The following is a 144,179-nucleotide window of genomic DNA, read 5'->3' on the forward strand; positions in this document are numbered from 1 at the left end:
AACAAGAGCTGGGTCCACCAGCCACAGAAATCTTGCAGGACCTAACTGTCCCTTGCGCACACATACACACACACACCACATCCACCCACTCCCCTTTTGCTTTCTCACTCTCTCACACTGCCTTTCTCCCTGACATCCTGCCAGCTGCCATCTTCCTTCCTAGCATTTTCTTTTCTATAGTGAAAACTATGTGACTGGCCTTAGCTGGTCTGGCTCAGTGAATAGAGCATTGGCCTGCAAACTGAAGGGTCCCAGGTTCAGTTCCGGTCAAGAGCACATGCCCTGGTTGAGGGCTCTATCCCTGGTAGGGGGCATGCAGGAGGCAGCCGATGAATGATACTCTCTCATCATTGATGTTTCTATATCTCACCTTCTCTCTTCTTCTCTTAAATAAATAAAAATACATATTTAAAAACAACAACAAAAACTATGTGACTGACCATGTCTCCCTTTTCACACAAACTCCAAGATGATCAGAGTCAAATTCACAGCTCAACTGTGTGATGCCTAGTAGCTTCCATAGCTGCACTATATTCCTACTTATCCCCCCTCCTTTCTCAGCAGGGTTTCTCAATTTTGACTTCCTGATACTGATGTCTGTCATCCTGATTTAAACTTTTATTTGTTTGTTTATATAATTGTACTGCATTTCTGTGCTGAGTTACCTCAGATCATTTGTATTCCTCATTATTTTTCCTTGAACTATTACAATGTCTTCCAACCTGAGTTCTATATCCCACATTTTATCTTATTCTTTCCAATCTGTATTCTTCTGTCCTGCATCATTATCCTTTCCAAAAGCAAAACCTGATCCAATCACTCCCCTGCTTTAAAACTATCAGCAGATCCTCATTTCCATGAGGATAACATCAAAGATTCCAAGAGTGAGGTCGGGGACCCTTTGTGAACTTACCACCTCTCACTTATTCACATTTATTGAGTACCAACTATACTATGTGACAAACAGCATGCTAAGTACTGGCATTCAATAGTGATAAAAAATAAATACTGGGCTTATCTGGTTTGGCTCAGTGGATAGAGCATCGGTCTGTGAACTGAAGGGTCCCAGGTTTGATTCTGGTCATGGCACATGCTCCAGTTTCAGGCTCGATCCCCAGTAGAGGACATGCAAGAGGCAACTGATTAATGAGTCTCTCTCATGATTAATGTTTCTATCTCTCTCTTCCTTTTCCTTCCTCTCTGAAATCAATAAAAATATATTTTTTAAAAATGGACACTGTTCCTGCCCTTATGGAACTTATGGTCTACATGAGGAGACAGATATTAATCATTGTTAGACTCAAATTTGTAAATGTATACTTGTAAATTGTGGTTATTTCTCTAGAGGAAGGTTGGCTAGTTCTTTGAGGACATATGCCAGGGGGCCCAAGTTTCAGGAAATTCTACAAGAATTAACATTTGATCTAAAGGAAGGATTGAGTTAGTGTTAACTAGGTAAATTGTAGGTGTGGGGAAGCACGTAGCCCCTGCAGAATAAATAATATGCAACAATCTTTGTATGGGATGGATTGGACAAGCATGATACATTTCAAAAACAGAAAGAAGGCCAATGTAGCTGGGATGAAAAGTAACAGGGAGAGTTGGTTTGAGAGATAGGCAGGAACCAGACCATACCCAGCTTTTAAAGGTCCTGAAAAGATTCTATTCTGCATGATAAAAGCAAAGGGAAGAAGTCATCAAAGACTTTTAAGCTGGCAAGTGACATGATTAGATTTGCATATTGAAAAGATTCCTCTGGCTGCTTTGTGGAGAATAGATTGGAGAAGATCCAGAAAGGATGTGGGAAGATCATATAGAAACTTGGCTCAGTTGTCCATTCTACTAGGCCGGGACCAGGGTAGTGACAGTAGGGATGGAGAGAAGTAGGCAGATTTGAGAGCTATTTAAGAAATCTATTGGTAGGACTTGGAAATGGACTAAAATGAAGGGGTGGGGAAGAAGGACATGTGAGGATAGGTTTGAGGGAGAAGATCAGAAGGTTTTTAAATATATTGAATTAGAGGCATCTGTGAGGTGGAAACTCTTTGCCACATGACCTTGTGCTCTAGCATCATCACAAGTCTCTAAATTTCTGGGATCTCTCTTGCTTCCTTGACTTTGTAGATCCTGCTCCTGTCTGATGTATCATTTCTCCTCCTGCCCATCCTCACTTTTCAGAAGGAAGGCGTAGTGAGAGAAAGTCTCTAAGGTGTGAATGTGAAGGTTGTGTGTTTATGTAAATATAGAGTAACTGAGTGAGTGTAGTGGTTAAAAGTGTGGGTCCTGCATCAGAGCATCTGGGCTCATATCTAGCCATCTTCAGGTGTCAATGACTTTGAGCAAGTTACTTAATCTCTCTCAACTTCAGCTTCCTCATCTACAATGTGGATATAATAATATCTATGATTTGAAATTGTTCTGAGGATTAAGAGAGATATTAATGCACATCAGGTGCTTAGAAAGGTGCCTGACACATAATAAGCACTCAATAAATATTGGCTGTTGACTGTAGTTAATGCTGTTGTGTGTGTGTGTGTGTGTGTGTGTGTATGTGTGTGTGTGTGTGTGTGGTGGGGTGGGGGTGGACATGGGCAATGAAGACACCGGCCTGACTAGAGAAGTTGAGATGCATTTAAAGGGAGAGTTGGGACTGGCTGTGGACTGGGAGAGAGTATCAAAGGTTATACCATCCATAGTTGCCCCGTGAGCACTTAAACCTAGACTGGGATGCCAAATACTGTGATATTTCTACTCAATTTGCTACTCCCTTTCACTAGGAGGAAAAAAGTGGTTGCTAAAAGGCTGGATGTATTACTTTAGCAGGGAAACGTTGAAATGCTTAGGAAGTGGTCTAAGGGAAAAGGTAAGATAGATCCACTGTCACTGTCACTATGTTGTACATCTGAAACTAATGTAATGTATGTCAATTGTAATTGAAAAAAGAGGTAGGTCCACTGTATGAAAGATTCTGTATAAGCAGTGGAGGTAGGTGGTAGGTTAAAAAATAAGGCTATTATTAAAAAAAAAAAAGGGTTTGGTGTCTAGAGAGCCAGATTCCTCTTTTTCTGAGAAATAAAAAAATGTAAGTGTTCTCAGGCTTCCAACTTCTCTTTACTACCAAACACTGGCTGGGAAAGTATTGGCATCCCTTGGGCTCAGCCACTTGGATAGAAGGCTACTCCATAATGAGGGGCATTATGAAGAGATGATATGTAAGTCATGTGCATGCCCAGGCTTCATCTATGTATCTAAACCAACCAATATTAATTGAGATCCTATTTTGTGCGAGGCACTATACTGCATGCTGGTCCTGTGATGTTGAGCAAACATAGTTCCTGCCCTTATCAAAATCATTAGAGGCCCGGTGCCGTGCACTGGTGGGGTTCCTCGGCCTGGCCTGTGCCCTCTTGCAGATGGGGGATGTCAGACTGCCGGTTTCTGCCCAATCCCCACAGGACAGGCTGAGGGACCCCACTGGTGCACGAATCCGTGCACCGGGCCTCTAGCATGCATATAAGATCTTTGGTTAATCTCTTCCTCCCCTCCCCCTTCCCTCTGAGATTCATCAGTCTGTTCCATGTTTCCATGCCTGTGTGTTGAGCATCTGCCCTCTGGTGGTCAGTGCGTGTCATAGCTACTGGTCAAAAGGTCAACAGTCAAACGGTTGCTTAGGCTTTTATATATATATATATATATATATATATATATATATATATATATATATATATCCTACCTAACAAAATAGCAATATGCAAATTGACCGCACCTTCGCTACGCCCAAGCCACGCCCACCAGCCAATCAGGGCGTGTATGCAAATTACCCAACAAAGATGGCGGTTAATTTGCATACGCTGAGCGAGGGAGGAGTGAAGACTGAAGACAACTTAGAAGGAAGAGGGAGGAAAAGCGGAAAGCAAGGTGGCTGTCAGAGGGATAGCCCGGGCGGGGCGGAGCGAGGTGGAACAGGGCGGAGCGGGGCAGGCGGCAGTGGCAAGCGGATGCAGGCGCAGTGGCCGCAAAGGCGGTGGCAGCGGCAGCGCACGCGGCCGCAACAGCCGCTTGCAGGATTTTCCTGCAAATGGGCTACTAGTATATATGTATATATATTCTCCTTAGAGAATCTGGACAAAATACAAGTAGATAGACCTTCAGACAGGGCATGAGAATGTCATACCTTTTGGCCTAGCTGAGCAATCTGTCCTGAACTCCAAAAATATGCCTGGAAGTGTGCTGGGCTTCTGAGTGGAACAAAAGTGTGATCCCTCTCTGGGAACAACTACAGCCAGCCTGGAATGGCTAAAAAGAAAAAAAAAAGCAGCAGTTGACAAGACAAAGCAGGATGTGGAAGGGATACCAGATGAGCACTGAGGACCTCAGGCACTACTGGAGCTTGGGGGAGGAAGAAAGCACAAGGATGGCAGGAGAGATCAAGGGAGGACTTCATGCAGAGACAAAAGTGAGCACACTGTGCTGTGTGCATGTGGTGAGACAAGCCTGGTTCAAAGAGGAAGGGCTGTGCTGAGGAGCTGCGTGGAGAACAGGCTGCAAAGGTTAAGTGTGTGTGTTGGGTGGAAAGGGTCACCTGATGACTGAGCACAGATGAAGGCTGCCTTTTTGAAGATCACTGTGTGCCCGTGTGGAGGATGGCCTGGATGAGACAGCCTAGAGGCAGGGAAAGCAGGGAGAGTAGGTGAGGGCTGACCTAGAGCACTGGCAGTGGAGATGGGAGGGAGAGAAGCCGTGAGGACAGATAGACAGAGAGCAGGGCTTGTTGATCATCTGGCAGGAGTCAGACAGGGGACAGTTAAAGATGATGACATGGTTCACACAAAGGATGGTACTGACAGCAAAACGGGGAGCAGACAGAGCCATTGGGAAGGAGAGCTCCTGGGGAGGAAGAGGGTGAGCACTCCTTGCAGGACCTCACATGGAACTAGGCACCTAGCAGGCACCTGGTCACTGATGGAGGCATGGGTGGGTGGACAGATGGATAGTTTCTTCTAGGTGCATCAAGTTTGAACTGTGAGCTATTCATGGAAGGGCCATATAGTCTGAGGGGGCTGTTCTTTTTATGCACCTCACAGGCAGACTGGCCACATATGAGTGGTCTCTGGTCACTGGTCACAGGGGCAGGGCTGGGGGCTAGTGACTCTACTGAGTGACTAGGGACCTTCTCTTCAGGGCTAATTTCATGTTGCAAGAGGAGACTGGCTCAAATTGAATTTATATTGGCTGGCTGGGGGAAGCTCTTGAACAGCTTCCAACCCTATCAGAGGAAAAGTCAGAGAGAAACTCTTTCCTCTCACGGTGGCCCATTAGTATGATTAATAATAAATATTAACATGTACTTGACATTGCCGTATCACTGCTGTTTATTATTAGCTACCTGCTATCTTGAGATGTCTAGTCTGACCACTGAGGTGCAAGTGTGGTATGAATCTTAAAAATGCATCTCCTTTCTTGGATTTGCCAGTCACAGGTCCAAATCCCTGCCCCAACATCAACAAACCATGTGACTTTTGGATAAGTCACTTTACTCCTCAGAGCCTCAATTTCCTCATTTTCACCTAGAAAGATTCTTGTTAAATTTTTAAATGGCCTCATCACTGCTCAGCACATGATAGTGCTGTTGTATCTTTTGCTCTTTCATTCAAATTAGCTTTTGTTTCCAAGAAATGGATGGAAGATTGAAGATGATTAAAAGCAAGATTTCCCTACTGCTGTGGATTATACCAAGAAGACTTCTTTGCCTGAGGGAGAAAGTGCTATATTCTTCTGCCTGTTCTCTTGTTTGTGAAAAGGCAACAGCTAGCCTAGTGCTTGGGCTACTGACCTGGAAGAAGGAAGAGAGAGAGAAGGCCTCAGAGCTAATGTTTTTTCTTCTTTCACACCATATTTCTCTTCTGAGAATGAGAAGAATAACATCAGAATCTTAGTTAATTCCTCTCCCAAGCATCATTTAAGAGCAATTGTACTGAGTGAAGCAGAAGAGGTCTAATTTAGATGTAAAGTAGGACTTTCCAATAGTGATGAAAATGAATAGAAGCCCTCAGAAAAGTTTGAGTGAAGAACTATCAACTGTTACCATCCAGGAGGTCCCCCCTGAGGAGCAAAGGGTCCAGCCCCATACCAGGACCTCCATCCCAGGGTTCCAGTTCTGGAAAGAGAAGTCCCCATAACTTCTGGCTGTAAAAACCAGTGTGGATTGAGGCTGAAGGAGATGGAGGCTGCTGGAGTCACAGGAAGTTCCTCTTAAAGGTCTCAGCACAGACTTACTCGGCCTCACTGAGGAAGCAGCTCAAAAGGCACCAGGGACACACAGGGAGAAACTGAAGTGTCTGGCATCAGGATAAGAGCTGACGGGGCAGCTTTATCCCAGAAAGAAGTCCTGGCAGAGGCCATTATTTTTTCCCCCACATAATCAGCACCATGCCAGAATCTCCATCAACCTAGTTATCACTGTTTGCCCCACCTTGGTGATTCCCTGAGACCCTAGCCCACCAACTTTTGGGCCCACTCAAAATGTTTCCAGAGGTTTTTCAATATGCATGGCCTGTGTTGGCTCATGCTTCAGACTTTCCTAAAATCTCTCAAACAAGCAACATCTGGCCTTGGCATGCCCTGTACCTCTCACCCAGTGGTCCCAGGCTGTTCACAGCTTGGCCTTTCCTGGACACCTCCAAGCCCAGCCCAAGTAGAAGGCATCTGAAGATCACTTTGTACCTACTGCCAGGTGACCCTGGGCAGAACACAGGTGGTAGCTGACCTTGGCTTTCACCTCCCAGGAGGCTCCAGAGCCATTGCACCTGGTGGACAGCTTTAGACCACATCGTAGAACCATCCAAGGCCCTCCAAAAGTGGCATATTCAAGGGATGGACTGAGTGGGCACTAGAGTCCAGTTGAAATAAGTCCTGCTCTGTGGGGCCATCCCCTGCACAACTGATCCATCATGGTGATTAGTGGTCATAGTCAGTCATCACAGCCAAACAGCCTGGGACTAAATCTCTCCCATTGGTGTGCCAACAGCAATCAAGGCTCAACTATAACAGGAGGGTGTACACATCCCACAGAGATAGTGGTGCGCTTGGAGTGCCCAGCTTGAGTGAATGGGGAGGCTGTGCCACTGAATCCTACAGGACACTTACTACATTAGGCCACTCTACCAAGCCCAGAGACATAGAAAATCTATCTAATACATAGAAAAAAACCCAGGGAGGCTGCCAAAATGAGAAGACAGAGAAACATGTCCCAAATGAAAGAACTAAACTCCAGAAAAAGAAGTAAACAAAATGGAGATAAGCAATCTACTAGCTACAGAGTACAAAATACTGGATATATATAGTGAGAACTTCAACAACACAGAAATGGGCCAGTCATAAATGAAGGATATAGTAACTGAAATGAAGAATAACTTACAGGGAATCAACAGTAGAGCAGATGAAGCCAAGAATCAAATAAATTATTTGGAATATAAGGAAGCAAAAACCACCCAATCAGAACCACAAAAGAAATAATTCAGAAAAATGAGGATAGTTTAAGGAGCCTCTGGGACAACTTCAAGCCTACCAACATTCACATCATGGGGATGCTGGAAGGAGAAGGGAAAGAGCAAGAAATTGAAAACCTATTTTAAGTTCTAGCCAGTTTGGCTCAGTGGATAGAGCATCAGCCTGCAGACTAAAGGGTCCCAGGTTTGATTATGGTCAAGGGCATGTACCTCGGTTGCAGACTCCTCCCCAGCCTGGGCCCTGGTCGGGGCTCATGTAGGAGGCAACCAATTGATGTGTTTCTCTCACATTGATGTTTCTCTTTGTCTTTCCCTCTTTCTTCCACTCTCCCTAAAAATCAATGGAAAAATATCCTTGGGTGACATTAATGAAACAAAACAAAACAAAACAAAACAGGGGAAGGAGGATGGCTGCAGATGGGAAGGCAGACTGCAAGATAGTATGTGAGTGAGAGGACGAAGGGAAAGTGTGTGGTCCCACAGGGAGTGTTTGTTTGTGAGTTGAGGGACAGCTATACTCCAGGGGACTGTGGGGGATTGCCAGATGGGGTTCCTTGACTGGGCAGCCTCCACTGCTGCTGGGATCCCTCCTGGAGTGACCGGCTCTGATGTGGAGACCACACCATCTTGAAGGGGAGAGTGGATGTTATTGGAAGCCTGAAAATCTTGGGAATATACAACAATGGCACCCAGCGAACAGCTGTGAACCCGGGAACACTGGTCCCCAAGTGGCGTGAGCATGTGGATTCGGAAGAGCTTTGTGCCTCCTCACAGAAAGGTCAGATTTTTCCTGGGATAAGGTGAGGTATGTGCACTGGGCAGGAGAGAGAAACAGGCATGGCAGGAGCTGGAGGATCCGGGGAAGTCTGCGCCCAGAAAATTCCGCAGCCATTGGGGCTGGCGTGATCTGCGAATGTGGAAGGGTATCCGCAGGGCTGCTAACAGAAGGGAACTCTAAAAAGCAACCCATAGCTGAACTGGGCACAAAAGGGCAGCCTAAAAATTTTAACAGTGTGCCAGCTGCTTAGACCCAAGGGGAAAAAAGACTGCACAGATTGTGCCGCAGCACCGGAGTTTTCGCACTTACTCTGGCTCCTTTCTCTCTCTCTTTTTTTCTTTTTAATTCTTGCTATTGGTTACTAAGCCTAATACATAGGATAACCCAATTGGGGACACTAAGAGACTGCAGGGGAAAGTTGTTTTGTGGAACCTGGGAATCAGAGTGGGGAAAAAGGTTCAGAGAACCAGCTCTGGGGCAGCCCATTCCCCCAAACCGGTATTAAGTGTCACAGGGAAAACAAAATCTAAACACTAGCTAGAGAGGACCTATAGACCTGGAGGTCAATCCAGAAACACGGCCACCCAGGGGTTGAATCACAAATTGACTCTTGTGTAAACACAAATAAAAGAGTATAAGAAACAAAGAAGTACTGTCTGCTTGAAAATCTGGACTGTGGCCTACAACACTGAAGAGCAGTGGAACACAGGGAACTTCAATACTGTCCTAACTAGGAAACAGGCAAGCCAAACAGAACAGTAGAGGAAATGAATGACCTTCACTACTGAACATTTTTATTTTCATCTTTTACTTAAGAAACTAAATATTTTTTTCTTTTTTCCTCACTTGATTTTACCTTTTTAATTATTACATTTTTATTTTTCATCAATATTATTACTACTACTATTTTACCTTTTTTAAAAAAGTGTCATTTTATTTTCTCTTTATTTTATTTTGGGATTAGTGTTCTATATTCTCTTTCATCTTTCCTTTAGCATCATTTTACTCTATCTCAACTTTACCTTTATGCCAACACTCTCTTCCTCACTTTCCCCTTTTGTTGACCTGTTTCTCTTACCATATTACTGCTTTAGATTTTCCCTATTCCCTCTTTTTACCCCCTGTTAAAATTTCACCCTATTTATATATCTAATTTCCAATCCCGTGCTCCAAATCCATACACACCTCTCTCTTCTCTTTCTTCACTATCCAATTTTTTTTCTCTATGTCCTTTTGTTGTTGTTTGTTTGATTGTTGATTATATTGTTTTTTTTTAATGCTTGTTTGTGAGATTCTTTCAGTTATTCTTTTTTTTCTTGTTTTTGTTTGTTTTTTTGCTTCTGTTCTCCCTCATCTTGCTTGCTATTAGTTGTTGTTTGTAGTTTGCATTCATCTCTAGGTATTTGTTGCTGGAATTTGTTGGGATTAGTGGCTGTTCTATTGGAGTTTTCTCCCCATATAAATAGTTCTTTCCCCACTTTTTTTTTTATTCTCTTTCTTTTCTCTATTACTTATTTACCTTTTCACAATTTCATTTTTGCAATCCTTCTCTCTCTCTCTTTCTCTCTCTCTCTCTCTCTCTCTCTCTCTCTCTCTCTCTCTCTCTTCTCTTCTTCTTTCTTTCTTATCCCCTAATTCTCTTTTCTCTGGTGGTCACCTTTATTTGGGGTTATTAGTATCGTGAATGTATTTATATTCAGTGCCTTGTGCGTTGTGCCCTGTTGTGTTGTATTTTGTGTCTTTAAATCAATGCAGGAGAGAGAGAACTACATAACCAGACATGGGGAGACAAAGAAACAGCCCGCATATGAAGGAAAAGTAGGCATCACCAGAAAAGGAAGTAAATAAAATTGAGGTAAGCAAACTGTCAGAGAAAGAATTCAAAGAAATGGTCATAAGGTGGATGAAAAGAATGGAAGACAAATTCAACAATATGTGTAAGAACCAAGAGGAAATGAAGAAGAAACAAGAAGAAATGAAAAATGACATTGCTGCTATAAAGAACTCAATAGAAAGCATCAACAGTAGACTAGAAGAAGCAGAGGACCGCATCAGTGAGCGAGAAGACAAGGTAGGAGAAAAATACCCAAGTAGAGCAGCTTCTATAAAAAAAAATAAATTAAAAAGCAGGAAGAGAGCCTAAGAGAACTTTGGGACAACACGAAACGAAACAACATCTGCATAATAGGGGTGCCAGAAGGAGAGGTAACTGAGCAAGGAATAGAAAACCTGTTTGAAGAAATAATGACAGAAAACTTCCCTGATATAGGGAAGAAAAAAACTCACACAAATCCAAGAAGCTCACAGAGTCCCAAACAAAATGAACCCCAAAAGAATGACGTCAAAGCACATTATAATTAAATTGACAACACCATCAATGAAGTAAGAATCTTAAAAGTGGCCAGAGGGAGACAGAAAATTACATACAAAGGATCCCCCGCAGACTAGGGATTTATTTCTCAAGAGAAACATATAAGGCAAGAAGGGAATGGAATGAATTATGCAAGGTCATGCAAAGGAAGGGTTGGAATCCAAGAATACTGTACCCAACAAGGATATCAATCAAAATTGAAGGTGAAATCAGGAGCTTAACAGACAAAAAAGGACTAAGGAAGTTTATTACCACCAAACCATCAATGCAAGAAATGCTAAAGGGTCTGTTGTAAAGACAAGAAATAGAAGGCGAAGAAGGAACACAGGGGTAAAGAATAAAAATAGCGATAAACAAGTACCTATAAATAATAACTTTAAATGTAAATGGATTCAATGCCCCAATCAAAAGATATAGTGTAACTGAGTGGATAAGAAAACATGACCCATATATCTGCTGTCTAAAGGAAACCCACCTCTGAAAAAAAGTCACACAGAGACTGATGGTGAAGGGATGGAAAAAGGTTTTTCCGATGAATGTAAATGGAAAAAAAATAGCTGGGGTAGCAATACTTATATCTGACAAATTAGATCTCAAAGTGAAGGACATAAAAAGAGATAAGGAAGGCCACTGCATAATACTAAAGGAAGCAATCCAACAAGAAGAAATAACTCTGGTAAACGTATACATACCCAATACAGGAACACCCAAATACATAAAAGCACTTCTGCGGGATATTAAGGGAGAGATTGACAGCAATACAATCATAGTAGAGGACTTTAATACCCCACTGTCACAATTGGACAAATCATCTAAACGAAAAATCAGCAAAGAAACATCAATCCTAAGTGACTCACGAGATCAGATGGAATTAATTGACATCTTCAGAACATTCCACCCCAAAGCCACAGAATATACATTCTTCTCAAGTGCACATTTTCAAAGATAGACCATATGCTGGGACATAGGCAAAGTCTCTTCAAATTCAAGAAGATAGAAATCATATCAAGCATCATCTCAGTTCACAATGGCATAAAACTGGAAAACAACTACAATAAAAAAATCCAAAAAAAATCAAACACATGGAGACTAAATAGCATGCTATTAAACAATGTCTGGGAAGAAGCAGAAGACCATATCAATGAGCTAGAAGACAAGGTGGGAAAAAATACCCAAGTAGAGCAGCTCTTAGAAGAAAAAATTAAAAAGCAGGAGGAGAGCCTAAGGGAACTTTGGGACAACATGAAACAAAACAACATCCACATAATAGGGATTCCAGAAGGAGAGGAAACTGAGGAAGGAATAGAAAACCTGTTTGAAGAAATAATGACAGAAAATATCCCTGATATAGGGAAGAAAAAACCCATACAAATCCAAGAAGCTCACAGAGTCCCAGGCAAAATGAACCCCAAAAGACCGACGTCAAGGCACATTATAATTAAATTGGCAAACATCAATGACACAGTAAGAATCTTAAAAGCAGCCAGAGAGAGACAGAAAGTTACCTACAAAGGAACCCCCATCAGACTAGCAACTGATTTCTCAACAGAAACTCATCAGGCCAGAAGGGAATGGAATAAAATATACAAAGTCATGCAAAGGAAGGGTCTGAATCCAAGAATACTGTACCCAGTAAGGCTAGCAATCAAAATTGAAGGTGAAATCAGGATCTTCACAGACAAAAAAAAAACTAAGGGAATTTATTACTACCAAACCAATAATGCAAGAAATGCTAAAGGGTCTGCTGTAAATAAAAAAAAATGTAGGAAGCGAAGAAGGAACACAGAAGTAAAGAATAAAAATGTCGACAAATAAGTACCTATCAATAATAACTTTAAATGTAAATGGATTAAATGCCCCAATCAAAAGTCATAGGGTAATGGATTGGATTAGAAAACAAGACCCATATATCTGCTGTCTAAAGGAAACCCACCTCTGAAAAAAAGATGCACACAGACTGAGGGTGAAGGGATGGAAAAAGGTTTTCCAGGCGAATAGAAATGAAAAAAAAAACCTGGGGAAGTAATACTTATATCTGACAAATTAGATCTCAAAGTGAAGGACATAACAAGAGATAAGGAAGGCCACTTCATAATACTAAAGGAAGCAATCCAACAAGAAGAAATAACTCTGGTAAACATATACGCACCCAATACAGGAGCACCCAAATACATAAAAAAACTATTGGAGGATATCAAGGGAGAGATTGACAGCAATACAATCATAGTATGAGACTTTAATACCCCACTATCACCATTGGACAAATCCTCTAAACAAAAAATCATCAAAGAAACATCAATCCTAAATGACTCACTAGACCAGATGTAATTAATTGATATCTTTAGAACATTCCACCCCAAGGCCACAGAATATACATTCTTCTCAAGTGCACATGGGTCATTTTCAAAGATAGACCATATGCTGGGACATAGGCAAAGTCTCTTCAAATTCAAGAAGATAGAAATCATATCAAGCATCTTCTAAGATCACCGTGGCATAACACCGGAAATCAATTACAATAAAAACAATCCCAAAAAGTCAAACAAATGGAGACTAAACAGCATGCTATTAAACAATGACTGGGTTACCAGAGAGATCAAGGAAGAAATAAAAAACATCATGGCAACAAATGAGAATGAAAACACAACAATCAAAAATCTATGGGACAGCGAAAGCAGTCTTGAGAGGGAAGTTCATAGCTCTACAATCCTACTGCAAAAAAACAAGAAATGATGGTAATAAATTACCTAACTCTACAACTCAAATAGCTAGAAAGAGAGCAACAAGAAAAGCCCTGTGTAAAAATAAGGAAGGAAATAATAAGGATCACAGCAGAGATAAACGACATAGAGACCAAAGAAACAATACAAAAGATCAATAAAACCAAGAGCTGGTTCTTTGAAAGGAAAAACAAGATTGATGAAACTCTACCCAGGCTCACCAAGAAGCAAAGACAGAGGACTCAAATAAACAAAATCAGAAATGAAAGAGGACAAATAACAACAGACCCCATTGAAATACAAAGGATTGTTAAAAAATTACTATGAACAGCTCTATTCCAACGAAATGGACAACCTGGAGGAAATGGACATATTCCTAGAAAAATATAACATTCCAAAACTGAATAAGGAAGAATCTAAACAGTTCAATAGGCCAAAAACTATGGAAGAAATGGAAGCAGTCATCAAAAAGCTTCTGGCAAACAAAAGACCAGGGCCAGATGTATTCACAGGGGAGTTTTACCAAACATTCAAGGAAGAACTAAAACCTATCCTCCTCAGACTATTCCAAAAAATTCAAGAGGAAGGAATACTTCCAAGCTCCTTCTATGAAGCCGGCATCACACTAATACTAAAACAAGATAAACACAACATAATGAAACAGAATTACAGGCCAATATCCCTCATGAACATAGATGCCAAAATCCTCAACATAATTTTAGCAAATCAGATCCAGCAGTACATCAGAAAGAGCTTACACCATGACCAGGTAGAATTTATCACAGGAATGCAAGGATGGTACAATATCTGCAAATCAAAAAAATGTGATACATCACATAAGCAAATTAAGAGATAAAAATCATATAGTCATATAAATCGATGCAGAAAAAGCATTTGACAAAATCCAACACCCTTTCTTGATAAAAACTCTCAACAAGGTGGGAATAGAAGGATCATTCCTCCACATAATAAAAGCTGTATATGATAAACCCACAGCTAACATCATACTCAATGGGCCAAAACTAAAACCATTTTCCCTAAGAACAGGAACAAGACAGGGATGCCCACTCTCACCTCTCTTGTTTGACATAGTATTGGAAGTATTAGCCATTGCGATTAGACAAGAAGAAGAAATAAAAGGCATCCAAATTGGAAAAGAAGAAGTAAAGCTGTTCTCAATTGCAGATGACATGATATTGTACATAAAAAACCTGAAAGACTGCATCAAAAAACTAATAGACTTAATAAATGAAATTGGCAATGTAGCAGGATACAAAATTAAGGCCATTAAATTTATGGCATTTCTATACAGCAATAGTGAACTTACAGAAAGAGAGACTAAAAAAGCAATCCCATTTACCATCACACCAAAAAAATTAAGATACCTAGGAATAAACTTAACTAAGGAGTTAAAATACCTATACATGGAAAACTACACGACACTGAAAAAAGAGATGGAGAAAGATGTAAACAGATGGGAGAACATACCATGTTCATGGATTGTTAAAATCAACATCATTAAAATGTCCATACTACCCAAAGCAATCTATAGATTCAATGCACTCCCCATTAAAGTACCGATGGCATATTTCACAGACCTAGAAAGAACTTTCCAAAAATTCATCTGAAACAAAAAAAGACCCCGAATAGCCACAGCAATCCTGAGAAAGAAGAATAAAGTAGGAGGGATCTCAATACCAGATTTCAAGCTGTATTGCAAAGCCATTGTTCTCAAAACAGCCTGGTACTGGCACAAGAAAAGACATATAGACCAATGGAATAGAATATAGAATCCAGGTATCGACCCAAACCACTATGCTCAATAAATATTTGACAAAGAAGGCATGAACATACAATGGAGTCAAGACAGTCTCTTTAATAAATCATGTTGGGAAAATTGGACAGATACATGCAAAAAGATGAAACTAGATCACCAACTTACACCATACACAAAAATAAACTCAAAATGGATACAGGACTTAAACATAAGACGGGAAACCATAAAAATACTAGAGGAATACTCAGGCAGCAAAATCTCAGACATATGCTGAAAGAACTTCTTCACTGATACTGCTCCTAGGGCAATGGAAGCTAAAGAGAAAATAAACAAATGGGACTACATCAAAATAAAAAGCTTTTGCACAGCAAAAGAAACCATCAACAAAACAACAAGAAAGCCCACTCTATGTGAGAACATATTGGCGAATGTTATCACTGATAAAAGTTTAATCTCCAACATCTATAAGCAACTTATACAACTTAATAAAAGATAAATGATCCAATAAAAAATGGGCAATGGACCTAAATATAATCTTTTTGAAAGAAGACAGAAGGAAGGCCAAGAGACATATGAAAACATGCTCAAAGTCACTAATTATCTGAGTGATGCAATTCAAAACAACAATGCGGTAACATCTCACACCTGTCAGAATGGCAATCATCAACAAATCAACAAACGACAAGTGTTGGCGAGGATGGGGAGAAAAGGAACCCTCGTGCACTGCTGGTGGAAATGCAGACTGGTGCAGCCACTGTGGAGAACAGTATGGAGTTTCCTCAAAAAACTAAAAATTGAACTCCCATTTGACCCAGTAATCCCACTCCTAGGAATATATCCTAAGAAACTAGCAACACAAGTCAGAAATGATATATGTACCCCTATGTTTATAGCAGCACAATTCACAATAGCTAAGATTTAGAAGCAGCCTAGGTGCCTGTCAGCAGATGACTGGATCAGAAAACTATGGTACATCTACACAATGGAATATTATGCTGCCATAAAAAGAAGGAATTCTTACCATTTGCAGCAACCTGGATGGAACTGGAGAACATTATGCTAAGAGAAATAAGCCAGTCAATGAAAGAAAAATTCCACATGATCTCACTCATTTGTGGATAATAAAGAACATTATAAACTGATGAACAGAAAGATAGATACAGAGGCAGTAAAGCATCAAACAGACTGTCAAATTACAGCAGGAAGGTTAGGGAGAGGTGGGGGAGATAAGAGATCAACCGAAGGACTTGTATCCATGCATATAAGCATAACCAATGGACACAAAACACTGGGGGGTGAGGGCATGTATGGGAGTGGGTTTGGGGGGGAGCAATGGTAAGATATGTACACATATAATACCTTAATAAAAAATAAACAATGACTGGGTTACCAGACAGATCAAAGAAGAAATAAAAAACATCATGGCAACCAACAACAATGAAAACCCAACAATGCACAACCTATGAGACACAGCGAAAGCAATCTTGAGAGGGAAGTTCATAGCTCTACAAGCCTATTGCAAAAAACAAGAAACAATGGTAATAAATTACCTAACTCTACAACTCAAAGAGTTAGAAAGAGAGCAACAAGAAAAGCTCAGTGTAAGCAGAAGGAAGGAAATAATAAAGATCAGAGCAGAGATAAACGACATAGAGACCAAAAAACCAAAACAAAACAAAGCAGAAAAACAACAACAAATAATACAAAACATCAACAAAACCAAGAGCTGGTTCTTTAAAAGGATAAACAAGATTGATGAACCTCTAGCCAGGTTCACCAAGAAGCAAAGAGAGAGGACCCAAATAAACAAAATCAGAAATGAAAGAGGAGAAATAACAACAGACCCCACAGAAATACAAAGGATTTTTAAAATATACTATGAAGAACTCTATTCCAACAAACTGGACCACCTAGAGGAAATGGACATATTTCTAGAAAAATATAACCTTCCAAAACTCAATCAGGAAGAATCTAAACATCTCAATAGGCCAAGAACTATGGAAGAAATTGAAACAGTCTTCAAAAAGCTTTCAGCAAACAAAAGCTTTGGGCCATATGGCTTCATAGGGGAGTTTTACTAAACATTCAAGGAAGAACTAAAACCTATCCTTCTCAGACTATTCCAAAAAATTCAAGAGGAAGGAACACTTCCAAGCTCCTTCTATGAAGCCAGCATCACCCTAATACCAAAACCAGATAAAGACAACACAATGAAAGAGAATTGCAGGCCAATATCCCTCATGAACATAGATGCCAAAATCCTCAACAAAATTCTAGCAAATCGGATCCAGCAGTACATCAGAAAGATCATACACCATGACCAAGTTGGAATTATCCCAGGGATGCAAAGATAGTACAATATCCACAAATCAATAAACGTGATACATCACATATACAAATTGAGAGATAAAAACTGCATAGTCATATCAATTGATGCAGAAAAAGCATTTGACAAAAATCCAACACCCATTTTTAATAAAAACTCTCAGAAAGGTGGAAATAGAAGGATCATACCTCAACATCATAAAAGCCATATAAGACAAACCCACAGCCAACATCATACTCAATGGGCAAAAACTAAAACCATTTCCCCTAAGAACAGGAACAAGACAGGGATGCCCACTCTCACCATTCCTGTTCAACATAGTACTGGAAGTATTAGTCATTGCGATTAGACAAGGAGAAGAAATCAAAGGCATCCAAATTGGAAAAGAAGAAGTAAGACTGTCCTTATTCCAGATGACATGATACTGTACATAGAAAACCCTAAGAACTCCATCAAAAAACTATTAGACTTAATAAATGAATTAGGCAATGTAGCAGAATACAAAATTAATGCCAAGAAGTCTATGGCATTTCTATACACCAATAATGAACTTATAGAAAGAGAGACTAAAAAAGCAATCCCATTTACCATCACACCAAAATAATTAAGATACCTAGGAATAAACTTAACTAAGGTGGTAAAATACCTCTACTCAGAAAACTACAGGACATTGAAAAAAGAGATAGAGGAAGACATAAATAGATGGAAGTGCATATCGTGTTCATTGATTGGTAGAATCAACATCATTAAAGTGTCCATACTACCCAAAGCAATCTATAGATTCAATGCACTCACCATTAAAATACCAACTGCATATTTCACAGACCTAGAAAGAACTCTCCAAAAATTCATCTGGAATAAAAAAAGACCCCGAATAGCCACAGCAATCCTGAGAGAGAAGAACAAAGTAGGTGGGATCTCAATACCAGATTTCAAGCTGTATTACAATGCCACTGTTCTCAAAACAGCCCGGTACTGGCACAAGAACAGATATATAGACAAATGGAATAGAATAGAGAATCCAGATATCGACCCAAACCACTATGCTCAATATTTGACAAAGGAAGCATGAACATACAATGGAGTCAAGACAGTCTCTTTAATAAATGGTGTTGGGAAAATTGGACAGATACATGCAAAAAAATGAAGCTAGACCACCAACTTACACCATACACAAAAATAAACTCAAAATGGATACAGGACTTAAACCTAAGACGGGAAACCATAAAAATACTAGAAGAATCCATAGGCAGCAAAATCTCAGATATATGCCAAAGCAATTTCTTCACCGATACTGCTCTTAGGGCAATGGACACTAAAGAGAAAATAAACAAATGGGGCTACATCAAAATAAAAAGCTTTTGCACAGCAAAAGAAACCAGCAACAAAACAACAAGAAAGCCCACTGTATGGGAGAACAAATTTGCAAATGTTATCACGGATAAAATTTTAATCTCCAACATTTACAGGGTACTCATACAACTTAATAAAAGGAAGGTAAATGATCCAATAAAAAAGTGGGCAACGAACCTAAATAGATACTTTTTGAAAGAAGACAGAAGGAAGGCCAAGAGACAGATGAAAACATGCTCAAAATCACTAATTACCCGAGAGATGCAAATCAAAACGACAATGCGGTACCATCTCACACCTGTCAGAATGGCAATCATCAACAAATCAACAAACGACAAGTGCTGGCAAGTATGCGGAGAAAGAGGAACCCTCGTGCACAGCTGGTGGGAATGCAGACTATTGCAGCCACTGTGGAGAACAGTATGGAGTTTTCTCAAAAACTAAAAATGGAACTACCATTTGACTCAGTAATCCCACTTCTAGGAATATATCCCAAGAAATTAGAAACACCAATCATAAAGGATATATGCACCCCTATGTTCATAGCAGCACAATTCACCATAGCTAAGATTTGGAATCAGCCAGGTGCCCATCAGCAGATGAGTGGATTAAAAAACCGTGGTACATCTACACAATGGAATACTACGCTGCTTTAAAAAAAAAAAAAGGTCTTTTACCATTTGCAGCAGCATGGATGGAACTGCAGAGCATTATGCTAAGTGAAATAAGCCAGGCAATGAAAGAAAAATACCACATGATCTCACTCATTTATGGAAAATAAAGAACATTATAACCTGATGAACAAAATGATAGATACAGAGGCAGTCAAGCACCGAACAGACTGTCAAATTATAGCGGGAAGGCTGGGGAGTGTTGGGGAGGGGGGAAAAGAGATCAACTGAAGAAATTGTATGCATGCATATAACCACAACCAATGGACACAAGACACTTGGAGGGGTGGGATGAGGGCATGCGAAAGGGAGTAGGAGAGGCTGGGGGAAGGTCAATGGGGGAAAAAAGGAGATACATGTACTACTATGTGTTATACTTTAAACAATAAAATAAAATTAAAAAGAAACAAAACAAAACAAAAAGAAAAACTATTTTAAAAGATAATTTCTGAAAACTTTCCTAACCTGGTAAAGGAAATAGACATACAAGTTCATGACGTGCAGAGAGTCTCACACAAGATGAACCCAAAGATGCTCACACCAAGACACTTAATTAAAATGCAAAAGGTTAAAGACAGAGAGAATCTTAAAATCAGCAAGAGAAAAACTGTTAGTTACCTACAAGGGAGCTCCCTTAAGACTGTCAGCTGATTTTTCAGCAGAAACTTTGTAGGCCAGAAGAGATTGGCAAGAAATATTCAAAGTGATGAAAAGCAAGGACCTACAACCAAGATTCCTATACCCAGAATATCTATCATTTAGAATCGAAGGACAGACAAAGAGATTCCCAGACAAGAAAAATAGAAAGGAGTTCACTCCCACCAAACCAGTATTACCTGGACTGTTAAAGTGTCTTCTTTAAAAAGAAGAAAAGCATCACTGGTGTGGTGCAATGGTTGTCAACCCATGAACCAGGAGGTTACTAGTTTCCAGTCAGGGTACATGCCTGGGTTGCAGGTTCCATCCCCAGTTGGGGGCATGCAGGAGGCAGCCTATGGATGATGTTTATCTCTCACTGATGTTTCTATCTCTCTATCCCTCTTCCATCCTCTCTTTCTAAAAATCAATAAAGGGGAAAATTTATTAAAAAAAGAAAAGATAAAAATGATCAAACATATGAACAATAAAATGGTAATAAATACATATCTATCAACAATTAAATCTAAAAAACAAAATAAATGAACAAGCAGAACATAATAAACAGACTCAGAGATTCAGAGAACATTTTGTTGGTTGCCAGATGAGAAGTGGGAGGGGGTTGGATGAACAAAGTGACGGGATTAAGAAGTACAAATTGCACCCTGAGAGGTGTAGCTCAGTGATTAGAGCATTGGTCTGCACACTGAAGGGTTTATGTTATTTTATTTTAAAAAATATATATCTTTATTGATTTCAGAGAGGAAGGGAAAGGGAGAGAGAGATAGAAACATCAACGAGAGAGACTCATCAGTTGGCTGCATCCTGCATGCCCCTTACAGGGGATGGAGCTCACAACCCAGCCATGTGCCCTTGACCAAAATCTAACCCAGAACCCTTCTGTCCGCAGGCTGACACTCTATCCACTGAGGCAAACTGGCTAGGGCTCCACACTAGGGTTTAAAGTTTGATTCTCCATCCAGGGCACATAACTGTAAGTTTTATTCCTGGCCCTGGTGGGGGCATGTGCAGGAGGCAACCAGTTGATGTGTCTCTCTCCCATCGATGTTTTTCTCTCTCTCCCCTCCCTCCCTTCCTTTCAACTCTTAAAAAAATATCAACGCTCAGCCAGCATGGCTCATTGGTTGAGCATCCTCCTGTGCACCAAAATGTTTCCAGTTTGATTCCGGTTCAGTGGACATATCTGGGTTGTGTGTTCAGTCCCTAGTCAGGGCATGTATGGAAGGCAACTAAATGATGTTTCTCTCTCACATAGATGTTTCTCTCACATGGATGTTTCTCTCTTTATCACTTCGTAAGTTATATAATGTCTAATCACTAGGGTGTACACCTGAAACTAATATAATATTGTATGTCAACTGTAATGGAAAATTAAAATATGATTTAAAAAATTGTTACCATCCAATGGTTTGGGGGCAGTGCTTCTTTATCCAAAGTATCCCTGGGATTCAGAACTGTATCCTATCCAATATCTCTCAGGTATTGCCTCTCCTGAACTATTGTGTCCTCTGAAGGAGGAATGCCATTTAGAAAGCAGAAGCTTCTTTATTGTAGTGAACTTAAGTCTTGGGTTGGAGGTGATTACAAGTCCAATCTCATTTCTCTCTTGAGTTTGGCATAGGCTTTCACATAAATGAGCCTTATGCATTTTCTGCTTGCTATTTCTTTGACTTTGACACTCAAACTTGCTGTAGCTCCAGAAGTCTCAGCCCCCTAGGAATTCTGAGCCTTTTCACCTGGACCCCATGCCTGGCCCTAAAACTTATGTAAAATCTTCTCCTTTTGCATCTCCTAATCCCTGATTTAGATGCCCCCAGCTTCTTTGGAATCCAGATCCAGAATGTCTCTGTACCACTCTATGCTCATACTGGCCCTCATCTAGCTTTACTGCTTGAAAAATATTTGTCTGTTGCTCCTTGACCATTCTAAATTCAGCTCTTCTGAAAACCCAATTGTCTTCATACCTCTTACTTCCCTCACCGAAGGTAGCAGACATATGTGGGGGTGTTTAGCCCTTAATCCCATGTCTTGTCTCTACAAACACTGTCATATATCTCATCATATCTAAATCTAATTGTAGAGATTACTGTTATCCTAGGAAGATTGAGCTAACTCTCACTTCACATGAGATCATGGTAAGGATTGAGGTGGGTAGAGATCAGAAATTTTGGCCATATAGGCATGAAGTGTGTTTTTTTTAAGGTAGGAAACAAAGGTGTGTTTCCCTGGCCATCTTGAAGAACAAGAGAACAAACCCCTAGATGCCTATGTTCTGAGATGAGTCCCTCCTAGCCAGAACGTTTCAAGTGTAACCTTCAAGCAATATCCAGCTACTTGACCATAATCACCATAACCAGCTTCTATCTGGTGAAGTGAGAGGGAGAGGCACTACTTCCCTTATTCTTGCCTTCAAAATTTTTTTCTTGTATTATTTCAATAGTTTCACTGAACTCTTTGTATTCTCTATTACCCCTGGAATCCATTCTCCACATTGGTAGCTCCATCTTCATAAATCCTTTCCTCTTTCTGATCTTCAGTTTCCTTGACCTTAATGGAGGCTGGACTAAACAGTCTTTGATAGTCTATGATTTCCTTCCATTCCCACCCTTTTCCTCCCCAGAATGCTAAACACATTCCTCTCTTTCAGCCCCTCTTTCCATCAACTTCATTAGCTTCCCCACCATCTGACCTCCCATCACCCAATTGGACTCTAGTGCCCCCTTTTCCTTTCAGTAGTGTGTTCAGCTGCTTGGCACTCCTTAACCAGCTCTCTCTCTCTCTCTCTCTCTCTCTCTCTCTCTCTCTCTCTCTCGTGTGTGTGTGTGTGTGTGTGTGTGTGTGTGTGTGTGTGGAGGGTTGGCATCGGACATGGGGAATGACACACAGGGGGTTTCCACTTTCCAGAATGGATAATGAAAGTTGGAGACTTTAATCAACTTCCCCTCCCCTTTAGCACTTAGCATAGTTCCAGGCCCTTGTGGGCCCTAGGAGAAAATAAATGAGGGAATCAGTGAGTTCTTTGATGTTCTGGGAGAAAAGGGCCATGGTAATGCTAAAGAATGTGATTGGCTGCCATTGCTACCCCTGCTGTTGAGGCTTTCTGAAGAGTGCTGCTCTTCCTCAGGTCAACTGCTCAGCTCCAGGAGATGGACTTTAGCACACATCAATGAATCATGGCAGCCAGGAGAGAAACTGAGGCACATTGACTCATGAACACTGGAAACCCAAGAAGCAGGGAATAGGACTACTGATTGCTGAGTACAAATGTAAGACAAGTCTTTAAGCAACCCTGCTAAACTCATATGCTTTTCCTAGGGACTCTATTCCCTTTCCCATCATTTTATAATGTCAGAGTGGGAAAGGACCTTGGAAGCCCAGGAGTCTAGCCCTTTTTTCTCTGGGCTTGAAGGGGAAACTCAAGCCCAGAGAAGTGAAGGGGGTTGACTAAGGCCATACAGTCAGTTAATGTCAAAGCTATGACTAGAAGCCAGGTGTCCTGACCACACCTCTCAAATATCCTTTCGATTGCCTCAAGTTGGCTCATCATCCCTGAGGTATGTAGTGCTCTACTTCACAAAAGATACTCAGAACAGTTGCCAGTGGATAGCAGAAAAAAGGACCAAGGCCAGTCACTTTCAAACTAAAACTCAGACAACCAGTTAACTGCTACAGTTTAGAAACTGCTGTCCTGGGATTCTGTGATATTGAGAAGTAGAGAAGGTGTTGGCAGATATATCTCAAGGGAATGAACTAGGAGTGTCTCTAACCTTGGGGAATTCTAGCCTTAACAGAAAGTGAATCATGTAAATAGGTGAATGTGTTGGGGGACAAGCTAAAGGATCAGGACATTGATTTAAAGAAGGTGGATACGGGGTTTGAAGGAAAGGAATTAGTAGAGGACAGATATTGGGAGAAGCCCAATTCTGAAGAAAATGAAGATTGAGCAAGGATGAGGAGGAAATATGATGGGAAAAAGGGATATACAGTAGAGTCCTACAGAAGAGAATGGATGAAGTGTTGGAGGAGCTGAGGCAGTTTAGCCAAGCGGGAAAAAAAAGTTTCAGAGGGACATGGGTTTTCCAGATCTTTGAAGAGTTGTTACAGACAGAAGGGAATTTGTGTGGCCCCAGGGAGCAGATGTGAGATTCGCAGGCAGAGGACACAGAGAAAAAGAGTTCAGATACAAACAGGAAGAAATTTCAAAGTCAGAACTGTCTAGAAAGGGATCAAGCAATCTTGATAGTTAGCGAGATCCCCATTAGTGGAAAGTTGCAGTCAGAGGCTGCTGAAATCTCTGCCAGGGTGCGGCCCAGTGTTGGGACCTCCTTTGGATGGCTCGGATACTTGGGACTAAGGGCTGTGAAGGGGATGGGAGAGGAGCAGGGTGGGGCTAAGTGGGGGATGGGCACCCCGCCTTGGGAAGCCCAAGCCCAGACCGGCCTCCAAGTGGTCGGTGTGGCGGGCTAGGGCGTTGGGCTGGGCGGGGCCAGGCCGGAGGCCGGCAGGGAGGCGGGCGCGAGGGCGGGGAGCAGCACGGAAGCCCGGTCACATAAAGGAGCGGGCGGCACAACGGGGGCGGCTCTTTCCTGGGTGGGGTTTGTGAAGTCGTGGCCCGTTAGCAGGAAGCCGAGCAGTTGCCCCGAGGCTAGCGAGGGACCCAATCCGAGCCCCCAGTCCCCGGAGTCCGAGCCCTGTGTACTGCGCGTTCAACGCTGTCCTACAGCTCCCAGCCAAACTTTGCCAACTCAATCGCCTTTGCCGTCACCATGCCCAAGACGGTGAGTGCAGGGGGTGGGCGCTGCTGGCCCCAGAGGCTCTAGCTGACCCTTGTAGCCCCTTGATGATAGCTGGGGCGAGCGGGGGGCGGGGGGGGGTTGGCCAGCCACCCGCCCGCTCGGGATGCCGCGCCAAGGCCTGGGGTGGGGAGGAGTGGGAGTGGAGACCTGGTATGTCGCGCCCTCGTGTGGGGGTGGGGGGTGAGGTGGTCCCTGACTAGAAGCGTGGACTGGGCGGGGTTGGCCTGTTTTTTAGACTCCAGTTCCCTGCTTCTGGGATGAGACAGTAGGGAAGGCTTCCTGGGGGCCCAAGTTCTCCTTTTGTCCCTGACAGGCCATGGGAGTGGGGGAGAAAGACTGGTCCAGAGAACACGTCCCCCAGTCCAGGAATTGGACCTTCTGGGCGAGGCTGCCACTGTCTAGGAGGGGCCCTGGGAACTGAGAAGCAAGGAGGAGGGAGATGTTAAGGGTGGATCCCCGCACCGGGACTCATCTTTCCCATAGACTCCCCAGGCAGCCTCAGCTGTTTCCCACTAGTAGGGGCTACTTGCAGGCTGCTTGCTTTTACGAAGTAGTCATAACACTTCACTAGACATCAGTCTGCGGGCTGGAGGTCTGCCCTATTCCTAGGGGAGAAGAAGACTGGTTTCTTCCAAGTCCCCAAATCCCTGCCCTTCCCATTATTTAATGGCTCTGTATCTCTTCCGTTTCCCTATGGACTGTTCTGTGTAGATTATTCCCTCCTGTGGGGTCACACCTTTCTAGAGTGGTGGTAGCTTCTAGGATCTGGTCTCCATCCCACTGGCTATTATGAAAAGAACTGAAGCCTCTTGGGATTGGGGCCTAAGGGGGCCGGATGCCCAGGAGGGAGGGGCAGATGAGGAGTCTGCCTGAATAATGAGCCTTGCTTGCTTTTGTGCAAGTCATGACAAATGGCTGCTGGGGCTCTTCCCTTGCCCAGGAAGGCCTGTTGACCACCCTAGTTTGAGTCCCTTAGGCCAAGCAGCTTGTTGGGCTGGCCTAGGCTATGCAGTTCTCCTGGAACCCTCTCCCTAGGACTGCCTGATCTTTGTAGAGCTGAGATAGTGACTAGTAGCCTTGAGAATGGCTGGGGTGTCTCTGGATGAGAGGGGCTGGGCGGGGGGGGGGGCATAGTTCTTCGGGTGTGTGCTGAGCTTTGGTTGCCACGTTGCTGTATTCCAGACTTACTGCCAAGTCATTCTTGCCCTTACTAAACCCTGTCCTTCAAAAACACTAAGTTTTCAAAAAGTATGTGGTTCTGTTGGTGGCAGCAGGAATGGCACCAGGTGTTAGACCGGTGGGGTCAGATCAGACCTGGTTTCAGCAACCTCCTCAGTACTTGAGTTCTGGCTAAGAAAGTATTCAGAGCTAAGACTCAAACTATGAGACCATTTATTTATAAAATTACAGAGGTAGAAAAAGTAATTCATAGAAGACATGGGCTTAGGAAATAAGTTATAGAGGCAAAGGAAGGGCCCTTGGAGCTTAGAAGTTAGGAAGGTAAAGGTGATGCACCTGGGGGATGGGGAGGGGGAAGGCAAAGCCAAAGAAAGGCAAAGGCAAAGGTGTGGGTGTGCTCTCCAGAGAGACAGCTACTGGGTCCTCCATCCCACATCCCATGGCAGGGGAAGGGGGGGGGGTTAAATGTAGAGATTTTAGGGGAGGTCCTAGGGGAAGATCTCAATAGAATATTGAACAGTTTTCCAGGTGTGTCGTTTCAGTATCTAGGTCTCCACTGATTGATTGGTCTGCACCAGGGCAAGTCCTGAGGTCAGCCTTGGCTGGTTTTATTGCTTTTCTGGGCTTAGAGCTGAAATACAACTGAGGCCTAGATGTTATTTCTAGGGAGGAAAGGTCAGGGGGTCCAAACGTAATGACCAGCATATATGCTAGGGGAGGAAAGGTCACCCTGGGGACGAGGTCCCACCCTACAGTTGTCTGTTGCTAGGCATCCAGGGCTTTTCACTCTGGTGATTTAATGTACCTAGCCCACCGTCCTTCCTCTGCTCATGTCTGTCTAATTGCCTACCACAGTTCTGCTATTTCTCTCTCTTCAATTGCTTGTGGTTTTATGACATCTGGCTTTTTCACACTTGCCCTCCCCACCACACACAAAGTGAGAGAGAATGGTTTTGAAAAGAGAGGGGAAAATATACCATTGTCTCTGCCAAGACAGAGGATTATAAAGAACCTTCCAGGAGCTTCTCCTTAGGTTTATCTCTCTGTGGTTGACTCCTTGAATCCTTTTAAGGTGTGACTTTGCCTAAATAGGTGGGTGGATCTCTGAGAATAGATTGTCCCATTACCTCTCTTCTCTAGAGGCATTTCTCATTCTTTTTATAAAAAATATTTTTATTGATTTCAGAGAGGAAGGGACAGGGAGAGATAGAAACATCAGTGATGAGAGAGAAACATTGATCAGCTGTCTCCTGCACATCCCCTACTGGGCATCGAGCCTGCAACCCCAGCACATGGCCTTGACCAGAATCGAACCTGGGGCCCTTCAGTCCCCAGGCTGATGCTCTATCCACTGAGCCAAACCAGCTAAGGCCATTTCTCATTTTTAATTCTGCAATATCTTACATTGAAACACAACTTGATGGGTCTAGAAATTGTCTCAAAGTGGCTTTTAACCATTCCATCCTTAGTCAAAAGTGGCAAAGAAAATGGCATGGTTATCTTTTTCCTGGATGTGGAGAAGGATGAATAGGAGCTGTTTGAGGTCAAGCCTATGGTACTGAATGTACCTGAATACTGCAGGCATTTTTATGGAAATTGACTAAAACTTGAATCAGGTTAGAAGGAGAGGGCTGAATTTTGATGGACTGGATGATTTGGATAATTTTCCATACTGTTTTGCTCAAGGAATGGTCAACTTCTAGGAGAAACAACTATATCATGCCTGTTAAGACCATAGACTCTTAACTTGAAAGGGATCTCAGCAACTGTCTATCTAATATCATGCTCTCTATCTCTCAACTAATGAGATTATTTAGGTCTACATGAAAGAACTTACCTTGGGGTCCAGGCTTTGTGATGCTGATCACATTGATCCTCTATTCTGACTCAATGATTAGGTTCTTGAAGTTGAGTCCCCTCTCTTTCCCAAAGAAAGTTGCCACCTTTTCTCAGGCCTTCATGGTCCTCAGATAAAGGGAAGTGGATAATTTGGGCAAAGTAACCAATGTTGGCATTTGTGTGGTCTCCTGGTGAGAGTTGGGGGCACCATAAGGTACCTCCTGTTTTCTCATTCCTCATCTCGATGTTGAGGTGTCCAGGGGCACATCCTAGTTCTCTGTGCACCAGCTAGTAGCTTTAATGTTAAACTGACAAGAACAGATACCTACACTTGATCTTAGCCAAAAGTCTGAGAAGTGATACTAGCGGCTTTAATGAAGGTAGAAAATTCCCGTTCTCAGCTTCTTCTTCACTAGTATACTTTAGGCTATTTCTGGAGTATGACAGATAGGGAAGGATGGTGGAAAAACCAAATCCATTCATTCATATGAACCATATCTATAGTCTGACCAGAGTTGGTTTAACTTTTGCAGCCAATTGTCTCCTACAGTCAGTCCAGCCTCCCTTAAATCTGTTAAAACATGCCCCTCTGCACCCTCTCCCTGCCAATTCTTGGATTCTGCTTTTAATTGCCAGTTTCCTGGGTCTGCTTTAGTAGCCAGAATGGAAAACTTAAAGTGCTTTCAACACTTTCTGGTGATGATAATAAAGTTGCAAAAACAAAACAAAACAAAACAACAAAAAAAAACACACCAAACAAAACAAAAAACAAAACCAAAAACAAACAAATAACCCGTTCCCCCCTTCCTACACTCTTTAACAACTGTTTTTAGATCACAGTCTTTTTTTTAAAGAATATATTTTTATTAATATCAGAGAGGAAAGGAGAGGGAGAGATAGAAACATCAATGGTGAGAGAGAATCGTTGATCAGCTGCCTCCTGCACGCCCCCTACTGGGGATCGAGCCCACAACCCCAGGCATGTGCCCTTGACTGGAATTGAACCCAGGACCCTTCAGTCCACAGGCCAATGCTCTATCCATTAAGCCAAAGCAGCTAGGGCTGTTTTTAGATCACAAAGTCTTTGGGATATTCTTGGATTCTCTAAAAAGAGTTTGTTTTGAATTTTCAAGGTGTTCTTGAATTTTTGGTTTGCTAGAGTGGAATAGGTTCTTTACAACTGTCAAATCCAATTCTTCTCATTGTATAAATGGGTAAACTGAGACCTTCAATAGGGAGGGGCTAAGCTAGAATGATGCAGCATGTCAGTAGCAAAGCCAGAGCCAACTAATCTATACTCTCTTATGTTAGGCTTGGAGAGGGGAAAATTGCTCTGGGAGTGGGTGGCAGAGGTGGTTTTTACCAGTAGTCTGTTAACTCTCCATTATTCTCTAGCCACCTATAACAATAACTTGTTCTAAGAGAAAAGTTCTTACTTTTCTCTTTCTTCCTCTTCTTATTTAGAGGGCCAATCTTGGTAAAACTTCTTCAGTTTGCTGGTTTTTTAGCCCTAGCTAAATAGGTAAGGGGAAAGGTAATCAAGTGGTCATTGATAAGACCATCCATGTCAGCAGACATAAAGCCCAGCTCCTTGAAGTGTTTGAAGGCTTCTGAGTCTGCATTCAGCTAAACTTTAACAGGGGCTGTGTGGACTGTTTATTCTCCTGCCATTCCTAGCATTGCTTGAGCCACTCGAGTGGCACTAAAGTGGTACTTGGTGAATAGGAGGAAAAATCTCAGTCTTTTAACCCTTGAACTAGCCTTGCCTGCAGACTTTAGGGCTGGGCAACAGATCAGGAATGGAGATTATGTGAGAGAAGGGTAACTTTTTGGATCCTGCACTATCCACTTCTTTGGTTTTCCAGTTTACTAGGCCCTTTGTGAAAGCATAGGTGATAGAGATAGAGCAGGGACCATCTTGGAGATTTCCTTTAGGCTTCTTCTTGAATAGCCCTCTGGGCACAGAGGGGATGTTGGGACAGGAGAGCTTTGATGGGACCCTTGAAGGCACCAAATAATCATGTTAGGCTTGGAGAAGGGGAAGATTGCTTTGTGAGTGGGTGACCATTAGTATGGTAACTTTCCATTATTCTCTAGCTGCCTAACAATAGCTTATTTTAATAGCTTTTTCTTCTTCTTTTTTTTTAATCCTCATCTAAGGATATGCTTAGGAAGAGAGAGGGAGGGGAGAGGGGAGGAAGAGAGAGAGAGAGAGAGAGAGAGAGAGAGAGAGAGAGAGAGATATCAGTTGCCTTCTATACATATCCGTGATCAGGATCGAACCCACAACCCTTTGGTGCACAGGGTAATGCACAACCAACTGAGCCATCCCAGCTGGGCTTGTGAGTGTCCTTACTATTATCTCTCTTCCTCTTCTCAGGAGACTTTACTGAATGTTGGAGCTGGAAGGAACATTTAGAGGTCATCTGGTCTATCTCCCTGACTCCAAATGCAATTTTCTCTGGATGAGATGAGATGACCGGCTACATATATTCTGATCTCTGTTCTAATAGTGTTGCTTGGCAACAGTATGTTCAGATCCCTTTATATTTTCCTGAGAGTCCCCCTCACTGGAATTTCTAGCTTCAAGGTCTCCAGAGGGGAGATCTGGTATACCAACACTACTAGGGTTGGGCATTTCATGACTAGAGTTACTGAAAATTGGCATCATAACTGGTTTAGAACAGTCTGTTTCTGATATTTCAAAGATAAAACTGAGTTTATCATTATGTCTTTCCCAACTCACAATCTTTTCTCCCTGCTACTCCACCCTACTGTTGTGCCCCCATAGGGAAAAAAAAAAACAGAATAAAGGGTGGTCTCTTTTGGGGAAATCTACTGGTCAAGTGAAAGAGGTGCTCTTGTCATGATTGACTGGATTTGCTGTTCATCCCTCCTCCCACTTCATGCTTGGTAGAGCTGAAAAACTTTAATTCCAGGTTTTTATTCGTGATATGGAGGATTAGCTCAGGACTCCATTGATTTGGAAGGGTGGTATTAAGAAATGGCAAGAAACACTGATTTGATAATTTTTTTCCACGTAAGAACTTCTTCCCTGTCTTCAGTAAACGGCTCCAAATAAGTGGTCCTTTACACAAGTCCCTGCTTTAGGCTCTCAGTCTCTCCAGCTTATCATGAGGGAACTGTACTAGTAATAGATATACTCCAGGGACCCTTTCAGTACTATGTGCTTGAGACATTCTTTCCTCAAAATTTGAGTGTCTTCTATGTTCCAGGCAATGTATGCTGGCAATACATAGTTGAACAGCACTTGCTAAAATATATGTTCTTGTCCCCTTACACTTCCGGAATGCTGTTTCTTCCTGGGTACTGAGTTCAGGATGGAGAGTTTCTAGCTAGGGAGTTGGTTTATTTCATTAGTAGTTCTGACAAGAACACTGAGGAACAAGAAAGAAACCAATGAGACAATACTATGAAGGCTGTGGGTTGACTAAAGAGCCTCAGACAAATACTGAAAACTTAATGTGTTTCCCTCCCTTTCTTCTTACTGCCTGTAGGTAGCATAGATTCCTGGTAGTTCTGCTGACAGGTCAGGAAACTACTGAGTTATATTTCAAATTTCCTTTTAACCTCCTAAATGTGGTAGCTATATATATTGTTAGACATTAATAAGCTGGTGGGCATAAACTGTACCAGTGAGCTGAGGTCTAGCTTTTCTGGGGTACAGCATTTCAAATGCATCTGTACTTAGGATGACCAAGAACTTTCTCACTCTTAAGCTTTCTTTTATTTTTTATTAAACTTATTGGGGTGACATTGTATGAGAACATTATATAGGTTTCAAATATACATTTCTATAATACATGATATGTATATTGCATTGTGTGCCCACCACCCAAAGTCAAATATTCTGTCACCATATATTTGGACCCCTTTACCCTTTACTACACCCCATAACCTTCCCTCTGGTAACCACCATACTGTTTTATGTGTCTATGGATTTCAGTTTTAAATCCCACATATGAGTGAAATCATATGGTTCTTAGCCTTAAGCTTCCTTTTAGCCATTGTTCTGGATGCTCTGGGTTTTCTCACAGGAGTATTTTGAACCACAGAGCAACTGAGCTGGTACTCAAAATTTTAGTTCAACCTTATGTTTTAGATGGGGACACGAAAGCCCAGAAAAGAGAAGTGATTTGATTGAACTGGTAATAGGGTTGGGACTAATATCCAACTTGTCTGGCACATGGTATAGGGGAGGAACTTCAAATGTCTGACTTCTACATGGCACTCCCTGCAGGGTGCTTAATGTTTCTTCCTCTGTGCTGAGGATAACTTGACTATAGTGGTATTATGGTCATGGGAAGAGAAGAACAAATTCTTCTGAGTATGTAGAACTGACCTCAGGTTACTTTATATGGAAATGGTTCAGGCTCCAACTATGCCGTTGGGACTCTTCATAGCACTTGCCAGAAGGTAAGTGTTCTGTTTTGACTGTGAAGGGTGGTAGAAGGTGGATATGTGCACTGAAGGGAGGTAAGGAGAAGAGACTAACCACATTTTCCTGCTTGAGATAGGGCAACACTGTCCTAAGAGTCTTTATAGTGTTCATTACTTATTTTCCATATTCATATCTAAGGGGGCCACTCAGCTTGCTTGGGATCACATAAAATTTGTAATAGTTTGGGTAGGAGAGGTTGGCTTTCCTGATTCCCAAATCAGTGGTCTCTGACTAGATTTGCCTCTCTTGGAAGAATGATTCTTTTCACCCAGGGGACACAGACTTCCAGAGAATTGGCTCTGTGGCGATTATTTTAACAAGATGATTGCAATGGATTTCCCCTAAATAGCTTCTGCTGCAACAGGTTTTAGTCAGTGGGTGACTCAGTTCTTCTGGGGCCTCAGAATGACTTTTTTTCTCTTCCTTCCTGCCCCTCACCCAAATTCCCCGCTTTTTCTCTACTATTTAAAATTTTGAGCTCTGACTTCTGTATTCTCACTCAGTACTCCAGCTTGAGCTGTTCTTGGGTTAGGATTTTATGGTACTTTCCACTTTGGTGACAATATTTGCTCCTGTAGCAACCATTTGAATACAGACTGCAGTCTCCTGGCTCAACCCTCACTAGTCACCTTTAGGTGTTATAGACTAAGCTTGGGGCAGGTAGCTAGCCAAAAAAGTTTTTTTCAAGCCTTTATAGAAAGGGAGCATAAAGTAGTGGTGAAAAGCACAAACTCTGGAACCAGAGTGCTTGGGCTCAAATCTAAGCTCTGACTATCTAGGTGTGTAGCCTTGAGCAAGTTACTTAACTTCTGTGCCTCATTTTCCTCAACTGTAAAGTGAAGATAATAGTACCTATCCCCGGCTCATTGCAAGGACTAAAGGAGGCAATTCATGTAAAGTGCTTAGAACTGTGCTTAGCATCTAATAAGTGCTATGCAAATGTTAGCTATGATAATTATTTATGAAACTGCTATATGCCCAACCTTTTTCTAGGTAGGATGGGTAAGAAAAAAGACAGGCAGCTGCATTCTCACCATTTATTGAGTGGTTACTAGGTACTATTTACTATAAGGAATATGGGTAAATGAATGGAGGATATAATTGCTGCCTTTGCAGATCCCCTATTTAGTAGGAGATTTAGGGCTCACTCACTTAAAAACAGTTTGAAAAATATATACACATTAAATGTTGTTTTCTAGAGATTTTGGGAAGAAGGGGGTTTACTCGGACATGAACAGGACCTTGAACTATGTGTACACTTGGGGGCAGTGGCCATTCTGGGTGGGAGAGTGATGTGATTTTGCTATGTGGGCATAAACCAGGTGGTCCTAGGCCAGTGCTCTCTTGAAAGTGAGTTTGTATGAAATAAAGGAAGGCTTGAGGTGCTGATTGTTTCAAGGGAACCACAGAGTACATGTGAGCATAGACCAGATTACTGGTGCTGGGGTCAAGTGGAGCAAACAATCCTGTCTCAACTGGCAAATCTTCTGAAGGGTTTTGCTGGGGGAGACTGTACCTTGGGTTTCCCAGAATTGGGTGAGTTAAATAAAACAAATTTTGTTATCTTTGTTGCTCCAGAAGGTATGTGAGAGGCTCCTTCCTTCATGTTTCCATGTGAGCTAAACCAAGGAATAGAGCTTAGTGATTATTCTCTAGGTCCACAGCTTAAAAACAGCTTTCAGTTCTCCTACTGTCTTTGCTATGAGATAGCTATTTGGGATAGGATAGAAATGAGGGGAGGATTTCTTAGTGTGTGATTGTGATAGGTTAAGAAGTATGGCATTTTTCTGGCTAGGGCCTATCTACAGCATCTGGACATTAAACTTGGGTTACTTTCCAGACACAGTTTGTTGGCTGTGCCTGATGACAGAATTAGATTCGATGCCCTTTTCAATGGACTTCTTGTGGCATAAGGTAAGTGTTGAGATAGCTTCTAGGCCACTGGTATGGTGACCTACCACTGTGCTTGCTTTGTAGTAATGTTTTGTCAGGTAGCTCCTGTGATTGGTGACTTTGAAGGTTGAAGTCTCTTTTCATCTCCAGTGACCTTTCTACTTTGTGAAAATTTGATAGGTAAGTTGTATGGCTAGGGTATCTATCAATCAGGGCCTAATGAAAGAAAAGTTGAGATGTGGGCATTTGGTGATACAGACACAGTATAATTCTGAGGAATCCTTTCCGGGATATATATTTGGGAGGTCACAGGGTCCAGGGCCTGGGAAGGAGAGCAAGGCATGCCTATTAAGCTTTGTCAGCATTTCCTTCTCCTTAGTCCTGACCTCCCTTAAATACCTGGGAAGGATTAAGGCTTGTTTTTCTCCAGTGAAATGTGTTTAGATAAGATCCCTGACCTTACTATCATGGTCTAATCTCCCCAACCCCCCAATCCTTTCTCAGAAATCTCAGCCTGAAGTTTAGATGAAGTACAACCAGAGGCTTTTACCTGTTGTAATCTTTAACTGGGGTTGACTAATCTGTGGTATGGAGTTGGAGGGTGGGGGTCAAGGTAACAGCCAATGTGGGTGTCAGTAGTTAAGTTGTACAAATCTTTGCTATCTTCAAGTGTTTTAAGTGAGCTACATTCCTCTCCAGACCTCCTTGTAGATACTCCTGGGAGACTGACGAACTCATAGCAGTTTCCTTGCTGAGAATAAAAGTCACTTAACCTCTTTGCCTTTGATTTTTTTTTTCTCTACATGAAAATATAAACAGTATCAGAAATATGTACCCATAGTAGAGTAAAGCCCCCTTCTCTAGGTGCTTTACTTCTCTTGGCACCTGGGCCATACATATGCTTGGTGAGAATTTGCTGTTTTGCTTCAGGGTTACACTGCACCTCCCTGTTGGTACTTGGAGAGCTGTTTCAGCAGGGCATGAAGTTGGCCTGGGAAAAATCTAGCCTAGTTACCTTTCTCTGTGCCATAGCCTGGGCCTTTTCCTAAGGTTGGGAGTTTGTCTCCTGGCCTTAGGCCATTTGCCAGAGGAAACCAATGACTAAAGGCTTCCTCCCTGCTACGTCAGCTTCTGGAACCTTTCCTGATGATTCCTTACCAGTTAAGTATGCCTTATTTGGCTATTTTCTCCCCCCTCAAATACCCTTCGCCATCTCAACTAGTCCTCTGTTCTCCTTTGGTACAGGGAATGCCTTCCTCAAGTTTATCAGGTGTCACCTGTAAACTTTTCTCCTTGCTTAGGGCCTATTTAGAGCAGGAGGTGAGATTCTGATGGGGCTGGGGGATGAGTGGGAGAAGAGAGAGTAAGATGGGTGAGCTCTGGAATGAGTGATTTCTTTACCCTGCTTTATTTTTAAAAATATATTTATATTGATTTCAGAGAGGAAGGGAGAGGAAGAGAGAGATAGAAACATCAATGATGAGAGAGAATCATTGATCTGGCTGCCTTCTGCACACCCCCTACTGCAACCCTGAACCTGGGAATCAAACTGTGACCTCCCAATTCATAGGTTCATGCTCAACCACTGAGCCATACTGGCTGGGCTACCCCAATTTCTTATTTTCCTTGCCCTCTTGACCCTGCCTGGTCACTCCACTCTGGCTTCTTACCTAGATCTCTGATAGCCTAGGAATAATCTTGCTTTGCCTGAAAAAGTTCAGAATGTGGGACAGAGAGGGAGGGGCAGAGGCTCTTAGCAACTGAAACTATTTCTTTGGAGTAGGTAAAGCCTTTCAGTTGGTAAGTTCTTTGTGTGTGCCTTTTGTACACCTAGGCTTCTCACTTGGCTTTTCTGAGTGGGCTGGGTCCAAAGTCCCTCTGCCTCCCATCCCTAGTCCTAAACTGTTTAGCCCTAGGTTGGAAAAGCTGAGTTTAAAATATATATATATATATATGTTTATTGATTTCATATCTATCTATATATAAAAGCACTAGAGGCCTGATGCACAAAGATTCATGCAAGAATGGGCCTTCCTTCCCCTGGCTGCCGGCACCACCTTCTCTCTGGCTGGAGCCGCCTTCCCGCCTTCCCACGCTGCCCAGAGGCCCTGAGCTGCGGGGGCAGTGCAGAATGCCTGCGTCCTGCCCCCTGCTGCCTGCGTATGCAAATTAACCCACCATCTTTGTTGGGTTAATTTTCATACTCACTCCTGATGGGCTGGTGGGTGGCATGAAGGTACGGTCAATTTGCTTCTTTCTCTTTTATTAGTATAGATAGTATGCAAATCGACCGGTTGGTGGAACAACCAGTCACTATGACGTGCACTGACCACCAGGGGCCAGACGCACAATGCAGGAGCTGCCCCCAGCCTGCAGGCCCCGATCGCCCAATTGGGGCCTGTCGGCCAACCTCTTGGTCCCTCTCCCAGCCAGTAGGCTCCCATAACCCAATGGGGAATGGGGAACCGGGGGTGAGTGGCAGTGGGTGCGGGCAGCGCCAGGCCAAGATGGGTGTGAGCGAGGGGTCCCCGATTGCCCCTCCAGTCGCTCCACACACAGAGGGTGACCGGCGTTCATGGAGGAGGGCAGGGCCAGCTGCTGGCAGCTGGGGAAGATTGGCCCTGATTGCAGGCCAGGCCTAGGGACCCTATCTGTGCACAAATTTCATGCACTGGGCCTCTAGTATACACTGAGTGGCCAGATTATTACAATCTCTGAACACATAATAATCTGGCCACTCAGTGTGTGTGTGTGTGTGTGTGTGTGTGTGTGTGTGTGTGTTAGAGGCCCGGTGCATGAATTTGTGCATGGGTGGGGTCCAGCCAGCCTGGCCAGGGGGAGGGGACATGGGCAGTTGGCCAGCCTGCCTGCTGGTCAAACTCCTGGTCGAGGGGACAATTTGCATATTAGCCTTTTATTATATAGGATATACACTGAGTGGCCAGATTATTATGCGTTCAGAGATCATAATAATCTGGCCACTCAGTGTGTGTGTGTGTGTGTGTGTGTGTGTGTGTGTGTGTTGATTTCAGAGAGAGGAAGGGAGAGGGAAACATCAATGATGAGAGAGAATCATTGACTGCCTCCTGAATTCCCCCCACTGGGGATTGAGCCTGCAACCTGGGCACGCGCCCTGACCAGGAATCAAACTAGGGACCTCTTGCTTCATAGGTTGATGCTCAACCACTGAGCAACACTGGCTGTGCTATCTTTATTGATTTCAGAGAGGAAGGGAGAGAGAGATAGAAACATTAATGATGAGAGAGAATCATTGATTGGCTGCCTCCTGCACACCCTCTACTGGGGATCGAGCCTGCAACCTGGGCATATGCCCCGACTGGGAATCAAATTGTGACCTCCTGGTTCATAGGTTGATGTTCAACTACTGAGCCACCATGGCTGGGCTGAGCTTTTGACACAGTTTGGAGCACTTGTCTGGACTTTCAAAATGCTGTTTAGTAGAAATGTTATAATTAAAAGAATAGTGGAACACTGAATCAGGATATCTGATTTTTAGTCTCTGCCTGTGTGACCTTGGGCAAGTCATTTTTACGGGCCTTTGCTTTCTTTAAAATCATTGGCCTTTTCTGACTTCCTGATTATTTGTGCCCAGTCTTTAAGAAGGTCATAAGGGGTTCTTGGAAAGGGTATAACAGAACAGAAAGCAGTGAACTTTTAGAGAATTTGCCCTCTTCTCTTTAGAATGGCATTGGGTGTGTGGTTCCCCCCTCTCTTCCCCAGCTATCAATGTGTGAGTATCCCTCTCTATTTCAGTGAGCTCTGCTTAGAGGTATTGGATCCACCTACTAATGAGCTCACTGTGGGCATCCTGACTTGTAGAGGCAACTGTTGACTGAGTATTTGGGGTGGGGCCTTAGAGTCCAGCCAGCAAACCACAGTTGCTGGCTATTTTGGGTCATTGGTAACTCCAGGAAGAATAGAAGACCCTTGGGTTGGGTTGGTCACTGTTTTAGCAGGGAAGGGGGAGACCAAAAAACAAACCCAAACTGAATGCAAATGATATTTGACTTCCTCTACCTCCTTCCCCCATAACATTCCTCTCCTTAGCGCTATGAAATTGTTTTTGGCTGAGTCTTAAATTGTTAAGCTTCTCTTCTTCCTCTGTCTGAGTCACTGATGTCTTTGTTGCTCTTGGATGGGGGGAGCTAGGTGATGTGGGCTTGGGTGGAGTGAAGGGGAGGGATTTCTAGTGAGGGAGGTTGCCACATGCCTAGTCCAGCCTTCAAATTATCCTGTATTTTGTGAATATGACTTCTTTTTTTTTTTTTAAAGATTTTTTATTGATGTCAGAGAGGAACGGAGAGGGAGAGAGATAGACACATCAATGATGAGAGAGTACCATTGATCAGCTACCTCCTGCACGCCCCACACTGGGGATCGAGCCTGCAACCTGAGCATGTGTCCTGACTTGGAATTGAACTGTGATCTCCTGGTTCATAAGTCAATGCTCAACCACTGAACCACCACGCTGGCTGGGCTGAATATGACTTCTTTTGAAGTTAGACTTATAGATCAAAGGAGAGAAATTTCTGTGAGTGCCTGATGGTCTCATGGTGCATAAGCACATTCTTGTACATGGTGTACCCTTGGCTGGATCTGTTTTCACCCTTCTTCTTCCTCCTTAGTGACATTTTGTACAGTGCTTGCTTGTAAATCAAGAATCCCAGACTGTCTCAGCCACCTAATGGTTGGCCAGAAACATGATCTTTATCTCCCCTGAGCCCCCTGGAAGGAGAGCCAAGATAGAAGTCTTCTGGCACCTGTCTTCCTTTCTTAGGAAAAAGTTTCCAGGCCAGTATTTAGCGAAAGGGCTTATTTGGGTAGAGCTAGGTAATGTTTTTGAATGGAAGATTCTTCCCTAGCATTGAGCTAGAACAGCTTTTGGGCCATGCAGGAGCTTGCTGCTTGAAACAACTACCTTGATGGCATTTCATTTCTAGGGACCTCGCATGGGTTAAGGATTCCAGTTGTAGGTGGTAGACTAGAATGATTGTTATAGAGGGAGAGTAGGCAAGTAGGTAGAGGGGAGAGTAGGGGAGATGGGAAGAGGAATCAAATGAAAGAAGAATTCTGTATTTTATTTCACCCTTTTGTAAAACCCAACATGGCATATGACAAAATTTATCAAATAGAATAACTCTTATATAAGCGCATAGCAATTACTATTTTTTAAATATATTTTTATTGATTTCAGAGAAAAAAGGAGAGGGAGAGAGAGAAACATCAATGATGAGAGAAAATCATTGACTGGCTTCCTCCTGCACACCCCACACTGGGGTCTGAGCCTGCAACCTGGGCTCAACCTGAGGAATTGAACCAGTGACCCCCTGGTTCATAGGTCAATGCTCAACCATTGTGCCACTGCAGCCGACACAATTATTATTTATATGTATTCTTATCATAGCTCATAAATGTACCTTAATTTTCCATGGTGCAATCATGGTGTGCATAAAAATCCTACCTCTTTATCCCTACTTAATATATCAATAAAAGCTTAGGTAGATGCTATTTAGTTTTTTAAAATGAACATTTTAATGGCTTCACAAAATTCCATCCAATGGCTGTCATAATTTACTTTACCATTCCCCTTTAGGGGGAAATTTATATTGCTCCCAGCATTTGCCAGTATTTATAACCCTGCAGTGAATATGAAGAAGAGAAAATCTAAAACTCTTAGTAAGGTATATAGGAAGAACCCTTTGATACCTGGCTTTAGCCTATCTCCTTACTCAGACTCAGTTCCTACTTCTCCTCACATGTATGTTATGCTATAGCTTTATGGGATCAAGTTTCCCCAAGTAAGCCATACCTCTTATATCTTTTGGCTCTAGCATATGCTTTTTCTTTCAGCTTGAAATATCAAGTGTCTCTTCTTTACCCCCCTCACTCCATGTCACCTACATTAGAAGCTTTCTTTAATATTCCCAGATAGTATTAGTTATACCATCATCTGTGTGACTGTTGTATTTTTTTAAATTTTTTAAAAATATATTTTTATTGATTTCAGAGAAATAGAAACATCATGATGAAAGAGAATCATTAATTGGCTGACTCCTGCATGCCCCACACTAGGGATTGAGCCCGCAACCCAGGCATGTGCCCTGACCAGGAATTGAACCTCGACTTCCTGGTTCATAGGTTGACACTCAACGACTCAGCCACGCTGGCCAGGCTGCCTGTGTATTTTGTAAGAATGTCTGTTATCGTATTTAACAAGTGGTATTGCAGCCATCTGGTCTCCCAGGATTTCTCCTTTAGTAAACTTGGGTATTTGCAAGTTTCTACTCCCACCCGCTCCTACCTCAAGAAGGGATTGTTGTCCAGGTAGAAGTGGTTAGGGATGGGCAGACTTTTGAAGAGTATATAATCAGTGACAGATATGGAAAGAGAGAAGTAGCAATAATATATATAAGGGATTCAACTGTGTTGGATGAGCACCTGGTAGGGCATACTAGGTACTAGTAATAGAGAACATACATCTTGGAGAAAGGAAGAATGCATTAGCATCTAGAGGGAGGAGAGGCCTGAGAGAGTCTCGCTGGCCTTGACCCACCAGAGCAAACTTCTTAAACCATTCCACATATCAAGTTTCCCATCTGTGAAATGTAAAGAGTAATAGCATCCTACTTCTTAGGATTATGGTAAAGATCAAGACATAATGCATCTGAAAGTGGTCTGTTAGTTGTGGGGCACAAGGGTGGAAGGGTAGGCCCAGGATACTCCAGAATTTTTTTCCAGTTGGCCTCTTAAAGTTCTGTTTTATGTTTGTTTCCTATCAAGCCTCTGAGACCAGAATGCCAAATGCTATGGTTTCCTGGAGAAAACATTCCTGTAGGTGCCTCACAGCATGGTGATTTTAGTGGGAAGTATCCAAGGAAGTCCCATCTCCCCACTCATCTGAGCAGCATGGCTCCAACTGGTCCCAGCACAGCTCTCCTCAAAAATGGCCACAAATACCTGGGGAGGGAGGTGCTCTCAGGTCTTTAGCATCAATTGAATGTTTCCTAACATCCCTTTTGGTGGAGGTGGAAGTATTTCTAGAAATTGCAGTGAAACTGGGCACTTTGCAGGCCGTCTGGCCCCAAACCTACTAAGCACTGTAAGAAGGACATGTCTCTGTGTAAAGGCTTGCCCATACCACCTGTGTTGGGCAAACAGCTTATGGGGGACATCCAAGCCATATTCAAGGTCTTAGGATGAAGATTCTCCTTCATCAGAGGTGTTTTTTCTCCACATACTACCCATGGCTTCTTGCTGCTGTCCTACCCATTTGAAAAATCTATAGTTCACACAAAAATTTTATCTTTTACTAGAGGCCTGGTGCATGAAATTTGTGCACGGGGGGTGTGTGTCCCTCAGCCCAGCCTGCACCCTCTCCAATCTGGGACCCTTCGAGGGATGTCCGACTGCCCATTTAGGCCCGATCTCAGTAGGATTGGGCCTAAACGGGCAACCAGACATCCCTCTCACAATCCAGGACTGCTGGATCCCAACTGCTCGCCTGCCTGCCTTCCTGATTGCCCCTAACCGCTTCTGCCTGCCAGCCTGATCACCCCCTAACCCAGTGATGGCGAACCTATGACATGCATGTCAGCACTGACACGCGTAGCCATTTCTGATGACACGCGGCCACATGCCAAGGATGAAACCTTTGCTGCTCCTGAAGATGAAACATTTGCAACTAGAGTCTTGGAGTTAGTTTTTTCCTCAAAGTGACACACTACCCAAGTTATGCTCAGTTTTTTGTCGAAATTTGACACACCAAGCTCAAAAGGTTGCCCATCACTGCCCTAACCACTCCTCTGCCAGCCTGATTGATGCCTAACCGCTCCCCTGCCAGCCTGATTGCCCCTAACTGTCCTCCCCTGCAGGCCTCGTCACCCCTAACTGCCCTCCCCTGGAGGCCTGGTCATCCCTAACTGCCCTCCACTGCAGGCCTGGTTCCCCCCAACTGCTCTCCCCTGCAGGCCCGGTCACCCCCAACTTCCCTCCTCTGCCATCCTGTTCACCCCTAACTGCCCTCCCCTGAAGGCTTGATCGCCCCCAACTGCCCTCCCTTGCAGTCCTGGTCCCTCCCAACTGTCCTCCCCTGCTGGCCATCTTGTGGCAGCCAGCTTTGACCACATGGGGGCAGCCATCTTGTGTGTTGGAGTGATGGTCAATTTGCATATTACTCTTTTATTAGATAGGATAGAGGCCTGGTGCACGGGTGGGGGCCAGCTGGTTTGCCCTGAAGGGTGTCCCAGATCAGGGTGGGGGTTCTCTTGGGGTATGGGGCATGGGGTGGCCTGGGCAAGGGGCCTGTGATGGTTTGCAGGCCGGCTACGTCCCCCAGCGACCCAAGTGGAGACCCTGGGATCTGGGATTTATTTATCTTCTATAATTGAAACTTTGTAGCCTTGAGTGGAGGCCAGGGCCGGCCAGGAAGTTTGGCTTCTTCCATCACCATGGAAACCCAAGCCTCCTGCTCGCTCTGTGGCTGCAGCCATTTTTGTTGGGATTTATCTTCTATAATTGAAAATTTGTAGCCTTGAGCTGAGGCCTGGGCTGGCCAGGGAATGCAGGCAGCTTGGCTTCCTCCATTGCCAGGGAAACCCAATCCTCCTGCTCGCTCCGTGGCTGCAGCCATCTTGGTTGGGTTAATTTGCATACTCGCTCCTGATTGGCTGGTGGCATGGCTTGTGTGTGCAGCGGGGTATGGTCAATTTTCATATTACTCTTTTATTAGACAGGATAAAGGAAACAAATTACCTGAATCTATGGAATATCTGTTAGTGAACTATAAGACACAACCAGGGGAAGGGACTGGCTCAAGATCACTTATGAATAGGGGCAGAAGCAGGTCTGGGCTTCAAGACTCTCAAGTGTTTATGCTTTTCATTCTATCAGCATAGCCCACTGAGAATGTCAGCTTCCTGATAATAGGGATGATTTCTTACTACCCATTGTATCCTAAGTACCTAGTACAGTGCCTAATGTAGAAGAGGTGTTCAACAAATATTGCTTGAATAGATACATTAATAGCTACTATTGCCAAGTTGGAATTGTCTTTAACAGATTCCTTTGGCTAGGTCTTCTAGAAAGCCAAACAACAATTCTAGTGGCCCACTGGAAATTACCTAATGTGGACCCAGCTGGGCCCTGGCAGAATGGAGTTGAGTAGTGCCAAGGAATGGGGAGGAGTTATCTCTCTTATGCACCTTGGAAAGCCTGTTTACCTGTAAGTGTCCAGCTTGTTCACAGCCAGTTTCCAGTCCCTTTTCCCATGTCTTTACACAATACAGTAGTGTTGAAGCCAAGGAGCAATATTGGAATCAAACATTTCAGTGGATTCTAATAAGCAGCTGTGCAAGCATTTCTATCTGCCTTTGTGTAGCATCCTAGAGTTTTGCCCTAGAGTGCATATTTGAAACATTACCCAGTTTTCAATTTTTTTTGTATGTGCCTTGCTCATTCTGGCATGGCCAGGAGGTAGAGCTACTTTGTTTAACCTAATCTTGAGAGTTCTGTGCTCCTGAGGTTTAGGGATTGAGTTGGCTACTGTACTCAGGGATGGGCAGGGCCAGGCACAGATCAGGGGAGGACAGCAGGTAAATCCTGTAGGTCTCAGGTTGGGGCACTCAGCAGCTGTGTTCTCCTGCAATTGTTGCTATTGCCACCATCACCCAGACTGCCTTAGGAACCAGAGCTGCATATCTTTGCAGATTTGGGCATGTTTTAGTCAAAGTAGGCAAATTTTGGGAGCAATAGGAGGTACTCTTCCTCCCACCCATTTCTGAGAGAGGGGTGTGGCCAGCATTTGAGAGGTATAGGTTTCAGGCCCACTAGATGGGTTCTGTGCCCTAAAATAGCAAGGGCCTCTGAAGGTCATTTTGTCTGTATTTATTTTAATTTATTTAAAAATGTTTTATTTTTAAATTACAGTTGCCATTCAGTATTATATTAGTTTCAGGTGTACAACATAGTGGTTAGACATTTATATAACTTAAGAAGTAAACTCCCTAGTACCCACCTGGCACCATAAGTAGTTATTAGAATTTTATTGACTACTAGAGGTCCAGTGCATCAAATTCGTGCACTGGGGTGGGGTGTCCCTCAGCCCAGCCTGCCCCCTCTCATAGTCCAGGAGCCCTCAGGGAATGTCCTACTGATGGCTTAGGTCTGCTCCCTAAGCTGCACTCTGGCCTCCCTCTGTGGGAGGTGACCCGGCTGATCAGGGGAAGGCACCACCCCCATCACCCTGCTGCTGCTGCCACTGCCAGCTACCACAGCCGCCAAGGTGTTTTCATCAACATGGATTCCAGTCCCTTCACCACAAAAAAATGACACCTTTCTTTAGGCATTTTCAAGATGTGTCTTTCATAGGATATGACATTTCTTTCTTTTTTTTATCCTCACCTGAGGATTTGTTTCCATTGATTTTTAGAGTGGGGAAGAGAGAGGAAAGACAGAGAGAAACATCAGTGTGAGAGGGACAAAACATCAGTGTGAGAGGGACACTTTGATTGGTTGCCTCCTGCATGAGCCCTGACCTGGGCCTCAGCCAGGGAGGAGCCTGCACCCTAGGTACATGCCCTTGATCAGAATCGAACCCGGACCCTGCGGTCATCAGGCCAAGGCTGTATCCACTGAGCAAAACTGGATAGGGCAGGATATGACATTTCTTAGCCCCTCTAGCAGTGGATCTTCGTTTTTTCCTCCAGGAGTGAGGTGGAAAAACCCTAGATCACCTTCTTGGATTCTTATTACCCAGGTTACCAAGAACACTGCGAGTGGTGGCGTACAGGGAGTTTAGTCAATGAGCAGTCAGAAAAGGTGTTTCTTCTGCAGCTCACACGCACAGGTCGCCCTGGTGTTGTGTCCGCTGGGGTGAGGGCATGCTCCAAGCTGTGCCGCGGACGCTCGGAGCACGCCCCCAGCCCTGGTGTTGTGTCTGCTGGGGTGGGGGCATGTTCTGAGCCGTGCTGCAGCTGCTCGGATCACACTCCCAGCCCTGGTGTTGTGTCTCCGCTCCGGCCCGCCCCCAGCCCCAGCCTCCCCACCGCCGCTGGGATTGGGGGCGTCACACAGACCCCTCCCATCCATCTGCATGCATAGCTCCTCCTGAGCCAGTCGTGATGCAGCCTCCTCCTGAGCCGGTTGTGATGCCTTAAGGCGTCCTGGCTAATTTGCATATTACCTCTTTATATATATAGATACCATAGCTACTTGCCTAGATAATCAGTTGAGTTCTCAGATGTGCCAGCCTCCCAGATAAATGCTCAATAAACATTGTTTCACACACAAAAAAGAATATTATTGACTATATTCCCTGTGATGGTCATCTTGTCTTTAAAGGATTTTTTTCCTGTTATTACAGTGCTGAGCTAGACACCATACAAGGAATGTTAGTAGGTACTCTGTGCTGTTTGGTAGTGCAGACTTAAATACAGGCAGACTTTATTTTACAATTTTTGATTTGTAATTTTCTTTCATTATGGAACAAATACATATTTGCTGTAAGAAATGAAACAGCACTGGAAAATATAAAATCCCTTGTCTTCTGCCTGTGACTGTATTCTCCAGGGAGAATCATCATTATTAACCAGTTATGTAAACTTTTTATTTTTAAATGAAATTGAATTTAAATTTCCCCCCATCATCATGTATCCCCTCTATGGTGAACTTCTTTTTTTATTTTTATTTTTTTTTATTGATTTCAGAGAGGAAGGGAGAAGGGGAGAAAGATGGAAACATCAGTGATGAGAGAGAATCATTGATAAGTTGCCTTCTTCATGCCTTCTATTGGAGATTGAACCTACAACCCAGGCATGTGCGCTTACCAGGAATCGAACCTCCGCCTCCTGGTTCATAGACTGAGCCACACTGGCTGGACTGAACTTCTTTTTAAATGCATTTATATACATACTAGAGGCCCGGTGCATGGATTCATGCACTGGTGTGGTCCCTTGGCCTGGCCTGTGGGGATCAGTGGACCTCTGTGCCACCACAGCCTGGTCTTACCTGCCAGCTTGTTGGGCTCCAGCCTGCTGTCCACGTTGATCCCACACAACACAAAGTAGTGTGGGAAGTGGCAGGCGGCCAGGTAGGATCCCAAGCCCATGCTGGGCACCACGCTGCTCTCGCTCATCCTAGCCCCATTGCACCTGCCGACCCCGCTGCACCTGCTGCTGCCAGGACACACAGGGGAGTGTCCCTGGGAGAGGCTTGTACCACCACAGCTACGCTCGCCAGCAGTGAGCCCAGCGTCTGGCGCCTGTCTGTCAGCTGAGCACTGCTCCCACTCTGGGAGCACACTGACCACCATGGGGCAGCTCCATTGAGCGTCTGCCCCCTGGTGGTCAGTACGTGTCATAGCTACCATCCAATAATCCGGTCACTTAAGCTTTTATATATATAGAATATATATAGATAACTTTAAACACACATAAAAGACAAATCCATACTGTTCTGAAACTGTTTTTTTTTCTACTATTTGGTGGCCATCTTTTCATGTCAAATCATATTTTAATGTCTAAATGGAACAATAAGCAAATTATCAAATGCATGGAACACTTAATGAAAAGGGCCCATATTCTTCATCAAGTGGAAAATAAAGAAGATGTTATAGGGTGCTTGCCTGCCTGAAAGATAAGCCTTTCTGGAGAAGATGGGAGTCATAACACTTCTGTTGGGATAAAGCATGGTAGGATGAAAACTGCCCCCCTTTCTAAGCTCAGTAGGCCCCACATCTAGAGATTGCTTTTATTTCACTGTGCCTAAAAGATCTTAGTGGAGTCATTGGAAGTAGGGTATACCACTTTTTTGTGCTTAACATGGCTTCCTCCCTCTTCTGTGGTTTTGCCAGTTTGGGGTAGTTTGATTCCAAACAGTACCTGACTGAGATCTCAAAAGATCTCTGGCTGTCATAGCTATCTGAGGTTAGAGAAAGAAGCTTTCCAGTCTTCCCCAAAGAAGAGTGTTGGAGCTGTATTATATTCAATCCCCTACCATACTCACCAGGAATCTAGTCCAGGTGGCAGGAAAGTAGAATATTGCAAAACATTCAGCTATAGCTGAGTCATCCAGTCGAACAGTTAAGGAAGATAGAAACTTGTGATGTACAAATAACCGTACAATATAATATGAAGAAAAAAATCTAGCCTAGTGGCTGCTCCTTAGATGCTTGATAGCTTGAGGATATTGATTGTGTTAAAAGAGCCAGGCCAGGCAAGGAGAAGCAGTATTACCAGTAATGCCGGCTCTCTTCTGCTCACTCATGGCATGCCCCACCCTTCTCTTGTCTTCTTAGTTCTCAGATTTTCACAGTGGGTGGAGCAGAGCTTTTGCTTGCCCAGCCTTTAATCCTGGAGCCTCCCACAACCAGAGATTGATCTTGACTCTGCCAGGCCTACTGGCCACTTGGGCATTATTGCCTTCCCCTTTAGACAAACAGGAAGCTTCGGACAAACAGGTTTTGAGCAATTGGAGCTTTCTGAATCCTTGTAGGTCAGGGAGAGAAAGGCTCTGAGATCAGACCCCAAAAAGTAAAAGGGAAAGACATTCTTTTTTTTTAGAGAGAGAGGAAAGAGAGAGAGAGAGAGAGAGAGAGAGAGAGAGAGAGAGAGAGAAGATTGATGTGAGAGAAAAACATTGATGTGAGAGAGAAACACCAATCGGTTGCTTCTAGCATGCATTGTGACCAGGGATTGAACCCACAACCTGGTCATGTGCCCTGACTGGGAATTAAACCCGTGACTCTTTTACACATGAGATGATGCTCCAATTAACTGAGCCACACTGGCCAGGTTGACATTCGTTTTGGAAAATAATTTTTATTTTCAATTACAGTTGACATACAATATTATATTAGTTTCAGGATGTACACCCTAGTGAGTAGCAATTGTGTTATTAAGTGATCATCCCAATAAATCTCATACCCATCTGACACCATACATAGTTATTAGAATATTGTTGATTATATTCCCTATGCTGTGACTTTACATCCCCATGACTATTCTGTAACAACTAATTTGTACTTTAAAAAAATGTGTGCTTTTTTAAAAATTGATTTCAGAGAGGAAGGGAGAGGGAGTGAGAGATAAAAACATCAATGATGAGAGAGAATCATCCATTCACTGGGGATCGAGCTTGCGACCGGGCATGTGCCCTGACTGGAAATCGAACCATGACTTCCTGGTTCATGGGTCAAAGCTCAACCACTGAGCCATACCAGCTGGGCCAATTTGTACTTCTTAATCCCTTCACCTTTTTCACCCAGCCCCCCAACCCTCCTCCCATCTGGCTACCAACAGTCTGTTCCCTGTATCTATGAGTCTGTTTCTATTCTGTTCGTTCATTCATTTATTTTTTTTAGATTTAATTGTTGATACATATGTATTTATTGCTATTTTATTATTCATAGTTTTAATCTTTTTTTGTCTTCTTAAAGAAGACCCTTTAACATTTCATATAATACTGGTTATTGTCTGGGAAGCTCTTTATCTGTCCTTTGATTCTAAATCACAGCTTTGCTGGGTAGAGTAATCTTGATTGTAGGTCCATGCTTTACATCAGGCTACTTCAGAAGGCTTTTGTCCAAAGTATCTCCCGATTTATTTTAGACCAGGCTTGTAAGAAGTTCTGTGTTTTAATGCTGATGGGCTCTGTGACATTAGGGAAGTCCCTTAACCTTTCTGAGCCTCCTATTCTTCATTGGTAAAGGAGGGATGATAATGAAGGCCTCAGAGTTGGTGGAAAACTTGGATGAGAGAGCATTGGAAAGCCCCCAAATGTTAGTTCTGTAGAAAATTAAACATACAGTATTCAGGTCCTCAGAGACGCTTAAATCATGATTTAATAGCCTCTGTTGATGAAGCCAGTAGAGTGTGTCAATGGATGAAAGACTTCCACCTCAACATTAAGGATAGATATGATTCTTAAAAAGAGTAAGACTTAGTTATCAGGAAAAGTTCACTTCTGTGTAATAGCTCATTTATGGACAACTAGGGGCCCAGTGCATGAATTCATCTACCTTGAAAGGAACTGTGGGCCCTGAGGCTGCGGTGGGCACAGGGGCGGGTCTCGGTTCCATCCTCTGTGCCCCTACCTGTTCCCTCCCGTCATGGCCCCTGGTCCCCTGTCTTCCAGCAGCCCCAGTCCCACTCCCTGACAGTGCCACCCCACTTGCACCTGCTGACGGCATGGATCGATTTGGGCCGGTATCAGCAGTGGGTGCGAGTGGGGCCCACACCTAAAGCAGGTGTGAGAGGTGGCTGCTGCCCTGATCACCCTTCAGGAGCAGGGGGAGGTGGAGAATCCCTCAGGGGTGATCGGGATGGCGCTGAGCGATAGGGACCGGCACCATGCACTGGTAGCAGGTGGGAGCAGGGCCGGTGCTGACAGCAGGTGCGAGCACCAGGTAGGACTGCAGCACACGGGAGCAAAGAATTTTCAGTAACCACCAGAGGCTCGCCCTGATGACAGCAACCAGCGCCCAGCCTTGGTCTGGCACCCCTGCTCATCTGCTCCACCATCCCACCGTGGCTGATGCCCACCTGCCATGTTCTGTGCGCACTCCCTGGTGGTCAGTGCATGTCATAGCGATCAGTTGTTCGGTTGTTCTGCTGTTTGGTCTATTTGCATATTAGCCTTTTATTATATAGGATTTGGGATCAATTATGCATTGTTATATTAGCATCTTTCAACTATCTATAACAAAATTTTCTTTACTCTCAACTATGTGTGGACAACCTGTTCTATGCCATGTGAGTCCAGGGAATGCAAATTTCCTTTGAATTCTCATAGTCCAAATAATATTTAATTAGTTATATAAATATTTCTAAATGTTTGCAAAATAAAGTGGGTATATTGCTACAGCTGAGTTATCAATAAGTGATGTGGATAATTGACCTTAACCAGAAGGAAAATGGTTAACTTTGGCCTCTGGAGCAAAGAAAGTGATGGCTTCTTTATACCCCCACTGATCATCCCTCTAGGTGTAAACTCAGGCAGGGGTAACACATTTATGATCCTGGGAGTGGGAGGGAGTCAACCCTTCAAAGAGTGGAGGCAGAAAAGCCCATGTACGAGATTGCTCTATATGGACTACTATTCCAGGGAGGGTTTGAACAGTTTTCTCTTCCCCTGACTCCACTGGGATTCAGCTTTTGTCAGGAAGAGCCAAGACTGAAGAAATATTGAAAGAGCTATTAGATACCTCTCTGGATAAGTTCTTCTGTTGAACAGCCCAGAAAATGGGATGCTAAGGTTAGGAAGCTAGGATAGAGGTATAAGTTAAGGGGATGGCTTCCTGCTTTCCAAGTAGTTCTGTATTTAAAACAGTCCTGTTCGATGTGAATTGAAGGAATCACTTTGCAGGTTGGTTGACATTGCAATGATTTTCCAGTGTTTCTAGCTTTTCTCACCCTATGTCAGGACAAAAAAAAAATCCCCCAAACAGACAATTCTCTACATTTGTGATATTCATTATAGTTGTCAAAGTCCTTTTACCCCTACTATTGTGTCATTTGATATTAACTCCAGTTGGCAGGTTAGGAATTATTATACCCATTTTTTTTAATAATGGGGAAACTGAGACTCAGAGAAGTTAAGTGACTCTGAAAAAATTGCTCAGCCAATGAATAAGGGAGATAGGATTTGAGTGGGAAACAGAATACTTTGGTTTTAGACTCCGCATAAGGTGGGGTTTAGAAAGGAGACGTGTTGTTTCACAAAGGCCTAGACTTAAGGTCTAGACATGTTAGTCCAGGATTCTGAGGCTAGAAGGGATATTTCAACTTTAAACATTTGTCCTTTCCCCTGCTCCAATAGTTTCCCAACCTCCTTTTAGTTTTCTTCAAAAATATCATGAGTCAAGAATAAAGTTTAGGTAGAATTTTAGTAGTTGAGGCTGTGTGTCGATGTCATGTTTGTGTTCTGCCTGTTTGGGGCCTGGTCTGACTCTTGTTTTGAAGCTGACCCTTCTTGCTGGGGTCAGACCATTGCCTTCAAGGCTAGATGAGATTTCCACCTGGTTGAGCCAATAACTTACTTGGCTTTGCCTTGCTCCTGGACACATAAATGTTGCTTGTTATGAAGTGAGAATTGTTTGGGGATTACTTAGACCTAGCTAATGTAGGGTCTTGTTTGTACCTTGGTGGGAGCATGGGCATTGGTCCAAACTTGTTGTTGAGTGGAGGAGGTATTGGGGAATCATAGAAGAGCACTCTTCTATGTTGAAGAGCTGAAGTTTAGTCTGGGCTCTGCTGCTAGCTTTCCAGGGCAATATTGGCCAATCCCTTGCCACTTCTGTGACCATGGTCTGTTCTATAAGGAATTGGCTTGGCTAATCTCTGAGGGCCATTACTATTCTGAGAGTCTGTGATTTATTCAGAAATGTTACAGTCCCCCAACAGTGGAGGCTGGTCTGCCCCACCTTGAGTAGGGGGTGGTGGTATACATCTCACAAATGTTCTAATTCTGTGGGGAACTGGGCCAAATGGCAACTCCACCAGCTCTAAGAGATTGGGAGTTGTCAACTATGTCTGACTTTCGGAGGGGAGACAGAGCTTTGGAATGTTCAGGAGCATAACTGGGTGGAGGGATATGCAGGTTAGGGTGGCAAGAGTCAGTCCAGGCCTGACTTGGGTGAGGAGGGAAGAAGTGCTCTGGAAAGGCAGTTCTTAGGGAACCCACTAGAAATAGGCAATAGGATGACATCATGAGATAGACAGTTTAAGTGTAGTTCCTGGCCAGATAGTCTCTGGTCATAAGTAGTTGCTAAGCCCTCAGGAATGTGTCAAAGTCACATGGGAATTTGTCACTAGAGCAGCCAAAGGCTATGGAAGCAGGAAGGGCAGTTTTTCCTTGTCACCATCCTCTCTGTGTGGGGTGTGAGATCCTTATAGTTGGGCCATAGAGATCATATATGGCAAAGGGATAGACACAGTTCAGAATGGCCAATAAGCCTGGTCCTTTAGAAGAGGGAAAAGTTATAAAGCTTGCTTGATGTCAAAGGATTTGAAGTTGAATTTACTAGTGCTGATATATTTTGTTTCTTGTGCATTTGAAGCAATATTGGGAAAAGGAGGAAATTGGAACTTATGACTCTAGTGACCCTGTGGGCCAGAATGAAGGTCGAGTTTAACTGTTAGAGCTGCCTTTCTTATAATAGGGGGCTGAGTTTTGCATTGAGCCAGTTAGGCTCCTAGTCTTGTCATCTACTGGGGAAGTCCAGCTTGCCTATGCAGTTGGTCTTAACTAGCTTGTGGAAGCACAGGTAGATTCTGATAATTGTTTTGGCTTTGGGCATCACTATTCTTTAAGTATTCCCCTAGGGCCGTGGTCGGCAAACTGCAGCTCGCGAGCCACATGCGGCTCTTTGGCCCCTTGAATGTGGCTCTTCCATAAAATACCACGGCCTGGGCGAGTCTATTTTGAAGAAGTGGCGTTAGAAGAAGTTAAAGTTGTAAAAAATTTGGCTCTCAAAAGAAATTTCAATCGTTGTACTGTTGATATTTGGCTCTGTTGACTAATGAGTTTGCCGACCACTGGGCCTAAGGTATTCTGATGTTGGGCCAGGATTGATAACTACATTCCTAGTAGAAGCCTCTCCATATTACATCCAAGAAAACTGAGTCTGATAAAGAGGATGCCTGTGCCCATGGCAACACAGAATGGTTACAGCTGAGCTCAGCTGAGTCTCTACTCAAGGCTCTTTCTACTTCACTATAATAGATGGAGGTAATAATGGCCTTGAGAACTCAATTGGGCAGCCTTGAAACTTGGTTATTGGGCTTAGATGAGCTATGCATCCCCTGCACCAAGTGCTGGAGGAAGGGGTAGGGTTTAAAGTAACTAACTGGATTTAAGGGAGGTAAGCACCTCTCTTTAGAGCATAAATTCACTATCTGGGCATGTGCAGATCAGAGGTGGTGGTGGTGGGGAGAGATAGGACAGGATGGGAAGTGAGTAATGCTGTGGGCAACAAGGCATTCACTTAGTGGAAACATTGCAGGGAGTTGGTAAGATCCCAAGGACCTAGTGATGGCATTCCTCAGCTCTATATGAAGTGCTGGGCTGGGATGCTGCTCTGTATTCAAGGCAAGGTGCTTGGTAAATGAAGACTGTTCTCTGCTTCCTGCTTCAGCTGGATGGCCTTTGCACCTGACTAGGCCCAGCCCCTAGTGCTTCTATACTTTTCACAGTGCACCAAGCTCTCCCACAAGCCCTGGCACATATCACAGTGTGGTCTTTGATTATTTTCCCACTGTTTTATTTGTGGCACCCCAATTAGAGAATAAGCTCCTTTTATGGTAGGAAAAAAGACTTTGTTCCAAGTTCTCCCAGAGGCACAAGCACGTGCTTAGTGTGGAGAACCAGGCAGCACCAGGGGGACACCTTGGTTTATATATATATATATATATATATATACATACATATATATATATATGTATGTATATATATATATATATATATATATATATATGTATATATATATATTGATTTCAGAGAGGAAGGAAGAGGGAGAGAGAGAGAAACATCAATGATGAGAGAGAATCATTGATCAGCTGCCTCCTGCATGTCCCACACTGGGGATTGAGCCTGCAACCCGGGCATGTGCCCTGACCGGTAATCGAACTATGACCTCTTGTTTCAACCACTGAGCCACGCCGGCCAGGCACATCTTGGTTTCTTTCTCCCACCAGCCTCCAAAAGAAATTTTTATTTGGGGAGAAAGGTGACTTGGAGTTTTAGAGTAGATTTGGCACACAATGCATTCTGTGGGATCCAATAATTACATCTTTTCACTACTAGATGGGGAACCCCTTGAAATAGGGGCTTGTTATAATCTCTGTATTCTCAGTGCCCAATGCCCTGCCCCATGGTGTGAAGGTGCTCAGTAGCTGCTGAATTGGTTTGAAGGCATTTTTCTCCTATACCCTCCCTTGAGTCAGACTAAATTTCCTAGAGGCCGTCTATCTCCAGCGGGAAGAATCTGGAAGCTAATAGGGTGGAAAGGGCTGCATGTGAGCACTGGCCATCTGTGCCTTGTATCCAGAAGCCCATACCTCTTAATTAGTAGTTGACTTTTAGGGTACACATACTTTCACATGTACATGTTTTTTTTTTTTTTTTTCTACTAGAGGGGAAAGTATGAGGAGCAGCAGTCTGGTGTGGGAGGTTAGAAGGTGGGCATTCCTGAATGTTTTTTTTTCTTATCACTTCCTTATAAGAGAAGTGCTAACTGGACCCTGAGGATCCTAGACCTAGTCCAGAGGAGAGAAAGGCTTGTGTGCAGTTTTGGATATTAATGGAAGTCTTTAACCTTGGAGCTTTATGATTGGCATTAGTTTCATTCTCCACTCTCCCTACCATTGAGTTTTGCATCTCCAACTTGATTTCCTTTTATTCTACAAACCCTTTTAAGGGGATAGAGAGGGAAACAGCCACATCTGTCCATCCCTTTATTTCCTAAATCCTTAATAAGCTAGATAGGATGGTTTTCTTTTGATTTTTTTTTCTTCTTAGTGTGTGCCTCTTGCTCTTCAAGGCCAGAGGTTGGAGCCAGAGGCCTAGAGATCAGCCCCTGGCCTGGGGCCTACTATTGAGGGGATCAGATTGGCACAGGGCCTTCTGGTATGAGAAGGAGTCTTTGGAGAAGATGTCTAGTGGTCTAAGCTTTTCACTTACTTTTCCTACCAATGCCTTTACTTAGGTAGGGACAAGGCTACTGTGTATGATTGTCTGGGTCAGTTATCTGGCTAACTTTTAGGTAAGACCCTTGCTTCTATGGAAAGTAGAATGTCTGGGTTTGAGGCCTTGCAGAGAGTGAGTAGAGTTAACTAGCCTGCCAGTATTTGGTCTAGCAATTGGCAAACTTGCTTCCTAGACCTGTTTTTGTATGCGTTGTAAGAATAAGTTTCATATTTTTTCAAACGGGCTTAATTCACTTTATTTTTATTTTTATTGTATAAGATTATGTGGTGGCCACAGCTGGAGCCTGGGTCCTCTGCAGAAACTAGTGTGGGTCTTCATAAGATGCTCAGTGAATTCCTGGTAGGGAGACTAGCTGAGCATGGTCTTTTTCCAGAGGTCGGGATGAGAGCTGTAGGTCTTGGAGATGGCACCAAAGGTCTCCTTGGGGAAGTTGCCCAGGATGGCAGTGCAGCCCCTGGATGAGGTGTAGCAGTCAGCAATACCAGCCATCAGCAGCAGCTTTTTGGGCATGGGGGCTGAGACAATGTCAGTGCTCCGAGGGCTGGGATGAGGCACACTGGCATAGAACCACAGCAGCCAGTTACCTTGCAAAGGATGGTGTGAGGTTTGTGGATTTTTCCCCCCCAAAATAGCCCTGCTGCACAGAGACAGGGACAATGGAGAGTGTGGCCAGGATGATGGCTCCAAGGATGGCAGTAACTACCTCCTTGGAGCACTTAACACCCAGATGGATGTGTCCATTATAGTCGCCCATGATGACAAATGCCTTGAACTGGGTCCTCTGGCCAGTGTGGATTTATGCTGGTATAATTTCAATGCCCCCAGGAAAAAAGTCAGTGATCTCAGATTCTTTGATAGGCAGGGAGGGAGAAGAGATAAGTTTCCTCCAGAGACTTGATATTCATGTCTTTGATAAGGTGGCCCAGCTTAGTGATGGGGATCCACTCCTTGTTCTCTGCCTTGCCTCTGTGAGCTCCACATCCTTGGCCTGGCCCCAACCTCAGCCCCAGATGCGGCTTCCGAATCCTCTATGGAAGCCACAGCAGGGCCTATCAGGCTTCTGGGCCCTCTAGCCGCATTAGTGTCATCTACCATTTGGTGTTTTCTTGGAACAGTCACATTTTTTTATTTTTTAAATATTTATTGTTGAAAGTATTAGAACAGTCAAAATTAAAAAAGCATTTTTTAAAGAAAAAAAGAGGAATATGCAACAGAGATCATATGTAGCACACAGAAACAGTTTAACCTCTGGTAGTCTTTATATTCCCAACTTATTGTATACCAATTTCTTTTTTTTTTTTTTTTTTTTGTATACCAATTTCTTATAAATTCATGGCTCCTTTATAGTCACATCTTTTCTGAGCCAGGTACATGTTAGGCCTTTGAATTCTAATTTATGATTGAGCTGCTTGTAGCCATTCCCTTCCATGTTGGTTATTAGATAACCAACCAGTCTTTCTCCTCATGTACATTTGGAGTCATAGTCACTGGGGATTAGAATTAGAATTGTATTCTTCTCTGAGTGGAAAGAACCTGATGGATGATGCTTTTCTCTAGCTCACTCTTCCTCAGTAAGATTAGCTTTCATCCCCTACAGCCCCAAATCTGATAAGTATGCAGCTGTTGTTGATAGTAATTAGGGAGATTTGAAAACAAAAATACAACAGTCCAAAGCTGCACTCACCAGGGGATTCTGGAGCTGAGGTTAGCTCTTCTTGTTCCTTCCCCCACACTTCATCCCTGGATTTGCTGAACCTCCCAAAATCAAATCTGGCTTTTTGAGAAGGTCCCTCCTTTGTGTTCTTGTGAGACCATGCCTGAACAGAAGGAATCCTGGGTACTTTTGGAGCAAGATACTGAGACTGTTTGGAGTAGTGGGGGGGGGGGTGATACTATACCAGAGTTCTAGTGATAAGCTTACCCAGACAGGGAGGCATTCCCAGCTCAATATGTAGCCCTTACACCCAGTGTTTGGAAAGGGGGTATCTTAGATGTTGTGTGTTTGTGTGGGTACATGCCTTTTCAGGCACCTATGCCTATTAATGTCAAGTCTTTGGGAATACTGGAATCAAGAGAGTGTCATGCCAAGGCTGAGTCACTCTCCTGGAAAGATAGGGATCTAAGAGGAATTACATGATACCTGCTCTGGAATGCCTTCTCTTCTTTTTGCAATGCCTACCCTGCCCCAAACATACCTAGGATAGTGGATGGCCACCTAACTTCAGGCTACTAGGTCTGGGAGACTCAACCATTGAGCTTTCTGACCTAGGGTAACCAGGACACAAGGGTGTAAACAAAACTCACCAGGGATGTTCCTCCTCTTCCCTTCCCTAATGTCCACAAAACCCTGTCCCTCTGACCCCAACTGTGTAGAAGACTTGATGACTTGTTGAATATGCACAAATATTTCTGACCCTTAAGGACTGAAGCATTATTTGTGGATAGTCAGTGAGTAAGATTAGCTTAAATAGTTTTAAGGTGACAATTAATGGTGAGCATTCCAAATAGAGTTGCCTTAGGTTTTCCTGTGACTTTTTGGGGTGGGAATCTGGTCAGCATTGATCAGCATGACTTGAGAGAAAGGACAGTAGTAGCCATGAGATAAATGAAGTAGGCGAGTTATGTACAATTATTTTCAACCATTATTTATAGCTTCATGACCGTGGGTAAGGCATTTAACCTTTTTGAACCTTAGTTTTCCATCTTTAAAATAGGGATAATAATGATACTCACTTCTTTGGGATTTACGAGAGAGAAAAGAGCTCATGACTGTGAAAGTACACCTTGAAGGGTACCTGGCATATTGAATGAAGGTGCTTAATAAATTTCTTCTAATTTCTTTCATCATATTTTCCTCCTCTAAGTATTTTAAATCAAAGCACTTTAGGACCATAGTTAGGCTTTGCCTATAATTTGTAAGTGTGCTCCCTATATTGCACCATCTCTGTATGACTTTTTAATAGATGAGGAAACCAATATTCAAAACAGTGATACCAACGACTGGCTTAGTTTGTAACGAACCTCACTGTGCCTTCCGCTGCAGTTAATCGGGGAGAAATAGTCTGAGAATCTCTCTCTCTCTCTCTCTCTCTCTCTCTCTCTCTCTCTCTCTCTTGTTTTGTGAAGAGGAACCCCAGCTCTGGGGAGCGAATGGGGAAAAGAAAAAGAGGTATATGAGACCTGGGTTAGACAAAATGGTTATGGTGTGTGAAGAATAGAGGATGTGCAGAGAAGAAAATGATTAGAGGAACTTTTACTCTAAAGGGCAAAACAATTTGTGAAATCATGCCCCTTTGAAGAAGCCAGGCAGCACTGTCTGAGATCCACCCCAAGCCCTTGCTGTACTGGTAGTTTTCACTTCCTCTCTCTCTCTCTCTCTCTCTCTCTCCCTCTCTCTCTCTCTCTCTCTCTCTCTCTCTCTCTCTCTCTCTCTCTGTGTGTGTGTGTGTGTGTGTGTGTGTGTGTGAGTGATGGGGTGTGGGTGCAGGGGAGCTCTCTTAGTCTGGTCACTCTTCTAGGTCTATCTGTAGGTAGACAGGTTTTCCATATGGACTGAAAGTAGGTTGTGATAGACTTCCCTTGAAATCTGGAGAATGGTTCCTCCAAGCTTTGTGGGAGCTAGGGTAGGGAGTGCTCATTAAGTTAAGCTGGTGCCTCAGTGGCTCTGTGTAAAACAACCAGCTTCCTACCTATATCTTGTATATTAGACCACCTTGTTAGGCTTAGTCTTCAGGGGTTTCTGTCTCTGTCTCTGACACACCTCTTCCCCATATCTGAGCTAGTGCCTAATACGATGGCAGAAATGTCTCAACTTGATTCTCTTCTGATAGACTCTGGGGAAAGGGCTAGGGAGCTGGGAAAGGAGGGTTTTTGCATACAGGCAGCCCTCAGGTTACGTCCCACTCGACGTACGTCATTGCGAGGTTATGCTGCCATCTCCCATTTATTTATAAAAAAAAAGTTTCGTCATTTCGACATATGTACATATGTGCTTTATGTTTTTTATTATTTTTTTTACCACAAGTAAAGGTCAGGAATTGTTATTTTAATTTTAATTATTTTTTTTTTTTTACTGTTTCACTTCATTACTGCTGTGTATGTGCTCCATGTGCGTGACGTAGGTGCTTATGTAGGTGGGTTGCGACTTACGGTGAAAATCGTGTTACATCGCGCTGTAGGAAAGGATCTCTGATGTAACCCAAGGACCTACTGTACTGTATATTTCCCTATGGCATTTGGAGGGCATGCATTGTGTTTCTTGCCTCTGAGTCTTTGTACATGCTATTTCTCTTCCCTGACACCATGAGCTTCCCTTTCCCTTTAATACCTTTTTCTTGTATAAATCTTATTTATCCTTAGGACAGGTCGGTTCTTCCTCTAGAAACCTTCTGCCTTTCTGTCTTTTCCATTATTTCCTGGGACCCCCTTTATGTTTCCAGTTTCCTCTGATTACCTCTATCATGGCCCTTGCTATATGGAATGGTTAATTCCACATTCATTTGTCTGCTTTTTGCTTGCTCCAAACAACAAATATTCTCACACACTTACTCGCTTTTACACAGGTGCATGTGTAAGGATTAGAATCACCTCAAGGCCTGCTTTATATTGGGTGTCTGATAACTTGGTGCTATATGAACCAGCATGACTGTGTCAGGGATGCAGGTACTTTCTAAAGCACATAAGGTAGATAAGAGGTGGCCCTATTTGCTTTTCTAGGCCTTACTAGAATTGTAGGTAAAATTGTAGGGCTTGTTTTAGATTATGGAGCAATATCTGTTGCCTGGGCCATTAGGGAGGCTGCTGAGATATGGTGTGCATCTTTCCTGCTGCTATTTGATACATGTATGTGTGTGGGAGCGTGAGTGGTTTCATGAAAGCTCACCTCAGCATTAGGGGGTGCAAAAATTGTGTTTATGGTAGAAGGGAGAGGAAGATAGAGATAGAAACATCAATGATGAGAGAGAATCATTGATCTACTGCCTCCTGCATGCCCCACATCAGGGATCGAGCCTGCAACCCTGGGCATGTGCCCCGACGGGGAATTGAATTGTGACCTCCTGGTTCATAGGTCATTGCTCAGCCACTAAGCCATGCCGACCGGTCAATTTTTGCCAGTCTTAGTAAATTGGTAACTTAGCTTGTGGCTGGAAGGGCAAGATGTGGCTTCATCAACTCAAAATATGCAAATCTATTTTTTAGAGAAGTTATAGCAATCTACATAGGGACCAAAACTAATAAGCTGGGTATCATGTTCCTGTTCTCTTAGTGTTCTATCCCAGGACTTTTCCAAAACAATCATGAACCCACAGGGCTCACGGGCATTATTTGGGCTCTCTATACCTCTGTTCCTAGGAAAGATGATCATGACAAAAATGAAGACTGAATTAGTAGCTATGAACAGAAATACTTAGGATAGTTATAAGGCCACTCTTTCAGTCTTCAGCACGTTCACCAGAGGCAGTTGCTAATTGTCGGTGTTTTGTTAAGGTCTATGTAATAAAGATTGTCATTGATGAGGCCAAGAGTTAGATTGGACTGCAAGATTAGCAACAGGCTGAGTGGGCCTGGAGTCATCCTGTTTCAGGGTGGTCAGCCAAGGTCCTCTATACAAGCCTAGCCAAGTATCATGCTGCATTGAAGGTCTGCACTTAGTCAGCACTGTGGAATGGCATCTGCCTTCTGACTTCTCACCATGGATGACTAAGGAGGCCCTCCTGAATATTCATGAATGTTCAGCCACATTCAGATGAATGATCAGCTGCTTATAGTTTGGGAAGGGAAGACAAAGGGGAGTCAGAGAGTCAGCTCTTCAAAGAGGAGTGAAGGGAAACCGAACAATGAGTGGGCTCAGGCTGTGATACCACCTCACCATCCCTTCCTCTGATATTTTGGGGGGAGCTGTTCATATGGGATTGACATCATTTTCTTTTGCCGAGTAGCCAAAGTCACTCTAGGCCCATTAAAACTGAAAGTCATGCTGCTTTAACAGAAATGCTGACACTGCCATTTTAAAACTATGAGTAGTGAGACTTGTGATGGTGGAAACCTTTTATTTTTATTATTTAATCCTCATCCGAGGATATTTTTTCCATTGATTTCCAGAGAGATTGGAAGGGAGGGAACAGGAGGAAAGAGAAACATCAACATCAGAGAGACACATTAATTGGTTGTCTCCTACATGTGTTCCCACTGGGGCTGGGGAAACTGCAACCGAGGTACAGGTACGTGCTCTTAACTCTGGAATCAAACCTGCAACCCTTTGGTCTGCAGGCCAATGCACTAACCACTGAGAAACCGGCCAGGACCTGGGAACCTTTAAAAAAATAAGTTTATTGTATTTTTGCATCTTCTGCCTCATTAATCAAGGAAGAGCATTGGCATGTTGTCTTCCAGTTTCCAAATGTCGGAAAGTTGCCAATTTGTGTTTTTCCAAAAAAATTCATTTTTCCAGAAGTACTTTGGACCATCACCCTCTGTCTCTATGCATGGATCCTCAGATTGTGAAAGGTGTTCCGAGTGTTAACTGGTTACCCTTCCTGTCCCTGTCTGTGAAACTGGGAGATTTACTGCAGATTATTCAGCGTAAAGAACTCCAGCCCCCTCCTCAGTCAACCAAAGCCTCCTTCAGAGAGGGGAAGTGTGGTAAATGACAATATCTTTCCCTAGGCAGTCATGTGTTCTTTGAGAACAGGATGTGGGGAGGGCTGGGCCCCAGTCACAGGGTATGGGGGCGGGTACGGGGAAAATGGGCTGGTGGTGTGGTCATGTGAATTGATACCTGCCTCCTTGGCTTTGAGAGGCATGAAGAGTCCCTGTATTTTCTAGTGTTCACTCATGTATACACCCAACCCACCCACGGCTTGTCTGTGTTCTTACCCTAAGAAAGAACTGTACGTACCTGTGAATGAGGCTCAGCTCTTCAGACTAGAGAAACTCAGTGCAAGGAGTGAGTGGGCCCAGTACCCACTGTACCAGCCTATGCCTTATGACTCCTGAAGCCATAGCCATTTTGACTAGGTTTTGTCCAGGGAGCTGGGCCCCAGTATAGAATGGGGTTACTTTGTTGTTCTTTCCTAGGGTCCTAGTCATTCCTCTCCCCCCAGATGGCTTCCTAGCACACTGAGGTGATTTGCATGTTCAGTTTCCTTTTAGGCCCCATCCTCTTCTTCTCCCTGCCCCCACTACTTCTTCAGGGGACCTTTGGAGATGTTCTGCCTGGGGTGGGGAAAAGAGGATGTAGCTGGCTTCCTGTGCAAGGGAGGGTGTGGCGCCTGTCTTCCTGCCTGTCTGCCCACCCGCCCAGACACCATTTGCCCAGTAGTTGAGTAACTGCCTGAAGAGTTGAGTTCAGTCACCAGAGGCTGTGGGGCTCTCCAGGGCTTAGAACTGGAGCTTTGCTTGTGTTGGTCTCTCTTCACAGTTCCCCACCTTGGGAATTTCCAGGCTCCCTTTTCCTGGAATCACAATGCTGAAAGGGCCTTTAGAAGCTGATTGGTACAACCATCTCAGATTACAAATGGGGAAACAGAGGCCCTATAAAGAATCAGTGGCAGAATTAGATAAGTAGAATTCTGGAAATTTAGACTTGGAACTTTCCCCTTCCCCCAAGCTGATTTGCAAACTGTATTTGGCAGAACTACCTCAGGAGCTGCAGCCCCTCCTTCAAATAGAACAGTTCTACTTTTATGTACTCCATGTTTTGAAGTGTCTTGCCAGTTTTTTTGGGGGGCGGGGGTTGTTTTTGCTTTTGTTTTTTTGAGAATGAAGAGGCAAGGAGCTGCTGGAAAAGTAACAAAATTTAAAACCACTGAGCGAGACAATAGTTGGAGACACTCTGAACTAGGTGACTGGGACCAAACCAGAACAAATTTATGGCCTACTGTTTCTTGGCTGGTTGTTCTCAGCTAATGCTATCGCTCCCTCCACCACAAAAAGACTATTCCCACCCTGTGCTGCCTGATCTCCCATCCCAAGGAGAGACCCTCTTATGGTACCCTGAAACAGAGCTAAAAGCCAGAGGCCACTAGATTTCTTGAATAAAATAAATAATAGGTAAGCCTTTGGAAGAACCCTCTTGTAACCTTAATAAAGGAACCTGGAAAGGCAAACAACAGTGTACTGGTAGCTGGGGAGACCTGGATTCTAGTCGTGTCTCCTTTATACTTGAGCAATTTGCTGTTTACCTCATTGAGCCTCTATTTAACCTTTTTATAAAATGGTGCTTATCTCTGCCTTGCCTTCCATATAGAGTTGGATTTAGTGAGAGAACGCATGTGGACAAATGCCTTTTAAATTACAAAGAACAGTGCACATGAGGCTAGGATTATTTTTGTGTAACGACAAGCCAGAGGCTCTGTAAGCATCTGAGTTGGATAATGAAGTTGCGGGAGAAAGGAACAAAAATTTATCAAACATCTAATACATGCTAAGTGCCAAGCTAGGTCCTTTCCTATAAGTAAAACTAAGGTTGTCCTCACAACAATCTGGTGAGGTAGGCATTGTTACTCCCATTTACTTTTAGGGAAACTGAGACTTAAAGAGATCTAGGTCATGCTGTGGGGCTCTCCGGGGTTTAGGGCTGGGGCTTTGCTTGTGTTGGTCTTTCTTCACAGTTCCGCACCATGGGAATTGTCAGGCTCCCTTTTCTTGGAATCACAATGCTGAAAGGGCCTTTAGAAGTTGAGGGGAGGAGCCTGCAACCGAGGTACATGCCCTTGACTGGAATTGAACCCGAGACCCTTCAATCAGCAGGCCGACACTATCCACTGAGCCAAACTGGCTAGGGCTCTTTCACATATTTGTGAAGAGACCTTAAGGATGTGCTATGGTTTCCATTGAGGCTTTCCAAACCATTCCTTGCCCCACTCCAGTCTCTTTCCTCTGGTGGGGATGCTGCCTTCACGTCTTGTTGCCTTCATGTTTCAGTTCAGGGCTCTTTACCCCCAGCTTTCCTTGGTAGTACACCAGGCACACCAGGTGTCCTTGTTTTGCCTTTAGTTGATGGAGAATCCCTTTGGGTCAGCCACTTTTTCTTTGACAAGAGGGGCTTCCTAATCCCCTGGAGAACTGATACAGAGCCAGAGATTTCTTGCTAGTAAGACAGACCTGGCTCTTGGACAAGGTCATGCAACTAGAAGATGGCAGTTGCTTCTCTTTATTGAGACTCAGTTTTTTTATTACAATGTTTATCTCACATATGTCTCATATGCTGATAAATATTTAATAATAAACTCTGGTGAAGCCATGGTTTACTGATTCCACAGTGTAAATACTCTTATCGTGACCGATTTCAAGCTACCAATACATCTTTGAAGGAGGAGTTGTGAAGAGATGTATGTGATCAGCTCCAGTGTGAGCTAGTTCCAGTGCATCATTATTAATCACATCTATCTTGGACTCCCACCATCATCCCCACCCCAACCTGCTCATATCTGTATGCAAATGCAGGACCCTCTCACCATGTCTCTTGCCCAGGTTCCCAAAGCATCCAAGAAAGGGAAAGTGGCATTTAAAATATGTTCTTTGCCTGAAAGCTCTCCTGTGAAAGAGTGAATGTGAAGTGTTTAATGGGCAGAAAACTCAAAATGGCTTTGGTTGGGGCCCTAAGTAGAACATTTTGATCAATATGTTTGGCTTCTGAGGTATCTATACTGGCTGTTTCCTCCAACTGTCTGATTCTTAACTACATGGGATGATATTGGAAGGCTCTGGACAGTGTCCTGAGGGTTTGACCATTCCTGAAAGCACTTAGCTTTCTGATTGGAATTCCAAAGTTTTCTCCTCCCTCTCTGCTTGCAGAGCCCACTCCTAATCTCAAGGTCCCTGTAATGAGGATTTGTGGACCAGGAAACATTTTAGAAGACCAGACCTCTGGTCCTACCCCTTATCTCATCTCAGCAACATCTGTGCTAGGTGATGTTTCTTTAAACTTCCCAGAGGATAAGAATCACCCGGGGCAAAAATACTAGTTCCCAAGCTTCTCTGGAAAGCCTGTTTCAGTAATTTTGGAGGGGGTTTAGGAATCTGGATTTTTAAATTAGTGCTCCAAATGATTCTTAATTTTGGGAAACAGTGCATTAGCACTGCACATCATTCTGCCAGGTTGGTATCATTATGCCCATTTTATAGGTGGGAAGGTCGAGAAGTTGTTATTGGTGAAGCTGGACCTCACACCCATGTTTTCAGAATACAAAGTTATGTTTCTCCTACAACGGAGACATTGTTTTAGTGTACAGTAATATCTGTGGTGGTGGGAGTGATGATGCTAGGTAGGGAGGGACAAAGATAATCCTTGCCCCACTTTACAAATAGGGGGACAATATTCCAGAGGGGTTTGGGGAAAGTAGCAGAACTGATTGCATTCCTGAACTTTTGTTGAGATTGATTATGTTCAACTTTGGAGAGCTATTTTTCCAGGCCCAGCAGCCCAGATGTCTCCATAGTTGCTCTCTACTTTCTGTGTTTCCCTTCTAACAAGAATTCCTTCAGCCATATGAATACCATCCCAGAAGAGGCTGGTTGGTTCAGGGAGCTATATTCTGTGCCAGAGGTTCCCAAATCTGGCTGGATCTTAGAATTATCTGAGGCTCTTAACTTCTGGTGCCTGGGCCCTGCTTCTTTTTTTTTTTTTTTAGAGAGAGAGAGAGAGAGAGAGAGAGAGAGGAAGAGAGAGAAACATCCATGAGGAGAGAGAATCATGGATCGGCTGCCTCCTGCACGCCCCCTACTGGGGATGTGCCCGCAACCAAGGTACATGCCCTTGACCGGGAATCGAACCCGGGACCCTTCAGTCCGCAGGCCGACGCTCTATCCACTGAGCCACACCGGCCAGGGCTAGGCCCTGCTTCTTATATAATAAATTAGAATTTCTGAGTGAGGCCAAGGGATCTGTATTTTTAAAATTTCCTCAAGTGAATCTGATGAGCCAGTTTGCATACCCAGTTTGTGATTTTTCTGGATATCAGCTGAAGGAGACTGCAGGTCCTGGTGGGTTGTGTTGAGAGGGTGGGGACTTTTGTAGAATTGGAGAAAATGCAAGGCCGAGCCAAGAATAAGGAAAGAAGATAAGGCAGCTTTGAAAAAGGACTAAGTAGCCTCTGTGTTCCATTGTGTTATGCCTCCCCTCAGGGCTCTGCTTTTCAGGGGAAATTCTCATCCCTCTCAATTGAGGTCAGGGCAGGGTGGGAGAGGTCAATGGGGGAAAAAGGGGCATATGTAATACTTTCAACAATAAAGAATTAAAAATTTTTATAAAAAGATTATCTAATAGAAAAAAAATACTGTAAGGGTATGTGTATGTGTATTTGATGTGCATGGTCTAAGCAACTAGAATTCCAATTACATCTTAGAGTTTGCCCTCAAAGAGAATGAGTCCTTTATGCTAGAAGGGCTCTCTGGAGGTCTTCTTGGGCAGCCTTCGCCCCCTCTGCAGTAGAACAAGTTTTTGCTTAAAATCATTCCTGAGAAGTAGGATATTTATAATAATATGTCTGAAAAATGAAGGGTTAGTAATCATCACATTCTACTTACAATGTGCCAAGTACCTTCATGTCTATTATTTTTTAAATATATTTTTATTTATTTCAGAGAGGAAGGGGGAGAGAGAGAGAGAGAGAGAGAGAAACATCAATGATGAGAGACTGGGGATGGAGCCCACAACCCAGGCATGTGCCCTTGACCAGAATCGAACCCAGGACCCTTCAGTCCACAGGCCAATGCTCTCTCCACTGAGCCAAACCAGATAGGGACATGTCTATTATTTTTATTTATTTTTTGATTGTTTAATATTTTTATTTATTTATTTTTATTATTTTTTTAATTTCTTTATTGATTAAGGTATCACATATTTGTCCTCATCCCCCCATTCCCATCCCACACCCCTCCCCACACATGCCCCCACCCCCCTGTTGTCCCCAACCGCTGGTTAGGCGCATATGCTATTATTTTTAACTTAAATTTTGTAATAACCCTATTGTAAGGTTGATATTCTTAGACCCATTTTATAGACTAGGAAACAGTGTTTCAGAAAGAAATTCAAAGAGGCTCCAAAGTCTCTTTCTACTATAACATGTTTTGCTCCTCAAAGACTAGAGATCATTATTTCTGGGATGAGAGCTCCATTTCTGTGGGTTCCTCAGATACTGTGTTTGGCTGTTGGCTGACCAGCAATATTTGCAGGAAGCTGGCCTTAGCCTAGTTTTGGGACTGAAAACAGAACTTCTTGACTTGGTCTGGAAGCCTCTCCCTGCCCCTGCATACTTGACTGATCATGGCTTCAGCAATTTTAACACTCAGGAACACAGGACAGGGTAGAAGTTCCATGAACAGTGGGTGGAACCCAAGCCGAGGTGTACATCAACTCCAGTGTGCTTCAGAGCTGCGATGCTGGAAATTGCTGTGGTGTGTTACTGAGCAGAGAGAATAGAGCCCTCTTCTGGTGCTCTAGGCAGAACTGGCATTTCAGGCAGCTATAAATGGTCTGTTTCTAGTCTACAAATACTTCCTGTGAAACTTGCAAGCAGGAAGCTGGGTCAAGCAGGAAACTGAGACTGAAGCCCAGCTGGGTGTGGCCCCTGAGAAGTTTCACTCATTTAGGAGACTTACTTTAATGACAGGCCCTCTTCCCTTTTATTTCAGCAGCTTCACAGTTTTATGGGAATTGAAGAATCTGTTGTTCTTGGCTGCCTGCATATAAATCTGTTCCTCAAATTTTCTGCCTCTTTCCCTGCTGTGCCCCCTTTTCTCACCCTGGCCCCACCTTCCCTAACCTCCAATTTAGGTCTTGGCTATGCCTTGGACCTTTCCAATGAGTTGCTACCCAAGTTTTGGCAAAAGAAGCTGTCCTAGAAACAAGAGATCTTTGGGTTTCCTTCTATGTTGTTATAAAAGGTTTAGTCTCCCTAGAATAGATGGTAGTGAATATCTCAGAGCCTGATAGTTAGGCCTGCTCTTTGTTGAAGTCTGGATTTCCAAGCAGTGTTAGTTTAGAATTTTTCATGGAAGCAAGCTGATTCAGACTCTTCCACATAGTCTTTCCAGATCAACAGTAGTTAGCCTGAAATGTTTTCTAAGTGCCAGGGTGATTCTATGGCTTATTAAATAGGCCAATCCATCAAGAGCCAAGTTTTTCATCCCTGCTCTCACACTACCTAGGAGCTATGTTACCTTAGGCTAGTGCCTCTTTCATTAGACCTCAGTTTCTTTTGTAGTATATTGCAGTTTGAATCAAATGATCTAGGAGAGGTAACTTCAGATCTGACAGTTTAGGATTCTGGACTGTTTATTTTCTTGGAAAATAGGGATGAAATGTTCAGAAGGGTGTTATTCTGGAGGAGCCAGATGGGAGTGTAGGATGAATGGATTAAAATCTTGAGGAAATGTAAATAGGAGGAATGGCTGTGGTAAGGAGGTGGTGGGACAGCCCCTGTGCCTAGAAAGGAGATATGAGCTGGGGTGAGGGGATAGGGATGTGGATGCTGTTTGCCCCTGGGGTATGGTTTGGCTGAGCTGATTTTGAAAGTATGTCCTGGAGTTCAATACAAATGATGAGGAGCTAGTTTCCTTCCTGACCTTCCTGTGTTGAGAGGAAGAGTGGGAACCTGCCTTGGTCTGAGATTTAGCAAAAGACCATGCGATTAAAGTTGGTTTAAGGGGGAAGATACGACTTGCTAAGGTAACCTCACTGTTTCTGACCTTTACAGCTTTGGCCTCTGCCCTGAGCTCTCCTCCCACAATGACAAAATAGTTATGATCTCATTTCTAAGAGGGAATAGTTATGTTTGTGATTACTCCTTTAAATATATGGTAATTGGAGGAGTAACACTCAGTCTCCAATATGCCTTTGTCTCCAAGTTGAAATGATTTTTGGAGAGCTTTTGGAGGGCAGGACTGGGCTAAAGCAAGTGAAAGGGGGCCCTTGTCTCCCATGCCCTTTGCAGCAGTTGGAGTGGTTGAAGATAATTGCTGACCCATTAAGGTATGGGTGTACATGGGTTGGGTATGGCTCTCTTTTTTAGAAATGACTGGGAAAAGGCACAGGCCTAGGATGAGTTAACCCCAGGCAGACCTTGCTAATTGTAAGGGGTCTGGAAATTGTTAGGAAGAGGTCAGAACAGATAACTTTTGTACCAGGTACTACTTCCAAGTCAAAAGGAAGAGGCTAAATTGTTGGGAAGTGAGTGAGTCAGTGGAGGAGGAGGGGGAGGAGGAGAATGTTTCCTAGGCTAGAAATTCAAAGCAGTCCTTGTTTTCACCCTTATGGAAAACAGCTGCTTGAAGCAGGGCAGTCATCCCAAGAGGCAAGACAGACCAGCCCCTGCCCTGATCCAGTTCTGGTAGCAGGAAATTGTGGCTGCTGGAGTATAAATAATTGGGATAGGCGATTTGGATGACACTGTAGTGGCTACTCTCTGTCCAGTGAAGAGACTGAAGTTTTGGGATTGCCCTGGTAGGACTTGTCCTGCTCCTGGCCCCTCTCACCCACTTACTTTTGCTTTCTCTATACCAGCAGCTCCACTGAAAACTCAGAGCTGGTGGACCCTCAGGGAGAATGAGGAGGTGGCAGATGGGGCAGGGGCGGGGCGGGGGTGGGTGTGAGGTCATTGAGCTCAGATCCAACTGGGCTGACTCAGAAGTCTGCTTTAGAGAGGGGCCTTCCAAGCAGTGCTTCCCAGATGTGCCCAGGCTTCCTATGTTATAGTGTTTGGGCCTTGGCCAAAATAGCTGCCAAGGTGGTATCTGAAGGAAGCAGTGAAATCCACAGGATCAGAGAGGTGGGTGGAGTCATGGAAGGAGCTCAGGAATGTTCAGAAGACCCATCTTTGTCTTTACTACTTGCTGGCTGAGTAAATGTGGCTTCAGTGATATTGAGAAAGTGGGTGATGGGGCTTAGCATATAGTTGGTATTCAGTAAGTATTCATTTCCATCCTTATGTCACTTGCCTCTATATACTTCAGTTTCCTCACCCATGATGACACCAGTAATGCCAATTCTCTCTGGCTCACAGGTCCGTGCTTCAGGCAGGTTACTTTTCATTATTGAGCTTGCCCTCTCCTTTCTCCTCTGCCTTGCCCAAACTTTTCTCCAGGAAAGAGCCATCCTGATGTTCAGTGACATGGAGCAAGTGAGGGGAAACATTGCCCTGATCTTTTCACTGTGGCCTAGGTACTGCTCATTTGGGTGCTCCTAGCTCTAGGGAAAAAAAGGGTCCATTATTTGAAGCTGTCCAGGCTCATGGACCAAAGTACCCCAGCTACTGCAGCCAAGGCAGCGGTAGCATCTGGCCTGATTATTTTTGTTTCTTAGGCCATCAAACTGGGGACACAAGAGAGATCCCAGTTTGTTGAGAAATTTGAATGGTAAATCACTGAGATGGTCTTGTTAGTCCAGTGAAGGGCTTGGTGTGGGAAGTGTCTTTGTTCAATTGTTTAATAAATAACAGTGGATTTATTGTTCTTGGGCTGGGGGTGAGAGGGCTAAGTGTGCTTGAGAGGGTGACACCCCCTACAACCACACCCAGACTTTTTGTTTGTTTGTTTCTTAAACCCTTAATGTTCTCCAGAGACAGTCTTTAACCTCAGTCTGTGGCTAGGTCTTCAGAGACAGGTTTAAGTCAGGGATTAAGTTCTCTGCTGGGGACTATCTTGAAATGTTACCCCACCGAGTCCAGACCCTCCACTCTTAACAAGCTGAGGAGCTGCTGAAAACTTCTGCTGACTTCAGAGGCTTTATTTTCAGGTTTTTGCCTCCCAACTCTTCTCCTTGAAATTGCAGAGGCCAGACCCAAAAAGTTAGTAGGTACCCACTTGGGTGAGCATCTAGTGGGCCCTTTGTGGCCTGCAGCTTAGTCTAAGGGAGATTAGTCTAAGGGAGAACAAGGGATCTTCTTTGATCAAAACTTCTGCCCTATCACCTCCAAGCTCCAGTTATGTTATTACCCTCACTCCCCTTACCTCTGACATACAGAAAACCAGGGAGCACAGACCCATGACCCTGTCCTCATGACTCACATTTTCTTTTGAGTTAAGTGGTGGCAATAATAGAAGTCCCTTTATGTTTGCTTTTCTTTCTGTGTTTTTTTTTTTTGGTGTTTTTTTTTAATGTAAGATTATTTGTCTTCACAGTGAAATTTAGGAAACCTCAGGCTGCTCTCTATGGAGGAGTAGCCACAGTGGAATGGCAAACACCCTGAGCAGGAATTCTGGGAAAGTAGATTCCAGTTTGGATTCAGCTGGACATTTTCAGATTTAGTTCTCTACTGAAAACTTTAGAAGAGCCCTTGTTCTGTGGGATGACATGTGGACAATACTAGCCTCTCTGACATGCTTATTCCTAACTTAGGCTGGGTTCTATTCTATCAATTGATTTATTTAAGAAACATTCTTTTTATTATTTATTTATTTATTTATTTATTTTTCAACTGGAGGCCCGGTGCATGAAAATTCATGCACTGGAGGGGGAGTTCCTCAGCCCAGCATGCCCCCTCTCACAGTCTGGGAGTCCTCAGGGGCAGGAGGCAACCCAGTGATTAGAGGAAGGCGATGCCCCCATCACACCTCTGCTGCTGCCACTGCTGGCAGCGCAAGCCTCAACCAGCCCTGGTTACCTGAGCCTCAGGCAGCCCTGGGTGGCTGGGCAGCTGTCATCTGAGGCTTGCCTGCACCTCGGGCCTACCCTGGGAGGCTGGGCAGCCGACATCTGAGGCTTGCCTGCACCTGGGGCTGGCCCTAGGAAGCTGGGCAGCCGCCATCCGAGGCTTGCCTGCACTTCGGGTCGGCCTGAGCAGCTGGGAGGCAGAGGGGACTGGTGGACTCTGGAGGCAGGCGCGCGGAGTGGCTGGACCCGCCTGGGGGCAGGCCCGGCGGTGCTGTGTGACTGCTGCCCTGGAGAGGCTGAGGGGATTGGGTGCCGCCATCTTGTGGCTGTGGGTGCTGCCATCTTTGAGGGTGTGGCAGTCAATTAGCATATTCCCTCCTTATTAGATAGGTTTACAATTGACCTTCATTATTATATTAGTTTCAGGTGTACAGCATAGTGGTTAGACATTAAAATAACTTACAGATGAGCCCCCCAATAAGTCTAGTACCCACCTGGCACCATACATACAATTATTATAATACAGTTATTACAATATTATTGACTTCAATTTAAAAAAAAATTATTGATGAAAGTATTACAGATGTCCCCTTTTTTTCCCATTGACCCTTTCAACCCTGTACCTGTTCCCCACCCCCAGGCTTTCACCACTCTATTTTCTGTGTCCATGGGTTATGCATATATGCATATAAGTTCTTTGGTTAATCTCTCCCCACCCACCCACATCTGCCTTCTCTCTGAGATTCATTAGTCTGTTCTATGCTTCTATATCTCTGGATCTATTTTGTTCATTGGTTTATTTTGCTCAATAGAGTCCACATATGAGTGAGATCATGTGATAGCTGTCTTTCTCTGACTGGCTTATTTCACTTAACATAATACTGTCCAGGTCACTCCATGCTGTCTCAAAGGATAAGAGATCCTTCTTCTTCTTTTTTATAATGAATCTTTATTGTTCAGATTATTACAATTGTTCCTCTTTTTTCCCTCCATAGCTCCCCTCCACCCGGTTCCCACCCCACCCTCTGCCCTTACCCCCCCTCACTGTCCTCATCCATAGGTATACGATTTTTGTCCAGTCTCTTCCCGCACCCCCCACACCCCTTTTCCCCAAGAATTGTCAGTCCACTCCCTTTCTATGCCCCTGATTCTATTATATTCACCAGTTCATTCTGATCATCAGATTTTTTATTCACTTGATTTTTAGATTCACTTGTTGATAGATATGTATTTGTTGTTCATAATTTTTATCTTTACCTTTTTTTTCTTCTTCTTCTTAAAGAATACCTTTCAGCATTTCATATAATACTGGTTTGGTGGTGATGAACTCCTTTAGCTTTTTCTTATCTGTGAAGCTCTTTATCTGACCTTCAATTCTGAATGATATCTTTGCTGAGTAATCTTGGTTGTAGGTTCTTGCTATTCATCACTTTGAATATTTCTTGCCACTCCTGTTTGGCCTGCATAGTTTCTGTTGAGAAATCAGCTGACAATCCTATGGGTGCTCCCTTGTAGGTAACAAACTGTTTTTCTCTTGCTGCTTTTAATATTCTCTCTTTGTCTTTTGCTCTTGGGATTTTAATTATGATGTGTCTTGGTGTGGTCCTCTTTGGATTACTTTTGTTTGGGGTTCTCTGAACTTCCTGGACTTGTAAATCTATTTCTTTCACCAGGTAGGGGAAGTTTTCTGTCATTATTTTTTCAAATAGGTTTTCAGGATCTTGCTCTCTCTCTTCTTCTGGCACCCCATAATTCAGATGTTGGTACTTTTGAAGTTGTCCCAGAGGCTCCTTACACTATCTTCATATTTTTGGATTCTTTTTTCTTTTCCTGCGGTAATTGCTGCAAGCACCTCTGCGGTAATTGCTGCAAGCACCTCTAAGCATCTCCTTAGTTTCCCTGAGAGAAAGCCCCCCTCGAGTTTCGCCCACTGCCAGACAGTCCAATTTCTCACCGAATGAGTCTGGGTCCCCAGAGTCTCGCCCAGAACTGGAGTTCAGAGCAGTCGGGAGCTTTTGTCTCCCTCCCGATTGAGAAAGTCAGCCGCGTACTCAGTTGCCAGCCCTCTCCGCACGTGCACCTCCGTACCTCTGCCATCCACAGCTCCTGTGAGTCTCAGTGTGCTTTTCTCTTTCCTTCTAGTTGTAGAATTTCCACTCAGCCAGCCTTCCTGTGGTTCTGGATGATGTCCATTTTGTCTTTTAGTTGTAGTTTTGAAATTGTTGTGGGAGGCAGCAGTTTAGGTGTTTACCTATGCCGCCATCTTGGTTTCTTCCCCCGAGATCCTTCTTTTTTACAGCTGCATAGTATTCCATTGTGTAAATGTACCACAGCGTTTTTCTCCACTCATCTACTGGTGGGTACTTAGGCTGTTCCCAGATCTTAGCTATTGTAAATTGTGCCGCTATGAACATAGAGTTGCATATATTCTTTCTGATTGGTGTTTTGGGTTTCTTAGCATATATTCCTAGAAGTGGGATTACTGGGTCAAATGAAAGGTCCATGTTTAATTTTTTGAGCAAACTCCATACTGTTTTCCATAGTGGCTGTGCCAATCTGCATTCCCAACAGCAGTGTACTAGGGTTCCCTTTTCTCCACATCCTCGCCAGCACTTGTCCTTTGTTGATGGTAGCCATTCTGACAAGGTGAGGTGATACCTCATTGACATTTTAATTTGCATCTCTCTGATGGTTAGTGACTTTGAGCATTTTTTCATGTCTCTTGGCCATCTGTATGTCCACTTTGGAGATGTGTCTATTTAGGTCCTCTGCCCATTTTTAAATTGGATTGTCTTCCTTTGTTAAATTGTATGAGTTCCTTACATATTTTAGATAGTAACCCCTTATCAGATGTATCATTGACAAATATGTTCTCTCATGCAGTGGGCTTTCTTGTTGTTTTGTTGATGGCTTCTTTTGCTTTGTAGAAGCTTTTTATTTTGATTTAGTCCCATTTGTTTATTTTCTCCTTAGTTTCCCTTGCCCTAGGAGAAGTATCAGCAACCATTGCTATTGAAGATGTCTGAGATGGTTTCTTCTAGGATTTTTATGGTTTCACAACTTACATTTAAGTCTTTTATCCATCTTGAGTTTATTCTTGAGTGTGGTGTCATTGGTTTTCTAGTTTCTTTTTTTTTTTTTCATGTACCTGTCTAATTTTCCCAACACCATTTATTGAAGAGACTTTATTCCCTATGTTGTACTTTACATCCCCATGGCTATTTTGTAACTGCCAATTTGTACTTCTTAATCCCTTTTCTTTAACAAATATTTTTGTTCAATATTTGGGCATATAACCTAAGCCCTGAAGATGCTAAATTGACATAACCCCTGATTGACATGATATGCAAGAGACACTGGCTTATTTTCTTTGAAAAAACCTTCCCAATGGTTTTTATTAAAGGGAACTCCTATGCTGTGGAATGTGGCCCTGGAGTCCCATCCCTTTCCTCAGTTTCTTCTCTTGGTGCTTTTTTCCAAAAAATCCTATTCAGATTCAGCCCCACTCTGCTCAGGACCTCCAGACTACCTGGCCATTGCTAACAGGATTAAGGCCAAGCTTTCTAGAATAGTCTTTTAGGCCCTCTACCTACTTACCTTCCCAGTTTCTTGCCTACTCTTCACTCTGTCGGCCTCATTCACCCTGGAGTAAGCCTGCATGCCTGCTTTTAAGCAGGCCATTGCATCTCTGTCTCCTGTGGGGCATCACACATCTCTACCTAGGACATTTGGGTACTTTTACCCCCATTCCCACTGTCTCCCTTTTTCAGAATCCATCTTATCCTTAGAGACCAGTGCAAATACCACTGAACTATGGTATTTTATTTCCACAAAAGGTTTTTTTCTGTTCTACTACAGCACTTCTCAGAATGTTTTTCTTTTATATAACAGTTTTCTGTTATTCAGTAAGTGTGTTGGGGTCAGGAATTGGTCCTACATCTCTACTCTAAACCATAGTTCCTTAAACATAGTGTTCCATTAATACTGGATAAACTGAAATTTATAGGAAGCTCTTTAACCTGGGGTCCTTGGGTCTCCATTGGATCCATGGATATAATATGAAGTGTGAAGGATATTAAGCTCTTATCAGATGTATCTGATTTGGAAGGAGGAAAATTACATATTGGTTTTCACTAACTTCTCACTGAAATGTAGCCCTTCTTTCAATTACGAATGTAGGCCAAAAAAAAGTAGTAATGGCAATTTCTGTGACTTTGTCACCAATGGAAATTAAAGGTACTTTTATATCACAATTTAGTTATTGTAGATTTCTCAAAATATTATTTATGCTCAACACAAAGTTGAAATTATAGCAGTAATAACTAATAAGGTCAAGTCCTAGGTAATTACTTAAAATTATAATAAAGGACATACTAAATTTTGATAACTATCCTACATAATAAAAAGGCAATATGCCAATTGCATCACTCTGCTACGCCCACGATTGGGCCGGCTGGAGGCGCGGGGGGCGGGACTCAGGGTGGCCAATTGGCTGGCGGTAGGAGCAGGGGGCGGGGACTCGAGTCCCCGCCCCCCGCTCCTACCGCCAGCCTAAAAGGCCAAGGCTGCGGAAGGACCCATGCGGCTAGCGGAAGACGCTGGTGGCGGAACTCGGGGTGGCCAATTGCGTGGCTGCCGGCACCAGTTTTCCGCCAGCAGCAGTTTTCCACTGGCCACCTGCCATCAGGGTGGGGCGCGGCGGGGCGGGGCGGGGCGCGGCGCGGCGGGGCGGAGCAAGGCGGGCGGCAGTGGCTCGCGGGTGCAGGTGTGGTGGCCCCAAGGCTGCGGCAGCGGCAGTGCACGCGGCTGAAGCGGCCGCTTGCAGGATTGAATCCTGCAAATGGGCTACTAGTTTCAATATAATTGGCTTCTTTATTTCATATATTTACAAATATTCTGAGAAGGGTTCCATAGAATTCACCATACTGCCCATACTGTCCATGTCACAAAAAGGTCAAGATGTAAAATGTTCCCACTTATGAATCTGTATGCTATGCTATATGTGTCTTTTATATCCCCTTGCTTAGTACTGCTCACTTAGCCAACATCTTATACGTTAACATAGCCTTGGGTATTGGAGTGGTAACTCTAAGTAAGACAGAAACCTTGAGGTGAGAATGAAGTCCAATGTACTAAAAGACTCACTGTCCCATTTCTGCTTTTTTCTATTCCCTCAGTCATTGGTGTTTTGAGGTCTCTCCTGACCCAGCTCAATGGTGATTTGAGGCTAGATGCTGAGGCCAAATTTCAACACATTGGGCCTCATTCCCCCTACCTTATGAGGCCCTCTTTTAAGGAGGTCACTGGATTGGCAAGAAAACTAGGGTAACACTGAGTCTAGGTGGCTAACCTTGCCCATTGCCTCCCACTAGGGTACTTGCCTTACTTGTTCCTGCGTTCAGGGCCTTTCCTGTCCTATTGTCATTCCTGAAATAGATTTCCTCCCTGGATCCCTGGTGAGATTTATTTACAAAGTTGTTCCCCAGACCTGGTCCTCATTGAATTGTTTAGCTAGCAAAATGGCTGTCTGGCCTCCACTTCCCCCACTAACTGACCCCTGTGCTCAGGAAAGGCCTAGAGGTGTCAAAGACTGATAAGGCTTAATGTGTTACCCATTCCATGGGGATTTACATATTTGACAATTCTACTTTTAGTCTCTACCCCCCCCCCAAATGGTATAAATAGTAAGTCAGCATCCTAAAAAATGGAGAAGATCACCACCCCAAAACCAACCCTAACTAACACTTAGACATGATTTCAATCTTCTCTCTATGCATAGTTTTTACAAAATTGAGCTCATGCAATCTTGGTACTTACTCTTCCTCACTTAATATTACTGAGGTATTTTCTCTGGGTATGAAATACTCTTCATAAACATTTTATATGATTATATAACAAGCTATCTTGTCGTTGTGCCATATAGATTACTTAAGTAAAATGTCCAACAATTTTTAAAAGATCTTTGATTTCTTTTAGTGGGAAACATTTTACATTTTTATGTAAGAGGTGTTTAGCATATTGGTTTAAATTTGAAATTTGGACCTCAATCTAAATTCAAACCATGTCTTTCTCAATAGTAATGTGACTTTAGACAAATATCTACTTTTTCATCCTCAATGTGGAGATGATACTCTCTACTACACAGGGTGATTGTTGATATTAAATTGGGTGGTGTATATGAAGTGCATAGTGACTAGTAAGTCTCCATACATGAAAGCTGCTACTTATTGTTGCTATTACTATTATTACTACCTGAAAACTACCAAGTTTTCAGCCAAAGGAACAAATCTGTACTGATGAAATTTCAGCTATTATTGACTTGGGCTAAGGGATCTATTCATAAAGGTAGAAGGTACTTTTGCTAGCGCCTATTGAAAGTGGGGTTTGGGGAGTGGATCTCCCCCTTGTAGGTTCTTGCCTCACAAAGTTTGAAGAATAAAATACGTGGATTAAAAGGACTTGTTAGTAAAAGGGTGGAAATTTATTGCAAGCAAATACAGACTCTCATGTAGGGAAGAGTTCCCAAGGGGGTAACCAACTAAGCCCCTTTTTCTAAGGTTTATAATTGCTGTAGTTCTTTGTCTCTTCATGCTCCCTTCTAATTGGACCCTTTCCCCATTTTATGACCCTGTGTTTTTCTAATTGGTCACTCTTTTGCAGAATATCAGCTTCAAAGTCCAAAACCCATGTAGTACCCTCCTCTTTCTCTCCCCCTTATCTTGCAACATTCCTCTATCTCCTGTGAACTTATATTTCCCTCTTTCCAGTATTTGTCAACATTTCTCTATTCTCTGTGAAAGTATGTCTTCCTCTCCCCTTATCCTGTGGCACTTTTCTATTCTCTGTGAATGTATGCTTTTTGGTGGCTCCAAGCCCTCATCTATGCATTCTTCCCCCATAGACTCTCTTTATTCCCAAGATTCTCTAAGCCTGCTTATTTTGTCCCTAGAATTCCTTTCACTGTGAAATCCTGCGATTGGCTGCCTCTTTTTGTTTTTGTTTTAAATCTGGGCCTCTCTCTGTTCCTTTTCTGTCTGCTGACTTGGCTTTGGTAGCACCTCTATAATACACCTACCTCTGCTGAGGCTTCTTTCCTGTCTTGCACCTAAGGAGACCAGTGAGACATCAATACAAGAAGCATTAACAATGCAAGTTAGTATCAGTACCAAAATGGTCCTTGGATATCACCTAGTGTTTTTGACTGATCGCTATCCCCATTCCTGCCCTAGAACAGATGAGGGGAACTAAAGTCCAGGAAGGGCATAAGATATATCCAAGGTTATAGATTAAGTCAGTTGTAGTGCTAGGCCTGGAGCACAGTGTTCTTTATCCTATCCTTAATTTCGTGTTGCAAAGACCAGTGCTTCAGATAATCTAGGCTGTAAATCAGAGTTGTAAAGAGGATGCTGCAGACGAGAGTAGGGGCTGGCTAGAGTAGGTGGGGAAGGCTTCCTGGAAGAAATACAGTCAGCACTTGCTTCCTCTTGATAGTAAGCTGTAAATTTGTTTGCCCCTTGGTAAGCATTGCTCTGTTGCTATGTTGTTTTGTCTTTAGTAGTAAGCTGGTTGGAAGCAGGGACTGTATTATTGTTTATTTCCTCCAATATTCTCCCTTCCTTGCCACCAATATCTAAATTGCTCAGGTTCTGCCCGCCTGGTGTTGCTCAGTGGTTAAGTATTGACCCAGGAACCAAGAGGTCATTGGTTCAATTTCCAGTCAGGGCATACGCTAGGGTTGTGAGCTCAATCCCCAGTAGGGGGCATGCAGGAGGCAGCCGATCAATGATGTTCCTCTCTCATCGATGTTTCTATCTTTCTATTCCTCTTCCTTCCTCTTTCTTTCTAAAAATCAATAAAAACATATTTCAAATAAAATACACTGCTCAGGTTCTTAGCACCTAGTTCCCTCTTCTGTGGTTGAGCAGAGACACTTGTCCCAGGCTCTGCTGAGCACAGTCCCAGACAACTAACTTGCCTCCTTTGATCCATCCTAGATCAATGTACGTGTGACCACCATGGATGCAGAACTGGAGTTTGCCATCCAGCCCAATACCACTGGCAAGCAGTTGTTTGACCAGGTAAGGGACGGACGGATCTGTTGCCCTTAAGACTCTTTCACTTCTCTTAATTGCTCCCACTACAATGCCTGCTTCTTGGGAATTTCTTTTCCTACTCACTCCTCTAAGATGGATCAAGACAAAGGCTAACCCCAGCCTTAATAACAAAGGAGACAAAGTTTAACTTTGCCAACCTGCACCTTGGATGGCTCTGATTGATTCTATTCTTGGTCATGCTAGATGCTCTAAAAATGAAGGAAGAGGGTTTGGGGGGTACTGGGTGAAAAAGGTGAAAGGATAAAGTAGAAATTGGTAGTTACAAAATAGTTACAGGGATGTAAAGTACAGCATAGGAAATATAGTCAATAATATTGTAGTAACTATCTGTGGTGCCAGCTAAGTAGATGGGAACTTGAAATATCAAGGGAACATTTTATAAAGTATATGATTGTCTAACCACTATGTCGTACAACTGAAACTAATGCAAAATAATATCGAATGTAATCTACAATTGAAAAATGAAATTAAGAAAACAAATATGTTAGCACACTCTGAAGAATGTAAGTGATCTCTTCTCTATTTTAATAATGAGGCTAAGAAATTAAATAACTTAATTGTATCCAGCTGGTATCTAGCTGGGATTTAAACTCCACAGTCTTGTTGCTGCACCACATGGCTTCTGTCACATATTCATTGTTGTTTCCTTGTACACAGAAACTAACTTATTATTGCTGAGGTTGTATGCTCTATGTACATTTCCCTCAAAGGAATATTGGAACTTAGGACACTCTTGAAGATGATGAATGCAATAGGAAGGTGTTTCATCTCCTGTAGTTATGCCATGGAGATGATATTGATGTGGTTATTCCTGTTTCCAATCCAAGTGGTATCCCTTTGCTACAAATCATCATTATCAGAAGGAATGTACTATATAATAGCTAGGAGGGGGCCACAGAATCTTTCAACATTCAAAGACTCTCCAAGGGCCAAGGGAATGTCTCACCTGTGACCAGACTTTCAGGAGTGAAAATGTGGTTCCCATTTCCAGTGGCTGGGATTCTTCTAGATAAGCTATTATTCCTTTTCCTCACCAGCCTCTGGTGAGGTGGAGGTCTGACATTGTCCAGGATGTTAGGACTATATATTACCTTGATGCATTTTCCAAGCACTCTTGCTTTTCTTTCTCCTTTGCCCTCAGAGTACCTCTATAGTCTGAGAACTTCCCTAGAGTTGGGAAGGGAAAGAAGAAAGACAAAATAGGTTATATTTATTTTATTTTTTAAAAATATATTTTATTGATTTTTTACAGAGAGGAAGAGAGAGGGATAGAGAGTTAGAAACATCAATGAGAGAGAAACATCAATCAGCTGCCTCCTGCACACCCCCCACTGGGGATGTGCCTGCAACCAAGGCACATGCCCTTGACCGGAATCGAACCAGGGACCCTTGAGTCCGCAGGCCAACGCTCTATCCACTGAGCCAAACCGGTTTCGACAAAATAGGTTATATTTAAAAGAGATGATTCTATTCCTATGAATATCTCTGAGTGGTGAGGGGAAAGACAAGGAGAGCAAGGTGATGGTAAGAGGCTGTTTCTATCAAGCTCTCCTTGTAAAAGGAAGAAAGGGATGGCTGGAAATCTGAGGAAAGCTTGGTTGGGCATGCCCCTCTGAGTCCCTGATGTCACATGGTAGACTGAAAAATTGTTGTTTATGATGAATACAGATGAGAGATAATGTTTGTTCAGGGCTTACTGTATGCCAGGTACTGTGACAGGCATTTTGTATACTATATCATTTGACTATCACAAAGCCCTTGAGTATAGAAATTAGTACTAGCCCCATTTTACAGATGAGGAAACAGAATCTTCATTTTCCTAGCTAAGACTTGTGGAAATTATTGAACCTCTCCTGGTTGGTATTTTCATCCTCCCCACCCCCCCAAAAAGTTGGTCTAATACCTAACTAAAAGGCTTTTTTGAGGTTATGAAAAGAGTATATTGTTTATATCTCACTTGTTAGCCAAAAACTTGTTATAGTGGTTTATGATGATACATAAAATTCAAAAGGATAAATTAGAAATAGCTGTGAATAACAATAAGGAAATACAAATAGGGAAGAGAGAGTGAGAGAGGAAGGGAGAGACACATTAATTTGTTCTTGTATTTATTTATGCATTCATTTGTTGATTCTTGTATGTGCCCTGACTGGGGATTGAACCTACAACCTTGGTGTATCGGGATGATGCTCTAACCAGCTGAGCTAAACCAGCCAGGGTTAGCAGATATGTAATAAATGATAACTCCCAAATGCCATGAAACTTCTTGTCTTGTTAATCACATAGATTTGGGGCTTGAAGATCCTCAGAGTATATAACTTTGAATTTAGCTGTAATTTGCTTCTTCTCTGGAGTTTGTTTTGTTTTGAATAGTGAAGGGTCATTATTAATATATAATTTGTAAAATTACAAACTAGTCAGAGGAACATTTAAACAAACATTTACTACAATTAAAGTAATATGCTGACATTCATGTAGCTCACAAGTGATTACAGTGCTAGTCTGGAATTACTGAATGCATTTTGATTATATTAAGGCTTTGCATTCTCCCCTTGTATGAAGGTTTTCTATTGGAAAGCTTTTAAAGGAACAATCTGGTGAAATTGAAAGGGCACTGGATAGTAAGTTAGAAATATTGGTCCCAAGGGCTGGCTGTACTGCTAGTTCTCCTGATACCTTACACAAACATCTTCCTTCTTTGGGCCTCAGTTTACCCATCTGTACAATGTCTAACTGATCTCTCAAGTCTGGTTATCTTTCAAAAATTTATCTCCAGCATTTGTTTCTGCATTTCATATCTTTCCCATTTCTAACCCACTGTTTGGAGTTCATATGGCCCCTTTATATAAAAAGGATGGGAATGCCTCACTTGAGTATGATTAGCAGTTGGCATATGTGTGGGGGAGGAGAAGCTACCTGGAATGTGGGATATTTATTCCTGGACAGGCTTCTTAGTGTCTCTGGAACAAAAGGGAGAAAGTGTCCATACACTAGAAGGCTGTTTGGACCTTTGCTTCAGAAAGCAATATCATTCTGAGCAGCTGCTATAGAGGGGAGAGTATCAGTCAGTGTGGATTTTATGGTGCAGCTGGGAACCAGAGGCTTCTTCAGACTTTACCCAAACATCTTCCCAGAGCCCTGGTTTTATACCCTACCCCTCTCAAGCCATTGCCTGCCCTCAACACTGGAGGCTTTGTTCATTTGCATTGGAGGGGGATAGATGTGGAGGGTGAGAAAGGCATAATTTAGAGCCTAGAACAGGAAAATCCTTAAACAAAAAAGTTTATTAATTTCAGAAAGCCACAAGACCAGAAATTCTTTGTTTAATGTTAGTTTGGTTTGTGTACTGTGGGTGTGGTTCTGAGGGAAGCCCAGCTGGTAAGGAGCCCTGGCCAGATTGATATGCTAGTTCTGAAAGCTACTACTTCCCAAAGAAAGCCTTTGAGAGACTTGAATCTTTCATACTGGTTGAGGAAAGGAAAGGCAGAAAGCCAAGAAGTTCATGACTTCCCATCTGGAAGATCAGTGATGTTTTGAGAAATATCACTTATTGAGCACCTACTATGAAGTAGCCCTGGCTAAGTGCTTTAATTCTCACATGATCTTTCCTAAGATAAGTGAAGAACACACCCTATGCCATTTAGTCTTTAAGTTGTAATATGGAGTTCCAAAAAATAAAGATTTGACCACAATATTTAAGCTTTTCCTCACCGCACTAATCTGCTTAGGGTAAATGAGGCTGTTTGGCTTGGAGAACAATCAAGAGAAGATGTATTCTCTTGTTGGGGTCTCTGAGAAGCTCTTGTAGGAAGGAGGGAGGCAGTCATTCTGTGAGATCAGAAGGAAACCCATAGGTAAAACTACAAGGAAACTCTGGCTGGTGTGGCTCAGTTGGTTGGAGTGTTGCCCCGTACACCAAAATGTGGTGGGTTTGATTCCCTCAGGGTACATACCCAGGTTGCAGTTTCAATTCCTGGTCAGGGCATGTGTGGGAGGCAACTGATTGATGTTTCTCTCTTATCTATCTATCTATCTATCTATCTATCTATCTATCTATCATCTATCTATCTCTCCCTTCCTCTCTCTAAAATCTATTTAAAAAATCTTCCAGGAAAAAGATTTGAACTCAGAGAAGGAATTGAGCATATGACACTTTTGGGGCCAAGACAAGTCTAGGCAGGAATCCACAGAAGTATGTGTTCACAGGCTATTGGGGGTATAATCTCTTCCCACTAAATTGATGAGGTGTAAGGGAGGAAGTTCATTCTGTCTGGCCTTTGAGACCTATCATTCAAGGAGGTCCTCCCTATGGAACTGGGCCTAGGAGGAAGGAGTTGGACTCCTTGGGAGGGTTGACAAAAGCTCTGGGGCCATCCTGAAACCAAGCAATTATCTAGCTGATGACCAGAGAGGAAGACAACTGGAGAGGAAGCACCTTGTTGGTACCAGCAATAAATAACAGGCAATTATGGGAAGCCATAGCTTGAGGAGGCCTAAGGACTGCTGGGAAATGGAATTGAGGTTCATAGTTCCTCCACTTTACCTTTGTTTCTTCTTATGAGTGTGCTCACAGGTAAGGAGGGGAGAGAACATGTTTTATAACAGCATTCTGTCACTTACCTCTATGTCTAAAGCCTAGAGTTCTTCAGATGGCTCTTGATTACCTAGGTGACATTAGGGGGTAGTGCTACCACCATGAATTCCACTTTGAGAAACCTCTGCTTGGCTCCTTCCCAGCCAGGGGCTCTAGCTCTAGCACTACTCTAACATTTTTTTTTAAGAATGCAATTGTCTTAAAAAAATGTGTGTGTATAAATATATATATATATTATTGATTTCAGAGAGGAAGGGAAAGGGAGAGAGAGATAGAAACATCAATGATGAGAGAGAATCATTGATCTCACCTTCTGCACGTCCCCCTACCGGGGATCAAGCCTGCAACCTGGGCATGCGCCCTCACCGGGAATCAAACCATGACCACCTGGTTCATAGATTGATGCTCAACCATGGAGCCACACCAGCTGGGCCTCTAGTCTAACTTTACCTGCCCTGCCCCCTTCCCTCAAGATAGTAAGCTCTTGAAAAAAAGGTGAGATCTCAGAGCATCCATTCATTCATTTATTCATTGACTGACTCAATACTGACTGAAAGTCTAGTGTGTCTCAGGGAGGATCTCTAGACCCATCAAACACCATCTCTGCCCTTAAGGAAAGTAAATGCAACTCTGCCCCCACTTAGAATGAAGGAAACATCTTTGAAGCTCAGGTTGTATATAGAGATGGTATATAGAGCATGGGATTTGGTGTTGGCCCTGGGTTCAAATTCTGTTCCTTATTTCAGTGATTTTCAACCTTTTTCATCTCATGGCACACATAAACTCATTACTAAAATTCTGCAGCACAGCAAAAAAACAAACAAACCACACAATATATTTTTTGCCAATCTGACAAAAATAGGTAGTTTCTTGTTGTTTTGTTTTTAGATATATTTTTATTGATTTCAGGGAGGGAGAGAGAGGGAGATAGAATGATGAGAGAGAATCATTGACCAGCTTCCTCCTGCATGACACCTACTGGGGATTGAGCCCAAAACCCAGGCATGTGCCCTTGACCAGAATTGAACCCGGGATCCTTCAGTCCACAGGCCGATGCTCTATCCACTGAGACAAACCATCTAGGGCAAAAATAGGTATAGCTTTGATTCATTCACACAGGATGGCATTGTTGTGTTGGCTGTTGTCATTTTTTTAATTTGACAATCTAAGGGAAAAGTGGTCAGTGCCCCTGACCAAATAGTCAGGTTTGCATATTTTAAAAATTCTTACAGCACACTGGTTGAAAATTGCTGCTCTATTTAGCTGTATGAACTTGGATGGCTCATTTAACCTCTTAGGACTTTACTTTCCTCAGTAAAATGGTAATCACACTAATCTTAGAGATTTTTGTGGTTTATTTAATCCCCAAATAAGCAAAGTACCTTGTGCATAGCAGGCATTCTAATGTTGGTTATTCTTATTAAGGGCTAAATAAGTAGGTGAAAATTGCCCTGCAAGTTCAGATAAGAGAGCCATGAAACCAGGTAGCTTTTCTGTCTCAGTAAAGTACTTAAGATTTGTGGACTCTACATTGAAGGCAGCAGCCCTTTCTTTTTTTTTTTTCTCCTTGCATTTTATTTTATAAAATAACGGATATCTATTATTGCAATTGTAATGTCTCCATCTTTTAGATGAGGAACTGAGGCTTAGAGAGGGGGGAAAATGGCCTGTTTAAGGTCAGATAGCTAGGAAGTAGTATAATGCCTTGAATCAAGCCACATACCATTTTGTTTCCCAGTGTCTTTTGTCAGCTGTGTCATCTGTGACCTCCCTTTTCTTTGCCTGTTCCCATTGTGAGGAAAGTTTGGTCCCTAAACTTAGAACTCTAGCCAAGTGTGTTTTGTGCTATAGAGTGGGTGGCCATTTGAGCACAGGCAGTGTGGAGTAGCATAAGTAGTAAAGGCAGTAGCCCCTCCTGGAACTTTACAGTTGTGCATTGATTTGCTTTTAGGTGGGTGGCTGATGTAGCCGCTGCCAAGCCTGTAATGGGATCTCAATGGGCTTCAGGTGTTTGGGCATTGACGCAGTTTTGCAAGTAATTCCTCATACACTTTTCCTCTTGAAGCTTCAGCCTTGCTTTCTGACCCTGTTCTGGGCTTCTGAAGTGGCTGATTCTGTCACTAATTTGTTTAATCAGATGCATTGGGTATATAGGGAGGAGGTGCTCTAGGCTTCAGAATTGACCTTGTCGCCCCTTTCCTCCACAGACCTCAGATATAGGCAGCCTCCACATAAGAAAGAGAGGCAAAAGGGGGTTCTTTCTTACATCCAAATACTTCTGATAATTAGGGAAGATTTTCTCAGAGGCAAATGTCTCCCCCTCACTGGGTCCCAGTTTTCCAGTTTATTCTGCTTGAACCCTATAGTACACCAGAGTTTCTTCGAGGGATTTGTATTGTGGGGCTGAATATAATCCACAACCCATGTCTTACAAACTGAAACCCTATTCCCTATAGTATGTGTCAGAATCTAGGAGGTACACATTGCTGTGGGATGAATGGGATTTAGTATCTGGGAGCACGAATTTTACTTGTAGATGCTATCTATTTCATTTTTAAAACATTATTTAAATAGTAGACTGTAAAATTTACAACAAATGATTAAGACTAAACCTGAGGCTTTAAAGAAATTCTGGCTTGCAGCCATCTACTTGTATCATCCCCTGCTTTGCTCCCTCCTTTTGGTCCCTGGGTATGTGCATCCTTTACTTTAATGCTGCTTAAGGCTTTATTGCATGGCATCTTTGAGAAATACTAGCTCAGGCCAGATGAGCTGGAGGACTGGGGTCAAAGGGAGCCATGAAAGAATTTTTTTTTCCCTCAGGGGTGGAGCCACTTCTCAGAGTAGAAGGATAGGATCCTAGTTACAGATATTATTCCTGGAACCAGGATCTAGATATGCTCTCCCACTAGAAAATGAGGTTTCTCTTTCCTCTGGAGTTGACATCTCACCTGAAAGCAAGCAAAGCTTGGCCTCATTTCCAAGTCCTGAGATTTCCTTATAGGCTGCAGTCCAAGGGTCATCTGTTTTATACTTTTGTTATTTTTTTAGCCTCAATTCTGATTTAAGACCATATTTCCTTCCCTTCCTCCCCTCCCCCCCCCCCCCACCTTACTACCTCACTTTGGGACTTCAGTAGGCTGAGAGACATTGCTCATCTCTTCAAGCGCTGGAGCCTAAAGAAGTAGAAAATGTTTATACATCTCATTTCTCAGTGTTCATAAGGGAAGACACTGCTTACAGAGATTAAAAATTCTCTACTGATTCTGAAATCTATTTTTATAGCACTTAATTATTACTTTGTCCAACTTTTCCTCAGAGATACTGCAGATCCTGGAACTATTTTGGCACCCATAATCTGCCTCTCATCACACTTTTACCCATCTCACTAGTGAACCAGACAACCTGGTGCAAAAAGAGGCTAAAGAGTTCACTCCTGGGACCTCTGGGACTGGTTGTGTAGTCTGTACCTGCCGAACTCCCTTTTAATTCTGGGGTCTCTGAGCCTCTACAGTGAGGCTATTGATACAGGCAAAGGCCAGTTGCTGCTCTACCAGCTCTGTTCCGAGTCTTCTCCCCCCCACCTCACCCCCACCTAGTATCCTGGCCATATTTGTTGATCTTCAGCATCTTTGGTAGGTCTCTTTCTCTCCTGGGGATGAATTGTTCCTTAGAACTTACTTCTCACTGATTGTATCTGGACACACTATTCTTCTGCAACCATGTGGAAAATAATTAGGATTGTTAATTGATCCCTATTATACCTAGGGTGAGATAAGAGGTGCTTTAAACAATCTTTCCTGTCCACACACTATCCCTCTATCCTCTGAACAAAAAAAGCCAATGTCACATTTCAACATGAACATTTTGTATTCTCCATCTAAAACCTGGTGTTAATTCTTACTGCTTATTGACTTAGACTCACCTTGCCATTGCATCCTGGAAGTCTTTTGATCTTGTCTTATACCCCTACCCCCAACTTATCTTTTCTAAACATGCTCCTAGTTACACAAGTCAGCAAGAGGTAAATGGGATTGTATTTCCTAGCCATTTATGAAAACCTAATTAATAGAATGATAAAGCTCAAGAGAAGAAAGAGCCCATTTAAGCAACGCAACTTATTGTAGATGGGGAGGCAGGATCGATTGGGAAGCTGAGGCTAGAGAAGGAAATGTGCTGCCTTGAGATCACACAGCAAAGTGGAGACAGAAGTGAGATTTTCAGGTTTTCTGACACCTGATTTAAGATATGAAAGGTAAGACGATCAACTTTCACTGCCCCAGTGAGCAGTGAAGGCTGATGACATGGGAATGTGACTTCTCTCCAAAGTGGTTGTTGACTGAGCCTGGTGGGAAAGCCGGAAACCATATCTATACACAGAGGTGGTCAAATTTCATTATCTGGCTGGGATATATGGATTAAAAGAGACAAAGTAGTTACTCACTTGAGAACCCTAGGGCTCTTAAATTCCTGTGAGCCTTTGGCATTAAGAGAAAGCATAGTAGAGCCCAGCGGTGTTGCTCAGTGGTTGAGTGTCGACCTATGAACCAGGAGGTCAAGGTTCCATTCCCTGTTTTAGCACATGCCCAGGTTTCAGGCTTGATCCCCAGTAGGGGGCATTCAGGAGGCAGCTGATCAATGATTCTCTCTCATCATTGATGTTTCTATATCTCTCCCCCTCTCCCTTCTTCTCTAAAATCAATAAAAACATATATTTTTTTAAAAAAGAGAAAGCATAGTAAAGTAGAATGGGTACATGTTTTGGAGTCATACACATCAGGATTCTAGTCTAGGCTCTACGGTTTTAGAAAGATTGCCTCTCTAAACCTTAGCTTCTTCATTTGTAAAATGGAGATAATAGGCTTTTCAGTGGCATGTAATAGGTACTTAATACATGTGAGCTACTTTTTCCTTGGGGCCTCTGACGCTCTAGATTGTAAGCTCTGAGAGTGACTGGGGGACCTGTCTTTTGAGGCATAGTAGAAACTTTGTGGATACAGTGGAAGTGTATGTGTGTGTTTTGAGGGGAGATAGTGATTTATTCATGGGGAAGGACATCAGCAACACTGTGTCCTTGTTTCCTGTTTCTATCTCCAAGTAAGTTTCTTCATCTCACCCCTCTACTGCCTTCAACCCTCCCTCTGCCCTTGCAAAAAAAAAAAAAAAAGAGAGAGAGAGAGAGAGAGAGAGAGAGAGAGAGAGAGAGAGATAAAGGAGACTGCCTGATGCCAGCAAGACCTCATTAGGATGTGGCTAGGCTTCATTACCTTCACCCCCAGTGATAGGCATGCTGGTGTGCAGCTGCCTGCCAGAACCATTAACATGCTAATGTCAGGGACTTGAAAACATATCCCACCTGTCTTCTCCTAGCTCACTTCCCTTTCCTTCCCACTGCTCAGCCAAGAGGCCCAGAACATCAGGGGACTCCTCAGCTACTATACTGAGGTACTCACCCTGTTTCCACCCTCATTCCCACTGTGAGAATGGTAATGTAAATCATGACTGGGCTCTAATCAGGGCTGTAAAGAAGCATCTCAGCTCCCAGACACATCACAGCTTTGGGTGTATAGATATCACAGTCCCTGCTTTGTCTCCTCAAGCATTCTTTCTTAGGGCATTGTAAATAAGACTCAGTCTGAAGGGTGTGGGCATTATTCCTAGTTGCTAAGGATAAAAGAGCAACTCTGGGGAACAAGATGCAGGAGTTAAGCCAACAATCTCTACCTTCAGTTTTTAATCCATCATGGGAGTGGAAAGCTGCATGGCGTAATAGAGGGAGGGAAGTAAAAGAAAGCACTAGATTTGAATAGGTTTGGAGTCAAACAGACCTGACTCTGCTACTGACTAACTGAAACTTTACTTTTCTGAACTTTACTTTCACTATTTGTAAAATGGGCCTAATTATAATTATATGAGAGGGCTCTTGGGAAAATTAAAGGGGATGATATATATAAAGTTATTGGGGTGTGGTAGTGCTTATAATAGATCCATTCCCTACCTCAGAAGCACTTTGAGCAAATAGATGCTAACCTCACTTCTTGACTGTTGCTCAAGTGTATTTTCTTGCCAGACCCTGGGTACCTTATATTCTCTAAGGTTAGGGACCAAATGAGCTCCACTTTTGTGTCCTGTGTCTGGTACAGACTAGGCATTCAATCAGTGGTTGTTTGTGTTTTCTCTTCCAGGTGGTGAAAACTATTGGCCTGAGGGAAGTTTGGTTCTTTGGTCTGCAATACCAGGACACTAAGGGTTTCTCCACTTGGCTGAAACTCAATAAGAAGGTAACTACTTACCCCACTCTTGGGTTTGGAATTCATTCCTTTCCAGATCTTGCTCAGGGTGGGTAACATATGCTAGCTGGCAAATCCAGAATACCTAGGTCTGTGTTTTCCACTGGGAAGTCTGTTGACTATAGGATCAGAATAAAGGCAGAAGATTCAGCCAATGTAATCTTGTTCTGTTCCCACTATAATTTCTCATAGCAAGAATGGCCAGGGTCACCGAAACCGGTTTGGCTCAGTAGATAGAGCATCGGCCTGCGGACTCAAGGGTCCCAGGTTCGATTCCGGTCAAGGGCATGTACCTTGGTTGTGGGCACATCCCCAGTAGGGGGTGTGCAAGAGGCAGCTGATCGATGTTTCTCTCTCATCGATGTTTCTAACTCTCTATCCCTCTCTCTTCCTCTCTGTAAAAAATCAATAAAGTATATTTTTGAAAAAAAAAGTTAATCATTTAAAAAAAAAAAAAGAATGGCCAGGGTCCAAGGAAGAAGGTATCTTTCCCTTCCTACTGGAAGCTCTGTCTTGAATTTTGACTTGTTTCTAGACCTTAATCATTAGTGGTTCTTCAGGAGGAGATTGGTATCTTTTTGTTTTTGTTTTCAAAGTCAAGGGGTTTAGGAATTTGTTAAAAAGAGAGTCATATACTCTTGAACTGGAATCTCAAAGGTCTCATAACCTATCTTGTCTCTTTTCCAACCTGTCAACTGATGCCTTAACTCCATATAGATGTTCTTTCTTCATTTTCTATCTCAATTGTTCTCCAAATAGGATGATCTGCTCTCTACTTTTAAGTAGCATCTCTGCAGGAACATGGCAATTCTTCAACTCAATATCCTCAAACAGTCTGCCTTTATCCTTGGAGGTCTCCATTCTGTCCTGTGACTTGTTTGTCTAATTGTATCTAGGACAGTGATGGGCAACCTTTTGAGCTTGGTGTGTCAAACTTCGCCAAAAAACTGAGCATAACTCAGGTAGTGTGTCACTTTGAGGAAAAAACTAACTCCAAGACTCTAGTCGCAAATGTTTCATCCTTAGGAGCAGCAAATGTTTCATCCTCGGCTTGCGGCTGCGTGTCATCAGAAATGGCTACGCGTGTCAGTGCTGACATGCGTGTCATAGGTTCGCCATCACTGATCTAGGAGATAGGTGCCTCAACTTTTAGCTGGCAGTGTTTTGTTTTCCCAAAGAGTGGAGACTTTCGCTGGACAATTGTAGAACGCTTGGGAGCCAATTTCAGGCTTTAAAAGGCAACCTAATGTGTTCTCTTACCTAGCCAACTCCCAGGCCTTATTCATGCATCCTGGTCTTTAGTTTGCTAATTTATGGAGTTGGGAGAGCTTTAAAAGAGGTGCTTTCTTAGGTATCCCCTTAGAATTTGCATGCAGTTGGATATATTGTCAGATGATGGTGGCTTTGGGGCTTATGACCATCTTTTTAAAAAATAATTCCTTATTGTTGAAAGTATGTCCCCTCTTTCCCCCATTGACCCCTTCCAGCCCGCCCCCATCCCCCCTTGACCATCTTTATTTCAGGTACCAATCCCCATCAGAAAGCAATTGTGGACATGGGATTGTGTCCCCAATGAAAATAATGTGTCTCTTTTCTGAATTACCAGGAGAGTTTCCCTCTGGCTCTTTGGGATTACCCAAATTTATGGCCTTTCAGTGTCTTCTCCCCACCCTACAGCCACTCCAGTCTATTTTTTGAGAATCCATAACCTCTTGCTGCTCCCAGGTGACTGCTCAGGATGTGCGGAAGGAAAGCCCCCTGCTCTTCAAGTTCCGGGCCAAGTTCTACCCTGAGGATGTATCTGAAGAACTGATCCAGGATACCACACAGCGCCTGTTCTTCCTGCAAGTAAAGGAGGGCATTCTCAATGATGATATTTACTGCCCACCTGAGACTGCCGTGCTGCTGGCCTCCTATGCTGTCCAATCCAAGTATGGTGACTTCAATAAAGAAGTTCACAAGTCTGGTTACTTGGCAGGGGACAAGTTGCTTCCACAGAGGTAAGGTTGTGTCTGGCTATCTGCCCTGGCCAGAGGGCCTATGGCCTAAGGCTGACCAATTCCTATTACATAGGGGCTGTCAGATCTGTTCCTCCCAACTAGGGCCTATCTGAAGACCATGACATTATGGTAGTCAGAGAGAGACATTTGCATATAGCACCATACCCTGTTGTTGTTTCTTGGGCTCTCAAAATAAAAAGCTCCCCCTACTCCATTTGCCTGATTATAGAACTTCATTACCCTGGAAACTGGTTCTTTTATTGAGAACCAGAGATGGATTGATTTTCTATTGTCCCTGGTTCCATTTTTCTCAATCCTTTTCACTGATTTAAACCTCTTATATCAAGTTCATAGAGGGAGAGAGAAAACTATGCAAGCCAGGGATATGGTAGCTCAAACAGTCTTTTAATATTGATAACCAGTGTCCAGAGCTTTTTGCTTTCATAAACTTCAAAGTTGAATGATCTAAAAATTCATTATGTTTGTTTTAGCATCACAACAATACACAAAATAAGTAAAGTAGGCATTATCCTTATTTCCTGGTTAAGGAAATAGAGATGCAAAGGTACTTGCTCTGACTTGCTCAATATCTCACAGCTCATTTGAGGCAGAGCTGGACCTGGAATCCTAGTCTCTTGATTTTTAAACCCTGGATTTCCCCCACACACACACTGTATTCAATGACCATTTTCATAGGCTTTTTTGGATTGGAAGGAAGACTCCACCTGTGCGCTCAGCGACTCCATGAGTCGCTGCCATGATGTTGGAGATGGTATGTTTGAAACAAACCTTGTTTATGATCTAGTAGATCTGAGAGGTTTAGCCTGTTAGTTTTTTTTCAAAGCCATTTGGGCTCAGTTCTCTGTTCTAAAGCCACAGACTGTAATTTCATCCGTGAGCAATATTCTCACAAACACACTATTGATTCCACAAGGATCTAGAAGAGAGTGTGCATGCCTCTGTGAGGCCCATCCCTACTTTTAGCCCCACAAACCAGCACAGACTCTTGATACATTACTGCTCTGCTTGGGGACCACAGCACATTATTGGATTTTCTGTTAAAGGTATGAAGGAAAATGTTCCAATTGTTTTTTCTTGGTCGCTCATTCTCGTATCTTTTCTACCTCTCAGGCAGTTCCTTATGTCTAATAAATACCTCCTGCTATAATTTCAGTCTGCTTCGAGTGTGACCTCAGTTTGCTGACACTACAACCCCTTTGTATCAAACCCTTAGAGAGATATGTGGGCTTTCCTTAACACCTGTAATTTGGGCTTTGTGCTTTAAACTACTCAATACCCATCTTCTTTCCAGGGTCCTGGAGCAACACAAGCTCAACAAGGACCAGTGGGAAGAACGGATCCAGGTGTGGCATGAAGAGCATCGGGGCATGCTCAGGTAAGCCTGACCTAGCAACTGTGAGCTTCCACTGCCCCTGCAGGGAGAATGGCTCTGGGGGCATAAGAGGCAGAGAACTGGGGGAACACAGGAGGATGTTGGGGAAAGAGAGAGAGAGAGAGAGAGAAATTGAGAGAGAAATACAGTATACAGGGTTATTTAGGAATAGAAGGCTAATCAGAACCAGTATAAAGCTATAGTATAAAGTTATATTATTTTGTGAATGATAGCAACTGATAGCCCAAGTAGTTTTGACCATAACGAAATGGAGGGGCCCTTGGGGTCCTTAGGGAGCATGTGGGCCACCAGGGGCTCCTCCCCAAGAAAGCAACAGAATGAGCTCTTTCATGGCAAACCACTTGGAGGCTCTCTAGTTGAGGAACAAATTTTGTTGTTTTGCCATCAGCATTCCATCTGGGCTCTACTAAGAACATGCCTGTAAAAGAGGCTTCTATGGCAACTAACATGCTAGGAAATAGCAAGGTTCAGCCTACCCTTATTTCCATTGGGAACTTCAGACCTCAGGCTTCATGTTGTGCTCTGTTTACCATCATCTGCTTACCTTCCATCCCCTTTTGCATCCCTATTGGCAAGATACTTGTCAGAAATGCAGAGCAGATAGGCTTTCTCTCTCCCTAGGCCTGATTCACAGGCTTCCCTCTGTAACCTCCCACTCTGTTGTTTAGGGAGGATGCTGTCCTGGAGTATCTGAAGATTGCCCAGGACCTGGAGATGTATGGTGTGAACTACTTCAGCATCAAAAACAAGAAAGGCTCAGAGCTGTGGCTGGGAGTGGATGCTCTGGGTCTCAACATCTATGAGCAGAATGACAGGTATATCTCAGAAGTCTCTTAGATTATTTGGGCCACTCTGGCACTTAGTGATTACCAGAGAGTAAGACTGTATCTCCTAGGTCCCACCTCGATAGTTCTTTTTCTACCTAGTTTAGACCAGCCCAGTTATTTGCATAACCTCCCTCGGGCCTTTAAATCTTGCATTGACTAGACTTGCACTATCTACTATGAATACATGTGGCTACTGAGCATTTGAAATGTGGTTACTCTGAATTGAGATGTGCTATAAGCATAAACTACACACCAGACTTTGAAAACTTGGTATCAAAAGCAGAATGTAAAATGTCTCATTAATATTTTTTGAAATATTGCTTTGCATTTGTAAATGATAGTATTTTTGATATACTGAGTTAAATGAACTATTATAACAGTTAATTTCACTGGTTTATTTTTACCTATTTTTAACTGGCTACTAGAACATGTGGCTCTTATTATATTTCTGTTGGACAACACTGGCCTAGAACCTACTTTGTCAGGATTTATAATTAATCCAACCCTTGTATAATGAGTAAGTGCCTTTTGGCCTATAAATTCTCTCTCTACAACCTTATCTCATTTGCTTATTTTTTCCCCTTTGGTCTGCTCTTGGTGAGGATGCAGATCAATAGATTATTGTTCCATGTAACTTCTGAATCTTGAATCTCATTATTTACTTTCTCCCCAACTTTTACAATCTGGATGGAAGAGTCCCAATTAAATAGGAGAGGAGGTTCTATTACAAGGTCCATGTCACACAAAACATATAATAAAACAAATCTGAGAGATTGGGACAAAGAGTAATATGTTGGGAGGTCCTTTGTGTAGCCTCAATGCTGACAAACTGACCTGGTGGCATGTCATGACACTAGCTGAGCGGGCAATGAATCTACCTCCTGAAAGGAGAAGTTGGCAAGGCACCAACTCTCTATGTCCTCCTTGTTTTGCCCTTGTCCTGATGTTCTTGGTCTCCATTTCTACAGACTGACTCCCAAGATAGGCTTCCCTTGGAGTGAAATCAGGAACATCTCTTTCAATGACAAGAAATTTGTCATCAAACCCATTGACAAAAAAGCCCCGGTAAGTGATTCCTCCAACTGGCCAAAACACGTACTTGCCAAGGGATAATGCTAGAAGTAATCATGTAATTATAGTTTCTTCTCCCTTTTATGGTGTGTGTGTGTGTGTGTGTGTGTGTGTGTGTGTGTGTGTGTACAGGAGGCACAAAAGGAGGTTGGTGATGGGAAGGGATGTTGATGCCAAGAAATGGTTAGGAGGCATCCTGTGCCTTGTGCCACCCTGCTACCTATGTTTCAGGAGAAACATGAGTGGAGAGCCACAGGCAGTCTAAATGCTGCCTCTTAGACACTGTCTTCTGCTGCCCTGGGGCTCAGGGTGGAAACAAAGAGTATATCCTATCTTATATTTTAAAGCCTCTAGGCCCCAGAAAGTGGAAACTGTTCATATATAGGTGGCAAAAGTGGGTTTACAGTTGTTCATATGAAAAATAATACAATAATTAATAAAAATTCAAGAATAAACTTTGTTTTGAGTACTCACAACTGTAAAGCTACTTTTGCCCCACACTATACTTGATTTATCTTTAATTGTGGAGAAAGGACAGAGCCAGGAGAAGTACAGATCCAAAGATGATCCTCCAAACTTGCTTTTTGGTATAACTTTGCTGATGTCCTCTCAAGACTTCTCTCCAGCCCAGCTGGTGTGGCTCAGTGGTTGAGTGTCAACTCGTGTACCAAAAGGTCACCAGTTTGGTTCCTGGTCAGGGCACATGCCCAGGTAGCTGGCTTGATCCCCAGTGGGGGGGCATGCAGGAAGCAGCCAGTTGATGTTAGTGTTTCTCTCTCGTCGATGTTTCTCTCCCTCTCCCTACCTCGACCTTTCTGTCTCTCTAAAATCAATAAAATCATATCTTAAAAAAAAAAGACTTCTCTCCAAAGCAATCCAAGAATAAAAAAGTGATTTAGGTCTAGTTATTTCTTTAATGTGCTTGCTAAACACGTCTTACACACTCAGTTGCCTGTGGCTAACAAGACTGGAAAGCTGGTGATTGGGAGTAGGGTAGGAAAACCATGCTGAGCCAGACACTCTCATGAGGCTTCAATTATTCTTCTTCAGCCTTGAGGTCTCTGAACTCATCCTGCTAGACACTTTATATACAATATATTGTCTCCTTAAACTCTCAGCAACACTATCTGGTAGAGAGTAGCATAGCCATTTTATAACTGACAAAATTGAGGTCAGAGAGATGGAATGATTTGCCTAAGATCACACAGCCAAAAAGGGTAGAGCTGTGATTAATACCTAGATCAGTGGTCGGCAAACTGCGGCTCACGAGCCACATGCGGCTCTTTGGCCCCTTGAGTGTGGCTCGGCATTAGAACCACTTCTTCAAAATAGACTCTCCCAAGCCGAAACCTGATTTCTGCGCATGGGCCACGAAGTTTCAATCGCACTGTACATGCGCGCCCGCACTTGGTATTTTGTGGAAGAGCCACATTCAAGGGGCCAAAGAGCCGCATGTGGCTCGCGAGCCGCGGTTTGCCGACCACTGACCTAGATCGTTTGACCTCTAAAGCCTGTGCTCCTTTCTCTGCATACTAAGCTATGTGAGATGGTAGCAGTTTAGGTTCAGTGGCAAAGGACCTGGTGGTTAGCTCATCAGCTTGGTCCAGTGGTATTTGTGGTAACAAACACAAACTCACTGGATTTCTCTCTCTCTCTCTCTCTCTCTCTCTCTCTCTCTCTCTCTCTCTCTCTCTGTGTGTGTGTGTGTGTGTGTGTGTGTGTTTATTGCTGCTATGTACAACTTTCACCAGAAAAAGTAAGTAATAAAGCCAGCTGAGATCCAGGGTTTATTTAAAAAACAATAACAATCAAAACAATTGATGTTTAGGAGATTAATGTATTCATGTATGTATTCACAAACTGTTATTCCAAAAAAATACTTAAGGGGTTAGGTCTAGAATATGCTTTTAGAAGATAACAGAAACAGTCAAGCCACCCATACATGCTACACTCATCAGTGTATTTTGCACGGATTATTGGGCCTCAAAGAGAGGCCCCTGATAACCAGAAGGATCCCTAATTAGAAGATAAAATCAATTCCTGACTTAGAACTAGATTGAGGGTATTTTAGGATGCAAAGTTTGAAAGAAATTGTGGTTAGTTCAAAGAGCACTGATTTCAGAGTCAAGCCTCGGTTGTAGTTCTGGGTTTGCCACTAAACTGCCCTTTGACCCTGCGCAAGTAATATCACCACTCTGATAACTAGCCTTACCATATATAATATAAAATTTAGTTAATTATCTTTCCAGTGCTTTTGGACTTAGAGAAGTTCACCTTTATCTATCCCTCCAAACTTTTTCTAATTTCTGGTTTTCCACTAGGACTTTGTCTTCTATGCTCCCCGGCTGCGGATTAATAAACGGATCTTGGCCCTGTGCATGGGGAACCATGAACTATACATGCGCCGTCGCAAGCCAGACACCATTGAGGTGCAGCAGATGAAGGCACAGGCCCGGGAGGAGAAGCACCAGAAGCAGATGGAGCGGTAAGTGATGTGGATATGGAGTAGGACCAGGACCAGGGCAAAGAAACCTATCTAAGTTGCCAAGTCTGCTAAAAGCAGGATAGACATGAAGCCATCCTGGAACTGGGAGAGGGCTGAGAGAGAGAGAGAGAGAGAGAGAGAGAGAGAGAGAAAACGAGAGTGAGCTCTATTGTACAATGATGACACCCCCTCCAAGAAGCAGGCATCAGAAGCTTAAGATTTCAGAGGCTCATAGGAAGGGGGGGTCATTTCATAGTCCCCCATTATCTATGATCCTCATGCCATTGCTCTTCTAGGCAAATTCTGGGTTGTTCCAGGCTATCTGACCAATAAAGTGACAATAGCAGAAGGCTCTATACACATTTAAACCTAGACTATATAGGTGTTTTTTTTAGTGTAATTTGGTAGAGCCACCATCAGCATCAACTTGGGAACCTGTTAGAAAGGCAGAATCTGAGACTTTATCCCATACCTATTGATTCAAAATCTGCATCTTGAGATCGTAGGTAATCATTTCTCCAATGAAGATATGAAAATGGCCAATAGGCACATGAAAACATCTTTAGCCATTAGGGAATTGTAAATCAAAACCACAGTGAGGTACCACTTCATACTCACTAATATGGATATAATAAAAACAGAAGATAACAGTGGCTGGCAAGGAAGTAGAAAAATTGGAATTCATATACATTGCTGGTGGGAATGTAAAATGGTTCAGCTTCTGTAAAAAAAGAGTTTGGTGATTTCTCAATAAGTTAAACATAGAATTTCCATATAATCCCACAATTCCACTCTATTCAAAAGAATAAAAAACAGGTTTTCAAACAACTACATGTACCCATGTTCATAGTAGTGTTATTTACACTAGCCATATGGTGAAATCAGCCCAAATGTCTATCAGTGGATGAATGGATAAATTATATACCCATAAAATAGAATATAATTCAGCCATAAAAAGGTATGAAGTAATGATTGAAACTATAAATATAGATGAACCTCTAAAACATTATGCTAGGTGAAAGAAACCAGACATAAAAAGTCACATTTTTCACAGGGGAGTTTTACCAAACAATCAAGGAAGAACTAAAACTTATCATCCTCTGACTATTCCAAAAAATTCAAGAGGAAGGAACACTTCAAAGCTCATTCTATGAAGCCAGCATCACCCTAATACCAAAACCAGATAAAGACAACACAATGAAAGAGAATTACAGGCCAATATCCCTCATGAACATAGATGCCAAAATCCTCAACAAAATTCTAGCCTGATTCATATCCGCCATTTTTAAGGTCAAAACAGTCTTGGGTTTTTATTCTGTACACAGCAAAAGGTCAAGTTCAGCTCAAAACTATGCGCACTTGTTTTTAAACTAGCCTTTTCCCTTTACATGTGCACAGAAATTCCGGATGCATTTAGGAATTTATAAAAGCTTGAAGTCATTAGCTGGAAAAAATTAAAGATGGCGAAGATGAGGCCCCTTAAAGTGGCTTTTTTGGGGAGTGGCGTCCATATTGGATCACCACGTGTCTCCCTGCCCCCACCTCCTTGCTTCTTAGCAGGAAGATTCAGTGATGGTCTGGCTTTTACTGTTTTTATTTTATTTATTTTTTCAATTTTAATTTATTTTTTATATTTTTAATGAAAGAAAAGATTTTTTAAGATAAAGAATTATTGGCAGTTGCTGAGAAGTTCCTTTAATTCTTTTCTACTTGGTTACACGTAGTTTACACGTGGAGGCAGAGGAGGTGCAGATGGTATTCTTAGAGACTTGCACCCTTCCACTGTACCCCACATAGACATTCTTAAACTCTCCTGTGCTGAATCAAGGCCATCACCAATTAAAATAGGAATTTTCTCTGGACATTTGCTGAGTATTGGTCACACAACTGCTTTCTGACCTTTTCCCACATTTCATCAACAAATCTTAAGAAAGAAATCAAGAATCTGACTACGCTTAACAGAGAATCTTTGAGATCTGAGCATAGTTAAAGCATTTTTGAGAATTAACCATGTTTAACACCCAGCTAATTCAATTTAATTCACAAACAATACACTCCCCTTATCTTACAATTCCTTAAATCTGTGGCGCTCGCAATTCTGGGAGCGATCCCTAGCCTCTTACCTCTTGTTGCCTTTTTCATACCCCACATTGGGCGCCAAAATGTGGGGGCCTGAATGCGGCGGGGGCCAAAATGGCAGGGATCTCCCTTTTCTGCGTCCCACGCGGAAAGAGAGATGAATGAACCGGTTCTAAATGGAGACGGCCAGGGATTGAGAAATATTAGAAATAAAGAGAACAAGACACAGAAATAGAATCATAAAGCTGGGAGCTGGGTGGGACACCATCTTTCCTGTCTGATGGAGAGGCTGTAACGACGACAACTCGAGCCACGCAGCGAGTTTACTTTATAGGCCTAGATTTACATATCTAGTCCCGCCCCTGCCGACACCTGGGCTGCTATGAAGTCAGAACTGATTAACATGTCCAGCCTCATTGGGGAAGCATGTTCCCAGGGCGTGACTCGGCCTACACCCTGAGTTCAGCTGACGATAATTAAGGAAAATGCCCATGTGTCTTCCCAGGCGGCCCTCTACAACCTAGGAATAAACTTAACTAAGGAGGTAAAACACCTATATGTGGAAAACTACAGGACACTGAAAAAAGAGATAGAGGAAGACATAAACAGATGGAAGAACATACCGTGTTCATGGATTGGTAGAATCAACATCATCAAAATGTCCATACTACCCAAAGCAATCTATAGATTCAATGCACTCCCCATTAAAATACCAACGGCATATTTCACAGACATAGAATGAACTTTCCAAAAATTGATCTGGAATAAAAAACGACCCTGAATAGCTGCAGCAATCCTGAGAAAGAAGAACAAAGTAGGTGGGATCTCAATACCAAATATCAAGCTGTATTACAAAGCCACTGTTCTCAAAACATCCTGGTATTGGCACAAGAACAGACATATAGATCAATGGAACAGAATAGAGAATACAGATATCGACCCAAACCACTATGCTTCATTAATATTTGACATAGGAGGCAAGAACATACAATGGAGTCAAGACAGTCTCTTTAATAAATGGCATTGGGAAAATTGGACAGATACATACAAAAAAATGGAACTAGACCACCAACTTACACCATACAGAAAAAAATAGACTCAAAATGGATAAAGGACTTAAACATATGATGGGAAACGATAAAAATATTAGAGAAATCCACAGGCAGCAAAATCTCAGACATCTGCCGAAGCAGTTTCTTCACCGATACAGCTCTTAGGGCAATGGAAACTAAAGAGAAAATAAACAAATGGGAATACATAAAAATAAAAAGCTTTTGTACAGCAAAATAAACCATTTACAAAACAACAAGAAAGCCCACTGCATGGGAGAACATATTTGCCAATCTTATCTCCGATAAGAGTTTAATCTCCAACATTTATAGGGAACTCATACAACTTAACAAAAGGAAGATAAACAACCCAACCAAACAATGGACAACGGACCTAACTAAATACTTTTCTAAAGAATACAGAAGGAAGGCCAAGAGACATATAAAAACATGCTGAAAGTCACTAATCATCAGAGAGATGCAAATCAAAACGACAATGTGGTACCATCTCACACCTGTCAGAATGGCTATTGTCAACAAATGACAAGTGCTGGCAAGTATGCAGAGAAAAAGGAACTCTTCTGCACTGCTGGTGGGAATGCAGACTGGTGTAGCCACTGTGGAGAACAGTATGGAGTTTCCTCAAAAAACTAAAAATGGAACTACCATTTGACCCAGTGATCCCACTTCTAGGAATATATCCCAAGAAACTAGAAACATCAATTAGAAATGATATATGCACCCCTATGTTCATAGCAGCACAATTCACCATAGCTAAGATTTGGAAACAGCCTAAGTTCCCATCAGTAGATGAGTGGATTAAAAATCTGTGGTACATCTACACGATGGAATACTAAGCTGCGGTAAAAAAGAAGGAGTTCTTACCATTTGCAACAGCATGGATGGAACTGGAGAACATTGTGCTAAGTGGCATAAGCCAGTCAGAGAAAGATAAATATCACGTTATCTTACTCATTTATAGAATGTAATGAACAACATAAACTGATGAACAAAAACAGATCCAGAGGCAGAAACATCGATCGGACGGTCAAACCTCAGAGGGAAGGTAGGGGAGGGTGGACTAAGGGGGAGAGATCAACCAAAGGACTTGTATGCATGCATATAAGCCTAACCAATGGGCACAGACAACAGGGGGGTGAGGGCATGAGTGGGGGGGATAGGGGGATAATGGGGGGATAAGGACATATATGTAATAACTTAGTCAATAAAGAAATTTTAAAAAGTCACATTTTGTATGATTCAATTCATATGAAATATCCAAAATAATTAAATCTACAGACACAGAATGTAGGTGGTGTTCATGGTCTGGGGGAGGGGAAATGGGGAAAAACTACTTAATGGGTGGTGGGTTTTTACTTTGGAGTGATGAAAATATTTTGGATCTAGATAGATGTAGTAATTATACACCATTATAAAAGTACTAAATGACACTGTATTGTTTGCTTTAAAATGGTTCATTTTATTTTATGTTACTATCACCTTATTAAGTTATTTAAAAATTAAGATCATAGGTGATTCCTATACATTTCATAAAGAAAGAGCTTGGAACTTCAGGAGGCTTCTGATCCAGTAGGCTGGAAAATGATACCACATATGAGAAGTTAAACACCAAGGTTAACATTTATTCTTTAAAAAATTGCTGATGCCCTAGCCAGTGTGGCTCAGTGGATAGAGCCTTGGCCTGTAGACTGAAGGGTCCCAAGTTTGATTCCCGTCAAAGCCACATCCACAGGTTGTGGGCTCGATCCCTAGTAGGGGGCATGCAGGAGGCAGCTGATCAATGATTCTCTCTCATCATTGATGTTTCTATCTCACTCTCCCTCTCCTTTCCTCTCTGAAATCAATCTATATATATATATATATATATATATATATATATATATATATATATATATTGCTGAGATTGGACACTGTTTACAGAGCTGGATCTGGCAGAAATCTGCCCTCACGGACATCACAGTCTAGTTGGAGAAAGAGGAAAAATAGTATACATCTAACTGTTCAAAGTATAAATGCTGTGTCATTCGTTCACTTGATAAATATTTACTGAACAGTGGGAAAAAGTAGACAAAAATCCCTGCTTTCATGAATGTCATTCTAGTAGGAAGAAACAGAATAAGAAAATTATGCAGTATGTGGAATAGCAATATTGACCTTGAATAGACAGCTAGATATTTCTCCAGCAAAATGACTTTATTTGGGAAATACCAAGAATTGTAATTTAAGACATGGAGTTTAATGGTGAAGTATATGCAAGTCCAGAGAAACAAAGAGGAGGAACACTCTTTTTGTGAAAGGCAGTTCTAAACAAAGAGTCCATTAGAGGAAACTGAAAGTTAGAAGAAGAATGACTTTTCATTGGCTGAGTTATGGTAGTCTCCCATTGGCTGAGCAGTTACTGGGCCAGGAGGAATCTTTTATTCTTCCCTCTGAGGTAGTAAAGTAGTATCACTTCCTGTATGAGATGCAAGGTATGTCTCTTCCTATTGGGGTCAATAGTATACATTGAGTGACAAGTATTTGAGAGTTCTCTCTAGCCTCCTTACTCCATTTTAAATGAGGTTTCTGTTTATTAATTTTCATAGTAAGAAGTGCTGTGGATAAAAATAATAGGGAGGAGGGATGGGAGAAAGGATAATCCAAGTATTTTGAGGGCTCAGAGAAAGAAAAGACATCTAGCCAAAGGAGAAAAAAGATGTCGTGGAACAGGGCTGGCGCAAGAAAAGAAAATATTTATTCTAGATTTGCAACAAATTCTGGTGGAAAGGAATCTAGAGTTGGGCTTCAGAGAACTGGCAGGGTCAGACCTGAGGATTGATGCCCTAGCCACAGAGTTCAGCACACTTGAAGCACAGTATCCCAGAACAGAACAAAATCTTATCTCCTTATAATTCCATGAGGTTGTCAAGGCAGAACTTAATAGGCCATTTTACATATAGGAGTACTGAGAACAAGTGCAAAGAAGTGACATGGCTAAGGTTAACCACTGGTTACCAACTAGTTAGTGGCAGAACTGAAAGTCCAGGTTGGATCTCTTGAGCCTTGGACAAACTGATTGGGCCTTGAGTGCACTGGCCCATGTGGAGCTATGGTGCAAAGATAAGGATGTGGAGATAAGGAAGAGTCATCCAAACTCAGTGTGTTAAATGGGAGGGGACTTAGGGTCCATGGCCTGGGAATTTGGGGGATCCCAATGCATCCATGTGGCCTCGCTATTCTGTTTAATCCCTTCTTTCTCCTTTCCTAGTGCTCTGCTGGAAAATGAGAAGAAGAAGCGTGAGATGGCAGAAAAGGAGAAGGAGAAAATTGAACGAGAGAAGGAGGAACTGATGGAGAAGCTGAAGCAGATTGAGGAACAGACTAAGAAGGCTCAGCAAGGTGAGACTTGGTGTCACCTTGGAGAGTGGGTTTTTCCAGAGCCTAACTCTATGAGCTGGAGACCCTTCTGCCTGAGCTGCAGACTCAGGCCACATAATCCATATATGGCTACAGAATAGATAAAGTATGGGATAGGAAAAGAGTGTCCAGAGTTTTTTTTCCAGCTGTGCCCTAGTATGAAACATTTCTAAGAAAGAAGATAAGTGTCTCTTATCTCTGCACTCTTCACCTCCTTTCCCCCATTTTCTCTTCCAAGAACTGGAAGAACAGACCCGTAGGGCTCTGGAACTTGAACAGGAGCGGAAACGTGCCCAGAGTGAGGCTGAAAAACTGGCCAAAGAGCGTCAAGAAGCTGAAGAGGCCAAGCTGACTCTGCTGCAGGCTTCTCGGGACCAGAAGAAGACCCAGGAACAACTGGTAAAACTACAAAATGGGCTGTGATTGAAGGACCTGAGTTTTCTTCCCTCTCTGACTACCGGCTCTTTCCAGCAGGGCCTCAAGCAAATAGTTCATTCAGAAGCAAGCTGAGAAGTTACTGGTGTGGACCAGAAACCTTTGCAAGCAGTCTTCCCTAATTAACCCTTACTTTTATTATATTTTCTTAGCCTTTGGGGATCTGAGCTGATGAATTGACAAAGGAAAGAGAGGAAGAAGTGGAGGGATTCCCACTTGACTACCTAATGTGTGTTACAACTTTCCCCTTTTCCTTATTTTCTTACTCCTCTTCCAAAAATCCCTATGGCATTAACCCATATTGGAATATATGTCCAGATAAGGAAATTAGGGCTCAGAGAAGTTTAAGAGACTTTCCAAAGGTCTCACAGTTGTGATTAACAATGAGAACCCTTTTTGGTCTCTCTGAAGGGTTTGCTCCCTAAAATCATATGTAATACTATGTGCCTATACATTTTTTCAGGAGGGGAAGGTGAGAATCAATACTTTACTAATAATTTTCAGGGTTCTTTGACTCAGAAGTTAACAATCTGTGACCCAAATTCCTTGATATATGTTGTCCACACTGCTATTTGCAGTGGGAATGCAGGAAACTAAGACCTACTTCTCAGGGGGAAGCTTTCTCTAGATTTGCTCAAGGTGTGAGGGTATGTATAAGCTTTTACCCCTTGTTCAGATCAACTTGTGATACTTGAGTGTCTTTCCTATACTTGACCTGGGAAGAGTCTTAGTGGAGCCCTAAGCATTCTAGGATAACAAGAAAGGGTCTGCCACTTCAGGCAGTGACACAATGATCTCTAATGCACTGTGGGCAATACTGAGAGGGGGAGGGCTGAGGGATGAGAAGGTATGGAGAGCTGGAAAGGTGAGGAAGAGACAGATGATATGCTATTTGTTTTCAGGGGGTCTATACTCTAGGTTGGGAACTCTGATTTATAATGAAATGGTTTGAAGTTATTAGGGTGCTATAGTAGATTGAGAATAGGAGTGGTCTTCTGGGATTCCTGGAGAAGGAGTGGTAAAAAGAGCCTCCAGGACAGCAAGCAAGTCCAGGTGGAGCAGCAGGTTCCCCATTGATTCCCCAGGAGAACTGGGGTTAAAGGGACCTGGGTCCTGAGACACCAGAAAGCCAAGCTCTCATAAGCTTCCAATTTATCCATAGGCCTTGGAAATGGCGGAGTTGACAGCTCGGATCTCCCAGCTGGAGATGGCCCGACAGAAGAAAGAGAGTGAGGCTGTAGAATGGCAGCAGAAGGTAAGACAGAGTGGCCCAGAGCAAAGCATTGTGGGAAGGGGTAACACATGCATAGATTCCAGTTCCATAGATTCCTTAGGTTTGGGTTCCTTCCCATTTCAAGCCTTCCTTGACAGCAGGCATTATGAGAGAAGGAGCTCAAGGCTTTCTCAAATAACTTCCCAGAATTCTTCAATACTCTAGAGCCGTGGTTGACAAACTGTGGCTCACGAGCCACATGCAGCTCTTTGGCCCCTTGAGTGTGGCTCTTTCACAAAATACCACAGCCTGGGCGAGTCTATTTTGAAGAAGTGGCATTAGAAGAAGTTTCAGTTTAAAAAATTTGGCTCTCAAAAGAAATTTCAAGCGTTGTACTGTTGATATTTGGCTCTGTTGACTAATGAGATTGCTGACCACTGCTCTAGGGAAATTGGTACAATAGCTCCTGCTATATAGTTGAGGAAACTAAGGATCAAGCAGACAAAATGACTTGGTCTAGCTGATGCCTGCCTTCTGCTAGGCCATTCTAGGCATGCATAGGATGCTGTGAGTTAGCTTGTTCTGATTGCTTGTCCGTCTCTCCCTCCGTTATTGTACAGGCTCAGATGGTACAAGAAGACTTGGAGAAGACCCGCGCTGAGCTGAAGACTGCCATGAGTACTCCTCATGTGGCAGAGCCTGCTGAAAATGATCAGGATGAGCAGGATGAGAATGGGGCAGAGGCCAGTGCTGACCTGCGAGCTGACGCCATGGCAAAGGACCGCAGTGAGGAGGAACGTACCACTGAAGCAGAGAAGAATGAGCGTGTGCAGAAGCACCTGAAGGTAAAGAGTCAAGGAGACTATGTGCATTGATTTAGTAGCCCATGGTCTTCCCTAGATCTTCATGGCAGGGAGGGGTGGGGTAGGTGGAGCAGCCTGTCTCAAGGCTGTATGGGAGCCTGAGCCTTTCTCAAGTAAGAGCTTCAGTGAGAGGTACCTCTTATTTGTTTGTTTGTTTATAATCCTCACCTGAGGAGTGAGGATATTTTTTCCATTGATTTCTAGAGAGAATGGAAGGGAAGGGGGGTGGGGAGTGTCTTGGCCAGTTTCTTAGTGGTTAGAGCAGGTTCGATTCCCAGTCAAGGGCATGTACCTGGGTTGCTGATTTAATCCCTATCCCCGGTCAGGTGTGGGAGGCAATCAATTGATGTGATTCTCTTACATTGATGTTTCTCTCTCTCTATCCCTTTCCACTCTCTCTCTCTAAAAAAAAAAAATCAATGAAAAAAAAAAGTCCTCTGGTGAGGATAAAAAAAAAAAAAAAAGAAAGGAGGGGGGAGAGGGAGAGAAACATCAATTGGTTGTCTTCCACATGCACCCTGACTTGGGTTGGGGATTGAACCTGCAACCTAGGTACATACACTTGACAAGGAATTAAACCCATGACCTTCCAGTGCATAGGCCGAAGCTCTAACCACTTAGCAATGCCAGCCAGGTCCACCTCTTTATTTATTAATCAGAACCTGAACTGCCTCTTGTTTTTTCTAATCCTCCACCTATACTCTGTTTACCTCTTATATTTAAGAAGTACTTAACTGACACAATTTCTACCTGAATCTTTGGTACATTGTTCTACTCTCGGGGAATATTTGTCATTAATTGCAATTGGTCCCCTAAGTTTGTGTTTTTTCCTTTTTATTCTTGCACCACTGCAATCCTAACAGGGCTAGAAAAGTCTCTCAAAAACCTGTGTGTGTGTGTGTGTGTGTGTGTGTGTGTGTGTGTGTGTGTAAAAAGCGGGGACAAGGAGGGAAGACAGGAGACAGGAGAGAGGGGGAGGGAGATAGAGGAAGGGAGGAATGGGGAGAGAGAAGAGGGAAGAGGGAAAAACTAGTTAAATAAAGGGAGGTAAAATTAGAGGGAGCCATTAACCTCTCATTCCCATGCATCCTCATAGGCCCTCACTTCAGAGCTGGCCAATGCCCTCGATGAGTCCAAGAAGACAGCCAATGACATGATCCATGCTGAGAACATGCGACTGGGCCGAGACAAATACAAGACCCTGCGCCAGATCCGGCAGGGCAACACCAAGCAGCGCATAGATGAGTTTGAGTCCATGTAATGGGCACCTAGCCTCTAGGGACCCCTCCTCCCTTCTTCCTTGCCCCCAGACTCTTATACTCTCGCCTAACTCACACTGTGCTGGAGCCACTAACTAGAGCAGCCCTGGAGTCATGCTAAGTGTTCACTGTAGCCATGGAATGAAACCTAGCCCCTCAGCCCTCACTTATTTCCCTGGGCAGAGAAATAGCTCACCTTGGTGCCAATGGGACCCTCTTTTCCCTCTCTGTCCCATTCAATCTATCTTGCTAAAACAGACCACTTCTATAGCTCAGAGGCACTTCCCACTTGATTTGGGAAACTTCCCTACATTTACTGTTGTTCTCTAGATGTCAATTGTTGAGTAGGTTGAAAACTACTAGTAGCTCCCACCATTCCCTTCCTCTTCAGGGTCCTGTTATTTGATGAATTGTAGCATCACAGGGTTTTGGGAAGGAGGCAGGGCCCTGGATATATGCTCTAGGATGTCAACTGTCCATTCCTTCTAGAGTTATTTAGGCTTTATAATGATTGGAGGCTATAAAGATGTTCAGTTATTCTCTCTACCTCCCAGATCGGGCCTGTTACAAACTCAGTCCCGATAAGCCTTGTCCTTGATTTCAGGGACTCAGTTTTTCCCTAGGTTGAGATGGGGAAGACAATGCCTTCAAGGGACTTTACTAACATCTTAGAAGGCTATTTGCCATTCAGTCCAGGCAAGGCTGGGTAGAAGATCCTTTCCCCAAGGTCATATGGGAGCCTAGGCTTGTTTCAAGTTATCTCCATGGGCCCAAGTATCCCTTATTATTCTGGGTTCCTCCTCCCTTCTTGGGATTTGCTCCTCTTCATTCAAATCCCCTCCTGTTAGAACAGTAGGGTAGTTACCCAAAAACTCATCCAGTCCTATCTAGGACTTGCCAGAGGGAGGAAATATTCATACCTGGCTTCTATATTTTCCCTGCCATGGGTCCCAGGCCACTTCTCTTATCAGGGCTACTTGGGCCACAGCTTCTGCTTCAGGACCATCCAGACCTTGGTATGGTGAGCCCTGAATGTTGATGCCAATTGGCTCAATTGGTGAGTGGATAGAAGAAGCTGAGTGTGGTAAGAGAAGTCCATGGCCTGGACCCCAGGTTACTTGACTCCATCATGTGCCTAATAGCCCCTTCCTGTCACCTACCTCCAAGCTGGTGACTGGGACTTGCCTATGTTTAACAAACTTCTAACCCAGATCTTGCTACCAGCTGTGCTGTCCCTTAGAGCTGTAAACCAGAGAACTATTGGGGGCTCTGGCCTGGTCCCTTCCACAGTCCTACCCCTGACTCTCAACCAGGAGTAGCCTCTTCCTTCTCCCTTTTGCATGAGTGTCCTTTTTTTATTCTACCAGTATTATACATTCTAGTGGCATCTAACTCAATATTAATTTCTGCATGTCTTGCTAATGAATCCTTTGAAGGTCGGAGCAGAGTCATTTTGGCCAAATTCCCTTACCACTCCCACACCTGGGAAGCATATACTATATTATAAAAGAATATTTTTCCAGAAACATTAATGTAAGGGGCTTTCAGTATTAGTGATATCACCTGTTACTGTAGGTCATACAATCCTTCTTAAAGTACTTGGAATTTGGTATTATTGCTCCTTTTTTTCCTTCTCCCCAGAGTTTGGTTCACAAGGGGCACACTGTCCCTGCATGCAGTGTCCCTAGCCCAGAGCCCATGGCTTTGATCCCTCCCCCGTTTTCCTTACCTCCGCCTGACCTTGGGGAGTTTTATGTGCATTGCTGTGAATTATGGTGACACTTTCTTGGTAATATGCCGTAGATTGGCTAAATTTAAACCTGGAATTGTGGGGCAATCTAGCTGCCTTAAGATCAGTAACCCACCCCCAGAGAGGCTGGGGAGAAAAGTTAAATTTTGTATTCAGGTTCTTGGGTATGTATTTTTGAGGTTTTTAAAATTTGTTTGTTTGGGTTTTTTGTGGTTTTTTTTTTTGGAGGGGTTTATGCTCAACCCATGTTCTATTTCATTGCCAATAAAATTTAGGAAGACTTCACTGTGACTTGATGTTTCATTTTAGCATGAGTGGGTGACTATAAGACACTTCACTGTAATTTTCACTCTGTAGAACACAATCCCTGGTCTCATTTCATTCTCACTTCAGTCCTACGGGGAATGGATATGACTATCCTCATTTTACAGAGTAACGAATGGCCGTGAAGAAATGGAATTACTGCCCAAGGGCACAGGACTGTCTGGCTTAATAGCCTATGTCCTTTTCACAGCTTCAGGCCAACTTTTCCTGTGTAGGTGGACCCTGCACATGGTCAATGTAATGTTCCTTGGGCTCACTTAGTATTGAGGCTTTTGGGCTGTTTTGAGGGGTAGTTTGTATCACTGAACTACTATTCCTGTGGTCAAGCCCTGTCCTGCCTCCTTGTCAGCAAGGCCTCTAGGCTTGCCGACCTTCTACTACATTTATTGAAGTGCCAATTAAGGTCAGATAAATTACCTTGAGCAAAAGGTGGTGTAAAGTGGGGTATAAAGTGAGGGTGGGTTGTTATGTATGTACAAAAGCTGCTAGGCAGTGTTTATGGTTTATAAAACATGTCAACTTTGTTGCCTATCTATGGTTATCCTGATTTTGAAGGTGAGGAAATTAAGACTCAGATAAGCCTTCCAGGACATTTTGAACCTGGCACACTCTCTCACCAGCCATTTTTGATAGGCCAGTACTTACAAGGAAAAGTGAGTTACATATTCTTTAAGTCTAAATTCTTGCAATAACCTTTTGAGGCAGAGGTTCCAAACTTGACTGCACATTAGAATCTTAAAGATTCTGAAGCCCAGATCATGTCCTCAGATCAAATTATAATCATGCTTCAGTATAGTATTTGATGGTTACAAGGTACAGAAAAACTCGGGACCCACTGCTCTGAACATAAGAATATTTTATCCCATTTTACAGATGGAGAAATTGAGGCTCAATAAGATGAATTATAACTTGTCCAAGGTTACAGAGATTAGAAATAGTAGAGTAAGGAGATGAACACGGGAAGTCTAGTTCATGAACCTGTGCTCTTAACCACTATGCTATATTTTCTCCCTACCATTCCCAACAGAGGATGGGCATGCACTGGGAATAGGATATACTTCAATTTTAAGGTAGCAAATTGAATTCTAGGGCTCTAGAACATAAGTATAGGAGAGGGGATTAAGAATTTTTACTATGATTGTCCAAACTTTTGTTGTATTGTGTAATGAAGAGGCTTTAAGTCCCCTCCAACTTTAACCAGAGGATGTCTTTTGTATGCTTTGTATGTGGGGCTATATAGCTGTAATTAATTATATTTTTAAAGAGGAAGACAGAGGGACTTTCTGCTTCCAGGAAGATGAATGTGATAAGCAGGATAATGGCTCCACAAAGGTATCCATGTTCTAATTAATGAAACTTGTGAATACATTACTTTATGTGACAAAAGGGACTTGGGGATGTGATTATGGATTTTAAGATAGGGAGATGATGCTGGATTATCCAAGTGGGCCCATTGCAATCACCGGGGTCCTTAAATGATGAGAGAGGGTCAGAATCAGGTTTGAAGATGCTATGCTGCTAGCTTTGAAGATGAAGGACAAGGACATAAACCAAGAATGCAAGTAGCCTTTATAAACTGGGAAAAACAAGGAAATAGATTCTCCCCTAGAATCTCCAGAAGGAACCAAAATCTTTGTTTAAGCTAAATTTAAGCCTAATTTGGACTTCTATCTGACCTCTAGGTAATAAATAAATTTGTGTTCTTTTAAGCTACTATAACATTGTTATCCACTTCTCAAAATTCTCCATTTTTGGAATGACAGTGTTATAAAGATGGAGAATAGGACAGGTTGCGTGTAGTTAAGGAAAGGGGGTGAAGTGTGAAAAGTAGGTGTGGCTATAAGAATAATATGAGGGATCCTTGTGGTGATATTCTTGTCTTGACTGTATCAATGTCAATATCTTGGTTGTGATATTGGAGTATAGTTTGCAAGATGTTACCATTGGGGGAAACTGAGTAAAAGGTACATGAGATCTATTATTTATTATGAATTCATGTGAATCTATAATGATCTAAAAATAAAATATATTTAATTAAAAAGGGGGAGGTGCTCCTGGATATATATATCCACAAGCAATAAGTGCTTCTGTGCACCAAAGGAAATAGCAGTACTATTTGCAGTAGTTCTAATCTGGGAACAAAAAATACCTATCAACTAGAGAATGGACCAAACTACAGTATATTCATGCAATGAAAGTAGATGAACTACTGATGCATACAATGATATGGGTGAATCTCAAACACATTAGATTGTACAAAAAAGAGCAGACACAAAAGAGAACATTTATAATTACAGTTATATGGAATTCTAGAGCAGACATGGTTGTCTGGAGCTGGGGTGGGAGGAATGGACTGGAAATGGGTACAGGACAACCTTCTGGGGTCTTGAAAATAGCCTTGGTTTGTGTGGGGGTTACAGGATATAAACTTGTAAAAAACACCCCATTGTATATAAATTACAACTCAATAAGGAAATAAAAAACAGGTGGCTCCATCACTGCAAAAGTTTGAAAATATCTTGAACAATGGTTTTCAAATTTTAGTGTGTATCAGAATTACTGATGAAAACTTCTGGGTTTTTTTTAGGCTTTAAAGTAACATTTATTTTTTTCAAAGTTAACATATGCATATATAGGAAACTGAAAAACAAGCAAAAACAAAGCCATCCATAATCGCAAGCTGTTTACAGTCTGACGGGTCCTTCTAAGTCCTGTGTATCTACACAGCTAAGCTTCCATTTTTATGTAATTGAGATGGTACAGTTATGTATCATGCTTTCTCACACATCATGAATATTTACCATTTCAAAGTCCCAAAGCTATGAGTATTTTGATAACCAAGAATACCCTACACCAACTCAATCTGGAAGAAAATGTAATTCTGCCTTACTTGGTGAAAAAAATTTCATAAAGGACAAAAATAGCAACAGACCTCTAGATAAAAGATATTCACAAAGTTACAATTAAAATATTGTGTTCCCTTAATGTTTCATTAAAAATGAGACCCAAAGCAAAAGTACACAAAGTATAATGCTTCTATAAGAAAATTATGATTTATAATTTAAAATATTAGCAGGGAAGAAAGTTTTGACTGAAGTACTTAACAACATATTCCTATAGCACAGCCTAAAGAGATGCATGCACATCAGTGGTTATCACCACAATGTGCATATGAACACATCCACACATACCCCTCACATGAACAAGTCCTGATGTCCATTTCTGAGATAGTTCAATAACTCCATGTCCAAGATGCCTCTTTTCTAACAATTATAACAAAAATATATTTACAAATTGGTTAATTCACTAGCTCTACTTTTTTTAAAAATATATTTTATTGATTTTTTACAGAGAGGAAGAGAGAGGAATAGAGAGTCAGAAACATCGATGAGAGAGAAACATCGATCAGCTGCCTCCTGCACACCCCCCACTGGGGATGTGCCCGCAACCAAGGTACATGCCCTTGACAGGAATCGAACCCGGGACCCTTCAGTCCGCAGGCTGACGCTCTATCCACTGAGCCAAACCGGTTTCAGCTAGCTCTACTTTTTATCAGACATTGTCACGTCAGGACATCTAAAAAGCTCCAAAGTTGCAAAAATAAAGAGAAGAACCTTGTCCACAATAAACACAGGTACTTTACAAAAATATATATAGACCTATAGTTATAACCTAAAACTTTCTTCTATGTATGGAGATATTAGCAAAGAGCCCTTCCCTTCACCCTTCTTCTTCTCCCTCCTCCACCACTTCAGTGACTAAATACAGAACACCTGGCTCCAAGAGGTGAATTAACAGACACTCCCAGAATACAGTCCTTCCTAAAAACTAATAAGAGTGCTTTTATAAAGGGACTACTAACCCGGTGCATGAAATTCGTGCAAGGAGGGGGGGGGGTTCCCTCAGGCAGCCTGCACCCTTTCCAATCGGAGACCCCTTGGGGGATGTCCGACTGCCCAATTAGGCCCGATCCGGCAGTCAGACATCCCTCTCGCAATCTGGGACTGCTGATTCTTAACCACTCACCTGCCTGCCTACCTGATTGCCCCTAACTTCCTCTGCCTGCCTGCCTAATTGCCCGTAACTGCCCACCCCTGCTGGCCTGATCTTGCCCCCAACTGCCCTCCCCTGCCAGCCTGATCTTGCCCCCAACTGCCCTCCCCTGCAGGCCTGGTTGCCCCCAACTGTCCTCCCCTGCCAGCCTGATCTCGCCCCCAACTGTCCTCCTCTGCCAGCCTGATCTCGCCCCCAACTGCCCTCCCCTGCCAGCCTGATCTCGCCCCAACTGTCCTCCTCTGCCAGCCTGATCTCGCCCCCAATGACCCTCCCCTACTGGCCTGATTTCGCCCCCAATGGCCCTCCTCTGCTGGCCAATTTGGTTCTGATTGGTCGGTATCTATGCCAGTCAGCATCAAAAGCTCCGCCTCCTAGGCAGTCACTGGCTCCTCACAGTTGACCCAGATTTGGTCTTGATTGGTCAGTTTCTATGCCAGTCAGCGCCTCTGGGCCTATCAACGGGGCCTGATCAGAAAGGCGGGGCTGATCAGCAGCCCCGGTGGAGGCCTGGAGAGAAATGGAGGTGCAGCTACTGGCCCACCCTAGAGAGAAAGAGGCAAGTGCTGATCAACAGCTACCACACAGGCTATGGATCAGACCCTGCTTCTCTCTTCAGGCTTCTCTCTGGGCCTGATTCGCAGCCCCCTCAGCAGTCAGTGCTGGGTCGCCACGGCAACCCAGCGCTGACTGCAGGACTGACTTCCATTGGTCGAGCCTCTGGTTGTGATGGACCCAGGGTTTTTATATATTAGGATTATTTTACTACCTCTACTTTTAATATACTTTGGGCATTAAAAGACTTGTTTATACTTGAATACATAGCAATAGTAACTAATATGCACATATTTAACAATGGTTAGATAATTTTAATTTCTCTAAAGACTCATAGGCACAGAACCCCTTTTTTCTGTACTTCCTTCCCTCCCCTTCTTTCCCTTGTGAACAGTCAGCATACTCTCCAAGACATCAAATTCAACAATTCCTTTCCTCAAATAGCACCATTTCTATGAATTAACAGAAAAAAATACTTAAAGGGTGTCACTTTAACTCTTTTAACATATGTTGTGCACTTTCAAACATCTAGAAAGACTATCCATCTCAAATAAGGATTTAAGTTTGATTAAACTGCACATAGAGGCTATAATCTGAAAGTGTCTTCTGAATAGGAAGGAACTTTCTATCCTAGAACCCTTCCCCTTCTAATCTCTATCAACACAGTGGACAGCACAATAACCATCTGTAATGCTTAGAGGGTATTTTAACAATTTTACTTCTCATGTTTTCAGAACAGCCCTTCTTAGGAATTTAACACAAACTATACACCATGTATTTGTACACTTACTACTTCTGTCATACATTGGCAACCTCTGTAACATCTAGAAAGACTAGATGTTTTAAAGTAGAACAGTTTGTCCTTTACATACAATATATACACAGTTAAGTAAAACACTGTGCACAGGCACAAGGGAAGATGGTTAATCTTGCCTAACTATAAACATACTAGTATAAAGCCCTTTGCACTTTCTTCTCCTTCATCCCTGAACCAGTACAAATATAATAACGTGTACTGCTCAGAGAGGTGGTTTGATCATCCCATTTCTAAAACATAGTATTTGAAATGAATTTTAACAAAAGGATATCTACAAAATGTGTTATTTTACTACCTCTACTTTTAACATACTTTGTGCACTTCTAAACATCTAGAAAGACTAGATGTTTCAAATAAGGACTTAAGTTTGTCCACTATATACACAGTAGTGTTGAATAAACTACACACATGTAACAATGGTTATATCTGGAAGTGTCTTCCATATAGGAACAGTGTAGTCTGGAACCCTTCACATTTCTCAATTCCTCCTGACCACCATCAACTCAATGGGTTGAATGGGCAGATGTGTCACTTAGATTTCACAATTTGATTTCCAAAGTCCTTTTCAGAAGACAGCCTTTCGATGAATTTAACACAAAGTATACAAAATGTGTCAGTTTACTAACTCTACTTTTGTCATATACTGGCAACCTCTTTAATATCTAGAGACTAGATATTATAAAATTAGGACCTATTTGTCCAGTATATTCACAATATATACAGTAAAGTTAAATGTTATGCATGTAACATATAGGGTGGCAAAGGATAAGCTAAAATTTTCTATTACACACTAGCAAAACATCTTTTTGCAATTTATTCCCTCCCACCTCCCTCAACCTAGTAGTGAACAACTGCATAGAGTACACTGTTCGGAGAGCTGGTTTAACAATTCCATTTCTAAAGACAATGTTTTCTATTAGGTTTTAAAAGCTATTTACAAGAAGCATTATTCTACTACTTCTACTTTTAAGTACATCAAACACTTATAAATGTCTAGAAAGACTAGATATCCTACCTAATAATAGACAAATATGCAAATTGACCATACCTCCGACACACCCACAAGCCATGCCCACAAGCCACGCCCACCATCCAATCAGAGCGAGCATGCAAATTAACCCAAACCAAGATGGCTACAGCCACAGAGAGCAAGGTTTCCCAGGCAACAGAGGGAAACAAGCTTTCTGCCAGCCGTTGCAGGCCTAAGCCTCCACTCAAGCTACAAAGTTTCAATTATAGAAGGTAAACAAATTCAAACAGAAATGGCGTCAGACGAGCTTGAGAGAGCAGGCCAGGGTTGCCACCGGCAACAGGGGAAGCAAAGCTTTCCGCACACCCTGGCCGGGCCCACCCGCTTAAGGCAACAAAGTTTCAATTATAACCCCAGCAGAAATGGCTGCCGGCCTCGGAGGGAGCCCCAGGCTTGGCTCCGCTCCAGGCTACAAAGTTTCAATTGTAGAAGGAAAATAAATTCCAGATACCAGGGCCTCCACTTGGGTTGCCAGGGGGCGTGGCCGGACTGCAAACCACCACAGGTCCCTCGCTCAGGCTGCCCCACGCCCCAAGGGAACCCCACCCTGATCAGGGACACCCTTCAGGGCAAACCAGCTGGCCCCCACCCCTGTATCATGCCTCTATCCTATCTAATAAAAGAGCAATATGCAGATTGATCATCACTACAACACACAATATAGCTGCCCCATGTGGTCAAAGATCCTGCCCCCATGTGGACACAAGATGGCCAGCAGGAGAGGGCAGTTGGGAGGCACCCGGCCTGCTAGGGAGGGCAGTTGAGAAGGACCAGGCCTACAAGGGAGGGCAGTTGGAGGTGATCAACCCTGTAGGAGAGGGCAGTTAGGGGTGACCAGGCCGGCAGAGGAGGGAAGTTGGGGGCAAACAGGCTGGCAGCGGAGTGGTTAGGGGGTGATCAGGCTGGCAGGCAGAAGCAGTTATGGGCAATCAGGAAGGCAGGCAGGCAAGCAGTTGGGAGCCAGCAGTCCTGGATTGTGAGAGGGATGTCCGACTGCCCATTTAATGGGCAGTCGGATATCCCTCCAGGGGTCCCAGATTGGAGAGGGTACAGGCTGGGCTGAGGGACAACCCCCCTCCATGCACGAATTTCATGCACCGGGCTTCTAGTTTTATATAAAAACTTGTCATACTAAATTGAAAATAATTATACATACTTTTATATATCTTTTCAGATATTCTAAACATATGTAAATATACACTCCACAATTTAAAAGCATGTTAAAAAAAAGAACTTGTCTACTGTGTGCACAGCACTGTTACAATTGCACATATTAACAATGGTTATAACCTGAGGTATCTTCTAAATAAGACCATGTTGGCCTGAACCATTCCCTCTCATTCCCTTCTCTTCACCACCAATCCAGTGGACAAGTACAGGTGTGTGTAATATTTAGAGGTGGTTGAACAAATTCATATCCAAGTCATTTACACAAGACAAGCTTTCCTATGAATTTCAACACAAAGTATACAAAATATGATAATTTTACTACTTTGTCATATACTGGCAACCTCTTTAACATCTAAAGATCAGCAATTGCAATTTTAGGACTTATTTGTCCATTATATACACAGCAAAACAAAATGCACATAACATATAAAAATGGTTTTATCTGAAAATGTGCAAATATGAACACACTAGCATATTACCTTTGGCAATTCTTTCTCTCCCACCTCCTCCAAACTACTGAACAAGTATAGGCTATAATATATTGCTCACAGAGGTGGTTTAACAATTCCATTCCCAAAAGATATTATTTCCTATGAATTTTAGTAAAAAGATAGTGATATTTTACTACCTCTACATTTAACATACGTTGGGCACTTCTAAACATTAGATGGACTAGATCTTTCAAAAAAGGACTTAATTTTCCACTATATATATAGCAGTTTTGAATAAATTGCACACATTTAACAGTTATAATCTGAAAGTGTCTTTGAAATATGGACATTGTAGCCTAAGACCATCTTTCCCTTCTTCCCTCCTCCACCAACTATCCTATATAATAAAGAGGTAATATGCAAATTGACCATCTCGCTCTCGCACAAGATGGCCACCCCCATGTGGTCACAAGATGGCCACCACAAGATGTCTGGCAGGGGAGGGCAGTTGTGGGCGATCAGGCCAGCAGGGGAGGGCACTTAGGGCCAACCAGGCTAGCAGGGGAGAGCAGTTGGGGGCAACCAGGCCAGCAGGGGAGGGAAGTTGGGGGCAACCAGGCCTGCAGGGGTGGGCAGTTAGGGGCCACCAGGCTGGCAGGGGAGGGCAGTTGGGGGCAATTGGGCCTGCAGGGAGGGCAGTTAGGGGCCACCAGGCTGGCAGGGGAGCAGTTAGGCATCGATCAGGCTGGCAAGAGAGTGGTTAGGGGGTGATCAGGCTGGCAGGCAGAAGCGGTTAGGGGCAATCAGGCAGGCAGGCAGGTGAGTGGTTGAGAGCCAGCAGTCCCAGATTGTGAGAGGGATGTCCAACTGCCAGTTTAGGCCCAATCCCTGTCTGGCAGTCGGACATCCCCTGAGGGGTCCCAGATTGGAGAGAGTGCAGGCTGGGCTGAGGGACACCCCCCTCCAGTGCACAAATTTCATGCACCGGGCCTCTAGTGTAGGCTATAATGCTCAAATATTCAGAAGACAATCTTTCTTAGAAATTTTAACAGAAATGTACAAAATGCATTAGTTTACTAATTGTATTTTTGTCATACCCTGGCAACCTCTTTAACATCTAGAAAGACTAGATGTAAATTAGGACTCATTTGTCCATTATATACACTACACACACAGCTAAGTAAAACACAATGCATGAACATAAAGGACAATGGTTAATCTGCCTCATTTTGAAACACATTGGCATCCAGCTCTTTGCCTTTCCTTCTGCCTTGAACCAGTGCACAAATGTGTACTGTCAAAGAGGTGGTTTGGCCATTCCCAAAATAACAGTATTTGAATTTTAACAAGATGTTGACTAAAGTGTCTTTTTTTACTACCTCTACTTTTATGAGGCACTTCAGAACATATAGAAAGATAGATATTTTTAAAAAGTACTTAGCATTGTCAACTATTATACAATAGTGAGGAATCAAATGCACACATAAAACAATGGTTATAATATGAAAATGTCTTCTAAATATGACCTCTTTTCTTCCTCCTTAAGGTCTTCTCCTCCATGACCTCTAACCCACAGGGCAAATGTGGACGCGTGTCATTCCTGATGTCACATGCCCTTTCTAGAGATAGTCTGACAATTCCATCTCAAAGTCATTTCCAGAAGACATTTCTTTTGATGTATATTTTTAAAATAGGCATTTGCAAGACGTGTGATTTCCTAACTCTACTTTATCATATGTCAGCAACCTCTTTACATCTAGAAGGCCTGGATGTAGCAAAGTTCTCCTTTAGAAGGTTAGGGGGAAAGTTGAGAGCAACTTTTTCATATTATATACACAGGCGCTTATAAAAGGCCAGTAAATCTTCACAAAGGGTGGTGGACAGTTCCTATTAGCCAATGTGGCATGTGCTTCTGCCATTTCTCTTTGGAAACCAAGTTTTACAGTAGAATGAAGACCGCCTGCCTGATGGCCTGGCCGTGGATGGGGCTCTGCTCACCTTCAGCCCATTAAGGCCTTTGTCCATCATGGTCAGGACGAGGTGAGGTCTACTCCAACTGGAACAGAAGAGTCACCCACGTACCCATCCCCACAGCTTCAAGCCCTGAGGGCCCTCATGGCCTCCCTCTGCACATCCCAGCCCCTACCATTCTTCTCACCCTGCCACGCCTGCCCGTCGCTCAAGGCAGCCGGCCTTGTCCTGGGGCTTGTGGTGGTAGCTTGGCAGGAGCTCCGCTTAGGCCCCAGAGGGTTAGGCCTGGAGACCCTGCGGTCCACAGGATGCGCCTGGGGGAGGCCACCACCATCAGGTAGCAGAGATGGAGGTGAGGGTGGGGAGAGAGGTTCACTGCTGCTTCCAAGACTGGGCCTGGCCAGTGGGCAACCGTATGGAGGGCTCTGGGTCTGCAGGACCACCCAATTCACCCACCGGCCAGGCAGGAGGGCTCTGGAGGGGCCTGGAGGAGCCCAGAGGAGAAGGCTGCGCTCCACTTCTCACTGCACTCTCTTCCAAAACTGTGATTAAAACAGATTACTGGGCTCCACCTCCAGAACCTCTGATTCAGTTGGCTGAAGTAGAGCCTGAGAATTTGCCTTTCTAACAAGTTCCCAGGGGCTACTGATGCTTCTGTTCCATTGACCACACTGGGAAAGCCACTGCTCTAGAGTATAGAGTAGACCAACACTTTCCTGGTACAGATGGAGTCTCAGAGAAAGAAGGGACTTATCTAAGATTACACAAGCAGTTAGGCAGATATGGGTCTAGAACTTGCTTCCTGATTTTTCTATGGGCCTTCTCTGCTATCCAGGAGTTGTGCTCCCTTATCTGCTTTCCTATATTCCTTAATTATGAGCACTTAACAGGAAGGACCAGAAGAGATTTCTGGTTTTAATCCTTCCTCCTCATTTAATAGAGTGAGATATTGAGGCCCAAGAATCAAAGGCACTTGTCCACAGTCACAATGGCAGGACTTGACCATGAACTGTTTCCTACCTCTGCCTCAAACCAATACATGGGAGCCTTAACAAGAGAATGAAGACCCAAAGAAGTGACCAGAGCAGAACGCTGTTTTATATTTTAGATAAAGAAACAATCAATTTGTGAAGAATTGACAAACAAAGGGGTTCAGCTAGGGGTAGTGAATGGTGAGGAAGTAACTAAAAAGATAAGGGTTAGTTTAACAAGGTTTGTTTATACAGATCTCCAGGTCCCAAATTCTCTGTCTCTGGTGATAAGACTGTCTTCTTTCCCTCTGATACAAGGAGGGTACCTTTTACTTGGGAGTTTTATGACTTGCTTCAGGGAAGAAGAAGGAGGATATCAGAGTGAATTTTCTGCATCTGCCATTAAAAAAAACTGTCAGTTTAATATATCTAATATGCCATGGCACCATATTTAGGGATAGCATGTCTGAACCCCATCAATTCCAACAACTAATATTCTAGGACCAGCTTCAGTTTCACTTTTCGTCGGGAGTTTTCTGCCTGCCCTCCCCTCCTCCCTCCTGTACTATATTGTCTGCTCCTCTCCTGACTCCAGTTCATGACTGATGTTACATTTAGTGGCCCTTGTTTACTGTCTGGAGTAATTTTCTTTCAGCATGGATAACTTTCTTTAGTATTCTTGTAAGACAAACCCATTTAGTATACGTTTTCTAAGATTTTAAAAAAATATATATTTTATTGATTTTTTTACAGAGAGGAAGGGAGAGGGATAGAGAGCTAGAAACATCAATGAAAGAGAATCATCGACCAGCTGCCTCCTGCACACCCCCTACCAGAGATGTGCCCGCAGCCAATGTACATGCCCTTGACCGGAATCAAACCTGGGACCTTTCAGTCCGCAGACCGACGCTCTATACATTGAGCCAAACTGGTTTCGGCCGTTTTCTAAGATTTTAATTATAGGAGGATAACTTTATTTCACCTCTTTAAAAATATTTTATTTTTTAGAGCAGTTGTAGCTTTATGACAAAATTGTCAGGAAGGTACAGATATTTCTAATATACCTCTGTCCCCACACATGCATAACCTCTCTCATGATCAATATCACTCACCAGAATATTCTATTATTTACCAAAAATAAACATACAGTGACACATCATTATCACCCAAAGTACTTTGTTTACCCTGAAATACACTCGTAATGTTTTACATTCTATGATTTTAGACGAAAGTATAGCAGCATGTATACATTCTTATCATACGGAGCATTTTTCTTTTTTCTTTTTTTTAAAATATATTTTATTGATTTTTTACAGAGAGGAAGAGAGAGAGATAAGAGTTAGAAATATCGATGAGAGAGAAACATCGATCAGCTGACTCCTGCACACCCCCCACTGGGGATGTGCCCACAACCAAGGTACGTGCCCTTGACCGGAATCGAACCTGGGACCTTTCAGTCCGCAGGCCGACGCTCTATCCACTGAGCCAAACCAGTTTTGGCAGTACGGAGCATTTTTCACTACCTACAAATCTTCTATGGTTTGCCTATTTTTTTCAAATTTATTTTCCATTTTTTATTAAGGTATTATATGTGTACATATCTTACCATTGCCCCCCCCACCCTACTCCCATACATGCACACACACACACCCCCCCCAGTGTTTTGCGTCCATTGGTTATGATTATATGCATGCATACAAGTCCTTCGGTTGATCTCTTATCTCCCCACCTCTCCCTAACCTTCCCGCTGTAATTTAACATTATGTTTGATGCTTTATTGCCTCTCTATCTATCTTTTTGTTCATCAGTTTATAATCCTCTTTATTATCCACAAATGAGTGAGATCATGTGGAATTTTTCTTTCATTGACTGGCTTATTTCACTTAGCATAATGTTCTCCAATTCCATCTAGGTTGCTGCAAATGGTAAGAATTCCTTCTTTTTTATGACAGCATCGTATTCCATTGTGTACATGTACCATAGTTTTCTGATCCAGTCATCTACTAACTGGGACCTAGGCTGTTTCCAAATTTTAGCTATTGTAAATTGTGCTGCTATGAACATAGGAGTGCATGCATCCTTTGCGATTGGTGTTTCTCAATTCTTAGGATATATTCCTAGGAGTGGGATTACTGGGTCAAATGGGAGTTCCATTTTTAGTTTTCTGAGGAAACTCCATACTGTTCTCCACAGTGGCTGCACCAGTCTGCATTCCCACCAGCTGTGCACGAGGGTTCCTTTTTCTCCGCATCCTCGCCAACACTGTCGTTCATTGATTTGTGGATGATAGCCATTCTGACAGGTGTGAGATGGTACTGCATTGTCGTTTTGATTTGCATCTCTCGGATAATTAGTGACTTTGAGCATGTTTTCATGTGTCTCCTGGCTTTCCTTCTGTCTTCTTTCTAAAAGATTCTATTTAGGTTCATTGCCCATTTTTTTTATTGGATCATTTATCTTCCTTTTATTAAGTTGTATAAGTTGCCTGTAGATGTTGGAGATTAAACCTTTATCAGTGATAACATTTGCAAATATGTTCTCCCATGCAGTGGGCTTTCTTGTTGTTTTGTTGATGGTTTCTTTTGCTATGAAAAAGCTTTTTATTTTGATGTAGTCCCATTTGTTTATTTTCTCTTTAGCTTCCATTGCCCTAGGAGCAGTATCAGCGAAGAAGTTCTTTCACCATATGTCTGAGATTTTGCTGCCTGTGTATTTTCATGGTTTCCCGTTAAGTCCTGTATCAATTTTGAGTTTATTTTTGTGTATGGTGTAAGTTGGTGATCTAGTTTCATTTTTTTTATGTATCTGTCCAATTTTCCCAACACCATTTATTGAAGAGACTGTCTTGACTCCATTGTATGTTCGTGCCTCCTTTGTCAAATATTAATTGAGCATAGTGGTTTGGGTCAATATCTGGATTCTCTATTCTAATCCATTGGTCTATATGTCTGTTCTTGTGCCAGTACCAGGCTGTTTTGAGATCAGTGGCTTTGTAATACAGCTTGAAATCTGGTATGGAGATTCCTCCTACTTTATTCTTCTTTCTCAGGATTGCTGTGGCTATTCGGGGTCTTTTTTTATTCCCGATGAATTTTTGGAGAGTTCTTTCTAGGTCTGTGAAATATGCTGTTGGTATTTTAATGGGGAGTGCATTGAATCTATAGATTGCTTTGGGTAGTATGGACATTTTAATGATGTTGATTCTACCAATCCATGAACATGGTATGTTCTTCCATCTGTTTATGTCTTCCTCTACCTCTTTTTTCAGTGTCCTGTATTTTTCCACTTATAGGTCTTTTAGCTCCTTAGTTAAGTTTATTCCTAGGTGTCTTAATTTTTTTTGGTGCAATCGTAAATGGGATTGCTTTTTTAGTCTCTCTTTCTGTAAGTTCACTATTGGTGTATAGAAATGCCAAAGATTTCATGGCGTTAATTTTGTATCCTGCTACATTGCCGAATTCATTTATTAAGTCTATTGGTTTTTTGATGGAGTCTTTCGGGTTTTTTATGTACAATATCATGTCATCTACAAATAAGGACAGCTTTACTTCTTCTTTTACAATTTGGATGCCTTTTATTTCTTCTTCTTGTCTAATTGCAATGGCTAATACTTCCAGTACTATGTTGAACAGGAGTGGTGAGAGTGGGCATCCCTGTCTTGTTCCTGTTCTTAGGGGAAATGGTTTTAGTTTTTGCCCTTTGAGTATGATGTTAGCTGTGGGTTTATCATATATAGCTTTTATTATGTTGAGGAATGATCCTTCTATTCCCACCTTGTTGAGAGTTTTTATCAAGAAAGGATATTGGATTTTGAAAAAATGCTTTTTCTGCATCAATTGATATGACTATGTGATTTTTAGCTCTCAATTTGTTTATGTGATGTATCACGTTTATTGATTTGCAGATATTGTACCATCCTTGCATTCCTGGAATAAATCCTACTTAGTCATGGTGTATGATCTTTCTGATATACCGCAGGATCCAATTTGCTAGAATTTTATGAGGATTTTGGCATCCATGTTCATAAGGGATATTGGCCTGCAATTCTCTTTCATTGTGTTGTCTTTATCTGGTTTTGTTATTAGGGTGATGCTGTCTTCATAGAAGGAGTTTGGAAGTGTTCCTTCCTCTTGAATTTTTTGGAATAGTCTGAGGAGGATAGGTTTTAGTTCTTCCTTGAATGTTTGGTAAAACTCCCCTGTGAATCCATCTGGCCCCTGGCTTTTGTTTGCCAGAAGCTTTTTGATGACTGCTTCAATTTCTTCCATAGTTCTTGGCCTATTGATGTGTTTAGATTCTTCCTGATTGAGTTTTGGAAGGTTATATTTTTCTAGGAATATGTCCATTTCCTCCAGGTTGTCGTTTGTTGGAATAGAGTTGTTCATTGTATTTTTTAATAATCCTTTTTTTTTTCTGTGGTATCTGTTATTTCTCCTTGTTCATTTCTGATTTTGTTTATTTGGGTCCTCTCTCTTTGCTTCTTGGTGAGCCTGGCTAGAGTTTTATCAATCTTGTTTATCCTTTCAAAGAACCAACTCTTGGTTTTATTGATCTTTTGTATTGTTTCTTTGGTGACTATGTCGTTTATCTCCACTCTGATCTTTATTAATTCCTTCCTTCTGCTTACACTGGGCTTTTCTTGTTGCTCTCTTTCTAACTCTTTGAGTTGTAGGGTTAGGTAATTGATTACCATTGTTTCTTGTTTTTTGCAGTAGGCTTGTAGAGCTATGAACTTCCCTCTCAAGACTGCTTTTGCTGTGTCCCATAGATTTTTGATTGTTGTGTTTTCATTGTCATTTGTTGCCATGATGTTTTTTATTTCTTCCTTGATCTCTCTGGTAACCCAGTCATTGTTTAATAGCATGCTGTTTAGTCTCCATGTGTTTGATTTTTTGGGATTGTTTTTATTGTAGTTGATTTCCAGTTTTATGCCATGGTGATCTGAGAAGATGCTTGATATGATTTCTATCTTCTTGAATTTGAAGCGACTTTGCCTATGTTCCAGCATATGGTCTACCTTTGAAAATGATCCATGTACACTTGAGAAGAATGTATATTCTGTGGCTTTGGGGTGAAATGTTCTGAATATGTCAATTAATTCCATCTGGTCTAATAAGTCATTTAGGATTGATGTTTCTTTGCTGATTTTTTGTTTAGAGGATTTGTCCAATGGTGATAGTGGGGTATTAAAGCCTCCTGTTATGATTGTATTGCTGTCAATCTCTCCCTTGATATCCTCCAGGAGTTGTTTTTTTTTAATGTATTTGGGTGCTCCTATATTGGCTGCGTATATGTTTACCAGAGTTATTTCTTCTTGTTGGATGGCTTCCTTTAGTATTATGAAGTGGCCCTCCTTATCTCTTTTTATGTCCTTCACTTTGAGATCTAATTTGTCAACTATAAGTATTGCTACCCCAGCTTTTTTTTTAATTTCCATTCACCTGTTATACCTTTTTCTATCCCTTCACCCTCAGTCTGTGTGTGTCTTTTTTTCTGAGGTGGGTTTCTTGTGGACAGCAGATATATAGGTCTTGTTTTCTTATCTAACCCGTTTCCCTATGTGTTTTGATTGGGGCATTTAATCCCTTTACATTTAAAGTTATTATTCATAGGTACTTATTTGTTGCCTTTTTTATTCTTTTCCCTTGTGTTCCTTCTTCGCTTCATATATATATATATATATATATATATATATATATATATATATATATTTTACAGAAGACCCTTTAGCTTTTCTTGCATTGCTGGTTTGGTGGTAATAAATCTCCTTAGTCCTTTTTTTGTCTGTGAAGCTCCTGATTTCACCTTCAATTTTGATTGATAGCCTTGCTGGGTACAGTATTCTTGGATTTGGAACTTTTCTTTGCATGACTTTGTAAATTTCATTCCATTCCCTTCTGGCCTGATGAGTGTCTGTTGAGAAATCCGTTGCTAGTCTGATGGGGGTTCCTTTGTAGTTAACTTTCTCTTTCTCTCTGGCTGCTTTTAAGATTCTTACTTTGTCATTGGTGTTTGCCAATTTAATTATAATGTGCCTTGGCATTGGTCTTTTGGGGACTCTGTGAGCTTCTTGGATTTGTGTGGGTTTTTTCCCCTATATCAGGGAAGTTTTCTGTCATTATTTCTTCAAACAGGTTTTCTATTCCTTGCTCAGTTTCTTCTCCTTCTGGAACCCCTATTATGCAGATGTTGTTTTGTTTCTTGTTGTCCCAAAGTTCCCTTAGGCTCTCCTCCTGTTTTTTAATTTTTTGTTTTGTAGAAGCTGCTCTACTTGGGTATTTTTTCCCACCTTGTCTTCTAGCTCACTGATGCGGTCCTCTGCTTCTTCTAGTCTGCTCTTGATGCTTTCTATTGAGCTCTTTACAACAGCAATGTCATTTTTCATTTCTTCTTAGTTCTTCTTCATTTCCTCTTGGTTCTTACTCATATTGTTGAATTTGTCTTCCATTCTTTTCAGCCACCTTATGACCATTTCTCTGAATTTTTTCTCTGACAGGTTGCTTGCCTCTATTTCGTTTACTTCCTTTTCTGGTGATGCCTGCTTTTCTTTCATATGCAGGCTGTTTCTTTGTCTCCCCATGGTCTCTCTTCTCTGTATGTTTGGTTATGTAGTTCTCTCTCTCCTGCATTGATTTAAAGGCACAAAATACAACACAACCAGGTACAACCCACAATGCACTGAATGGAAATGTATTCACAATATTAATAACCTCAATAAAGGTGACCACCAGAAAAAGGCTAATTAGGGGATAGGAGAGAAAGTAGAAATTGGGAAAAGAGAAAAAAAAGTGAGACAAGAAAGAGACTAAGAAAAAAAGGGGAACAAACTATATATATGACGAGAAAACTCCAAGAGAACAACCAGTAATCCCAGCAAATGCCAGCAACAAGTACCTGGAGATTAATACAAACTACAAACAACAACTAATATCAAGCAAGGCTAGGGAAAACAGAAGCAACAAACAAACAAAATCAAATCAAACAAAAAAACAAACAAAAAAAGAATAAGCAAAACAATCTCACAAAAAAAGCATAAAGAATTGATATAATCAACATTCAAGCAAACAGCAGCATAAGGACAGAGAGAAAAACAATTTTTTGGACAGTTAAGACAGAGAAGAGAGAGGTGTGTATGGACTTGGAGCAGGGGATTGGAAATTAGATATATAAGTAGGGCGAAATTTTAACAGGGGGTAAACAGAAAGAATAGAGAAAATCTAAAGCAGGAAAAGGGTAAGAGAAACAGGACACCAAAAGGGGAAAAGTTAGGAAGAGAGTGATGGCATAAAGGTAGAGTTGAGATAGAGTAATAAGATGCTAAAGGAAAGATGAAAATAAAATGTAGAACACTAATCCCAAAATAAAATAAAATGACACTAAAAAAAGAAGGTAAAATATTAGTAGTAATAATACTGATTGAAAATAAAAATGTAATAATTAAAAAGGTAAAATCAAGTGAGGAAAAAAGAAAAAATTAGTTTCTTAAGTAAAAGATGAAAAAAATAAAAATAAAAACTAAAAAATAATAAAAAAATAAAAATAAAATGTGCAGTAATGAAGTTCATTCACTTCCTCTATTGTTCTGTTTGGTGCACCTGTTTCCCAGTCAGGACAATATTGCAGATCCCTGTGTTCCACTGCTCCTCAGTGTTGTAAGCCAGTTCTGATTTTTAAGCAGGCGGTGTCTTAATTTCTCGTATTCTTTTATTTTTGATTACACAAGAGTCAATTTGTGATTCAGCCCCTGGGTGGCAGTGTTTCTGGATTGACTTCTGGGTCTATATGGCTTCTCTAGCCTGTGCTTAGATCCTTCTTTCCTTGTGGCACTCAATACCAGTTTGTGGGAGTGGGCTGCCCCAGAGCTGGCTCTCTGATGGTCACTCCCCACTCCGATCCCCAGGTTCCAGACAAACAACTTTCCCCTGCAGTCTCCCAGGGTGTCCCCAACTGGGTGATCCTATGTATTGGGATTAGTAATCAGAAGCAAGGATTTGAAGAGGAAAAAGCCCAAGTGTGCGAACGACGGGGCTGCAGGCAAGTCTGCGCAGTCCCCTTTCCCCCTTGGGTCTAAGCAGCCGGCACACTTTTAAAATTTTTAGGCTGTCCTTTTGCATCAGAACAAAATGAGTTGCTTTTTAGAGATCCCTTCTGTTAGCAGCTCTGAGGACTCCCTTCCACATTCACAGATCAGGTCAGCCCCAACAGCAATGGATTTTTCTAGGCACAGACTTCCCCTGGAGCTCCAGCTCCCACAGTGCATGCGTTTCTCCACTCGGACCAGAGACCTCACCTTATCCCAGGCAAAATCTGACCTTTCCATGGTGGAGTGTAGAGCTCCTCTGAATCTGAGTGTTTGCACCAATTGGGGACTGGTGTTCTGGGGCTTGCAGCTGTTCGGTGGTTGACCCAGTTGTAGATTTTCAAGCTTCCGATAACATCCACTTTCCCCTTCAAGATGGCGTGGTCTCCACATCTGAGCCCGTAGCTCCGGGAGGGGACCCAGCAGCATTGGGGGCTGCCCGGTCAGGGGAACCCCTTCCAACAGTCCCCCACCTTCTCCTGGAGTATAGCTGTCCCTTAACTCACCAAAAATACTCCCGTGCAACCCTCAGCTTTTCTTTCTTTCTGCTCCCGGACAAGGCTTGGGACCCGTCTGTCTATTCCGCCACCATTTTCCTTCTCCCCTATGGTTTGCCTATTAATTATTACCTTGTCTCGATCTTGGAAACCATTGATCGCCATAGTTTTGCCTCTTCCAGAATGTTATATAGTTGAAATTACACAGTATGTAACCTTTTCAGATTGGCTTCTTTCACTTAATAATATGCATTTAAAGTTTATTTGTGTTTTTTCATTGCTTGGTAACTCATTTCTTTCTTTTTTTCAAATTCTCACCTGAGGATTTTTTTTCCCATTGATTTTTTTTTTTTTAGAGAGAGTGAAGAGGATGGAGGAGAGGGGGAGAGAGTGAGAAAGACATCAATGTGGGAGAAATACATCGATCGGTTGCCTCCTGCAGGTGCCCTGACTGGGGCTGGGGATCGAGCCTGCAATGTGCCCTTGACCAGGAATTGAACCCACAACCCTTTGGCCAAACCAGCCAGGGCAGTAGCTCATTTCTTTTTAGTGCCAAATATTATTCCATTATCTGGTTGTACCACAGTTTATTTATCCATTCACTTACTGAAGTACATCTTGGTTGCTTCTAAGACTTGGCAATTATGAATAAAACTGCTATAGACATCTGTGTGCAAGTTTTTGTGTAGAGATAGGTTTTCAACTCTTTCAGTAAATACCAAGGAGTGTTATTGCTAAATCATACGGTAAGATTAGGTTTAATTTTATGAGACTGCCAAACTATATTTCAAAGTGACTGGGACACTTTGCATTTCTACCTGCAATGTATGAGAATTCCTGTTGCTTCAATTCCTTGCCAACGTTAATGTTTGACAGTTTTACAAGATATAAGATTCTTGGTTAACAATGAAAAAAAAATTTAGCAGCACTTTGGATATGTCATCCTAGTACCTTCTAGTCTCTATAGTTTCTGATGAGAGGTCACCTGTTAACTATATTAATTTTCCCTTGTATGTGACAAGTAGATTTCACATAGCTGCTTTCAAGATTTTATCTTTCAGCATTTTTACAATGGTGTGTGTGTGTGGGGGGGGGGTGCACGCATTTATCCTTCCTAGAGTTTGTTGAGATTGTTAGATGCATAGATTACTCCTTTATCATAAAAATTTGCAAATTTTGGTCATTATTTCTTTAAAGTCTTTTCTGGCTCTTTTCTCTCTTTTCTTTTTGGTACTCATTAAATGTAAGTGGTGGCTTAATGGTGTCTCACATTTTTCTGAGACTGATTATTTTTCTTGTTTATCTATTTCTCACAGTTCTTTGGATTAAATAATATATATCAGTGTATTTTTAAGTTTCTTACTCTTTTATTGACAGTTTACATTCAGTATTATGCACCTTTAATGAACTTTTATTTCAGTTATTCTTTAAAATTAAATTTATTTGGGTGACATTGGTTAATAAAATCATATAGGTTTCAAGTGTAAATATATTGCATTTTGTGACCACCACCCAAAGTCTACTTTTCCTCTTTCGCCATATATTTGTTGCCCTTTGCCCTACTCTTTCTCCACGCTCCCCCTTTGCCCTCTAGTAACCATCCTTCTGTTTTTTGTGTCTCTATGTTTGTTTGCTCATTGATTTCTGTTTTATATCCCACATATGAGTAAATCATATAGTTCTTGTCCTTTTCTAACTTATTATGCTTAGCATGGTACTCTCCATGTTGTTGCAAAAGGCTGTATTTCATCCTTTTTATGATTGAGTAGTATTCCATTGTATGTATGTATGTATCACATCCTTATCCAATCATTTATCAAAGTACACTTAGGTTATTTCCACATCTTGGCCACTCTGAATAATGCATCAATCAACATAGGGGTGTGTATATCTTTGTGAATAAATGTTTTCAATTTTTTTTTGGTAAATACCCAAAAGAAGGATTGCTGGTAATATTCTTAATTTTTGAGGAACCTCCATATTATTTTTCATAGTGGCTGTACCAATTCACATTCCCACCAACAGTGTATGAGGGTTTCCTTTTCTCCACATTCTCTCCAACACATGTTATTACTTGATCTATCCATAATAGCCATTCTAACAAGTGTTCGCTGATATCTCATTTGAGGCTTTGATTCACATTTCTCTTATACCTAGTTAAATTAAGCATCTTTTCATACCCTGTTGGCTATTTGTATGTGTTCTTGGGAAAAGTGTCCATTCAAATCCTGTGCCCATCCTATCTAATAAAAGAGTAATATGCAAATTGACTGGTACTCCAACACACAAGATGGCTGCCCCCATGTGGTCAAAGATGACTGCCCCATGTGGACACAAGATGGTCGCCACAAGATGGCCAGCAATGGAGGGCAGTTGGGAGGGACCAGGCCTGCAAGGGAGGGCAGTTGGGGGCGATCAAGCCTGCAGGGGAGGGCAGTTAGGGGTGACCAGGCTGGCAGAGGAGGGGAGTTGGGGGCGACCGGGCCTTCAGGGAAGGGCAGTTGGGAGGGACCAGGCTTGCAGGGGAGGGCAGTCAGGGGTGACCAGGCTTGCAGGGGAGGGCAGTTAGGGGTGACCAGGCTTGCAGGGGAGGGCAGTTAGGGGCAATCAGGCTGGCAGGGGAGCAGTTAGGCATCAATCATGCTGGTAGGGGAGTGGTTAGGGGGTGATCAGGCTGGAAGGCAGAAGCGGTTAGGGGCAATCAGGAAGGCAGGCAGGCGAACAGTTGGGAACTAGCAGTCCTGGATTCCGAGAGGGGTCCCAGATTGGAGAGGGTTCAGGCTGGGCTGAGGGACACCCCCCCCGGTGCACGAATTTCGTGCACCAGGCCTCTAGTTTTTAATAGGATTGGTTGTGCTTTGTAGTTGTATTAGTTCTTTATATATGTAATTTAGATATTAACTCCTTTTTGGGAGTGTAATTTTCCAATATCTTCTTTCATTTGGTTGGTTGCCTTTTTATTTTGTTGATGGTTTCTTTTTCTGTTTGATATAGTAGTCCCATTCATTTATTTTATGCTTTTACTCCCTTGCCTTTGGGTTCAAGTTCATCAAATCACTTGGAGACCAAGGTTCATAAGTTTAGTATCCATATTTTATATGTATTATACTAGAGGTCCAGTGCATGAAAATTATTGCACTGAAGGGGGGGTCCCTCAGCCCGGCCTGCCCCCTCTCACAGTCTGGGAGCCCCCAGGGGTGGGAGGCGACCCGGCGATCAGGGGAAGGCAATGCCCCATCACACCTCTGATGCTGTCACTGCTGGCAGCACAAGCCTCAGCCAGCCCTGGTTACCTGAGCCTCAGACAGCCCTGGGCGGCTAGGCAGCCGCCATCCGAGGCTTGCCTGTCCCGTGGGCCAGCCCTGGGTGGCTGGGGTTCTGAGGGGACTGGGTGCCACCATTTTGTGGCTGTGGGCACTGCCATCTTTGAGGGTGGGACAGTCAATTAGCATATTCCCTCCTTATTGGCTGTGGGCACCACCATCTTTGAGGGCGGGACAGTCAATTAGCATATTCCTTCCTTATTGGCTGTGGATGCTGCCATCTTTGCGACAGCATAAGGGTCAATTACCATATTTCCTCTTTATTAGATAGGATTATTTCAGATCTTATATATGTCTTTTATTCATTTTGAGCACATTTTTGTATATGGTGTCAAATAGAAATGTAGTTTTATACTTTTGCATGTGACTTTCTAATTTGCCCAACATCATTTATTGAATAACTAGAGGCCCGGTGCATGGATTTTAAATGCATACTAGAGGCCTGGTGCACGAATTCGTGCACCAGTGGGGTCCCTAGGCCTGTCATGCACCCTCTCACAACCCGGGATCTCTCGGGGGATGTCAGAGAGAGCTGGTTTTTGCCCTATCCCCATAGACTAAACCAAGGGACCCCACTGGTGCATGAAACCGTGCACCAGGCCTCTAGTATGCATATAAGATCTTTGGTTAATCTCTTCCCACCCTCCCCCCTCTCCCCTTCCCTCTGAGATTCATCAGTCTGTTCCATGTTTCCATGCCTGTGGTTTCCACTCCTGCGTTGAGCTTCTGCCCACCCGCCAGTGGTCAGTGCACATCATAGCTACCAGCTGGTCGGCCAGTCACTTAGGCTTTTATATATATAGATATTTCTTTTCTACATTGTGTGTTTTTGGCTCCTTTGTTGAAAATTAGTTATCCATATACATGTGGGTTTCTTTCTGGGCTCTCAATTCTGTTCCATTGGTTTATGTGTCTGTTTTTCTTCCAACACCACACTCTTTTGATTATTGTAGCTTTATAGTATAATTTGAACTTAGGGAGTGTGATAGCTCCAGCTTTGTTCTTTTTTTCCTCAGGATTGCTTTGGCTATTCAAGATCTTTTGTGGTTCCATACAAGTTTAATGATTTTTGTTTTGTTTTGTATCTTTAATTAGTTAGGAATTATTATTTCTTCAATTGTTTGGAATTATTGCTTCTTTAAAAATGCCATTTGGATTTTGATGGGTATTTCATTAAATCTGTATATTGCTTGAGGTAATATGGCTATTTTAACTATAGTGATTCTTCTAATCTATGAACATGAAGTATCTTTTCAGGTCTTGAATTTCTTTCAACCTCTTACAGTTTTCAGTGCACAGGTCCTTCACATTCCTTGCTAAGTTTATTTCTAGGTATTTTATTCTTTTTCTTGAAATTGCAAATGAGATTGTTTTCTTTATTTTTTTCTGATATTTATTTGTTAGTATATAGGAGCACAATTGATTTTTGTACATTGATGTTGTATCCTGCAACTTTACTATACCAATATTTATTTTTTTTAGTATGCATATATATTTTTATTGAATTTTCTAGAGGCCCGATGCACAGAATTTGTGCAGGGAGAGGGGTCCCTCAGCTTGGCTGGTGCCCTTTTGCAATCCAGGACCCCTTGCTCCTAACTGTCTGCCTGTTTGCTCCTTACCACTTGGCTTGCTGATCATTAGCGCTGCAGTGGAGGCAAGAGAGGCACCCACCACCACCGTTGCCCTCACCAGCTGTGAGCCTGGCTTCTGGCTGGGCCACGTTCCAACTGTGGGGGTGCACTGACCACCCAGGGGGCAGCTCCTGTGTTGAGCATCTGCCCCCTGGTGGTCATTGCCCATCATAGCGACTGGTCGAGTGGTCATTCTGGTGGTTCCGCTGTTTGGTCACTGGGCTTTTATTATATAGGATTGGAGTGACATTGGTTAATAAAATTATATGTGTTTCAGGTGTATATCATCTGTATAATGAATTGTGTGTTCACTCCCCTAAATCATGTATTCTTCCTTCACCATTTATCCCATCTATTCCCTCTTCTATGTCCTCACCCCCTTTCCCTTTGATAATCATCATACTGTTGTGTGTGTCCATGAGTTTTTTTTTTTTAATCAATACACCTTTAGTTTCTAATAGTTTTCTTAGTGGAGTCTTTGTGGTTTTCTATATACACAATCATGTCATCTAAAAAAAGTGACAGTTTTACATCTTTATTCCTAAATAGAGGCCTGGTGCATGAAATTGTGCACTCGGTGGGGGGGGGGGGGTCCCCTCAGCCTGGCCTGCGCCCTCTTGCAGTCCAGGAGCCCTTGGGAGATGTCCGACTGAGTGAGCCTAAGCCAGCAATCAGATATCCTTAGTGCTACCGTGGAGGCGGGAGAGGCTCCTGCCACCACCGCTGCGCTCGCCAGCCATGAGTCCAGCATCTGGCTGAGTGGCGCTCCCCCTGTGGGAGTGCATTGACCACCAGGGGGCAGCTCCTGAGTTTATCGTCTGACCCCTGGTGATCAGTGTGCATCATAGCGACCAATCATTCTGCCGTTTGGTTGATTTACATATTAGCCTTTTATTAATAGGACTAGTGGCCTGGTGCACAGAATTCGTGCATTGGGGGGGGGTGTCCCTCAGCCCAGCCTGCACCCTCTACAATATGGGACCCCTCAGGGAATGTCTGACTGCCTAAATTGGCAGTCGGACATCCCTCTCACAATCTGGGACTGCTGGCTCCTAACCACTCACCTGCCTGCCTGCCTGATTGCCCCTAACTGCCTCTGTCTGCCTGCCTGATTGCCCCCAACTGCCTTCCCCTGCTGGCCTGATCTCGCCCCAAACAGCCCTCTCCTGTCGCCCTGGTTGCCCCAAACTGCCCTCCCCTGCTGGCCTGATCTCACCCCCAACTGCCCTCCCCTGCCGCCCTGGTTGCCCCCAACTGCCCTCCCCTGCCGGCCTGATCTCACCCCCAACTGCCCTCCCCTGCCAGCCTGATCTTTCCCCAAATGGCCCTCCTGTGCTGGCCTGATCTCATCTCTAACTGCTCTCCCCTGCCAGCCTGATTGCCTCTAACTGCCTCTGCCTGCCTGAATGCCCCTAACTTCCCTCCCTTGCTGGCCTGATCTTGCCCTCAATGGCCCTCCCCTGCTGGCCTGATCTCACCCCCAACTGCCCTCCCCTGCAGACCTGATCTCGCCTCCAACTGCCCTCCCCTGCAGGCCTGATTTCTCCCCCAATGGCCCTCCCCTGCCGGCCTAATCTCGCCCCCAACTTCCCTCTCTGCCTTGGCCCCCACCACCATGGCTTTGTCCAGAAGGAAGTCAGGTGTCCAGAAGATGGCCGGTTGACCCAGTCTAATTAGCATATTACCCTTTTATTAATATAGATAGATTATATAGGATAGGATTACTTAAATGGGGGGGGGGGCTTTTTCAGCAGGAGGAGATGCTCTTGGCAGACAAAAATACATAATCCCTATATCTGGACTGATAGCCAGCCATATGCACTATACTGCCAAACCAGTCATTAACAAATTGAACTGCTTTCTTACACCTTACACCAAACAGCTGTTGCCCTTAAAACCCATTCTCAGCCCCCACCTTAGGTTCTGCGTTTGCAGTTCATGCAGATTAGGTTCTGATTGGTCGGTTTCTATGCCAGTCAGTGTCAAAAGCTCCACCTCCTAGGCAGCATTGGCTCCTCATACTTCACCCAGATTAGGTTCTGATTGGTCGGTTTCTATGCCAGTCAGTGTCAAAAGCTCTGCCTCCTAGGCAGCCATTGGCTCCTCACACTTCACCCAGATTTGGTTCTGATTGGACGGTTTCTATGCCAGTCAGCATCTCTGGGCCTGATCAGAGCGGCGGGGCTGACCAGCAGCCCCTGCAGAGGTCCAGAGAGAAATGGAGGTGCGGCTGCTGGCCAGGCCCAGAGAGAAAGAGAGAGGCAAGGGCTGATCAACAGCTGCCACAGAGGCTACGGATCAGACCCTGTTTCTCTCTCCAGGCCTCTCTCTCGGCCTGATCCACAGCCCCCTCAGCAGTCAGTGCTGGGTTGCCGCACCATCTAGCTCACCCCAGTCCCCAGCCCCAGGCCTTCACCACACTATTGTCTCTGTCCATGGGTTATGCATACTAGTATATGCATACAAGTTCTTTGGTTTATCTCTTCCCATCCACCCACACACACCTTCCCTCTGAGATTTGACATTCTGTTCCATGCTTCTATGTTTCTGGATCTATTTTGTTCAGCAGTTTATTTTGTTCATTAGATTCCACATATGAGTGAGATCATGTGATACTTATGTTTCTCTGACTGGCTTATTTCACTCAGCATAGTACTCTCCAGGTCCCTCTATGCTGTCTCAAAGGGTAAGAGATCCTTATTTTTTACTGCAGCATAGTATTACATGGTGTAAATGTACCACAGCTATTTTATCCACTCATATATTGATGGGCACTTGGACTGCTTCTAGATCTTAGCTATTGTAAATTGTGCTGCTATGAACATAGGGGTGTATACATTATTTCTGATTGGTGTTTTGGGTTTCCTACAATATATTTTTAGCAGTGGGATCACTGGGTCAATGGCAGTTCCATATGTAATTTTTAAAAAGTTCTTTATTGTTTAAAGTATTACATATAGTATTACATATGTCTCCTTTCCCCCCTTTGACCTTTCCCTGGCCACCCCATTCTCCAGCACATGCCCTCACCCCCCTAGTGTCTGTATCCATTAGTTATGCTTATATGCATGCATACAAGTCCTTTGGTTGATCTCTTACTCTCCCACCCCCACCCTCCCCTTCCTTCCCTCTGAAGTTTGATGGTCTTTTCGATGCTTCTCTGTCTCTGGATCTATTTTTGTTCATCAGTTTATGCTGCTCAATATATTCCACAAATGAGTGAGATCATGTGATATTTATCTTTCTCTGACTGGCTTATTTCGCTTAGCATAATTCTCTCCATGTCCATCCATGCTGTTGTGAATGGTAAGAGTTCTTTCCTTTTTTAAAGCTGCATAGTATTCCATTGTGTAGATGTACCACAGTTTTTAATCCATTCATCTGCTGATGGGCACTTGGGCTGTTTCCAAATCTTAGCTATTGTAAACTGTGCTGCTATGAACATAAGGATGCATATGTCTTTTCTGATTGGTGTTTCTGGTTTCTTGGGATATATTCCTAGAAGTGGGATTACTGGGTCAAATGGGAGTTCCATTTTTAATATTTTGAGGAAACTCCATACTGTTCTCCACAGTGGCTGCACCAGTCTGCATTCCCACCAGCAGTGCACGAAGGTTCCTTTTTCTCCGCATCCTCGCCAGCACTTGCTTGTTAATTTGTTGATGATAGCCATCCTGACAGGTGTGAGGTGATACCTCATTGTCATTTTAATTTGCATTTCCCTGATGATCAGTGACTTTGGTCATTTTTCATATGTCTCTTGGCCATCTGTATGTCCACTTTGAATAAGTGTCTATATCTTTTGCCCATTTTTTAATTGGATTGTTTATTTTCATTTTGTTAAGTTGTATGAGTTTGTTATATATTTTGGATATTAACAATCAATCAGATGTAACATTGCCAAATATGTTCTCTCATGCAGCATGTTTCCTTTTTATTTTGTTGATGGTTTATTTTGCTGTGCAGAAGCTTTTTATTTTGATGTAGTCCCATTTGTTTATTTTCTCCTAGGAGATCTATCCGTAAATATATTGCTGCAAGATATTTTTGAGATTTTGCTACCTATGGTTTCTTCTAGAATTTTTATGGTTTCATGACTTACATTTAAGTATTTTATCCATTCTGAGTTTACTCTTGTGTATGGTGTAAGTTGGTGGTCTAATTTCATTTTTGTGCATGTATCTGTCCAATTTTCTCAACCATTTATTGAAGAGACTCTCTTTTCTCCTTTGTATAGTCTTACCTCCTTTGTAAAAAATTAATTGGTTGTAATGTGTTGGGTTGATTTATGGGGTCTCTGTTCTGTTCCATTGATCTATATGTTTGTTTTGTGCCAGTATCAGGCTGTTTTAAGCATAGTGGCTTTGTAGTGTAACTTGATATATGATATTGTAATCCCTCCAAGTCTGTTCTTCTTTCTCAAGATTGCTGTGGCTATTTGGGGTCTTTTATGAGTCCATTTAAATGTTTGGACTGTTTGTTCTAGATCTATGAAAAATGCTGTTGATATTTTAATAGGGATTGCATTGAATCTATAGATTGCTTTGGGTAGAATGGACATTGTAATGATGTCAATCCATGAACATGGTATATTCTTCTAGTTGTTGTTTATTTGAAGGTTTGATAAAACTCCCCTGTGAAGCTTTCAGGACCAGGGCTTTTATTTTGCTGGGAGTTTTTGTTTGTTTGTTTTTTGTTTTTATTACTGCTTCAATGTCATCAGTTGTTATTGGCCTATTAAGGTTTTCTGATTCTTCCTGATTCAGTTTTTTTTTTCCTTTTCTTTTTTTAAATTTAAATTCTTTAATGTTGAATGTATTACATATGTCTCCTTTTTCCCCTATTGACCTCTCCCTGGCTGCTCCTGCCCCCTGGCACATGCCCTCACCTCTCTACTGTCTGTGTTCATTGGTTTTGCTTATATGCATGCATACAAGTCCTTTGGTTGATCTCCCCCCACCCCATCTTCCCCTGCCTTCCCTCTAAGGTCTGACAGTCTGTTTGATGCTTCTATGTCTCTGGATCTATTTTTGTTCATCAGTTTATGTTGTTCTTGGATCAGTTTTGTGAGATTGTATTTTTCTAGCAATTTGTTCATTTCATCCACATGTTCAGCTTTTTGCCATATAATTTTTCATATTATTTTCTTACAATCCTTTATATTTCTGTGGTGTCAGTTGTTACTTCACTGCTTTCATTTCTTATTTTATTTATTTGGCTCCTCTATCTTAGTTTCTTTCTTTTTTTAATTAATTTATACTGATGGGAAATTGATAACATTTAATTGTGGAAGAATAATATTAGCTAAATAATTAACTAAGAAAACATCTGGGTCTGGACTCTGATGATGACTCAAGTTTGCCTCTGGGGAATGTGCACTAATGTCAAAGTCATTGGGTAAACCACCTTTCATTTCATATAGGGTGCATTTAGTAAGTAATCAAACTCTCTTATCAACAACATAAACCACTTATTTAAGCATAATGAAAGTACTATTAATTTAATTAATTCATATCAAATATCTGAAAGGGTAAGTGAAACATTTTTCAAAGTATAAAGATGTCATCACATATATTCACTGAGTGAATACTTTCAAAGGTTTTATCCATTAAATTGTATCAAACCATCCAATCTCTTAGTTTCTTGATGAGTCTGGTTAAAGGTTCATTGACCTTGTTTATCTTTTCAAAGAACCAGTTCTTGGTTTTATTGATATTTGTATTTTTTTTAGTCTCTATGTCATTTATTTCTGCTCTGATCTTTATTATTTCCTTCCTTATACTTACTCTGGAATTTTCTTGTTTTTTTTCTTTCTAATTCTTTAAGTTGTAGGGTTAAATAGTTTATTATTAATTTTTCTTTTTCTTTTTTTATGTAGACCTGTTGTGCTATGGACTTCCCTCTCAGGACTGCTTTTGCTGTGTCTTAGAGATTTTGAGTTGTTGTATATTCATTTTCATTTGTTTTCAGGAAGTTTTTTATTTCCTTTTTGATCTCATTGGCAACCCATTCATTATTTAATAATATGCTATTTTCCTCCATGTGTTTCAATGTTTTTGAGTGGTTTTACTGTAGTTGATTTTTAATTTCATTCCCTCATGATCTGAGAAGATGCTTGATATGATTTCCATCTTCTTGAACTTGTAGAAACTTATTTTGTGTACTAATATGTGGTCTATCTTTGAGAATGACCCAGGTGCACTTGAGAAGAATATATATTTTACAGTTTTTAGTGTGAATTGTTCTATAATTGTCAATTAAATTCATGTGATCCAGTGTGTCATTTAAAGTTACTGTTTTCCTGTTGATTTTTTTTTTGTCTGGAAGACCTATCCAGTGAAGTCAGTTGTTAAAGTTCCCTACTATGAATATATTGCTGTTGTTCTCTCTTTTAAAGTTCTCCAGAAGTGTGTGTGGTGTGTGTGTGTGTGTGTGTGTGTGTGTGTGTGTGTGTATATATATATATATATAAAATAGAGGAATATGCAAATTGTCCAGGACACCATCACATAACGAGCAATCAGGATGGGGGCGGGTCTGCGGTGGAGAGCCCTCAGCACGTCTGTGTGTGGAGAGGAAGGGATAGCAGATAGACAGTTAGGGGGATCAGACAAGGAGGGGAACACAGATAGGCATTTAGGGGGATCAGGCCAAGCGGGGAGTGCAGATAGGCATTTAGGGGGATCAGGCCAGGTGGGAAGAGCAGTTAGGGGGATCAGGCCAGCAGAGGAGAGCAGTTAGGCAGTTAGGGCAATCAGGCCATGAGGGGAGAGCAGTTAGGGGGATAAGGCTGGCAGGGGGGAGCGGTTAGGCAGTTAGGGTGATCAGGCCAGCAGGGGAGAGCAGTTAGGCAATTAGGGGGATCAGGTCAGGAGGGGAGAGCAGTTAGGCAGTTAGGGAGATCAGGCCAGGAGGGGAGAGCAGTTAAGGGGATCAGGCTGGCAGAGGTGAGCAGTTAGGACCATCAGGCTGGCAGGGAAGCAGTTAGGGGCATCAGGCAGGCAGGCAGGTGAGCGGTTAGGAGCCAGTGGTTATGGATTGCGAGAGGGATCCCAGATTGGAGAGGCTGTAGACTGGGCTGAGGGACACTGCCCCCTGTGCATGAATTTTGTACACTGGGCCTCTAGTATATATATGTGTGTGTGTGTGTGTGTGTGTGTGTGTGTGTGTGTGTGTGTACATACACATATATATATCCTATATAATAAAGAGCTAATATACAAATGGTTGTCACACCATCACACCATAACGGCTCAGACACTCAACACTGGGGAGAAAGGAATGGGGACCAGCCAGACACAAATGAGCTCGCAAGAGAGGAATGGGGACCAGCAAGGCTGCAGCCCAGGAGAGGGACAAACTGCCTGCCCCACGGTCCTGGGCACCAGTGCCTGCTCCTGCAGCCTGGGAGAGGGACAAGCCACCTGCCCCGTTGTCCCCAGCGCCAGCGCCTATGGCTGCGGCCCAGGTGAAGCCACCCGCCCATGGTCCCCTGCAACTGTGGCGGCCTGGGTGAAGCCAGCCCAGGTCCTGGGTGCCTGCAGCCAGCCAGATGGAGGGAAGCCTGTGTCCTGGGTGCCTGCGACCGACCTGAGGAGGGAATCCTGGGTCCCAGGTGCGAGGTGAGGCAGAGGCAGTTAGGGGTGATTAGGCCAGCAGGGAAGCAGTTAGGGGCAATCAGGTTGGTAGGGGAGCAGTTAGGGGTGATCAGGCAGGCAGGCAGAGGGGTTAGGGGTGATCAGGCAGGCAGGCAGAGGGGTTAGGGGTGATCAGGCAGGCAGGCAGAGGGGTTAGGGGTGATTAGGCAGGCAGGCAGGCAAGCGGTTAGGAGCCAGCGGTCTTGGATGCAAGAGGCAGTTGGACATCCCCCGAGGGGTCCCGGATTGCAGAGGGTGCAGGCTGGGCTGAGGGACTCCCCCCCTTCACCCTTCCCTCTCCCTTGGTATACAAATTTTGTGCACTGGGGGGCCTCTAGTATGAATGCATGTTTTTATCAGGGTTATATCCTCTTGTTGGGTCAATCTTTTTAGTATTATATAGTGACAATTATTGTTTCTTCTGATGGCTTTCATTTTGAAGTCTATTTTGTCAGATATGAATATTGCTACCCCATCTTTTTTTTTTCATGTCCATTTGCATGGAAAAAATTTTTTTATTCCTTCATTCTCATCCTGTGTCAGTCTTTTGTTCTGAGATGAGTGCCATGTAGACAGCATTGTACTGGTCATGTTTTATTATCCATTCAGCTATACTATGTCTTTTGATTGGAACATTTCATTCATTTATATTTAAGGTTATTATTGATAGATAGTCAATTATTGCCATTTTTATGTTTTATGTGTATGTTTCACTCTATATTTTTTCTTATTATTATAGCAGTCCCTTTAGCATTTATTGCAATGATGTTTTTGTGGTGACCAACTCCTTTAGCAGTTTTTTGGGTAAGAAGCTCTTTATTTCACCATTTATTTTGAATGATAGCCATGCTGGCTATAGTAGTCTTGACTTCAGATCCTTGCTTTTCATTACCTTTAATACTTCATGCCACTCCCTCTGGCCTATAGAGCTTCTGATGAAATCAACTGACAGCCTTATGGGAGCTCCTTTGTAGGTAACAAATTGTTTTTCTCTTGCTGCCTTTAAGATTTTCTCTTTGTCTTTTAATTTTTGGCATTTTAATTATGATATGTCTGGGCATGAACCTGTTTGGAATTTTCTTGCTTGGGATTCTCTGTGCCTCCTGGACTTATGTGATTTTTTCCTTTACCACGTTAGGGAAGTTTTCTGCCATTATTTCTTCAAACAGGTTCTCTATCCC

General features: G+C 42.8%; 1 protein-coding gene and 1 pseudogene across 2 annotated transcripts; one reads left to right on the forward strand and one right to left on the reverse strand.

Moving 5' to 3' along the window:
- The first annotated feature begins 24,708 nt into the window (after positions 1 to 24,708).
- MSN (moesin) lies at positions 24,709 to 110,790 on the forward strand. The gene is made up of 13 exons (XM_079765724.1): positions 24,709 to 24,939; positions 79,640 to 79,723; positions 90,539 to 90,634; positions 92,369 to 92,643; positions 93,956 to 94,039; positions 94,726 to 94,872; positions 95,853 to 95,949; positions 98,277 to 98,440; positions 104,837 to 104,967; positions 105,224 to 105,384; positions 106,583 to 106,675; positions 107,254 to 107,478; positions 108,593 to 110,790. Exons 1-13 carry the CDS (start codon positions 24,928 to 24,930, stop codon positions 108,755 to 108,757), a joined length of 1,734 nt encoding a protein of 577 aa, XP_079621850.1. The 5' UTR covers positions 24,709 to 24,927; the 3' UTR covers positions 108,758 to 110,790.
- LOC307095995 (small ribosomal subunit protein uS5-like) lies at positions 53,864 to 58,968 on the reverse strand (annotated as a pseudogene). Its single transcript has 2 exons — positions 58,948 to 58,968; positions 53,864 to 56,079 (listed from the first exon to the last, which is right to left on the reverse strand). The product of its transcript is annotated as a small ribosomal subunit protein uS5-like (transcript).
- Positions 110,791 to 144,179: the final 33,389 nt, after the last annotated feature.

The sequence above is a fragment of the Cnephaeus nilssonii genome (genome assembly GCF_951640355.1).
Source record: "Cnephaeus nilssonii genome assembly, chromosome: X".
Lineage (NCBI taxonomy): Eukaryota > Metazoa > Chordata > Mammalia > Chiroptera > Vespertilionidae > Cnephaeus > Cnephaeus nilssonii.

Coding starts and splice junctions, on each gene's coding strand:
- MSN (XM_079765724.1), top strand. Junction 90,635..92,368: donor GGCTGAAACTCAATAAGAAG/GTAACTACTTAC, acceptor TGCTGCTCCCAG/GTGACTGCTCAGGATGTGCG. Junction 94,873..95,852: donor ATCTATGAGCAGAATGACAG/GTATATCTCAGA, acceptor CCATTTCTACAG/ACTGACTCCCAAGATAGGCT.